Below are 144,179 nucleotides of genomic sequence, written 5' to 3' on the forward strand. Positions count from 1 at the left end.
TACATCATATAACACATCTTTGTACATTGTAGTTCAAATATTGTCTATAATAGACTATTACAAAATGGGTCTAGACTGAGGACAAGTGGCATTGGAAAGGTATCTCTCTCCCATCCTTCCTTACCAGCTAGTTGTAGATGATTTCCACTTAACCTATGGTTGCAGACAAGACACGGATATAACTATTGTAGTTTAAGGTTGTAAATATGCACACATTTTTGTTGCCAGGACTAGGGTATCAATTTCTTCTAACATGAAAATTGATGAATAGCCTTAAAGAGAAGTAGGTGCTCCATACTAAAGGTCTTGATACTTATTAATGTTCCATACTCATGAATATAACAAAGGGGATACCTTGACAAATAGCTTCACCTTGAGGATGTCTTCTGCTGCCAACAAAAGTACCAAAAATGGACCCTTTCACCTCCAGGATGTCCTCTGTTGCCAAGAAAACTGCCCAGAATGGACCCTTTCACCTCCAAGTTGTGCTCTACTGCATGGAAAATTTTAGGGGCTAATATTCACAAGTGGGCTAATTTTCAATGATTTTTCCAAAAAAAATGTTCGCCAAATTCCATTTTTTATAAAAATGATTCACCCAAATTTTACAATATAAAATTATTATACCCTAAAAATCACCAACATTATATAGAGAGTATATATAAAATCATTATAAATTTGGATAATTTTACAAATACATTAATAAACATTTTATAGTTTTCATATCATGGACTAGTGAGAATCGCTAATGTTTTAAACTTCGAGAGAATTTTCCTTGCTCTACTGCCAAGAAAAATGCCCAGAATGGACCCTTTTATAAAGTAGAAAACCTCTGTGATAATTGTAACACACTTCTTAGGGAAGATTTATTGAAACAAATTTAGCAACATCCACAAAGAGTGTATCCCCAAGAAATATTTGCAAGAAAAAAAAACATACAAATCAACAAGAGGATAAAAATCAAAAGCACAAAAATGACATTTTAAGGAAGTGGGAAACTTTCAACTTAAAAATTTAAATAGATAATATATAGAAGCATCGTATGAAGGAAGCTTTCGCCTTCAATTCAACTAGACTCTGCACATATTTGTACATCATAGTTCAAGGATTGTCTATAACAGACTATTAAAAATGGGTCTAGAGTGAGCACAAGTGGCATTGGTAAGGTATCCCTCTCCCAACCTTCCTTACCAGCTATCTGTAGATGATGTCCACTTAACCCATGGTTGTATACAAGACATGGATATAACTATTGTAGTATAGGGCTGTAAAGATGAAAACATTTTGTTTCCAAGACCAGGGTATCCACTTTATGAAGCATTGCTGGCATACAATGGCATTGAAGCCAGGAAATATAATTTTAATTACAGAAAGGAATTGGGAAGTTAGTTTAGAACACCTTGAAATAATAGCTAAGAAGAACACAGTAGTAATGGTTCTTGTCAATCCCAATAATCCTTGGGGTGTTGTTTTCAACCATGAGCATTTAGCCAAGGTTGCAGAGATGGCAAACAAGTTAGGCTTGTCAATAATTTCTGAGGGAGTATATGCACTTAAACTCTACCCAGTGGTTGGTACCTTCCCCCAATGCAACTTTGAATAAAAATTATGGTTTTCCTTTGGAAATATCATGTCCAACACCACAAATCCCCAGAATTTATGGGAAATTTATGGTTCATACATTTCATAGTAGATGATGATATTTCTTGGCAATAGAGGTGTTTCCTTTATAATGAACTATTTCTTTTATTCTGGGTTTTTCACATGCTTGGTGACACATGTTATAGTGCCAAGTAGTGTGAGTTCAGTTATTTTAGTGTTCATATTGTTTAGATATGGCCCTTGGGCCTTTACTCCTTGGAAATTAGAAGTGTTATCATCTTCATTTTGAGGACATGTTTGTTCAGTTGATATTCTTTACTGTATAATATATATTACAATTGTTGGCTTATATTATGGATAACTATAGGCCCTTCTCATCTTTTGAAAGGTAAATGAAATGGTGTCATTGGCTTCCATGGTCCAGGTGGCTCTAAGATTGCTCATAATCTAGAACTAGCTCAAAAATAAAAGTCCTCAGATTGAGTTGAAAGTAGAACCAGATCATAGTGCTCATTGACCTCATTCCAACGATGTGAATGACACAAAAATATGAGTCCGTTTGCTCCATATATTCACGGTCAAGTTTTTGGTCAAAGTTGGACAAGTGGTAGGCTTAAGGAGGAAGCAAATTGACCAAGACCTGGTGCATAGAATCTAGCCACTAGAACAAGAGAATTTATCGAATGGTTAAAATGCCCAATGACACTTATTTTTAAAAAAGTTGAAAAAAACTAATTTGTTCTATAAAATGAAAAAATATTAAAAATTGGGGGTGGATCAGACCCACCCACCCACTAGTGCAATATATTAAAATAAAAAAATTTCAAAATGGAGTAGCGGACTGGCACCTCCACCACACTCCATGGAAAACAACAAGCAAAAAATACATATTACCATGGCTTAACCATCATATGACAAGTTTGGAGGCCAACGGGGGTTAAACCCACCCAACCCATGTGGGTTGGCCCCCAATGGGTGATGCCATGTAGGATAAACTGTTAACACATATGACCAACAGATATTTTTAACCACATTCTAATGTGACCGTACCTTTAAAAGAAATGCAGTTGTCAACCCAATTTTAAAAACATGCCTGTTTGTTTGTTAATAAAATATATGCATGTTATTTGGGGGAGGCCCATGGGTTCGACCCCGGGTGCTCTGCCCACTAAATACATCCATCCACCAATAGCGAATGAGCCCTTACTTTGTTAACTCCACCCAACAAAACCTATATATAAACCTCTCATTTAATCTGATGGGGGAGAGCGTGGACGTCTGGGTGGAACTATGAGTTCCAGAGACAATGACACCCTAAACGTGGAGAATCTTAAAATGTTGAAAAGATTCCCTTGAGGGCCAGAGGTGCCAGTGACATAATTTTTCAAGCTTATAGTAATTTTTGCACATTTTCTCTCCAAGAGTCCAATTGTGCAGTCATAATCTCCATCTAAGCAACAGAAATTCAGGTGTCCAACAGTACAAAATCTTTGGAGAATCTTGTGGAATCTAAAAGATTCCCTTGGAGGCTGATTTTTAACCGAGGAAGAATGATGCCAAATATATAGTCATTTTTCATATAATTTCATAGGGAGTGTAGTGATGTGTTCAAAATATTCATTCGAGCAGTGTATTTTTGGCCATCTTCAAGAAGCAATCTTTGGGGGAATCTTCAAGATGCGTGAGGGTCTAGAATTTGACGATGTCAGAGAGGGGAAAATTTTATAGTCATTTGACATGATTTCTTGCCACAAATTCAATGGTGGTGTACATTTCAACAGCTGAACTTTGCATTGTTTGGCCATCCCCGAAAGTGGAGGTATATGATGTAGTTATGTCATGCTTTCTTTTGATTTGCTAAGATGATGTTTGTATTGTTGATATCCATGATTACGTTATGTTGAGGGGATACTTGTATGCCATATTTTGTGAGATTTTATTAGCTTGTCATGTTGAAGGATGGCCCATTTGAGTGACATTTCCTATAGGGAGAAAACGTCTTGTGGAGAGACATGCCAATCTTGTTGAGGGAGTTTGCCCATATGACTGAGAGTTCCTGGGAACGTCTCATGGAGAGACATGCCACTCTGGTTTAGGGTATTCATCCTTCTAATGAAAAAGAACATATGATGTACAACATCATCATTTGTATCATTTAATGAAGCGACCTCCCCACTCTTGACACTAGGGCCTGGAGACGTAACATACACTGAGTGAACTCAATTGTCAATGTTTTTGTGTTCTTTGATTTGATGGTTGTCTTTATGTTTCATCTTATTTGAAGTATGCACATGTGGTTGTTCTATACTCATTCATATGAAATTCTTCTAATGTCATGGAAGAAAAAGATCTTAGTTAATTCTTGTAGTTGAAGAGATTTGAATCAAGTTTGGTATCAGAGCAGTCCTCTCACTGATGTCAATTGTGAGTGTGAATGATTGAACATGAAACAAGAAAGAGAAAATGAAGGATGACAAAGATATGTATGAGACCTCCCTTAGGATTTCAAAAATGGTGGACATAATGTATGAAGCTTATCAGAAGAAAATGGCAAGAGAGGAATGGGAGAAAGAAAGAGCATAGGAAGACGCTCCATCTACTGCCTTGAATGTACATTCATCTTCTTCATCTTCTTCTTGTCATTTAGATGAGGAGATTAGTAAGAGCCTTCAAGTAGAGAATGTTGAATTGAGGATATTTCTACAAGAAGAGAAAGAGGAGAAGCAGAGAATGAAGCTTCAACTACGAGCCATAAAAGAGGCCTTGGAAGAATTGAAGCACAATGAAGGCTTAGCGAAGCCATCATCACATGTTTCATAATCGACAAATGCGGTAAAAAATGTTGATCATTTTTCAATTTCATTTTCACACGACACTATTTTTATTAGGAAGATGAAGGTGCCCATTCCATAAAGTGGCATGATACTCCTTACCAAGATGGGGTATAAAGGAGGAGGACTTGGTGTTAATGGCCAAGGAATGACTGTGCCATTGGAGATGGTACAAAGACCTCGATTTGCAGGTTTGGGATACACTGAAGGAGAGTACTCAAAGGTGTCATAAGCTTACAAGACATTGTCGAAGCCATCATAGAAAGAGGATGAGTGTAACACATCACAATCCTCCCATGACAGTGCACATTGCAAAGGAAGAGGTAAGGCAAGCTCTCATCTCCATAATCGCACCAGAGATAGAAAAGAGAGAAAGAAAGAGGATGAATCATGAAAGGCCTTATCCACATCAAGGAAGGAAGTGGGTTAAGCAGGTTTGGAGGAAGAATACTTTTGTTGTCATTGCAATAGAGGTGGACATCAAAGAGGTTCATGTTGGAGGCTCCATCTAGAGTAGAGTCTCAAGGATAAAGTAGCCGTGAAGAGACCAGTTGGAGAAGCTATTCGAAAAGCAAGTCTGCACATTCATGTTTGTTCACTTTGTTGAGTAAGAGATGGTTTTACTAGTGATGGTAGCATGATCCGAATTAGATCCATGAAGAGTTATCAGAGAACCCTAACTGTATCAAATCAAGACAGACTTCAAAGAATTAAGAGCAGCGATTAGAAGCACCTTTGAACAGTGGTAGTTGGCAGCCAGCATGGAATGACGAGGACCTCGGTCAAAGTGCGCTGGCCGAGGCCCATGGAGACTACGCAGGAGGCAAAACTAGCCCCTGGGAACCCTGGATCAGGAAAAGGAGGTAGCTTTTGATGCATGACTAGAAAAACCCCTCGAGAAGGAGAGGCCCCGAGTGCTCGGTCGCATGGGAGCCAAGAAAACTGTGGGGAAAAGGCTAAAGGCTAGGGTGGGACCCACGCTCCAAAAGCGGGCGGTATTTATCGGGGGCACCCTTGGGCGGTAAGTATATTTAGAGAAAATAGAGCAATTCCACTCAGCGCCCAATGCATGGCAGGTAGAGGGGAGAGAAAACCACCGCTCATCGCGCGCTAACGATCGAGCAAGTCAACTGCGCGAAATGAGTGAATGGCATTGGATTTGGGGGCTCCAAATCTAATGGCTGAGATAGCGCCTGAGGGGAAAACTGGAATTGATAGGGGATTAAGCCAAGATCTATAAGTATTTGAGGTCTAATTTGACCGCCAAGGTGGCAGATGACTCATTCCATGACGTAACTGAAAAACCGAACTGACGAAACAAGCTGGCACAGTTGGCAGGAGGACAAGTGGCCACTCCGTATGAGCCTGATGATGATGCTAAGATAGGGAACTCCAAGCGAAGCTGTAGCAGGCGATCCGATGGAGTTGGAAGGGGAATCGAACAACCATGAGATCGAATGGCTTTAAAGCCATGAACAGACAAGCAGAAGACATGGAGAGGAAGAACAGAGAAAAGAAGGAAACAAAAGACAGAGAGAGAAAAAGCGAAGAAGACAGTGAAGCAAAAAGCAGAAAGAAGACAGAGGGCCAAGCTGACCAAAGGCAACGTCGAGCACCAGAGAGCTTGAGAGATTCAAGCCATCCCTGAGAGGATCTATCAGGACTGAGCACCACATTGGGCTCCCTCCATTAAAGACCAAAGGGGTCAAAGAGCTGGTAAGGAACAAAGTTTGTGCACTCTAGTGGCTTGGGGAATCCAAGAACCACCCTGCCAAGCAAATTCTATTTCAGGAGACTCATACTGAGCTCCTTCATTGTAATTCTCTGCTTTAAGACACAATAAAAGAAGGCCACCACTGAGAGTTGGACCGGAGATGTAGCCCTAGAGGATAGGGTGAACTCCTTATTAATTTCTTGTGTTCTTGTATTTGCTTACTGTGTTTCTCTGCTATTTTCCATTTTCCATTGTCTGTGTATTTACAATCTAATCGATCCATTGCCTAAATAACATAGACAAACACCAGCACATGAGTTTGTAATACCTTCAATTAATAATTCTTAACTGAGATCACTCATAGGGTGATTTTCAGATCAAGTGGTATCATAGCTCTAGGTTGTTAAAGTTAGACAATCTTGTGTTGTTTTAGCTGTTGAATGCTCACTAGATCAAAGCTCAAATTAGGAGATGGAGAGTGGGTCGAAACTAATCCTGAAATTGGGAGAGTCTATCCTCGGAAGACAATGTCAGAGGAAGGTTTTGTGGGACCAGACCCTCAATTCATAGAAAGTTTCCTAGCCATTAAGTCCAAGGTAGAAGAAATGTATAGGGACTTTAGAAAGCATAAGGATGAAGATTCATCAGGTTCTAAACAAGGCAAATAAGAAGATGAGTCTCATCTCCATGACCACTCAAAAGGAAAAGGGAAAGAGGAAAGCTTTCTCACACCTCCTAATAGCATTGTGCATAACAAGAAAACATCTTTGATCAAGCTAGATGTTAAATTTGATTTTCCTATATATGATGGAGAGCTCAATGCAAAAAAGTTGGACAATTGGATTAGACAAATTGATGTTTATTGTAGAGTATAGAACATTGACTCAGACAAGAGCAAGATTCAGATGGCAAGCCTATGCCTAGGAGGCACTGCCTTGGTTTGGTGGGAAGGCAGAACCCAAGCTGATATGAAATGACATGGTAAGACTATCTCTATCTGGAGTGAATTTTTTTTTGCAATCAAAAAGCAGTTCTATCCATTGGCCTACATGCAACAAGCCATAATGAGTTGGCAAACTCTTCGGCAGTTGAAAGGGCAAAGTGTGTAAGGGTACACTCAAGAATTTAGAAAGAGGGCATTGATTCTAGGAATCTCATTAGACTCGCCAGAGACTCTTTTGAAGTACATTGGTGGTCTACATAGCTACATGAGGCATATCATCCTCATGTTTAATCCCACTAGTATAGATGAGGTATCTGTACAAGCCACTCATCTAGAACCTAAAGGAAAGAATGGAAATCTAGAAGTTGGGGGACCATCCCAACCCACTGCAAGCAAGAGCAAGGAGAAAAGAAATCAAAAGTGGAAAGCGAGGTAAATTGCAAGTTAACAATGAGTTTTAAGGTCTTCATATGTAATTCATGAGCTTAAAAAATGAATTAAAACACTAAACAACAACATAACAATAGACAAAATATCACCATAATAGTAAACACTCAACAATTAATGTAGGAGTTCACCCATGGTAGGCTACGTCTCATTGGTATAGCTTCCAATGGCTTGACCCAATCTCTTTATGCTCAAAAAACTTCAGTGATATAGAGTACATAAAGTGTGATGACATAAAGAGTGGCTAGTTTCCCCTTCAAGGAAACATTCTCCTACAAAGAACTCTCACTCTAAAAACATGACAACCTATAGCCAGTCATGAAACAATCAATAAGAAAAGGGCTCTCAAATCAAGACCCCATAGTCCATTTGTCTACAAGCATAACAAGTACAACAATTCAATTGAAGTACTAAAAGAGAAATTTCCTCAACAAGACATAATGAGAAAAGAGAAACATGAGCTACGCCATAGATGTCGCAGATGCCGCAGAAAACATATGAAGGATAGAAAACCCCTACAAGGTCCCCTCCATTTTCAAAATCCTTCAAAACCTTATTCAACCCACTAATTGATCATAGCACCCATAGAACCAAACCTGTAAAAAGTATCTTCAGAAGTGCTTCAATGGCTATAAAACATGTTCCATTAGCTTCAAAAGACCTAAAAATGCTTGCCTAGTGTCTTCCTACTCCTGAAAAGAACAAAAATTGAAGAAGATATGAGCTTCACTAGCCTTTCCGCTAGTCGCTCTACAATTTCCCCAAAATCTGGCACTGGTCCTATAATTTCTCCCCAAAATCCACTGACAGAGTGCCAATTCCACCAAACTCTGGGAAATATTTTCGGAGCATTTAAATTCCCTCTAAGGCATTATTTCCAAAAAAAAGGGTCATGTAGGGGCCATGTTCTCAAAGGCTAAAGCCAACGACCCACCCCCACCAGCTGGGCCCCCACTCCTCCACCCATCATGGTCTTATTTCTGCTCATATGGTCGGGGCTGGGCCTACACCTCCATGCCTATTTATTCCCGCGTGCCCATGGTTCTCAGTGAAGGGTCATGTGATAATAGTTATTGGTGGTCGGGGCTAAGCCCTGGCCCCTTACCCCATATATCCGTCGACATATACTTTATATAACGGTTTGGTTCAATGGTTAACAAGAACTATCATTAGCCCATGTGGTTGGGGTGTGTTAGGCGCGGGATCCCCCAAGGGTAGTTTTGGGGTTAAGAACCCATATTTTGGTCCAATTTTGTAATACAAATGTAAAGACTCCACATTTTATGGGCGCGGAGCACATAGATGTTAAAGAGTCATAGGGTTGTCCGCCCTTATTTTGATAATGTATTATTGGCTGTAGAAGATCTACCCATGGTCCGCAGACCATGGGAGTGTATAAATAGAGCTAAGATCTAAGTAGGTAGAAGAGAAAAAGGAATAATGAAGAATCAATGATGATGTATGAGAGATAACTCTGAAGTGTAAGTCTAAGTCTTGGGTCATAACATAGGTAGAGACTCTCCAACTGATTTCACAGAGGCCTAGAAGTTCGTAGCTGAGTGCGCAGGGCAAGTCAAGTCTGTAATTATCTGGAATTATCAATAAATAAGAGTATTCTATCATTTCTATGTCTTTATTTCCTGTTTATGCATCTGATATATTGGGTATGAATTTCACTTCTAATGCTTATATGATGGAATGTGTATAATTGTATTGGTTAAGTGAACGCAAGTAAGAACATCTATTTACACGAAGCTAACTAAGATCTGTTAATAAGATAAGTAAGGTACTTAGCCTAGTTTGGGAGATATGGCAGTTCGTTGCCCTAGCATCGCAAAAGGACTTCCCCCCTGGTTAGGGCTACGTGAAAGCCGATTGTAACATTCTGTGAAGATACTGAAGTTTAGAGCAAACGGATAAGCAACCTGTGCGAAGGCAGGTATAGTTGGAATAAACTGACATCACAACCATCTCAAGGTTGTGGAAACTTGGTTCCAACATCCCCCCATACTGCTTCGAGTGAGACTTCAGTCCACGCTTCGTGGGCTGATGCCGAATGGGCCAGTAGTGTATGGATTTGTTTAGCTAACTAATGCTAAACCTGGTTCAGGCCCCCTCAAGCCAATAAATGGTTCCGTTGTCGGGAACGGAATCTACATAGAGATGTGTTATGTTGTATCACTGGAATCCAACTAAGAAAGAAATCGAAGGTTGGTTAGACAAATGTATCCATGAGTTCGCGACACAAGAAAATAGAAACCCATGCCTGTCGAAAGAATAGTGGTTGGACCAATACCTCTATACGAAGATCCACAAAATCTTTTTTGCATCCTTCCCTTCTGAGCTATACGAGTGGATCGCGAAGCTAGCAGATAGCCAAGGAAGACAGAAACTTAACAGTCCTATTATGTGGACCCCAGAGCTAGTGCGAAGGTTGGAATCATCAGAGGATAAGATCGTGCATGCCGTTGATCATTGGCTCGATGACATTATAGGAGGATTTGTTATTGACTTCACGATTGACACCTCAGTAAGCTATAGCGAGGCAGAGCGATGCTTCTTCAAAGGACCATGAGGTAAGTATGTGAAATCTTTGAATACTTGGATTAAAATGCTATTGTGTGAAAATTAGGTTATGCAACTACCTTGATGTTCGGGGCTATGTGAAGTGGAAAGGTTTATAGAAACGAAGGAAATAAGGGTCCAGAGAATAGACCCTTGATTTCACCTCTATGAGGGGGCAAAGAAGCGCTTGCGAAGGTCTCTCTGCGAAGTGCTATTCATCTGATAAGACAAGGATTTCTGCGAATTCCACCCACCCACACTACCATCACCTCCAAATTCACTCGTACCACCTCCACCTCCACCGTGATTCAGTATGGCGAACACAGTGAAGTTTCCTTTGTTCAAAAGCTTGGGAAATGAGGACCTAGATCAATTTTGGCTCATCATGAGGGCTATATGGGAAGCTCAAGGTGTTGTAGATGACCATATAAAGAAATAAATGCTAGTTAGCACCCTACAGGATCATGCACTGACCTGGTATATTAAGTGCTCCAATGATAACATGAATGTGAGAGTAGTGGACATTGAAGTAGCACTGAATAGGGAATTTAACAGGCCTAAATCTGAAGTGCAGTCAATTATTGGATTCAAAGAAATCACAGTTCTACTAGGCGAGACGACTTGAGAACTAGATAAGAGGTTAAAATGTTCGATCCATGAAGCCAACATGAATTTGACAGATGGACAGTATCATGAGTGGTTTGTGGCTTCGCTACTACCACACCTAAGAAGTACGCTATCACAGCAAAAGATAACAACTCAAGCAGAAAACTTGGAGATTTCCATGAGATTACATGAGACCCTAATGTAAGATCCTAATCTAGGAGTTCAGCAGATCCACGTGTAGCTAAAGAATCTGTGCCTTGAGATGCAAAGTTTGAAGCAGGATAAGATGGTTCGGCCAAAAGTACGCAAAGAAGTATGGTGTGTGAAATGCAAGAGTCAAGGTCATGACAAGGACCACTACCTGGTCTTTACAAATTACCTTGCAGGAGGAGGACCGATGCCTTTAAGGCCGGAAGCTCAAGCAGGACCTAGTGCGGCGCCTGCTTTGTGGTGCGCTATCTGTCAAATAGCCAGAAAACATGCCACAGATAATTGCCACTTGTTACAAAAGTATACGCAAACTCTGCAACAGTTGTTCTGCAACTTTTGTAGGTCGGTGGGACATGATGAGCGTACTTGCAGGAGCTATGAATTGGTGATGGAAAGAACTCCCACCTATAGGGTTTAGGCCAAAACACAGCCCCTTGACCAGAATCAAGGGATGGTGCAGACAGGATTTTAGGGGTGCGGATGAGGCTGAGGCACAGGAGGACCTGGTAGACGTCACGGATAGTTGATTTGCTACTATTGCATAGGGCCAAGACACTATGCCTGTGATTGCACTAATCCAACGTGCCCGTCGTGAAAGTATTGCACATTGTTTGACCATGAAATAGAAGATTGTCCTACGTTGATAGCTAGGATATGGGACAAAGGAGTGTTACCAGCTCCTCCGACTCAGAACCTACATATGATGAGGTCTGAGCCACGCAAGGAAGATCCGAAAGTAAACATAGTGCTCTGAAGTGGAATCACAACAGGAGATGACAAGGGGAAACAGCCAGAAGACAGTACATGAGTTCACAAAGCCTCTATGAAAGAAGTTGAGTTTGATTTGGAGCGTGCTTGGGAAACCTTCATGGAAGCTAAGAAGAGCTTCATTGAGGCCTCCACTTTAGGAAGCAAAGATAAGCCTGCGCCAGAGATGGACCCCTCTATGCTCACTACTTTCCTGGAAACCTGTATGAAGTTACTGCGTGAGAGTAAGGCTGTGAAAGGGTTATAGGAACTTATCAATAGATGTGATGGGACCACACTAGGTGAACCACTCATAGTCCGCAAGATCGGAAAGCATAAAATAAGGACGGGGCGTGAAATGACACTCACCACGCAGATCGGAGAATACAAGATGGATCAATTCATTCTGGATTTAGGATCAGATGTGAATGTTATACCAAAATAGACACAGGAGCGAATGGGGAGACCTGTGCTGCAATGGTCTCCGATTCAGCTAAGGATGGTGAATCAGCAAAAGATCATACCCATGGGGTGACTGCAGGAAGTGACCTTGGATATTGTGGGAGCGAGCAAGCTGGCAGATTTTGAAGTAATAGAGATTGTTAATGATAGAAATCCCTACCCTACACTCCTGGGAATTGACTGGGCTACTGATATGAACGGGGTGATCAATATGAAGAAGAGAAATATGATCTTTGAGAAGAAATCACTGCGTGTAATAATACCCCTGGATCCTACTAAAGGATCGCACTATACGAACAAGTCCACGACTATGAGAATGATGATGATTTGGACTGTATCTATAAGGTAACAGTGTGAGACCAAGACTGGGTGAATCCCACCTTGGATGGGCGGATTACATGGGAGCATGAGATTTCCTACACTTCGGATTCCGTTGAAGAAATAGAATGATGGCAAAATCGGTTACATGAAGTAACTACATTGAATTGCAACATGATGACCCAGTCACCTCGCTGCATATTGACAGAAGTAAGAAATTTGCCTACTTATGATGGTCTCAATGAGGTAGATGCCTTCTTGGATGAGTTTGAAAGGGGGGTCCGGAAAGGCAACGCTTCCAAGCCTTGGACTGGGTATTGCATGCTACACCTGCAAGATGGTGGGGTATGCACAAAGGAAGCTTTGAGGATTGGCACGAATGTAGGAGAATGATATGAGCATAATTTGGGAAGCCTAAGATGTGACTGACAAACAAATGTGATGGAAAGGATGATCTGCGCGCGCATCTGACCAAGTGGACGTAGGCCTATGGAGAAAATCCAAAACCTAAGCAGATGCACATGTACTACGCACTAAAGTACATGGTCAATAAGCCTGTGTTGGGGGGACAAATTTGTAGATGGCCCTTATTGTTCTAGGAGTACAATTTTGAAGTTGTTGTGAAACCTGGATGATTGAATGCGGGACTAGATCACCTATCGCACATGGAGACAGGGGAGGAACCTACTAGTTTGGAGGAATAATTACCTGATGCGTAGCTCTTTGCTTTGTGCATCACGAATGGACATTTTGAAGATATAATACACTTTCTAACAACTGGAACTATGCTAGAAGGATACTCTGTCCAACAAAAGAAGGAATTAGTGGTGAGAACAGCAGATTTCTTTGTCATTTTTGGGCATCTATACAAGATGGGGAATGATGAAATACTACAAAGGTATGTACCTGAATTTGAACAAAGCATCACCCTCATGGATGCTCATGAGGGCACCACGGGAGGACATTATGCAGGAGGAGAAACCTCATAGAAGATTCTACGCGCAGGGTTGTGGTGGCCAACCCTTTGTCAAGATTCAAAAGTATATTGTAAGGCGTGTGATCTATGTCAAAGAATAGGCATGCCAACGCAAAGGGATGAAATGCCTTTGAATCCACAAATGACGTTGCAACCTTCCAAAAGGTGGGCAATAGATTTTGTAGGACCGATTAAACCTCAAGGAAAGATAGGCGCGAGGTATATTATCACTGCGATGGAGTATCTGACTCGTTGGGTAAAAGCATAGCTGGTGAAGGATTGAACAGTGCAACTACGACGAAGTTTCTATTTGAACATGTATTGATGTGATTTGGATTCCCAAAGATCTTGATGAGTGATCGTGGTACACTCTTCTTGAACGAGATGATCAGCACACTAACGAAGGAATTTCAGGTGTATCATCAAAAGAGCACACCTTATCACTCACAGGCTAACAGGATAGTGGAGGTGTTCAAAAAAGTGCTTGAAAACGCACTAACCAAGGTATGCAATGCTCAACGAAGTAATTGGGACCTACACATACCTGCAGTGTTATGGGCTTCTCAGACAACATGCAAGAAGCTGACGGGACAGACACCTTTTAGGCTTGTCTATGGAGTAGAAGCCATAATGCCTATGGAATACATCGTGCCTAGTCTACGGATAGCAGCGCTCACTGCTATGATGGATCACAGAGCCTTGGAAGAGAGGCCCGCATAGCTGGATGAGCTCGAAGAAGAATGATTTTTGGATGGATTTCACCAGCAAGTCCAAAAGCAATGTGAAAATACATGGCATGACTGACACATCAAGCTGCGCATGTTCAAGGTAAACAATCTGGTTTTGTTGTATGATAGTAAGTTTGATAAATTCCCCGGAAAGTTCAGGATGCACTGGTTAGCGTCGTATATTATTAAGGATATTATCGATGAAGGTGTGGTACAGCTGGTCAAGTTAAATGGAGAACCCTTCCCAGGAAAGGCGAATGGCAGTCGCTTGAAGCCATACACCGGCAATCCGACAATGTGACTATATGAAAGTGGCACAGTCTTAGCACTCCAGGCAGCTGAAAAGAGGCATGGGACTATAAACTACACTTCCCAGGAACTGTGTGATGTCATCACTATGTGAAGCATTGAAGTGTCATAGGGTCCACGACAACGCGAAGATAGTTGCGCTGGCACACAGGTCTGCCAAAAAGTGACGTTAAAGTCACTATTCACGATTTGATGGTTGGTTTTAGGCCAAATGGAGTGGGCGGCAAGCATTTAAGGCAAACTTTATGGGTTAGATTCTTGACAATCTGCCGCCATCTAACATTAATGGGCTGCATGTGGAGGGAACGGTCGAATTCAAATTCAAAAGGCCCTATAAATTACAAGTGGCTGATGAGTGAAAAACACTTGGCATTTTGAGAACTGAGTTGTTGCGCTATCAAGTGTATATGGACCTTTTGAACTTTGAGGCTTTAAGAGCAAGTTTAGTGTCTAAAACATTTCCAAAGGAGATGCATGACCTTATAACTAGAATAATGTCAACACCCACAGAAGCTGTGCAGGAAATTCCAGAAGTAGAAGCTCCAGAGAGTACGAAGCAATATTTGAGGTCCCTAAATAACCTAGAACACTGAGACCTAAGAAGGATAAGTAGGCTATGATCCCGGTGTGCATCTCGCCCAGAAACCCATAGAGGACTAAACTCACCTTGCAGGAAAAGGGGAAGGCCATTAACCTGGAGGCCGAAGAAGAGGAGGAATTTGAAGAAATCCTGGTGGATGAGGAGGATGTAGAGATGGAAGTTGAAACCTAGGGTGCAGACCCTATTACCCGGTTACCTGAATATGTGCCTCTACGCAAGGGTAAAGCCAAGGTGCCGAAGGATATAGATGAGAGAAAGAGCTCTCTGCAAACTCTGCTACTCCTAGATGATATTATTTTTGAGGGACCACACTTGGGGTGGGTTCCTGTGTTTAAGTTTGAAGATTGGGACCTCACAGACCATGAGAAGTTCCCGCATTTAGCCGCTGAGAAGCTAATGTTCCAGAGGATTGATGCAACTACTATAACAATTCAATTGGAGCCACAGACATGGCTCAGAGGTGTAGAGAAAGAAGGGTTTCCTAACTTGCTCTAGGTGCCACATTACCACTGCACCCTAGTGATCATCTTCGTCATCAAGCAGCTGCTCTGCTTGGTGCATGATGGGTGATTGTGGCTAGAGGAGCCTATCCCCATCAGAGACCATCTGATTCACCGGATTACATGGCTACCTTACTCATGAGAGGATCCAATAAACATTTCGGAGGGAAAAGGTGGAAAGTTATCCCTCATGGAAGCGTGAAGAAGAAGTTCAAGCTGGAGAAGAAGAAGAGAGGGTATGCCATCTAAGCATTAACAACCTTGCAGTTAAGGTCGCAACACAGATATTGGAAGGGAAGGTGATGAAAAAGTGTCACATGGATGAGGTGCCCATGCCAGTGGTTGCACTAGCGACTTAATGCACAAAAGGAGTCCAATTCAACTGGGCAAACTATCTATGCGGTGAGCTCCTTGCAAACTATCATGAGGCACAGGAGTAGGGAAAAAAATTTCATTACATGTGGCTCCTATTGTCAATCGTACTGGTGGCATGGGAGCTACCTGAATATAGCCAGTTCCCTTCGGTCGTGTCAGACCTTCTAGAGGCAGCGAAGTACACTTCGCTGTGCACGACCAAGGACGTGCAGTGTATCAGAGAAAGTAAGATCTTTAGGATGCTAATGGTGATGAATATCCAGATGGGGATCAATAGCAAGCCGCAGTTGTCACCCATAGTATACAACAGTTTGCACAGCTTTGCAGAGTTCAAAGTAGATTTCCACCATGTTTTCATCAGGGCACGAAAGGACCCTACAAAGACGTGGCATGATTTACCATGACTGGCGACCGATGATGTGATATTTTCTATTAGGTCCCTATAATACTAGTGATTCCCCCATTACTATTGTCGTTGTATCCCTTATTATTATTGTTGTGCCCCTATTGTCCCCATATTGTTATTATTGTGCCCCATAGAATCCCTCTATTGTTCTTTTTGTGCCTTTATATTATTATTGTTAGGTCGGCTTGGTTATATTGTGACCCCTTAGACTCCTATATATAGAAAGGAGGTTTTGTCATTTGAATCATCCAAGAATTTTTCATTCGTGTAATGTAAAGGAGGTTGCCCCATCAAAGAGGCTGAATTCTAATGCATTGATCTATCGTTTCTATCTTTTTGTGAGCTGGTTTCATAACATTTAGTATCAGAGCTTTGGATTCTAGGGTTTCGCTTCTCCAAACAAGTCATCATGGAATTTTTGCTATAACTTTTTTTTTGCGACGTTTCAGTAGCTAAAAAAAAAACCCATTTGAGAATAAATCGCACTGAACCTTGGGTTTGAATTTCAGATTTTGTCTCACTATATTTTTGGAAATATGATATGAGGAAGTTAGGGTTTTTGCAAGCTCCATAATTTCATCTAAAACAGGTCATCGTGGAATTTTCTCTATAACTCTTTCGCTACAAAGTTTCAGAAGCTAAAAAAAAAACCATTTGAGAAGAAATCAGTTTGAACCTTGGCTCCAAATTTCAGATTCTGTCTCGCTATATTTTTGGAGATATAATCTAAGGAAGTTAGGGTTTTTGCAGACCCCTGAATTACATTCCAAACAGGTCACCTTGGGAAAATCATCATAACGTTTGCTCTGAGCATCAGATTGAATTTTCATCAGAAGTTATAGAAAGAGGATGGAATATAGTTTTTTTGGGTATCATTTTCAAAACCTAAGCTTGAAACAGTGACCTGCAGCACGTCGTACAGGTTTTATCTACTGAACAAGTCTATACTTAGGTCATCATGGGAGATTTGGCATAACTCTTCATTAGAGAATCCAGTCTTGACAAAACTTGCGGGGTTAGAAAGATTACTCAGAGGATTATTGCATGAAGAAATTTTAGACCTGGGAGATCCAAAATTACATATATATATCATATTCAATATCGAGCTCCTACAAAGTGAAGAAAGGTGTGTAGTTTTTTTTAAATTTTTGCATAAGCTTGGTTTGAAAATTTATTTTGAAGGAATTCAAAGGGCATAGTGAAGCATTATTATCAGTAATTGATGCCCTGAAGAAAGAAAATGGAAACACCTAGTAAGCAACCTGAAAGCTCTAGCATGACTCATGAAGAAGAGGAAGAAATGCAACATGATATATCAAAATTACGAGACCAAGTGCAACAAATTTCACTTGCACAAAAAGTAACAGAAAATAAGATGGATGGTTTAAAGAAAGACATAGAAGCTAAGATGGATGGTTTAAAGAAAGGCGTGGAAGCTAAGATGGATGGTTTAAAGAAAGGTGTAGAAGCTAAGATGAATGACATGGAAGCTAAGATGGATGACGTGGAAGCTAAGATGGACGGCATGGATGCTAAGATGGATGGCGTGGAAGCTAAGATGGATGATTTAAAGTAAGTCATGGAAGATTTGAAGACATATTTGACAAAGTTTCTACAAGAAATGCTTACTAATGGTGAAAGGGTAGTAAAGGAAACTCATGACGAGAACAAAATAAATGTTAATCATGATTTCATAGACTCTAATGTTGAATTGAAGAACCACCATGTTCAAAGATCGATATGAGGAAGTTTAATGGCAAGGATCCCAGAACATGGATACTACAAATGGAGCAATTTTTCGATCTCCATAATGTGAAAAACCCACAAAAGGTACGCATTGTAACTTTATATTTGGAACAAAATTAGTTTGTATGGTATTGATGGCTTTGCTCTCGTAAACAAATTGTCACTTGGGCTATTTTTATGGATGAAATGATAGCACATTATGAGGATACAAAAAGCAACTTTTTTTAGCCAATTGACAAATCTCAAACAAAAGGGTTCAATGATGGAGCACATTGAGGACTTCCAAAAATTGAATATAAGGGTAAAAGATATTCTAAAGGAGCATAGGATTGATGTGTTCATAGGGACTTTAAATGATAACATCCAACATGAGGTTCGCCTTTGGGAACTAGATTTATTGGAGAAGGCATTCAGGTTGGCAAGAAAAATGGAAAGCAAAATTATGGCAACAAGTAAGCCTACCACTCACAATCATAAAGATGGAAGTGTTGCTGCCCCTAGCCATCCACAACCTACAAGGTTGACACCACAACAATTGGAAGAAAAAAGAGCAAAAGAGCTTTGTTATAGTTGTGATAGTAAATACACTAAAGGTCATAAGTGTGCCGAGAAGAAATTATTTTACATAGATTGTGAAGAGGAGGAAGAAAAGGAACAAGAAACATCAAAAGAAGAGGATATACACCAGGAACAAACCCTATAAAAAGAAGAAATGAATTCGACCATATCTTGTAATGCATTGGCTAGAATTACCACTCCTCAAACTATCAATATAGAAGGGCATATAAAGAAGAAAAAGGTAATAGTGTTGATTGATTCGGGAAGTACCCATAATTTTATTCATTGTAAGATAGCTAAGGAATTGAATAGCTTCCTATATCCAACACTAGAGTATCAAGTGATGGTTGCAAGTTGAGGAACCATAAATTTCTCTGGAAAGTGCCATAATATCAAGCTATCCATGGGAGAATATGTATTGAATAGCCCAATGCTTTCCATTCCAATGGGTGGTGTTGATGTTGTACTAGGAGTCCAATGGCTACAATCCTTGAGTACAATAGCTTTTAATTTTCAAGATCTTTTCATGAAATTCTCTTTAGAAGGAAAGGAAGTTGAATTAAAGGGTGTCGCAGGGAAACGAGGAAAGATAATCATCTCTAATGGAATGACAAAGCTTCTAAAGAAATAACAACAAGGCATAATTGCACAATTACGTTCACTAGAGGATCCCACATCGAAATCATCCAATTCTCTAGATATCCAAAAATTCTTGGACAATCATTCCAAGGTATTTGAGACTCCCAAAGGCCTACCACCTATTCATGATCATGATCATGTTATTAATTTTATTCTAGGAAGTGTTCCTCCAAAAATCAGGCCTTACAGATATCCCTATGTCCAAAAGAGTGAAATTGAATGTATGGTTTCAGAAATGCTAGAGGCTGGTATAATTCAACCTAGTCAAAGTTCTTTCTCTGCTCTAGTAGTATTGGTTCACAAGAAGGATGGATCATGGCGCATGTGTCCAGATTATAGGGAGCTCAACAAGCTCACTATTAAAGATAAATTTCCCATTCTTGTCATTGATGAATTATTGGATGAATTGCATGGATCAATTTACTTCACCAAGTTGGATCTTCATTCAGGATATCATCAAATCAAAATGAAGACTGAAGACATTCCTAAAACAACATTTAGAACTCATGAGGGTCATTATGAATTTTTGGCCATGCCTTTTGGCCTTACTAATGCACCTTCTACATTTCAGCATTTAATGAATTCCATTTTCAAACCTTTCCTTAGAAAATTTGTGTTAGTATTTTTTGATGATATACTAATCTACATCAAGTCTTGGAAGGATCATGTCCAACATGTTGACATGGTGCTCAAATTATTGGAGGAGAAACAATTATATGCAAAAATCTCCAAATGTTTCTTTGGAGTACAAGAGGTGGAATATCTAGGTCATATTGTATCTCATGAAGGTGTTAAGGTAGACCCTAGCAAAATTAAGACCATTAAGGAATGGAAAATCCCCACATCCATGAAGCATCTATGAGGATTTCTCGGGTTGACAAGGTATTATCACAAGTTTGTTAAGAATTATGGGAGAATAGTGGCACCTCTAACAACATTATTGAAGAAAGATGCATTTTCATGGACTCCAGAAGCAACAAAGGCCTTTGAAAATCTTAAAGAGGAAATGTGCCAAGAACTAGTCTTAGCTACACCGGACTTCACAAAACCTTTAATATGGAATTTGATGCCTCAGGAAATGGAATTGGTGTTGTTTTAATGCAAGAAGAAAGACCCATTGCTTTCGAAAGTCATCCAATCAAAGGAAATTATTTACATAATGCTATTTATGAGAAGGAAATTTTGGCAATAATACATGCACTTAAGAAATGGCGAGCCTACCTAATGGGAAGACACTTCAAGGTAAAAAAAAATCATGATAATCTTAAATACTTTTTAAAACAAAGATTATCTTCAAAAGAGTAGCAAAAATGGGTCACAAAGATGTTGGGTTATGACTTTGAAATCATCTTCAAAAAAGGGAAGCAAAATGTTGTGGTAGATGCACTCTCAAGAAAGGATGAGGATGTGGAAGCATTTCTTTGCGCCATTTGTATTATCCAACCAAATTGGATAAATGAAGCAAGGGATGAATGGAAGAATGACGAGGAAGTGTGGGCACTCATTCAAAAGATACAACAAGATCCCAATACATCTGATACATTTAGCTGGAAAAATGATTCATTATGGCACAAGGATTGGTTATACCTATGTAAGAATTCCCAACTCAAACAAAAGATTCTCAAGGAATTGCACACCTCTCCCTTAGGAAGGCACTTAGGATTTCTAAAAACCTACCACAGGGTTAAGAAGGATTATTTTTGGTATGGCCTTAAATCAGATATTCAAAAGTTTGTGGAAGAACGTTTGGTTTGCCAACAAAATAAAGTTGAAACAATTAAGGCCCTAGGACTATTACAACCTTTATCCATTCCAAGCCAACATTGGGAGGAGGCTTTAATGGATTTTATCACAGGTTTACCCAAGTACGAAGGAAAGAGTGTTATCATGGTGGTAGTTGAAAGACTTACCAAGTATGCACACTTTTGTGCATTATCTCATCCAATTAAAGTGAGTACAATTTCTACTGCATTTATGGAAACAATTCAAAAACTACATGGAAACCCAAAGATTATTGTAAGTGAAATAGTTCCCATTTTCACTAGAAATTTTTGGACATAATTATTTTCTTGTCTTGGCACTCAATTAGCTCATATCTCATCTTATCATCCTCAATATGATGGGCAAACTGAGATCGTAAACCAATGTTTGGAAGGATATCTTCGTTCCTTTGTATCCGATAAACAAACACAATGGGTCAAATGGTTGCCTCTAGCTGATTGGTGGTATAACACTTCCTTCCATACTGCAACAAAAATGATTCCATTTATGGCACTTTATGGATATCATCCACCATCCATTACATCATATTTAAGAGAAAATTCAAAGGTTCAAGCAATGGAAGATCACGTCGAGCATCAGCAACAAGTTCTCCAACTCTTAAAGGATAACCTCACCTTGGCGCAGAATAGAATGAAACAACAAGCAGATCAACATTGCAACGAAAGATGTTTTGATGTATGTGGTTGGGTATTCCTATGGCTACAACCATATAAACAAATGTCCCTCAAGCAAGCTAAGAAGGATAATAAATTATCACCAAAGTATTATGGTCCATACAAGGTGTTGTAAAAGATAGGTACTATGGCATACAAATAGGAGCTTCCTGTAGCTTCCCAAGTGCACCAAGTTTTCTATGTTTCACGCTTAAAGAAGGTTAGAGGTGACAAGCTTCTTGTTCAAACGATATTGCGAGAACTTGATGAGGAAGGAAAAATCATATTGGAACCTGAAGCACTCAAAGAAACAAGAACTCAATAGCTTCAAAATCAATCAATTTCAAAGTATCTCATCAAGTGGAAGAACTTACCCGTTGAATATTCCACATGGGAGGATGAGAATTTTATATAGAAGCATCCAGAACTACTCAAGCGTTGAGGAAAACACTTTTTTGAAGGAGAGGGGCATATTAGGTCCCTATAATACTAGTGATTCCCCCATTACTATTGTCATTGCATCCATTATTATTATTGTTGTGCCCCTATTGTCCCCATATTGTTATTATCATGCCCCATAGAATCACTTTATTGTTATTTTTGTGCCTTTATACTATTATTGTTAGGTCAGCTTGGTTATATTGTGACCCCTTAGACTCTTATATATAGAAAGGAGGTTTTGTCATTTGAATCATCCAAGCATTTTTCATTTGTTTAATGTAAAGGAGGTTGCCCCCTCAAAGAGACTGAATTCTAAGACGTTGATCTATCTTTTCTATCTTTTTGTGAGCTAGTTTCATAACAATCGTAGTCCTTGAGTCTTGGCCATAGGAGTGGCGTGCTCCAGTTGGCTCCGCGGTGGACACAGAAAAGTCTTTCACGCAGCACAAGAAGGAATAGACAAATCTTCGAATGGCGAAGCTGGAGGAAAAGTGCAGAAAAGAGGAAGTAGCGGCTAAGGCCCAGGCAACACGAGACGCTGCGAAGTTGGCAAAACAACAGAACACGGGAGAGGAAGAGCGCAAAGGACATAAGTCACCTTCACCCAAACTAGAGAAATACACAGAACAAGGTGGCACGGACCCGTAGAAGACGTCCACCCAGCTCAAGCATCTATGACCACAACGGCAGACAGTGCCATGAAAGAAAGCAAAGGCATCAAAGACTTCTTTCGACCCAATCACCCTCACTGAGGGAGATCTACATGATATTGGAAAAATGGTGAGGGATGTCACTGCGGAGGCCCTCCAACAATTTGAAGAACAACAGCAGCTGGTATTGGGGACTCTCTGGACAGAAATACAAGAGTTGTAGGTTTTCACTCCACAGGCTGGCATAGTGTCCACCAACCTCACGATCGGCACTTCAGCTTCTGAGGAGATGTTACGCATAAGGGTGACCAACATGATAGTGCTACCAGATGGGAAACTTACTACAGAGAAGGAGGGTGATAGACCCATGGTGAGCAGTTTGAAAGGGGTAGGGTTGAACATGGTTGCGCTCCCTCGAGAGACACTCTACCTCTTATAGGATGGAGTCACCGCAAAACTTAGGGCCAGGGAGAGTCGCACTCTATAGGTAATGAGCGAGCAGCGCATCAACAATGAGCAGTTGGGCCTGCAGTGGAACGAGGTAGTGGAGTAGAACAAATAGATAATGCAAGTTGTTGAGGAAGCCTTCCGGATGGTCCCACAGTTGGAAATTTAGGTAGAAGAACCGATGGAGGTCCGCGTCCGAAAATTAGCTACATGAGTGCGCAACACAAGAGCAGAGATGGCGAGGGTTCAGTTGGAGTTGAACCTGCATATCACAGAGTTGCAGTTGAGGACTCAGCCTTCAACTCCATAGGAGGTTAGAGAATAGCATACCACCATAGTCACAACAGTAATAGTGATGATTAACAATGCAGTGGTAGATAGCATGCAGCTCTTCGAATAGTCATTCGAGGTCCTAACCACCTTGAAAGAGGAACCAAATATAGAGCACCTAGAAACAGGGGTATGCGAGCTACAACAGAAGTATGACAAGGTAAAAGGGACTGCATAAATGGTTTCCCTTATGCAAAGGCTTGCACGGATGCGGCAGGTGAAGGCGCTCAAGGAACATGTGGATGTCGCTCGGCACAAAGAAGCGGTCTTAAAAGCACTCCTACATCCATGGATCAATGAGGCTCACACAATTACAGCCCCCATTAAAACAAATCTCGCACAACTGCAAGAAACTCAGCAGAGGATTCAGGTCAGCAATTCAACAGTAACAGCCCCCGAACAACGCGTGGAAGAAGTCTAGTAGGCGGCCGCTCAGTGCACTGCCGAAGTTGTAGCGATTCAAATAGAGCTTGGAGGTATTCGTGCTAAGATCTCCGCACCCGCAGAGTGACTCCAGGGTGAGTCATGATGTTTGCCTTGGGGGCCTATTGGGCATGGGATCCCCCAAGGGTAGTTTTGGGGTTAAGAGCCCATATTTTGGTCCAATTTCGTAATACAAATGTAAAGGCTCCGCATTTTGTGGGCATAGAGCATGTAGATGTTAAAGAGTCACAGGGTTGTCTGCCCTTATTTTGATAATGTATTGTCAGCTGTGGAAGATCTACCCATGGTCCACGGACCATGGGAGTGTATAAATAGAGCTAAGCTCTAAGTAGTTAGAAGAGAAAAAGGAATAATGAAGAATCAATGATGATGTATGAGATATAGATCTGAAGTGTAAGTCTAAATCTTGGGTCTTAACATAGGCAGAGGCTCTGTAGCTAAGTGCACAGAGGCCTAGAAGTCCGTAACTGAGTGCACAGACCCTTGTAGTTGAGTGCGTAGGGCGAGTCGAGTCTGTAATTATATGGAATTATCAATAAAGAATAGTATTCTATCATTTTTGTGTCTTTATTTCTTGTTTATGCATCTGATATATTGGGTATGAATTTCACTTCTAATGCTTATATCATGCATGAATGTGTATAATTGTATTGCTTAAGTGAACACAAGTAAGAACATCTGTTTACGTGAAGCTAACTAAGATTTGTTAATAAGCTAAGTAAGGTACTTAGCCTAGTTTGGGAGATATCGCAGTTCACTGCCCTAACAGTGCGAAAGGACTTCTGCCCCTGGCTAGGGCTGTGTGAAAGCCGACCATAACATTTCGTGAAGGTATTGAAGGTTAGAGCAGAGAGATAAGCATCCTACGTGAAGGCAGGCATAGTTGGAATAAACTGACATCACAACCATCTCAAGGGTGCGAAAACTTGATTACAACATCCCCTCATACTGCTTCGGGTGAGACTTCAATCCGTGCTTCATGGGCTAATGTTGAAAGGGCCAATAGTGTATGGATTTGTCTGCCTAACTAACGCTGAACCTAGGTCGGGCCCCCACAAGCCAACAGGTTGCAGTGCTTGTTGGTAGGAGGTCTTAATATCTACTCCCATGGAGTCTAGTTCAAAAATTCAACCATATTTTTGTGGTCCCCATGCTGCCATGTGGCGGCCTCCAATTGGGCCATGTGGTAGCATGTGGTTGGCCACCATCCAACCAATGAAAACATGCCACCTCATCTCTGTGCCCTATGACATGAGGTGGAAAATGATTGGCCGAAGAAAGTGCAACCAGCTTTGCCACGTCAACCTGCCACATAGGCAACCCAATTAGCCTGCCACGCCAGCAATACAGACTACTAACTGTGCTGCTACACATTTTTGCAAAATTTTTCTGTTTAGGAAAATGAACATAACATATTTCTAGGATCATATGATATTTTTTTCACACGAAATGAGTTGTGCTGGATTCAGAATAATGAGAAATACACGGTTGTTTAGGTTCCACACTGATCCAACAACTTTGAATTTTGAGCACCTGATCATCTATCCCTACTTCTAGTGCTAGGATGTTAACAGTGTTGGATGTTTCCAATATATAAAGGGTCTCCTCAATGTGAAGTCCCAATTATACCTCACACGGTTTGGTGTAGGAGCCCCATTCAGATATAAGCTCTGGCCACCATTGCAAGTGATCTTAAAAGGATACCTTGGCTGCAAAACATACACAAGATATCATGAACATAAATTTGGGTTAGCAATGATGTAAGCTTTGTGAGGCATCAAGTATAAGGTGTAAAATGAGCCTCCATGCAAAAGAGATAAGAATGAGCCTCTAATAGAAAAGTAATAGTACTATCCTAGGAAGGACCCACAAAAGCAATGAGAATATTAGTTTATTAACCTGTAAATTACTTCACAAGATAACAATGATCATATAAAAACATAATAACACCCACTCAACAACATCAATAGCTAAATAAATGAAATAGTTCCTTATATTTGGTATGTGTAATGCAATATCTACTACAAACATTCAAAGAATAGTCTTACAATATTTACAATACATGCATGAAAGAGTGGTGGCTCAAGGTGCTTATGATAATTAATGGAAGATCCAAGTACATTGTTACATTGATGAAACACTAGCTCCAATAGTGGAACATGCCACTACAACTTTCTTCTCTAAAAGAATGATCTTCTCCCTTATGCACAACTAGATAAGCCAAGGCCAAATCTCTAAAGGTCGAAGCCCTTTAATCTAGTTATGAGGGCTTATTTATAACAAATTACAATGACTCTTGAGTTTACTCATGACTCTTTGACTTTCATAACCTATGGGATTCTCTGTGACTCTTCATATTCTACATATATCTCTTCACATTCCACATGTGTCTCTTCACAATCCCCATGTGTCTCTTAGACTTCTTCTACATTACATTTATTGATAAAAGACAAAATTACATAAAAATAGTGGCTATAATGGAAAAATATCTAATAAGAAAAAATAAACCTCATGAAGAAGAAAATGACAAATCAGTAGCTTGAGCATGGAGTTCATTTGTGATATAGGAGTTCAATGCTCTGAACTCTATTGTGATAATTTTGACTCTAACTGGCAGCTCTACAACATATCACATCTTTACCTCCAAAACCTTTAGTAATATGGATTTGGAGCTTGATTTATGGTATTCCACAATCATGATAACTTCATGTGAACCTTAGCTAGCTTATTTACACACTATATAATAGTATTACTAGTGATATCCAAGCCTTCTTGATCTATTTCCTGCATGACTTGTTCAAGAAACTCCCTTATCTCCTACATGATGACATCCTTGCTTCTTATCTCTCCAAGTGTACCCACAGAAGGTAGTTTTTGTTTTTGTTCCAGGGACTCTAAACCAGTATGAAGTTGAACATACGCACTAATGGTGTTGGTTTCTTGTTCACTAAGGTAGACATAGTTCTAAGTATGAAGTCTTAACTGCACTCTATCTACCTTAGAAACTATGTTGGGCATGGAATCCCCCCACAGTATGTTTTGGGGCTCAAAGCCCAATTTTTGGTCAAATAATGTTGTAAGACTCCGTGAACTTCAGGCGTGGAGTTTGAAATGTATGTTGAGTCATAGGGTTGTCCACCCTAGGTTTTGTAATGTACTGTCGACCTACCCATGGTCTACGGACCATGGGATTGTATAAATAGAGTGAGGCTCTAAGTTGTAAAGAGAATTTGGGGATAGAAGAAAAGGAATGGAGTCTAGAAGGTAGAGAGCAGAGAGAAAAGGTCTAAGTGTCTTGGGTTGTAGTAGTAGGAAGAGGCTCTGCAAATGAGTGCGCAGAGGCCTAGTAAAGTCCGCAGCTGAGTGCACAGGGCAGAGTCGAGTCTGTAACCCAAGAAGGAGAATAATAAAGAGAAGTTTAATTTCAAATACTGTGTATCTACTTTTCTATTACTTTCTATGCATTTTTTTTTATCACACATACTTGTATGAATACTGAACACTATTAAGTATAATTGGGCTCATACAAATAAGTTAAGTAATCAAATAATATCAAGTTAATAGTAAGAAACTTGGGTAATAACACAGATCGTGCCTCAAGCATGGCTGCACAGAGGCAGTATTGTAGGCTGTGAGGGACCAAAAGATGCATGTAGCAACGTGCACGCAGGGTCAAACCGCAGACCACCGAAAAACCATCAGACATCTCCAGGGTGCGGAAACCTGGTTCTAGCACCCTCTCGTACTACTTCAGGTGAGACCTCAGTCTGCGCTCTATGGACTATTGCCGGAAGGGCCAGTGGTATCGGGATTTGTTTGGCTAAATCACCTCTGGACTTGGGTCAGGCCCATACAAGCCAACATGGAATCCCCCCACAACATGTTTTGGGGCTCAAATCCCAATTTTTGGTCAAATAATGTTGTAAGACTTCGCGAATTGTCGCCGTGAAGTGTGAAATGTATGTTGAGTCATAGGGTTGTCCGCCTTAAGTTTTGTAATGTATTGTTGGCCTACACATGGTCTGCGAACCATGGGATTGTATAAATAGAGTGAGGCTCTAAGTTGTAAAGAGAATTTGGGGATAGAAGAAAAGGAATGGAGTCTAGAAGATAGAGAGCATAGAGAAAAGGTCTAAGTGTCTTGGGTCGTAGTAGTAGGAAGAGGCTCCACAGCTGAGTGTGCAGAGGCCTAATAAAGTCTGTAGCTGAGTGTGCAAACCCCTACAGCTGAGTGTGTAGGGCAGAGTCGAGTCTGTAACCCAAGAAGAGGAATAATAAAGAGAACTTTGATTTCAAATACTATGTATCTGCTCTTGTATTACTTTCTATGCATTTATACTATTTTGTTTATTGTGCGCACTTATATGAATACTGAACATTGTTAAGTATAATTGGGCTCATACAGATAAGTTAAGTAATCGGATAATATCAGGTTAATAGTAAGAAACTTGGGTAATAACACGGATCATGCCTCGAGCAGGGCTGCGTGAAGGTAGCATCGCAGGCTGCGAGGGACTAATAGATGTGCGTAGCAACATGCACACAAGGTCAAACCGCGGACCACTGAAAAACCATCAGACATCTATAGGGTGTAGAAACCTGGTTCTAGCACCCTCCCATACTACTTCGGGTAAGACCTCAGTCAGTGCTCCATGGACTGTTGCCGAAAGGGCCAGTAGTACTGATATTTGTTTAGCTAAATCATCTTTGAACCTAGGTCAGGCCTATACAAGCCAACAAACTATCTTGTCCTTCTTGACCAACTTTTCAAGAACATCTGGATACTTGACACCCAAATTCTGTATCAAATATACAACTTTTCCTGTAACCTTTAGAAGCTTCAGTATCTCTTGATGTTTCTTCTCGATTTGAACCAGGGGTGTCACCAGCTCATGCAAGAGAATCATCTCACTGTACAACTGCCTCATGGTGTCTTCCATCGGTTTCAATTCTTCAAACATGGCTACATGTAGCTTTGTCATGCTAATACTGGTAGAAGATAACTGTTCATTCTCTACAGTAAGGTGATCAACATGTTGTTTTGTGGTAACCATTTCTTTGGGTAATTATGAAACCTCACTCATAAGATATTTTTTGTTATCTTGATCTTCTCTCACTAAAGTCAAATTTGTTGCCATGGCTGCTCTAGGAATTCTTTTAGTATTAGATGTTATCACCTTCTTTGTCGATATGGAAAAAGGATGAGAAGGATAATTGGGAAAGTACCTTTGCATTTCTTGTACAATCCTTTTCTTCATCTAGTCAAAGGTGAGGCTAGATACATCCATGAACCTATCGTTTTGTGGAGAAGAAATTCCCATTTTATTAAATGGGATATGGACACCAGTGAGAGGAGGCTCTAGATGATTGTCAGGTTCATCTACATTTGGTTCAATGGCATCCTAATCCTCCAAATCTACTTCTAATTCATGAGCCATCTATTCTTCCTCCATTATCTGTACAACATATTCCTCATGTATGTTCTTCATTTGTTCTTCCTATGAACACTTCTGTAATTCCTATTCTATTTTCTTCTCCTTTCCTCCTCTACTTTCAGCTTTAGCATGTCATCTAGGTTCTTCTTTTCTTCTTCTTCTTTCTATAACCACTCCTTCTCTCATTTTCACTCTTCTTCTAACCTTCTCTTCTCCTACTCCTTATGTTTCTTCTACTTCTCTACCTCAATTGCACCCTTGCTAATAGGATAAACCTTGAACTTTCTACTACTCTCTTCTTCTAGATCATGTTTCAACTTCTTCTTGGGTGTTATAATGTCAACTTGAGCAGTTGGTTCTTGTTGATTATTATCTATTTGAACATCAAGTACCTGTTGAACCTAGGAGGGGCCTGCCTCATCTCATGGCCAATTCTTTCTCAATACATCATACCAATTCTTAATATTTTCATCTTCTAGTATGGTCATAGGTCCATACAGCCAGGTATATTATATCTTGTCACAAGTGTTTCTTGCACACTTTTCTTGGATAATATCTATGGAAGCTCATCGTTCAAAAGTGAAGGCAGTTGAGTTCTTCACTTTCAACATCAGCTGCCTTAAGGCTTGTTAGCTCATAAAGTTCGATCCATAAAGGAAGAGTGGACCAAGGAGCCTTTTTTATCCTATGGATTTGTGTATAAAATCCATTATTCAACTTATATGCTACTTCATGCAAGACCACCTTATTGGTCACATACCTCATCATAAGGTGAGGGGCTATCTAACACTCGAAACATCTTATGTGTGTGCCCTACAGTGAAACAAACCAATCAATGATCTCATATTGTTCCTCCTTCACTTGATATATCATGCAAGGAGGTTATGTCTCAAATATCATCATGTACAACACTACAAAGAAGAGCTCTACCACCTTATCATATAATCCTCAAAAACCAACTTCTAATAACAATATGCAATGGAAGTAGATAGGCAATTGTTCCTATGGGGTCTAGTTCCATTTTAACCTAGTGAACTTATAACGAGCACAGATACTATCCAACAAATAAGCAGACATGTAAAACTCTAATGCTTGATTAGCTTGTAGGGTTTTCTTAGCCTGTTGTATCTTAAGCTGTAGTTCATGAGAGAGGATATCTACCCAGTTGAAAACTTTACCTTGTCAGACAACCATGTTGAGCAAGAAAATATAATTCTCCTCAAAGTATTCTTCATTCTTCCATCCATACAATATGAATCACATCATTATACAATATTGATAGACCTTTCTCAAGGATTTGGTTTGATAAATTAGACTTGATCTTTGGCAGAATATTGTAGGCTCTTGGAACTAGGATTTGATGACTTCCTTAGTATTGATATTTTCCTATGTTGCATAAAAGTTAGTGCTTTCATACTACCTAGGCCTTACCATCTTGTAATAAGAATGTATACATGTGGATGGTAAGTGGAAATCTCATTCCTAGTTTCACAAGGACCAAATTTTTATATCCATGTGTAATAGGATCTGTTAAATGGATTTTGGATAAGGCATCACTTAGAATCTGCATGCAACTCTGTGTATTATAAACCTTTTGATGTTTATGTAAGGTTTCATGTCCTCCAAGTCGTTTGGGAACTACTTTTTCATGAAATCATCCTTTATGTCCTTCCATGAGACTTTCAAGGATTTTTCAATGAAGCATTGTGTATTTGACAGAATAGGTACTATTGGCTTGATGATTTCCATTGGCTCATTAGTACTAGCTTCTGAGATCTCTTTTGATGTAGCTTGACGGGTAGTGGGATGGCATCATCTTGATATATGATGAGAGAGTGATGTATGTTGTATCTAGATCACCTAAATGTGGGAATTCACACATGGTGAGAAACAATTACTTTCAATAAATTACCTAACTATCACAAACAAAGTATTCAAAAGAGAGTGATTAAGGGAAATATTGGGGAAACTGGGAGAATAAGCCTATCACATATGAGACAAGGTAACTTGACTAGCCACTAGAAGTGACCCTTGCACCATGGAAAAGAAGAGGGATCATGTTGTTGAAGAATGTAACTAGGTTTGGTATTCATAATTGTATTTGAGCCATAATGAAATGTATTTATCAAAATAAAGAAAAAGTAATTATTATTATCAATATTATTATGACTTAGTAAAGCATGGGTTTCATGCTTGGGTCAACATGTCTTCGGTCAAAGTCCCCATTGAAGACGTCTAGGTTTTATATTAAGTCATTAGATTCATTGTCCATTTAATGATACCCTTCTTAGGCTTTTGAATCATGTAGAAAGAATTATTATTCAGTAAATTAGGTCATTTTTCACCTCCACGCCAAGTCGGCCTTTCCCTGATCAAGTCAGCCTACATGAGGGTAATTCGAACTCCATAAAAGGATATATATATCTATATCTATCTATATATATATATATATATATATATATATATATATATATATATATATATATATATATATATATATATATATATATATATATATATATATATATATATATATATATATATATATATATATATCTATATATATATAGATATATATATAGATAGATAGATAGATAGATAGATAGATAGATAAATAGATAGATATAGATATAGATATAGATATAGATATAGTGCAGTTTGATTCATTTGGAAGACACATTCTCAAAATTTCAATATAGAAGAAGGAGGAATAGAAAAAGTGTGAAGTTGCAAAAGAAGGAGGAGAATTGCTAGAAGGTCAAATTTCTAGGTCATCTTTCTCACACATGTGAATTTTCTAGGGTATTACTAGTAGGTCAAAGTATTGCATCAGCATCAAAGTTCTTTTGTTGCTCGATCAAAATTTTGTTGGGTCAAATTTTTGTTGCTAGGGAGGCCGAAATTTTGTTGCTACTTCTAGGTCAAAGAGCTGCTTCTAGGTTGAAGTGTTGCTTCAAGGTCAAAGTGTTGCATCTAGGTCAAATTTCAGTTTCTTCTACCAGTTGTTGTTGCAATGTCAAAGTTGCTAGTATAAGGTTATCATCTGGAGAAAAAGGGAATGGTTGACTTGGTGATTGAGGAAGTCTGTGTCTAGGTCAATATTCTTGGATCATCTCATGAAATATATTAAAGGAAGAATTTTTTATTTTGTTTTCACCTAGATGGGGGTTTTTCCCTCGCTTTCCTCCTACATATGGTGTCTTTTATCTTCGTATTATGGTTATTGGTAATTTTTTTATGAATTAAGATAAAACAAGAACTCAAAAAAGTTAATAAGAACATAATCATATCACAAGTAATTATCAACATAAATAAAATATTTATGCCTTTCTGATTTTCCAACATGGTATCAAAGCTAATGCTAAGAAGAAGTAAAATGTTATCCTGAAGATTTATTGAAAGGAGAATAAGGAGTTTTAAGGAGTTTGAATAAGGGTCATCAAGGAAAATAATCATATAAGAATTCAAGCTTACCTTCTTCAAGAAAAATGTCTAAATCAATGAAGGAAGTAAACAAATTAGAAGGATCATCCAATTATAGGGCATGGAAAAAGAGGATAGATCTCATCGTCAATAAGAATAAAGTCTTGGATCTAGTCAAAGAAAAAGTAAAGAATCCTACAAATGAATCAAGTGATGTAGAAAAAGCAAAGTTCAGAGAAACATAAATATTGGCCATGACCCTAATGGTGGACGGAATAAAGGACAACCTCATCCCATATATATCCAACTTCAATTCCTATCAAGAAATGTATGAGGCCTTATCCAAATTATTCACAATCAAGAATCTTGGTCAAATTGAAAGTCTCAAGAATGAACTAAGAAATATAAACATAGAAAAGAAAGACATTGTGGCATCCTTCTTTGTAAGAATAGCTAAAATCAGAGATGAACTTTAGGAAATAGAAGAGATAGTACCTAACAATGAGCTTGTAATCACTGCACTTCTAGGAATACCAACATATTGCAGTGCCTTTTTAATGGGTATCATTAGTTGGAAGGAAACTCCTGCATTTGAACAATTATGGAATGCATGTAGTCAAGAAGTCAAAATTTCATTAGTAAGCAACAAATATAATGAAGAAAAAATTTCAAACGCTTATTCCTCTAATCACAAGAACAAAGGAACCTTCAAGAATTCATTCAACATTTAATGCCACAATTGTCACAAGATGGGTCAATATATAAGTGATTGTCTTGAGAATCCGAGAAATAAGAAGAGAGAAAGGGAACATGCAAATTTTGTTGATGAATGACCACCAAAGAAGAACAAGAAGGAAGAATCTAAAGTCAAAGAATAATCTTCTAGGCACTCATAGGGACTCTATCATTCTACTCAAACTTTTTGAATTATTTACCTTTATGATTTGATTTCTAGTACTTCTAGGTTTAACATGTTTTGGAAAAAAAAAATTGAATTGTTAAAATTTATAGATATCCCTCGATATTGGATTGAGAGGGAACCCTCACCATTTTTCAAGATAAGTATCGTATTCGTTGTCTTATCTTGTTATATCTGGTTCCTTCTCTTATCTAAATGTGTTTATATTAGATGCTAATAACATTTCTTTTTATATTTTACTTGTTTAGGAAAAGCTTGATGATATGCTCAAGGGCTATGGAAAAGAACTCACAAGAAAAAGCATGATAGAAGTTTTATTGGAATTGATGTCCTATAAGGGTTGTCTAGAAAACAACTTAAAGGTAAGTTTTATACCATAAGTCATGTTCTCTTCATGATAAAGGTATATTCATTCATTCTAATAAATCTTCTTTACATTACTAACAAGTTTTATGTATAGGACTTTTGAATCATAAAGATTCTTATTTTGGAGATTAATAATTAGAATAAATCTAACCTCACTAAAATCATAATGTTTGTGGAACACTAAAAGGTTCTCTGTAAAACCCTAACCAAAGGGTATGCCAATGTGAAAAATGTTAGTCTACTTAGGGTTACAGATGAAATCTAGAAAATATTATTTATTTGATGTTTGGGGTTTTGATGCTAATGTAATGTTTGGAGTCTTAGTATTGTTATGGAAACCCTAGTCCTTTAGGGTTGTGTATTCCTAGACCTTGAGGTTTTGGTAAATTAGGGTTTATGAACAAAACCCTTATATATTGAGAGTAATCTCCTAGGAATGAAACCCTAGTAGGTGTATGTTTGTCCATATGATCAAAACCGTAGCCTAATAAAGATCATTATATGTATGAATTTAAATGTATTGATATTTGTCTCTTGGGTCTATCCAATATATGTTCTGATATGCTTCTGCATTATTATCCTAGATATGTATATGTGCTAACCTATTTGTTGATAAGTTGTAGGGTTTTCAACCAAGCCCTAGTAGAAGTTTGATATTCTAGGATATGGCGATATTGTTTCCATTTTCATGATAAAATATAGGGTTTACAACAAACCCTAGTAGAAGTTGGTAATTTAGTTGAAAACTTATGTTGTGTTGTGATTGGTTTTGATTGTTGACATCTATGGCTTAGTGTCTCAAATATGGAATCTAGGGTTTGTATTAAATCCTAGTAGAAGTCTAACATATGAATTTTAAAGTTGTTAGATGCATTGTAATTGTACTTGTTTGAATTGCTTCTAGGGTTTTAAATATATTATAGTAGAGTATGCAATATCTCTGGAAGAAATATTGAGGCCCTATATATAATGAAATTGATTTCTTGATTGAGTTATTGATGTGATCTAGGGGTTATAACCTAACTCAAGAAAAAAATTGAAGTTTAAAAGTATGTGTCTCTTGTTGAATATCAACCTAACTAAGTTTAGGTATTTGATATCTAAAGTATAATACTTTCATGATTTTGATATAGTTAAGTTCATGCTTCTATATATGTATTTGGTTGTACTTGTTGTCTAAGTTGTGTAGGTACATTATCTTCAAGATGTCGAAGACATTCGTAAGTAAACTTGATTTGATTGATAAGAATGATGAAGGAATGCATATGAATGATGATGATCAAGATGACTCTAATAAGAAGGATGGAAGCCATGAAATATTCTCTGATGTCACAGAAAGAAGTTGATCTCCCTAAGTTAAGAGGGATCCTAGATAAAACAAAGGGTATATCTCCCAAGTTGAGAGGGAGGGAATATTATAGTCATGATGGATATCTTGAAGAAGAAATTGGAGAATGTATATTGAGATACTGCTAAAAGAAGGAAAGTAGGATCCGATTGTAGAATATGTTGCTATATGTGAAGTAGGTAAGCGAGTTGTATGATTGTGGAATATTCTTTCAAGATTTTTTTGGGAAGCCTCTAAGTCCTACTATGATAAATTATGAAGCAAAATCAAGATGATTGAAAAACCTAAAGGTTTGTGTTTACTTATGTATATTTCAAAGTTTGTTATGGATTGGGGTTGTGATTGTTCATGTAAATCTCTCAAATTTTTCGAAGCATGCTTGATGTTACCAATTTGTTTGATCAGGAGATATTTGATTCGTTGAGACTTTGTGTATGCTTGGGAGGACATATGGTCGGCATGTGTGTTGATGTATAGTTCCCGAAGTAGGAAGGGTGGTGTTTGTCATAGAGCTCTGACCTTTCATTACGCACCTAGTTCCCCGGGTTGATGGTTAGTAAGTAAGCTTGATGGTACCTAGAGAGGCTGAAAGGTTTAGTCCATCTTAGTCCCATCTAGATAGATTTCCTCGGTCATGAATCTATTTTGTGGCACTGAGTGTGCCTAAACGCTTCATGGTTCATGTTTTTTGATATCTTCCATGTACTTGTATATATATGTGTAAGTATTAATACCTCCCTAGTTAAGAGGGAGTGTTGAAGAATGTAACTAGGTTTGGTCTTCATAATTGTATTTGAGTCATAATGGAATGTATTTATCAAAAGAAATAAAAAGGACTTATTATTATTATTATTATTATGACTTATTAAAGCATGGGTTTCATGCTTGGGTCATCATGTTTTAGGTTAAAGTCCCCATTGGGGACTTCTAGATTTTATATTAAGTCATTAGAGTCATTTTATATTTAATGAGACCCTTCTTGGGCTTTTGAATCATGTAAAAATAATTATTATTAAGTAAATTAATTCATCTGTCACCTTCACACCAAGTCGGCCCTTCCCTAATCAAGTTGGCCTACATGAGGGTAATTTGAACTCAAGAAAAGGGTATATATACAGTGCAGTTCGATTAAGTGTGAAGTTGCAGAAGAAGGAGGACAATTGTTGGAAGGTCAAATTTATTGGTCATCTCTCTCACACGTGTCAATTTTCTAGGCTATTACTGGAAGGTTGAAGTACTACATCCAGATCAAACTTCTTATGACGTTGGATCAAAAAAAATTTGGGTCGAAGTTCTATTGTTGGGGAGGTCGATATTTTATTATTGCTTCTATTAGGTCGAAGTGTTGCTTCTAGGTCAAAGTGCTTCTTCAACATCAAAGTGTTACATCTAGGTCGAAGTTTAGTTGTTGTTGCAAGGTCAAAGTTCTAGGTCGAAGTTGTTACTGGAAGGTTATCATCTGTATAATAAGGGAAGTTCTGAATTGGTGATTGGAGGAGGTCTGTGTCTAGGTCAGGAGTCTTGGGTCATTTCGTGAAATATATTAAAGGAGGAATTATTGACTAGGTTTTCCCCTAGATAGGGGTTTTCCCTAGCTATCCGCCTACATCTAGTGTCTTTGATCTTCATTTTATGGTTATTGGTAATTATTTTATGAAATAAGATAAAAGAAGAACTCAAGAAATTTAATAAGAACATAATAATATCACAAGTAATTATCAACATAAAGAAAATATTTATGACTTTTTGATTTTCCAACACATGTGGGGGAAATGATGGATAGAGAGGGCCCGACTAAGGCTCAAGAATGCACTATGCACTCAAAGAGAGAGAGAGAGACATCTTGGGTGCATGAAATAGTCAAAAGGGATAATGAGGGAGAACATTGTTTCTTGACACTACGTTTGGACTTCTAGAAGACCCAATGAGGGCGCAAGGCATAGGAAAAATGGGCAAGGATGCCAATCATTTCTTTTTGGTGTACTACACTCTCAAGACAGGGAATTGGTTCTTACTAGGCATAATTTTAAATGAAAAAGGTGTTAGGTTGTGTTATATTCTTTCCACAACTAGCCCATGTAGTTAACCGGGAGTTAGAGGGGGGCCGGAGCCCCCCCTTCGTTGCGCTGATTGCATAGCGGGGGGGTCACAAGGGGTTTGAGCGGTGCAGGTAACCCCCATCTATGGGGTCTAGGGCAACACCCCAGAAAATTTTGTTTTCTGGACCCTATATTACGTTGGGCGGACCTACCTATGGTTTTGTGCATGATTTTTGCACATGGTTTTGGACGCGATGGTTTTCAGTCCATTATATTGGATGCTTCAACATGTATAAATATGTATTGTAAGATTGAAAGGAACATAATGAAAAATCAAATTGGTAGTCTCGATTTCGGGATCCAGGGGAAAATCTTTGTGTATATGTGTTTTACGTGTTATGCTCTCGCATTGTTTATTTTCTATGTTTTAGAATTCATTTGTAGGTAATTTCTGTACAGTGTTAAAACCTACATTTGGTATCAGAGCTATTTTGGCTTCAAGGGGATACCATTATTGCTGAGGGGTTTCGTTCGGGCCTATGGTAGACCATGTTCAGTGGGAGATCTGTGAGATCGATTCTGGTGGTGAAAGAAGATGGTGATCAGTGGAAAGATAGAGATCAAGAAATTTAATGGTCAGAGTTTTGAGTTGTGGAAACTCAAGATGGAGGATCTGTTGGTGGATAAAGATTAGTGGATCCTAGTATATCCTGGTACTAAAGCAACGGGAGTGTCTGATGAAGAATGGAAGAAGTTGGATCGAAAGGCGAAGAGCACAATACGATTGTGTGTCTCAGATTTAATATTGCTGAATGTATCAGGGGAAGCTATGGCGAAGCCTTTCTAGGACAAGTTAGGGACTTTGTACCAATCTAAGTCTCTGGTGAATAAACTATTCCTTCAGAAAAAGTTATATAACCTGAGGATGAAAGATGGAGACTCGGTGACAAAGCATCTAAACGCATTTAATCAAGGATAATTTTAGGGGCGAATGTTCGCCCTTTGGCGAAATTAAGGGGTTTTAAATTTTTAGTGGGCGAATATTTTGTATCATAGTACATTTTTACAAATCACCTCAAATAGCCCACCTTATTTTAAGGGAGAGGGTAAAAAAGGTAAATTTAGCCCTTGAAATTAGGACTTACAACCTTCCATTCGCCCATTTTCAAGAATAGGTTTTATTTAAGTGAATCCTATGGGCCAAATACCATATTTATAAAAGAGGTATGGTAAATTAATAAAAATATAAATAAATGAGAGGTATGGAAAATAAATAAAACATTTTTTATATTTACTCCATAAGTCACCTTATATACATGTAAGGGTGTAAACAAATAAAAATATAAGTAAAGTGGAGGTATGGTAAATAAATAAAACGTCTTTTTATACTTACTCAAAAGGTATGGTAAATAAATAAAAATATAAATAAACTAGACGTATCGTAAATAAATAAAACCTCTTTTTATATTTAGTCCATAACCCTCGTTCTATTTATGAAGGCTCAAGAAAGAGGCTTTATTTAAGTGAATCCTATGGGCCAAATACCATATTTGTAAAAGAGGTATGGTAAATTAATAAAAATATAAATAAACAAGAGGTATGGTAAACAAATAAAACATTTTTTTATATTTACTCCATAAGTCACCTTATATTTACCAACACTAAAAAAATGGGTTATATTTAGGTGAAACCTATGGCCAAAATACTATGGGACAAATACCATGGACTAGATTGTTATTAATACCATGCAAAAAACCATTATTAACCCTAATATTAGAATTAATAAAAATGAAAATGGCACATGTTATTGACCCATGGTATTCACCAAAATGGCACATGGTATTGACCCATGGTATTCACCTGGAATGTAGCCTATTTAAATGGGGGAATTAAACCAGCATGTAGCCTATGCTAATATTCACTAGGACTTTACAAAGTTTTATTATTTAGTGAAAGACTCGCCAAGATTTTACAAGATTTTATAATTGAGTAAAATATTCGCCATGCCTGGTGAGAGATTCGCCAAAAAATTATATATAGATATTATATTATTGATAAAATCGCCTTCCATTTTTCCTATATACCATGGAGATTCGCCCATTTATTATATTTATAAATTTAGGGGAGGTTCTTAAAATTTTCCCTGCATTTAATATTGTGGTAACTCAATTATTATCTGTTGATATTAAAATTCGTGGGACAGTCTGATTATTGCAATAGGTAGCAATACAATTGCATTGCAGTTTGATGAAATAGTCTCATCCTTGCTGATGGAGGAGACGAGGTGGAAAAATATGGAGAGCGAGAATGGTGATGCCTTGTCTGTACGAGGATGGTCCCAGAACAGAAACAAAAATAATTCATCGAGTGGGAGATCTAAATCTAGAGGGAGATCTAAATCACCAGGAAAACTTGTAAAGGTGGTTTGTTGGAAATGCGGAAAGGAAGGACACTACAAAAGAGATTGTAAATCTAAAGCTCCTAACAAAGGAAAGGGATGTGATGATGCTCCTTCTACAGAGGTGAAAACCACCTCAGATGAAGGCGGGGATGTGTACTTGGCTTCTTCAAGTAAACATGTAGATCATGAGGCATGGTTGATTGACTCAGGTGCATCCTTTCACTTCACTCCCATATAGAGTGGTTCTGCGAGTATGAGAAATATGATGGTGGTGATGTCCTCTTGGGGTATGACAGGAAGGCTAGAATCATTGGTTGCAGAAAAGTAAAGTTGAAGTTGCAAGGTGGAAGGGTTAGAACTCTTCCGGGTGTTCTGCATATTCCTGCATTGGCCAGAAATCTGATTTGCGTAAGCAAGCTGGATGATGTAGGTGTAAAAACAGTGTTCGAGAAGGATACCTGCAAGATGGTTTGGGGAGCAGTGGTATTGATGCGGGGAGTTTTGATTGGAACTCTATACAAGCTGCAAGGTAGCACTATTGTTGATGGGTGCAACAATTATGTGGTTCCTGAAGTAGGAGCAGAAAATCTAGTGGTCTCTGGAGAGAACACCATGTTGTGGCATCAAAGGCTTGGACATATTGGAGAGAAGGGCCTTCAAATACTTCATGGTAAAGGTATGGTAGAAGGTATGAGTAATAACTCTCTAGATTTTGATTTCTGTGAAAATTGTGTATATGGGAGGCATAATCGAGTGAGTTTCCCCTCTGGTGGTAAGAGGGTGAAACAGATATTAGAGCTTGTGCACAGTGATGTGTTTGGACCTCTGAAGGTTCCACCACTGGGTAAGTCTGTATACTATGTATCGTTTATAGATGACTTCTCAAGGAATACATGGATATATTTCCTTAAGCAGAAAACTAAAGTCTTTGACAGGTTTAAAGAATTTTAGGCTCTAGTGGAAAACCAGACAGAGAAGAAGATAAAGGTGTTGAGGACAGATAAAAGTGGAGAGTTTTGCAGTAAGGAATTTGAACAATTCTGTAAGAAGTGTGGTATAGAATAAGAGAAGACTACTCCATACACACTTGAGAAAAATGGAGTTGCATAAAAAATGAACAAGACGTTGATGGAAAGGGTAAGAAGCATGCTCAGTGGTGCTGGGTTAGGACAAGAATTCTAGGCAGAGGTGGTGGAGACAGCATGTTACCTGGTCAACAGATCACCTTCATTAGCATTGGAGGATAAGACTCCACAAGAGGTATGGACTAGTAAGAAACCTCTCTTTCACATCTGAGGGTATTTGGATGTGATGCATATGTACATGTTCCAAAGGAGAAAAGAACCAAGTTAGATAGTAAATCTAAAAAGTGCATCTTTATTAGGTATAAGGATGGGTTAAAGGGTTATAAGCTTTGGAACCCAGCAACAAGGAAGGTTATGTACAGCCAAGATGTGGTGTTAAGAGAGGTGAAATATGTTATTAAACATGAATTCCAACCAAAGGAACCTGAGAAGATAGAGTTTGAGCTTAAGGATAAAGAATCAAACTCTACAGCAAAAGAGGAATCAAAAGATGAAGAGCCACAAACTCCGAGTGTGAGAAGATCAGTTCGAGAAAGGAAGAAACTAGAAAGGTATGGTCCATCTACTTTTTGTTCAAGTTTTTCTTTATCTGTTACTGATGATGATCCCAGAACTGTGGAGGAAGCAGTAGATTCAGAGGATGGAAAACTCTGAAAAGAGGCCATGGTTGATAAAATGGCATCTTTGCACAAAAATGAGGCCTGGGATCTGGTGGAGTTGTTAGCTAGAAGGAAACCCATTGGCAACAAATGGGTGTTTAAGAAGAAGACAAATGCAGAAGGAAAGGTGGAGAAATAAAAAGCTCAATTGGTAGAAAAAGGTTATTCCCAGGTGCCGGGAATTGATTTTGGTGATATTTTTCTCCTGTTGCCAGGGTAACTTCTATTAGATTACTTTTATCTATTTCTGCTACTTCTGATTTTGAGGTAGAGAAGATGGATGTGAAGACATCATTTCTTCATGGGGATCTGGAAGAGGAGATCTACATGAAGCAACCTGAAGGTTTTTTGGTGAAGGGTAAGAAAGAAATGGTATGCAAGTTAAATAAGACTCTGTATGGGTTAAAATAGTCACCAAGGATGTGGTATCATAAATTTGATACATTTATACGAGGACATGGCTTCCCCAAAAGCAAAGCAGATCACTGTGTGTATTTTAAATTAATTGATGACCGTGTTATTTATCTGTTCTTGTATGTGGATGATATGTTGCTGGTTGGAAAGGACAAAGAAATTATCTAGGATTTGAAGACCCGATTTTCCTCCAAATTTGACATGAAAGAGCTTGGTGCTGCAAACTATATTTTGGGCATGGAAATTAAAAGAGATCGGGCAAAGAGGAAGCTCTGGTTAAACTAGAGGAAGTATGTGGAGACAATACTATAGAGGTTTAATATGCAAGATAGTAAACTGGTGAAGGTTCCTATTCCTGTAGGTGTGAAGTTATCTGCTAAAGACTGTCCCAAGACACAAAAAGAGGAAGAGGACATGTCCTATGTTCCATATGAAAGTGCAGCCAGTAGCCTAATGTATGCAATGGTCTGTACTAGACTAGACATTGCACATGCCATGGGAGTATTGAGCAGGTTTATGTCAAAACTAGGGAAGGAGCACTCGACAGCAGTGAAGCGAGTTTTCAGGTATTTGCGTGGCACTAGTGATTATGCTTTGTGCTATGAGGGAAGACCAAGATTGGACAGAGTGTTGGATATTCATGGCTTTGTTGATGCAAACTGGGTTGGAGATCTAGATCAGAGAATATCTACAAGTGGGTATGTGTTTAACCTATTTGGAGGTGCAGTCAGTTGGATGAGTAAGAAACAATCTATAGTGGCACTATCAACTACAGAGGCAGAATACATGGCAGCCACTCATGCAAGCAAGGAAGCAGTTTGGTTGCAGAGATTGTGTTCAAGTATGGGGTTAGTACAGGGAGCTATAAGGATAGACTGTGACATCCAAAGTGAAATTTTCTTGGCAAAGAACCCTGCATATCATTCAAAGACAAAGCACATTAATGTTTAGTATCACTTTGTGAGGGATATGATAGAAGACAAAAAGGTGTTGCTGGTAAAGGTGGACACTTTGAAGAATACTACAGATGCATTAACAAAATCTGTGAGCTCTGAGAAGTTCTCTTGGTGTAGAGAAACAATGGGCATTGTAGGGTTGGATAAATGACTAAGCTCTCTTGTGGCCCCCTGTGGAAAGAAAACAACAAGTGGGAGAATGTTGGGTTTTGTTATATTCTTTCCATGACTAGCCCACGTAGTTAACCAGGGGGTTAGAGGGGGCGTGGAGCCCCCCTTCGTTGCGCCGATTACGTAGCAGGGGGGTCACAGGGGGTTTTAGGGGTGCAAGTAACCCCCCTCTATGGGGTCTGTGGAAGAGGCCCAGAAAATTTTGTTTTTTGGACCCTATATTAGGTTGGGCAGACCTACCTATGGTTTTGGACGTGATGGTTTTCGGTCCATGGTTTTGGACACGATGGTTTTCGGTCTGTGGTATTGGATGCTTCGGCATGTATAAATATGTATTGTAACATTGAAAGGAACATAATGAAAAATAAAGCTGGTAGTCTCTGTTTTGAGATCTAGGGGAAAATCTCTGCGTATATGTGTTTTATGTGTTATGCTCTCGCATTGTTTATTTTCTGTGTTTTAGAATTCGTATGCAGGTAATTTTTGTACAGGGTTAAAACCTACAAGAGGGTCCTTGTTTCTCAAAAGTGTGGTCTAAAGGAAGCTTCTTTTTCCTGGTGCAGTTTTGGTGGGCATTGGGTCCTTGTTTTCTAGAAGTGTGCTCTACTTAAGGATGGAATCAAAATAACTAAGTGAAGGCCAACAACAGGTGTTAAGCATAGTAATCAATGAAAAAAAATAGCTACAACTATTTCTAGTTTTTGTCGTAATCATGATTGGAAGGTGAAATGTCATGGAATGCAAATAATCACAAGAAATGCCACTTACGACAACAAATTGAAACTTGTATGAGAAAGTATGGATGAAAATTCCACTTAATAAGTGAAAAAAAACTGAAATGTGACTAAGGGAAACAAAAGCGCCACTAAAAACAAAAAAATCAATAAAAAATGACATGCAAAACTTATTGAGAATATATGAACTTGTGGCCAAGATTGAATAAAAAATCCTTGTTATGATGGAATGCACTCAACCTATAATAAACAATTATTGTAAGAATGGGTGAGGAGTTGGGCTTGTTTATAAATAAAATCTACATGCAAAGCAAGTCCATGCATGATTTCCACTTGTCGATTTATGAGTGATTTAGTTACAAGAAGTGGAGTGGCCTCTTATTTTCTAGAAGTATGCTCAACATACAAACAAGAAGGGCACATCCAAGAGAAACAAAAGGGCACAATCACTAATGTTAAGGAGTGAACTAGAGTTAAGGACTAGAAGGGCACAGTCACTAGAAGGGCACGGTCATTGATAAAAAGGAGTGTGCTCTCCTTGATAACTAAGAATGTGCTCAATTGAGTGAAAGAAGTGCACTCAACTAAGAGTTTGAAGTGTGCTCATGCCTAGGAGGGCACAATTTCCTCCAAAAATGGCTTTTGTAAGTGCTAGCTTTGGCAAGTGTGCTTTTATATAAGAGAAATTTGTGCTTTCAGTTTTGTATGATGTGCATGTCAAGTGAAGAAAAGCTAACAATAATTCAAAGAGAGCTAGTGCTTTTCCTAAATTTAGAAATATGACATAGCACTTATAATAATAAGGTGACACTTAGGAAACTTTGATCTAGAAGGAAAAGTGACACTCAGGAATATGAAAGTACAATTGAAACTTAGGAAAACATGAACAAATAACAAGATGACACAAGATAGCTTGGGAGGATATTTCATGTAGGATCCAAATTTGACTAAGGAAAAAAAATTGGAGGGTTGTTGTCGTAGCGACAACATGTTCGAACTGAGATTGGGGGTCCTCTAGTGGAGAGAACAAAAGAGGTTCTCAAGGAGTCAGCAAGAGTGCAAAATCTAGAAAGGAGCAATGAGTGCTCAAGGGGTTCTAGAGGAGGGTTCTAGTGGAATACCAATATCCTAGGCCAAGGAGAAGCGAGTGAGGTATTGGGTAACTAGTGATGGAAAATACTCGTTACAATGACTTTTCTACAACTTACATTGTTTAAGTGGAAGCTCACAAGAACGGATGAAAGAAGAAGGATACCAATTGCCATAGTTAGGGTTATAAGAGAAGATATAGTAGGAGAGAGAAGTATGCCAAGGTTAATGGTGTCAGGCATTATGCATTTGATCAGGAGATGGATGAGCTAAGGGAGAGATTCAACATTGTTAAAATGTTGTTGGAAAGAGAAGACCAGAGGCAAAGATGGAACCTGAGAAAGAGGTTCAAATTGCATTTTAGGAAGAGGATTTTTAGGAGAAAAATCCCTAGAACTAGAAATATAAGGAAGATGATGAAGCACCTATTGAGTATTTAGTTGAAGGAAGAAGAGCTTAGAGAAGTTGAGCCTGAGAGGGAAGTTTACCAATGCCGAGCTGAGCAAGGAATAACCCTTGGAGATGGGAATGATGTTGACATGAGGTTGTCTAAGAGTCCCATGGACTACATGGAGAGTGCAAAGAAATAGAGGAAGCTACAATTCAAAGATGTTGGTGAGACATTGAATGGTGGTCTCATGGAAGGTCAACAAGAAAGGTTGGTAGCAGATATACCAAAAGTGGCCTTTTTTTTATTTTGGTGAGTTTTATGTGAATGGAGACCAAGGCCATGGAAAAATTGTCCTGCAAATAAAAGAGAGAGCAATAAGTACCTCTCAAAACAAAAGGAAAGCATAGAAGAATTGTTGTAAAGAGATTCCAAAGACCACTATGTTAGTATATGAGAAAAATTATGCCAAGGGAAGAGAATGGGCTTTGAAAGATGTTATACAAGACAATGAATATGATGATGAGGATGAAGCAAAGAGACTAACAAGAAGTCTCATGGATTATGGGAAACGTCAAGAACAAAGAATGATGACAAGAGCATGACCAAAGACTCAAGCAGCTCAGGTTTTTGAAACTAATGAGTTTTGTTCATGTGCAGGTCAAGAAGGCCACGAGGGAACATAATCATCACAAATTTTCATGGAAGAAGGAGCGAATATAGAATTTCCTTTGGGAGACATAAGAAATAACCAAGTTCCAAGAAGAGCATCTCTCCATGTGGATGTGATAGATGTTGGAGGAAGTCTAAGTGTGATGCTCAAAGAGTATAATGAAGGAATTAAGGTGCTGGAAGAAATGCATCCAGAATTTGAGGGAGAAGAATGGTTGATAGAGGATGAAACTGCAACTTTACTTCAAATTAGTCTTATTTATTTGTATGAGGAGTTTAATTCCCTAAAGGGGAGGATAGTTGATTTCAAGGTATGCATCTAGCATGCTAAGACAAAGTTCTAAGATAATATAGCTAAGGAATGTGACCCAAAAGCATTAGATAAAGGGTTTACAACCCTCTAGCAAAGGGAAGACCATGAGTAGAAACTAAATCTAGGAGAGAATTCAGATCGACATGGAGATTTGAGTGTATAGATCTTGAATGAGGCTAGAGAACCTTATAATTTTAAACCTGATATTACATGTATGGGTGTTGGGCCTCAAACATGACAAAAAATTATAGTTATCTATGATTATCATAAGCAACAAGGAGGATGAAGAAGAACCTTCCCAAGACATGGAAGGAAGACATGGTTTGAGATTGTCATAAGAGCGGATAAGAAAACCTTGTCTCATAAATGCCACCATAAAGAGGAACTACTAAAAAGGATAGTTGAAGAGGCTAGAAGGCCACATGTTTTTAAAACTAATATAATTTATGTGGATTCATATTTTACAGTAACCAAGGTTGGGAGAAACATGAAAAAATATGAGCAGTAGGAAAATTTATCCCAAAGAGACTGAAATTGGCTTGTTAAAGACAAAGATAACCAAGAAGTCTCAAGTTGGCTGAGGGATACTATGAATAGTGTCTTGATAAGAAAAATACAAAATTCTCTTGGTGTAACGACCTCCTCTCACATCTACCCAGGTAACTTGCCAACTGGGGTAAACATGTGACGAGGAGCTACTATGATATGATTCGACCTCCTAAGTCACCTTAAGGAAGTGAAGCTGAAATATACACACCATACAAACCTTCCACATTGGCAACAAGACTCCCAGGAACCACCCCAACCTCTCAAGTAACCAGCCCCTAGATCTCACTGAGTTTTTATAACATTAAACTCTCGGATGCTCCCTTGATATGGGAATGCATGCATCTAGGAGGCTCTAGACACTCCCATGGCATGGGTATGCATGCTTCTAGGGATGTTTCTTCCTAGTGTTGTGCTTGCCTCTCTAGGATTTGAGCCACTATTTCAGGCCCAGAGCCCAAGTCACTGCCCAAAACTCCATGACACTTTCAGAACTGAAAGATACCAATAGAATAAGGAAACAAATCCAATTGCTTAAAAAAATACTTGACTGGACCCCTAATAGACACAATAAGAATTTCTCCAAACATGGTCACAAATATGAAATCTACAGGTTTAAACAATAGATCTAAGCATAAGGGTTTCGTACTCGTTTGAGAATCACCTAGAAGCATTGACACCTAAAAACATTAGCTGCAGTTTCATCTATTAGGCCATAGATACATTTTTCATTCATTTACAAGTCAAAACATGATTAGAGCCATACATAGCCACTGTCATAATACATGCTCATAACCAGCATAATAACAATAAAAATGCCAAGGAAACAACAACCATATAATCAACATATAAACTAGTACAATACGCATGAAATAACAAGGAAAAATAACCTCAAATTAATGACGCAAAGGCCAACAAGTTGTGGGACTTCACAAACCACCCAATCGTAGAAATGGCTGAGCCAATTATCTCTTCAACTAGTCACCCTGTGCCATATTCCAAGCATGAATGTGGGATCTCATTGAACACATCAATCAAAACTATCCAAGGCTTCTAGAGGCAAAACCACCTCAACCCATCAAACAAAGATTCCACCTCACAGTCAGACATCATAAAACCATCACCAGATCGGTCTCTACCTAGGCCTTCCAAGGCTCCAAAGAATTTGTTCCAACTAAGGCTTTTAGGACTAGTAACTCAACCCACCATTGTCACAGGGATTCCAGAGAATTTTTCCAACCAGGGCATCTAGGACTAGTAAATCAACCCAGCAAGGGTTTCCAGAGCATATTTTCAACCAAGGCTTACAATACTATTAACTCTACCCACGCTGTTACAGGGCATCTAGAGCATTTTTCGAACTAGGGCTTCTAAGAACTAGTAACTCAACCTAAGATAAAGGAATCATGAGAACCAATGAGCAAAACAAATAAATAATCCCACAACACCATGGCTATCTAGGAAATGGCAAGGCTAGGCAAATCCGCTATCAATATAGGTAATCCTTCATGCCAATGACAGATGATAACCAAGAGACCACATGCATGCCAAAACTAGAAAGAAAACCATACATGCAACTCAATACCTATAAAGAAATCTAGTTGTAGTCGTTGATCCCACTCTTCCTTGCTTTATCTTTGCTTCTCTTTTCCTTCTTGCTCAAAATCCCAAGTATGCCACACTCCTCCAAAGTTGGTCCAAGAAACTCTAAGTGTCCAAGAGTATGAGAGAGAGAGAGAGAACAGAAGAGAGCTCCATCAAAAACTGTTGGGTGTGGAGCTTGATTATCTTCTTTGTTCAAAGGTATCACCGCATTAGACCCTAGTTCATAATGTGTGGCAACACCACCCATAATATTTACACTGCAGGGGGGATCTGGGGGGGCAGCTGCGACCTTTGGGAGCCCCGCCTGGTGGGGGGATCGGGGGCAGCACCCCCGAAGCTAAAAACAGATGTAAAATTGCCTTGTAAAATGTTGTAATTTCGTAGTGAATCTGGGCCATTCATTAGGCGGAGATCTGACGGTATAAGTTATGTTTAATTTAGGTTTTTTTTTCCCTAGAAGGTAACCCCTCACTATATATGAGGGAATTTTATTGCGTCTATGTAGATCTGTATTCTGAGTGAGAAAGAGAGAGGAGATTGTGTGAGAGTGAAGAGGGAATTACAGTGGATCTGTTGTAGATTGTATCTCTTCAGTTTGCTGGATAATATAAAAGGAAGGACTGGTTGTTTCTCTGTGGACGTAGCCCAAATTGGGTGAACCACGTATATATGTGTCTCTCTTGTTTTATGTGTTTTCTGTGTTTTTATTTCTACAATATATTTTATGTGTTTTGTTGCTCTGTAATATATAATTTTCTAACAAAAACTTGTCAAAATCTTGCCAACTAATCCTCATAAGCCTTTTTATCAATGAGGCCTCTATTTTCTTCATTTTCCACTATTTTCCTTCAATTTCCTCCTCACATGCAACCTGTGACCATTCACCTTCCTTTTCTCCTAATTTCCATTATTTTCATAAATAAAATGATAATAAATTCCTCATGTCTTTCCAAAGCCTTTGCCAATTTCCTTAGCTATAATAACCAAAATGAACACCTACAAGGATGTTTTTCCCAACATTAAGCTTGGAATACATGTCCCATGACCATGGTATTATATATATTTTGACATGATTTTTTAACCAAGGCTGTTACATAACCCTCCCTCTTAGGGGAACACCGTCCTCAGTGCTCAATGACACCTACAACCAACAATACTGGAGAAAACAAAACATATTTCCCATGGATCTTTATAAAAAAACATGTTGCAGTATTTACAATGACCACTACTGAAACATGACAATCATACCGTTTACTGGAGATTTATAACACAACTTATTACGATATTTAAAATAATAACCACATATACACACATACACATTTTCTTCACCCAACAAATAATCATACTGAGTATGGAGATTTATAAATCCATCTCGATACAATATTTACAATAATACACACATATTCACATTTTCTCAACCAACAAATAAAAGGATACGATGCCTGCATCCACAACAAGGGAATCCAAAGTCTCACACGTCCACCCTCAAAGTAATACCAGGATACACCTCCTTCACAGGAATTTCGTAATCCATTGCAAGGTCAAATTTGCATCCAATGTCCAACACTATAATCCTGCACCACATGTCCCTTTGGTGAACAATTATTTGCTCATTGTTCCAGGGCACACTCCCAATGTGCATTTGATTCCATCTAGAAATGCTAATGACAAAAAAATGTATATCCTTGTCCTTCCCTTCTTTGCTACACAGTCCCTCAAGAAATCTAGTCACCCCCTTCCATGCAGTCACACACCTTCCAAGTTCTGTTGGCACCCCCATCTTAGGTAGTCCATCCCTTGGCAATGTTTCCTCACATTGGAAGGTCCAAAAACTATGGCATGTCCCTGCCTTATTGTGGTGAAGTAAAATTATAAGTGCAAACATGAACGAATTCTTCTATCCTAATGATGGGTCTAGCCACAACAAATACATTCTATAGAATATTTCCTTAGGTTGATCCAAAAATGGATCCTGAATAAGCCTCTAAGTCTAAAAGACTTCATATAAGAGGTAAAAGGTGCAAAATGGCACAAAACCTTTGTAAATCGAGGAAAATGAAAATCGCAGGCTACTCTCAGAAATAGCCCCATTGCAGAGATCGTTTCCTTTTGAATCTACTACAACTTGAATGGGCTAAAATGGACTTAGGATGCAGAAGTTATCGCTTAAGGAAGATGCCCTTTTTTCCTTAGAAAAAGAGGCAAAATCCTTTAAAAAGGCAAAAAACCCTTCAAAAGGGGGAATCGCATCAAACCAGGGCAAACGAGCGGGTTAAGTGAAAAAGGGAAGCCACCCTTGATCGCTGATCCCCGACATATCGGGTCGGAGGAAGGCACATGTGATATAACATAGGGATCGGGCTGAGCGATATGCCAATCGCCGATATCAGTGGATCGCAATCAGCATCAGCATCATCCATTCCATATGGGAACCCCGGGCCCATGAAATACGCGATTGCGACATCACAATATCGTGTCGGAGTCATGCAATAGAGAGGGCAACATATATATGCGTTGATGCGATGTGATGGACCCAAAAGGGTTTTGTAAATGCCACTGCATAAATATTTTAGATCCAGCTAAAGCCATTGTTACGGGATTTTTACGATGTTTTAATGTGTTTTAAATATAAAAGGAAATCCACGAAACAAGCGGAATTTTGGGGGGACCCAAAGGCAGTAAGTGGTTTGGGCTGGGCTCTACCCAAGCCCATACAATGGCTGACACATATCCAGGCCGAGGAGAGAGAAAACCACCCTTATCAGGTGGTTAACTCCGGTACGAAAGGGCTGCCCAAAATGGAACCACAGTCGTTGGATCTAGATCTCTTAGATCAACGGTGGGGATGCGACAAGTGATTTAAAAGGTGGACCCGATGGAATATAAGGCAGAGTTGATAATTTTTGAAGTCCGATAGACGCGTTTGGGCGGATTTCTACAGGTTTTCTATGTATTTTCATGTGTAAGCTGAGAATGACCATTTGTGGGTTTCTGCCTATGAAACAGCCCTGATCCCTTCCGTAATAGCCCCTAATCATCATTCCACACTACAAGAAGGCATTTTGGCTAACGATGATGTGTTTGAAGCCACAGAGCCAGATGGCAGTCGAACAGAAAACATGCAGGGAAGCCAAAGAGCCACAGAGGGATGATTACACACAGAGAAATAGCTGGGGTAGCCAAAAAGATGGAAGCTCACCTCAAAGGAGGTAGAGATCTCAATTGAGAAAAAGTTGAATGCTGAAAGTAGCTGCAGAGCTGAAGAGCTACTGCGCAGAGGAGCTGAGGGAGCCTTTGGGCTCACTTGAAGTTCAAGTGAAAAGCCAGAGAGCTGAAGTTTGTAGAGGGCCAAGAAGCCAGAGCTGAAGAGCCCAAGCCAAAGCCAGAGCTGAAGAGCCAAAGCCACAGCCACAGCCACAGCCAAGAGCCACAGCCAAAGCTGAACAGCCAGAGTGAGAGCCGAGAGCCAGAAAACCAAGATCTTTAAGATCCAGGGATAAAATGGTGTTTAAACCTGTCGTTTCTATGTAAAACAATGGAGTTGAGCCAAGAGCTTATAGAAAGGACTTCGCTGTAATCCCAAAGAGCCTAGTTGAGTTGACTAGAGCTCATAGAGACGTAGCCCAAGAGTTTTGGGTGAACTCCTAATTAATATTGTTGTTCTATGTTTGTTTTTACTACTGCATTATTTACTGTTATATGTATTTATATATCAGTTCAAGCACATTTACATATCAACACAAACAACAGATTTTAAAGCATATAATTAGTTTAAATCAAATACCAGCATACACCTATATTTTCAAGCACTTTTAATTTCGCATTGGTTAATCATGAAGACTTGGGAATATTTAAAGCTTTGGAAGTGGGAGAGGTTCTTGTAGATTAGACAAGAAGCCTAAGAGCCCCATTTTCATATCAAGTGGTATCAAAGCCTGAGATTCATTGGCCTCACCCTCAAAGAAGGTTATATCAGCATGCTTGATTGACAGAGCAAAGATTACTTGTTTGAAAGGTTTTTGGGTAGTTAAGGATTGGTTGTCTGATTGATTGTATGCTTGTTGCAAACTGACTATTGTTTGAGTTTGCAAAGCTGAAGGCACTCTTCTATCCCAAAGGCCCTCAAGGCAATCCTTAAAGCACAAGAGGTTTGTTGCAAAAGGTTTCTTAATAAAGCCCATTTTAGTCTTGTTTTAAGTTTTTTTGTTCATTGACATAATGACAACTTCTACAAGTGGGTCCTCAAATTCTGCATTCTTCACAAGATTCTTTGATGAAGACATGAAGCAAGAATTGTCCACCATGAAGGATATGGCAAGAGAAATGTATGAGGATGGAAGGAAGAGCATCATACTTAGAGAGTAGTTGAATTCCATGAAGGAAGAGAAGCAGTTGCTTTCTGACAAATTATAGGAAATGGAGAGGCAACTTCATATTGCAAATATGAACCTGAAAAGGATACATGAGTTGGAGACACAGCTCTTTGTTGCCCAAGAAGCCTTGGTCAAGTATCAGCTTGAAGAAGAGGTAAACCATTCCAGTTTGTCTTCAAATTCATCTAAGGATGCTTATATTGGTTCTTTTGAAAAACATACTAGAAGCATAGGCTCCAAGCTAATGTCCATGATGGGCTACGAAGGAAAGGGCTTGGGAAAGCGTGCACAAGGTATTGTTGAACAAATAATGATTGAGGAGAGGTCTAAGTATTTGGGTCTTGGATATGGACAGTCTTATGGAGAAAGTTCCAAAGATTCCATGAAGGCCATTAAAATAGCTCCAAGAAGGAGTTGCATTGCAGGTCTTCAAGAGACTGAAGGTTGTATTCAGGAGGAATGCAATAGCTTGAAACATCATTTGCAGGATGCAGATGTTCAGAAGCACACACTTGAACCAGAGAGTTGTGGAAACTCTGAAAGCCCTGAAGATATTGATGATGTTCCAAAGGGAGCCACTTCTTCATTTGATTCACCTCCTCATGAAGGAAATGAAGGTGAAATAGAAAGGTATAAATCTGGTTCTAAACATTTTCCTTTTGATTGTGCAAAGCATGATAAATTTCCACATCTGTATGGAAAAAGAATTGCTTGTTCCTTTTGTGGGTTGGACAACCATAATGTTTCTAGATGTTGGAAGAGAATGGCTACATACATGAAACTTTTGAAAGAAAAGAAGCAAGAAGCCAAAGGACCATTAGACAAGGAAAATCATGTTATCAAGAGGATCCACATGCAATGCACTTACTACCATAAACAAGGACATCTTGCTGCAAAACGTTGGACTCTGAACCCAGCAATGCTTCCACAAAAGCTGAAGAAAGTGGAAAGAGAAGATGTCAGAAATGGAAAGGAAGATTCCATGACTGATGTGTCTCAAGATGATTCACATGTTAATGTTGATGTGTAGACAAAGGTAGTACCTTTGAAAGGGATTGGTAAGAAACGGGTAGAGTTCTTATGCGATTAATATTGCATGTCTATTGATGCATCTACATTATATTTCATTTCAGCTTCAAAAGTACAATGTGCTTAAGCGAAAGTTGAAGGATGAAATGCATGCATAAGCTTGATATGCATGAACACAGGGATGCTGATGATTTCCTTGTTTTTGAGCATGTATGTGTAATTAACTTACAGGGTTGATTGCTTTGACATGCATATTATGCCATGTTGACTTGGGAGAAGTTAACTTAGTCTCCAAATGGAGATAATGATGAAGTATTTCATTTTTGAAAAGGAGTCGTAATGATATTTTTCTACATGCTTGACTTGAAGGGTCACTTGATTTTAAAGGCATATTTTGTGGGCTTGTTTTCTAGTCCATCATTTGTATGTAGATACAATACATGGAGGTGTTCACAAGATGTGAAATCTGTTTCTTTTGTTAAAGCAGAAGTTTAGTCCATCCAATTGTTTTTTGTATACCTGTTGTTGTTGATAGTTGCTGATGGCAGCCTTTCAAACATGTACAAATGAAAGTTTTGTGGAGCATATGGACTTCACATTTTTTTGAGCCACCTTGGATCAATGATCAAAGCAAAGAAGTTCAAACCACCTTCTATGACCATTTCAAAAAAAGTTCTGCAGGAAGGCAAGGAGGAAGACAATTCTTCCTAGGAATACCAACCCATCCAAGAAGGGAAGTGGTCAAAAACCTTGGTTCAGAGGCACTATGCAAGGCAAGTGTAGGGGGAGGCTGAGAGAAGAGGGTGAGTCACTCTCATTTACTGTTCGGATCATTATATCAGTCTTTTGGAGACCAAAAGTTCTTTTAGTGGGAAGGCATGATCCAAAAATGGATCCTGAATAAACCTCTAAGTCTAAAAGACTTCATATAAGAGGTAAAAGGTGCTAAATGGCACAAATCCTTTGTAAATCAGAGGAAAATGAAAGTCACGGGTTGCTCTCAGAAATAGCCCCATTGCAAAGATCTTTTCCTTCTGAATCTACTGCAACTTGAATGGGATAAAATGGACTTAGGATGCAGAAGTTATCACTTAAGGAAGATGCCCATTGTTCCTTAGAAAAGGAGGCAAAATCCTTTAAAAAGGAAAAAAATCCTTCAAAATGGGAAATCGCATCGGACCAGGGAAAAAGAGTGGGTTAAGTGAAAAAGGGAAGCCACCCCAAATCGTTGATCTGCGACATATTGGGTCGAAGGAACACACATGTGATATAAGATAGGGATCAGGCTGAGCAATATACCAATCATCGTTATTGGCGGATCGCAATCAGCATCAGCATCAGTCATGCCATATTGGAACCCCGAGCCCATGCGATATGCGATTGTGATATCACAATATCACATCGGGGTCATGTGACGGAGCAAGCCACATATATATGTGCCAATGCAATGCGACGAACCCGAAAGTGTTTTGTAAACGCCACTGCATAAATATTTCAGATCTAGCTAAAGCCATTGTTACGGGATTTTTATGATGTTTCAATGTGTTTTAAATATAAAAGGAAATCCACGAAATAAGCGGGATTTCAGGAGGACCCAAAGGTGGTAAGTGGTTTAGGTCAGGCTCCGCCCGAGCCCATATAATGGCTGCCACGTTTCCAGGCTGAGGAGAGAGAAAACCACCCTTATCGAGCGGTTAACTGCCGTGCGAAAGGGCCGCCCGAAATGGAACCACAGTCATTCGATCTAGATCTCCCAAATCAATGGCGGGGATGCGGCAAGCGATTTAAAAGGAAGATCTGATCGAATATAGGGCGGAGTTCATAATTTTTGAAGTCCGATAGATGTGTTTGGGCAGATTTCTACTGGTTTTCTGTGTATTTTCCTGTGTAAGTTGAGAACGACCATTTGTGGGTTTCTACCTATGAAATGGCCCTGATCCCTTCCATAACAGCCCCTAATCATCATTCCACACTATAAGCAAGTGTTTTGGCTGATGATGATGTGTTTGAAGCCACAAAGCCACAAAGCCATATGGCAGTTGAATAAACGACACGTAGGGAAGCCAAAGAGCCACAGAAGGATGGTTGCACATAGAGAAACGGCTGGGGTAGCCAAAAAGATGAAAGCTCACCTCAAAGGAGGCAGAGAGCTCAATTGTGAAAAATTTGAATGTTGAAGGTAGCTGCAGAGCCGAGAGAGCAGAGAGAACCGAAGAGCTACTATGCAAAGCAGCTGAGGGAGCCTTTGGGGTCACTTGAAGTTCAAGTGAAAAGCCAGAGAGCTGAAGGTTGCAGAGGGCCAAGAAGCTAGAGCTGAAGATCCAAAGCCAAAGACAGAGCCGAAGAGCCAGAGCCAGAGGTAAGAGCCAGAGCCAAGAGCCAGAGCTGGAGCCAAAGAGCCAAAGCTAAAGCCGAGAGCCAGAAAGCCAAGAGCTTCAAGAGCTAGGGATAAAATGGTGTCTAAACCGATTGTTTCTATGTAAAACGGTGGAATTGAGCCAAGAGCTTGTAAAAAGGACTTTGCCATAATCCCAGAGAGCCTAGTTGAGTTGACTAGAGCTCATGGAGACGTAGCCCAAGAGTTTTGGGTGAACTACTAATTAATATTGTTGTTCTGTGTTTATTTTTACTGCTGCATTATTTACTGTTATATGTATTTATATATCAGTTCAAGCACATTTACATATCAGCACAAACAACAGATTTTAAAGCATATAATTAGTTTAAATTAAATACCAGCATACACCTATATTTTCAAGAATTTTTAATTCCGCATTGGTTAATCATGAAGACTTGGGAATATTTAAAGCTTTGGAAGTGGGAGAGGTTCTTCTAGATTAGATAAGAAGCCTAAGAGCCCCATTTTCAGATCATAGGTTAGAAGCAATTAAGAGGGCCTACCTCTTAGTCTACTTATCATGTTTGATGATGTCCTTGCTTGCTCACTCCAACTATCTCTCGCTTCCTTCTTCAAGCACCTGAAACAAGTAAACAACAACAAACAACAAACGTGATGATAGACAAATTTCAATTCAACCTACTTAACTAGTCAAGAAACATTAAGCCATGAATATTTAAGATGACAAAACATGTAGGAAATCAATCGATAGTTGCATATATTAATATCAAAAAGATATTACAACCATTTGTCTTGACATTGCAGTCCTCCTTTGACATGACCAGGTTCCCACACACTTCTACTAGCATTCCATGATGGCCTCAATCAACAATAGTTTTAAGGCTCTTCCCTTTAGGCATCACTCCAAACCTAATCACGCTTCTCCCTCACACAACTAGATAGCTACAGCTAGTAATAGCTTCTTGTCTATTTCAAACCCAAATAGCATAAGCACACCAATATCAAAACTAGCTTGTGCTTGGGAAGAAGGGAGGTTTATATAGAAAAAAATGGATGGAAAATGAACCCTCTTCTCATGGGATAAGGGATTATCCCTTCAGGTAGTTCCATCATTATAGGGGAAAGGAGCCCAAAGTAACATCCTCGACCCCATCTAGCCAAACCATTTACTAGACTTCCGTTACGAAGCTTCTAGAGCTGGAAGCTTCAACTCCTAATTTAGAAAACTTTCCAAAACATGACTAGCGTGACTGGAACAAAATTCAGTTGCTTAGGTCAGTGCGAGAGATAGTGCTAATCTCGGCACATCGACACAAGGGAGACAAAGGTCATTAGCATCGGTCCTGTAAACTGGGCAAAATAGAAGTTTCAGGGGAAATGGTGCAAAAGGGAATTCATATTCTCATGAGGAGGGACATAATGGGAGTTTCTTCATGAAGGCAAAGCATGTGGGGTTCACTATAGAGGTCCTCTAGGATCAAGGAATGGGGAGTACAAGGACAGTGACAAAATTTTGTGTAACAGATGCCCCCTAAAGCGTGAAGGTTGAGCAAGACTGAGGGATGAAATGCTTTATGAATCAGTGCGGGGAACTGGTCTACCATCGGAAAACCTGCAAGCAAGTATATATACATATACATAAACTGAAATCTCTGTCGAAAGATACATGAATCATGGCATGGATGCAACCATCTAGAGAATGATCATGTAAATGGATCCAGGTATGGCCATAGCCATCCATTAAAGAGGATCATAACGAAACCACGGTATGGTTGTAGCCATCCAATAATGAGAAGGATCACATATGATAACTCATGATCTAGTCATAGTCAACCATCTGATAGAGACATGCATATCATCATAACCATGTCACACCACTTCGCAACCTGGATTTTTGTGATCTGAGTCCAGCGTCTTGCGCTCCAACATGACCCGATCAAAGTACAAATTCTAACATGTGAATAGAGGTGTTAATGCCGAACATGTTAGAAAGTCGATTGATTACTAGTCAATGATGTAAATCGTTCACAAGCGCGAGAGAAACCACCAATAATGACAATGGTCCTTAAGGTACTATCAGCATAATGCACAAAATGTGAATAGAGGAACTAAAGTCGAACACTTGTGAAATCACTTGATCGAAAGCCAAATATGTGAACTTGTCGTTGAGTGCTAAGAACTTGCCATTAGGGCATGCAAGCTCTAAGGTACTGGAAGGGAGTCTCTTAGTCAACTTCCCGGATAATGAGTTGAAGTCGACGGAAAGAAACCATGTCGAAGGAGGGCCATAATGAATGTTGGGTTGTGTTATATTCTTTCCACAACTAGCCCACGTAGTTAACAGGGGGGTTAGAGGGGGGGTGGAGCCCCCTTTCATTGTGCCAATTGTGTAGCGAGGGGGTTCACAGGGGATTTGAGGCATACCCATAACCACACTTTATCGGGTCTGGGGCAGCACCCTAGAAAATTTTGGTTTTGGACACTATGTTAGGTTGGGCAGACGCACCTATGGTTTTGTGCATGATTTTCACACATGTTTTTGGACGCGATGGTTTTCGGTTCATGGTATTGGATGCGATGGTTTTCATTCCATGGTATTCGATGCTTTGGCATGTATAAATATGTATTATAACATTGAAAGGAACATAATGAAAAATCAAGCTGGTAGTCCCGGTTTTGGGATCCAGGGGAAATCTCTATGTATATGTGTTTTATGTGTTATGCTCTCGCATTATTTATTTTCTGTGTTTTAGAATTCATATGCAGGTAAATTTTGTATGGGGTTGAAACCTATAATGAATTCCACATCATAGACGCAAGACGAGAGGTTGAAAAATGATTTTGGATGATACAGAGAATCAAAGTGAAGTGTAACTGCAGAAGGACAACTCTTGAACATATTGGCGACACAACTGGATGTTTGGCAGCTTTTGGATCCATAGAATCAGTGGTCATGATGACATGGCAGAGATCAAATGGAAGGCAAAAATGAACGGCCCAACCAAGGAAGGTCAACAATACAAAGGAGGATATCCCAACCCGACATGAAGCAGAAAGTGTCATGTTCGAGAGTGAGCTACTGACACAACTGATAGATTTCCAAAGTTTCCCCCACCATTTCTGGCAGGTACCCCAATTATTTTTTAATCACAAGCTTGAAGGGGATAGCATATTCCTGCACTATAATTTCATCCTTCAGACAAATCCGACCTAGTAAGTTTAATGAGACCTAGGAAGGAGAAGCTTGCGTTCATCATGGTGATGAATCTGATGTCGTTTAATAGTTTAACGAGTTCAACAAAGGTATAACTCGGTATCTTTTTGATGTTTAGAGAGTTGAAAAAGACACGTAAAAGAAAACTCCACATGGTCTCTTTTCGTATGTTTGTTTCTCTCGAGCTCGAAAAGGTAGAAAACAATACTTGAGAGAACCACTTGACCATTTCAGTTAAGTACCTTTTTCATAAATAGTGCCTCCCAGCCTGAAAAGGGGTAAAATTATACTGAGCGCATGATGTTTCGCATCCATTAATGAGTTCCAAACGACAAGGGCTCAGCTATCTTTTCATTTTTAAAGGGTTAGAAAAGAGCTGAAAGCGGACCCCCCATTTTATTTTCTTTTACGAGTCTAAAGGGAAAAACACTCAGCAATCTTTTCATATGAGTTTAATGAGTCGAGAAAAGAGCTGAAACGTGACTCATCATCATCGTTGAACATCCATCATCTATCACTGCACAAGTAAGGTAAAGTGTATTATCGCGTCCTTGAGGAAAAATAGGTCAAAATATTAAAAAAAACTGAAATTTTCATGAAAAAATGAATAAAAAAGGGGAAAAGTAAATATATTTTTACTATTTACCATTTTACCTTTGTTGTGAAGACTTTTTACTCACTTTTTCCCTAATTGTTCTGGAGAATATTGCGGGAGATCCCGGAGTTCAATCGACGAGTCGCCAGTTCCAGGTAACAACCAAAGCCCTAAGCTCCATTTTCATGTTCTTTATTTCTTCTTTTAACCATTTTTTTAGATATTTAAGGAGGTTTTTGAAAAAAAAAAAATCATCCTCAGTCGACGCGATTTCTAGGCATGGAATCGTGCCAACCGAAGGTGATTAACAAAGCCATTTGTGCCGATCGGCACAACTATTTTTGAAACAGGCACGCTGACGCCGTGGATAGGGAAAAAATCTATTTTCTCAAAATTTTACCTTTTGAACTTAAATTTTATGTGCCAAGGATGATTATTGACTCAAATTAATGGCTTTTGCAGGAGAGAATCACTGAAAATGGTGGACTGGAAAGAACGAGAACATGAAGATGTTAACACCCAGGCAATGAATGACCCAAATTACCTGGAGGCTTTAAGGGCTTGTGGGCTCCTCAAATTCTTTCTCACGCCAGGGATGGGGGCCCAGTCCGAGTTGCTTCGGTATCTAATTAGACTTTGGGACATTAATCAGGAGCTTTTTGTCATTGGTGACCAGGAGCTAGATTTGGAAACTTTAGATATATACTTCATCACTAGACTATCCCGCAGAGGGGAACCAGTGAACTTGTATGGGTCATGACTTATTAGGGCAAGAATATCTTCATTGCTTGCCAAACACTGTCTTGAGGCCCTGAAATCCAAGAGTGGGAAGATAGAGATTTCGAATGTTCGGGATCTGACATTGAGGGTGCTTCTGTTGACGACCAACAGAGTGGCAAGGTCCCACGCGAAACACGAGACTAACAAGTCGAAGTTCCTTTATGCTATTGACTACACAGCTCCTATGATCTTCAACTGGGCAGGGGCCATGAAAACGAACATCAAGTGCCAGCTGTCCAAAGCTAAGGTAGGGAATCTGAAGCAATTTGGCTTCGGATCAGTGCTTGTGACCTTCTTCCTAGAACGAGTACCATTGTTCTAGTATCAGCTGACTGAGGTAGATCTTCCTATGCCACATGACCTGCGGATGGCCCGTTGGAGCCGTTTGATGCCCAGGATCACTGGGGGTCAGCACATGTCATACCGACCTGCATTCCTTTCATGGCTACGACAATAGAAGATCATTGTGGAGGACTGGCCATATAGCGGCACTGATTTCCGTGGAGATCCAAACATGCCCTTACCAGATGGAGAGGACTTTGACGACGAAGGTAAAAACCAAAACTTTTAATTTTGAGATTTTTTAATTATTTTTGGTATATATGTTCTTATAACATTTCTCTTGTTAATGCAGACATTTGGACCAGAGCAGCCTACTTGGATGTCCACAATATCCAGGCGCATCCCCTGCCCCATTGATGTTCTCGGCCCTTATCAGGAAGGGAGTGACAACGAGGAGGAGATTGCGAGGAACCTTAAGGGGTTGACTCATGGTATCCTGGAGTATGCTTGCGTAGGAGACATTCCTCGTCAGTACCAGAGACACACTGTGGGAGTCTCAGAGCGAATCCACTGATTGCTGACTCATGTTGCACGAGTCGTATTATGCTACCATGATCACCATGTTGATTAGTTCCTAGGTCGAGCATTTACATATTTTTTGAGGCCTGCGTACCATGAATATATGAGTCATGCGATCCGCCGATGTTATTTTATATAGACATGTTATTTTTGGGGTTCTGATGTATCAAACATTATCACCATATATATATATATATATATATATATATATATATATATATATATATATATATATATATATATATATATATATATATATATATATATATATCTGTTGTATTTTACTATCTACTATGGTACAAATGGTTTCTTTTATCTTTTACATGTTTCGTAAATGTCTATCCAACACATGATTAGCTAATGCATCTGTCAATGTATTCATGCCTCTAGGAATATGATGATATGTAATGTAATCAAAATGCCTTTCTAATAGACGGATACGAAGATACATTCTCAATATTTGAAGGTTCCTGACAAAATATTTCCCGTTGAGTTGAAGGAAGACAACCTGTGAATCCAGGCTGACAACCAATTCTCTGATGCCCAGAGCGATGGCTTCTAACAACAGTTCGATGACAACACTGTATTCAATAATGTCATTGGTTGTGCAACCTAGAAAGATACCTTGAAGGTCAATCAACTCATCATTAGGCTCATAAATAACCCATGCTGTGGATGATAGGTTCCGGGTACTATGGTAGGCACCATCAGCGAAACCAACGTGGGGAGTCATAGACATCTGCAAAGCAAGAAAAGAATAGTAAACAGGAAAGATGTTTGAAAACTATCACACAAAACCATGTTGCAAAAAAATGAATGACACACTAATGTACACAAGTAACCGTGCAATATGACCTAAGCATAGTACTTCTTGAGGTAAAGCCCATTTCAGGGCTTATCGAGAGGATTTCCTTCATAATCAATAAGCTCATATGCTCCTTTCTACAAAACACATTTCATGATGTAGGGCCCATGCCACATAGGTTCGAACTTTCCTACCCCCAGGTTACCGTTAGCTTAGTTGTATAGTAAGACCAAATCACTCTCAGAGAACATGCGAGGGGTGACTGATTGATTGAAATAGGATTTGACCCGTTTCTTTTGTGCTTCAATGGCCAAGGCGGCGACATGGTGAGTCTCTTCCAGTCGTTATAAATATAAGAGGCATTCCTCTTGAGGTGACATTTCTGGGAGGAGTTCAACAACTAAATTGAGTGAAGGAATCTCGAAATCGATCGGAAATGTTGCTTCCAAACCATAGACTAGCTAGAATGGAGTGAAACCAATTGCGTCTTTGGTTGAGGTTTGGTAGGCCCACAAAGTTGAAAAGAGCATGAGATGCCAATTTGACTTATGCATCCCAATCGTACGTTGAAGCATTGTGACCAAGAATTTGTTCACGGGTTCAACATGGCCATTGGCCTGAGGGTAATATGGGGTCAAGCCATCATGGCACAGGCCCAATGCAGATGTCAGCTCAACCATTATGTAATCTTTAAAATGGGAGCCATGGTCTGTGACAATGGATTAGGGTACACCGAACCTAGAAATAGCATCATTGAAAAGGAATTGAGCCGCCATCTTATCATTTGTAGAGTATGTAAGCATTGCTTCGGCCCATTTGCTGAAATAATCCACAACAACAATAATATAGCCATGCCCCCCAGCTGAATGAGGGTTACATGTCATATAATCGATGCCCCATTTGGCAAAAGGACCAATAGAAATGAAAGGATATAGGTGAGCGGGTGGGGCACGCATCTTGCGTTTGTAAATTTGGCATTCATGGCACTTGCAAACAGCAAGAATGCAGTCTTTGAAGATAGATGGCCAGAAATAACCAATGCAAACGATTTTTTGAGCTGTAGCATAACTAGACATATGACGACCATGTGCCCGAGAGTGGCAATCATTGAGAACTCTTTTAGCTTCCTCAATCATAAGGCATCAACAAAGAATTGAATCGACACCGACATAGTATAAAGTATCTCCAATAATACGGTAGGGTTGGGAGTGATGCCGAATCCTTCGGCGATCATCCTTGGTCAATGTGGACCAAAACGTGGACGTCTGGAGATACGCGATGATATCATCATACCACGGATCAAGGGTGCTAATCAGGAAAATGGTCTCATGTAGAAGTTGTTCATCTGCACCAGTAGGGAGAGACTTGGAGGGAAGGGAACAAATCAATTCGACAAAAATAAGTGACTTCTTAGATTTTTTTGTAGTGAATACCAAATCGAATTCTTGCAGGGTTATGATCCATTTAGAATACTTACTCCCCAACAACTAACGAGTCAAGATATAGGTCATGGGGTTGCATTCAAAAATCACTATAGTCATGCGCAAAAGGATATAGTGCCAAAAGTGTTGAATAGCCTGGATGGAAGCCAAATCCAACTTCTCGACATGTGCATAACGCATTTCAATGTCAAGGATATTCCAAGTAAGGTAGTAGATTATATGTTCGTTCCCTTCATCATCGTCTTGGACCAAGACCATAGCAATGGTCCTAGGAGCCGCATCTAGGTAAAGGAAGTAATCTTGATAATAATCTAGTGGGTGCAACAGAGGAGCATTTACGAGGACAGCCTTGAGATTGTCAAAAGATTTTTGGGCCACCTCGTCCCATACAAAGGGCGTTCCTTGTTTGAGCAACCGGGTAAATCCTATGGCTAGCCCAGTATACTTGGGTATAAAATGACAAAGAAAGTTGGCCTTTCCTTATAGGCTCTAGAGTTGGTGCAATGAGGATGGAGGGGGGTAAATTTACAATGGCCTCAACTTTTAGTGGATCCAAGTGAATGCCGTCCTTGGAAATGATGAATTCGAGGAGTTGTCCTAATTCTATGCAAAAAACACATTTGCACTGGTTTGACGGAATGTTATAGTGCCTACAGTGTAGAAAAATCTACCGAAGATGGTCTAGGTGCTCTTGGCACTTACAAGAATGAGCGGGAAGGTCATCCAAGTAAGGATGGACAATGTTGCAAATTTCATGAAACGCATAGGACATTTCCCGTTGAAACGTGGCTCCAGCATTTTTTAGGCCGAAAGGGAGCTTCTTGTACGTGAACGTACCCCATGGACAGATAAAGGTTGTCTTTTCTTGAACAGTCGGTGTGATGTTGATCTAGTTATAACCATAAAAACCATCCATAAAGGAAAAGATCTTGCTCCCAACACATTCATCAATGATTTGATCAATGAAGGGAGTAGCATAGTTGTCTTTAGGACAGGCACGATTAAGATCTTGATAATCCATGCAAACACAGATCGTGCCCTATTTTTTAGTCACCGGGACAATATTGGACATCCAGTCTGTAAGTGGGATGGGATAGATGGACATAGCTTTGAGAATATTTTCAACTTTACCCTTAATAGCGGCGGCCTTCCTAGGGTGCACCGGATGAAGTCGTTGGCGAACGGGTTTTGCGTGTAGATAGGTTGGTATTTCATCCACCACAATGCTAGGATCAATGCCAGGCATTTCTTCATAGGACCATGCAAACACATCACAGAATTACTGAAATAGGTGAGTATATGTCTTGATCTCATCCGTAGAACAAGATACCCCAATATGAACGTGTTCAATGATACCGGATTTGATAGAAGTGTCAATCGGCATTGTTTGGGTAATATTACCCAGATTTCCTTCCGACCATACTTCATGAGTAACAATCAGTGGTGGAAAAGGAGAAGAGGACTTTTCAAAAATGGTAGACATGGCCGCCAGGCTCGGAAGGAACGAGGAGCGATGATGAGTATCAATCCAAGGTGGTTCCTTGAGAGACATGACTTTCATGATACCTTCATTAACAAGGAAGGTCTTGGCTAAGGGATCAAGCGATTCCAAAGTTCCAAGCCACAGGGATTGAGAGTACGTATCGAAAGAAGTCTTCGACATAGAAGAATCAAAGGATGTAGAGTGCAAAGCTAAAACAATTTCCACGTAAATGAATTCATCGAGACTAAGCGGCATAACCTAGCCCCAGGTATCAATAAGATATGGTGCAGGTATGACCCAAGGATCAAATTTGATTGAGATCATGTTGACAGAGGCAACGTGAGGAGGTGGGAGTGGAAAAAATCCCATTAAGGCAAAATCTTTGAAGAGAACTACCCGCATACTCTCATAGGGAGCACCAGTGTGCTTGATGTATGAAACATTTCCATCTGAGGAGGAAGAGGCAAAGAAAGACAGTTGTTCGATGATGACAATCTTCCCTTGATGGGGAAAACAAATCACGCAAACTAAAGAGGAGGCCACGACATGCATGACATGAGTCCAACTTCGGCTGAGTAGAATATTATAATTGAGATTAGCATCAACAATTTCTACTTCGGCTTGCACTATCTTGCCTTCCACAGTGATGGCAAGGTTAGGTAAGACACCGAAGGGTCGTGAATTGCACCCATCAAAAGGTTCCAAAGTGTTCAGAGATTGGTTCAGTTCATGAGAACCAATAGCCTTCCAACATGCGGTCAACATGATGCAGTTGGAAGCACCTTCATCGATGACAGTTCGGTGGATGGTCTTCTCATTGATGATTACCTAAATAAGAAAGGAAATTTGATGAGGGAGCCGCGGAACATGGTTCTCTAGATCAAAACATATCAATTTAGAATCGATGGGATCGATGCCCCCGATAGCTGACAGCAAAGATTTCAGTCGCGATGGGCAGCTTTGGAGTACCTCGAGAGCCGACATGGCTGATGGTGCCTGAGCCAAATCCTCAACAATATCATAGTATTGAGTAGCTCAAGCATTGCGATTATATGAGGATTTCTATAGTACACCTCAAGAAGGTGGTCACATAGTGGAATTAGGATTAGGGCGCTCCATATGCAGGGGGCTAGAACTTGGGGTAGAAGAAGAAGGTGCAGCTTCTTTCTCCTTCCCAACTACTGAAGCACGAGTTTGATAGTCTTTCGATCTAGTAGCCACACTAATAGGCATACTCATCATGAACACGTGAGATCCAGAGGAAGAAGATCAGGGTTGGTCTGCCATTTGGATCTGCTGAGACAGAAACAGCTCTTTGAGGAAAGAAGGGGTCCCTTTGAGCAGGCGACTAACTTCAGATTGTCCGAGGATCCTTAGTGTAGTGATCTTCCACGCAAATGAGGTAGGGATACTTAGGTTTCCATTGTGAAGATTCGCCAGTAGAAAATTTGGGAGGACCCTATTTTGGGGCATCAGCTTTAGCTTTGCCTTTGCCTTTATTCTTTCCTTTCAATGATTTGTCCACTACAGTAGACTAGCCAGCATGGACCTCTGAGGTTTTACCAAGGCCAGGTGGATTCTAGGATGAACTATTAGGGAGAACATTTGAGACCAACTTCTGTTTGGAAGAAGTTTCTACAGGGGTCTAGGATACTGAACCAATAACTCCATCAACGGGAGGAACAACTGGTGACTTTGATGCTGCGGGATTAGATGATGGCCACAAAACATTGGGTAATAACTCATACAAAGTTCCAGACTAAGACTAAACTAGATCCAAGTACTGGGCACGATCTATGGCCTACTCTTCAGTGATGCATCCACCCATATCTATATCGTGAGCAATTGGGGCCATGAATGATTTGGTAAACCATTCAGTGAGAAACTGACCAGCAATCTCCAATTTGATCAGGTGACGTATACGTCTCCATTCATGGATGTGATGAGAGATGTGTGTCGCAGTATTTTTCTTAAGTGATGTGAGAAAGTAGGTGTTAGTTTCATAGTGAACTGGTAGTTGAAAATGCATGAGGAAAGCCATGGCTAAAGAGTTAAAGTCATGGTAAGTACATCGAGGTATCTCGATGTACCACTTCGCTGCAACACCCGTGAGGGTTCACTGGAAAAGATGGAGATGAATGGAATTGTCCATGTACGAATTCGATGAGCACCAAAGGTGATATGTCATCACATGGGTCTGAGGATCTTCTTTAGCTTTTCCATCAAATTTTGGGCAATCACTTGGTATCTTGGACAACACCAGAGGCCAATATGGCAAATGAAGGATCAAATCATTCGTAAGGCGAGATACATCTGGCAACTCGAGTGTAGCCAAGAATGGAAGTTGGGTGTTAAAAGGCATGGGAGGTCGATAAGCAGGCCCATAGGGAGGATCCCACCCCTGCTAGTAAGGATTTTGGCCCCACAGTGGGGGATTTTGGCCATATGGCATATGAGGCTACCCCCATTGCAGATTACCTTGACCATAGGGAGGATTTTGACCTTGAATACCTTGGAACTGTCCAGCCATAGGTTGCTGATAAGCAACATATGGGTTAAAAGGTTGTTGAGCCTGTTGACCTTGGACATATGGATATGTGACCTGTTGTCCTTAAACATACTATTGATGAACCTGCTGTCCCTAAACAAAACAGTTTCGGACCTACAGTCCTTAGGCATAAGGTTGATACACTTGTTGCCCTTGGACATAGGGATTTTGCACCTGATTCCCTTGGCCAGTAGGATTCTAAACCTGTTGACCTAGGAAATGAGGATTTTGACCCTGCTACTACAGGAATTGACTTTGACCCTACTCCTGTAAGGATTGACCTTGTTGATATGTATACAAGGGTTGTTGCTCCCCTGGTTGGTTTTTCTGTTGCAAGGGTTGACCTTGCGGTTGGAAAATTTGTCCCTGGGGTTGTAGAGGTTGGCCCTGCGAGGACATGTGTTGAGAGGTGTGCAGAGCATATTGCATATGCTACTACACGGTTTGTTGCAAGTGTTGCAAGGGTTGACCTTGCGATTGTTGCAGTTGACCTTGCTACAGGATCATTTTCCCTTGCTATTCCATGGAGAGCCCTTACGGTAACAAAGGTTGCCCTTGTTGTTGTAGAGGTTGTCCTTGCTACTACAAGGGTACTTGAACAGTGCCCAGGAAATTGCCGAACTGAATCTAGCCATAGCTAGGCTGGATGTACTGCCTAGATTGGAGGGTGTAAGGTTGATTAACCATTCCTTGAGAGCCATATGGAAAGTAAGGATTTTGTTATTGGACCTGAGTCCCATAGGGCTGCTAATACTGAACATTTCTCGATCCAGATGGACCAACGTGATTCCGAACCTGTTGGTACTAGACATTGCTTAATCCAATAGGATCAGTAGGATTATAAATAATACCAGAAGAAGGTTGGTTTATATGAGGCATGTGAGCTTGTGAACCGCTCACATTAGTGGCAGCTGGCACCATAGAAACATTCAGGTTCTACTCCCTAGGCGATGGCACAAACTGGCCACTGAAAAGGGGGACAGAGGAACTGACAGAGACATTCTTTGAAACTGTCAGTTGTGCCTGACGAGTAACTAGGATTGATGATTCAAGGGTATTCAGAATCATGGGTTGCACCAGGACTGAAGTAATAGCCTATTGGGAAGTCGTGTTCATAACGAACGGACCTAAATTAGGCATGGTGCCTGACGCCCAAATAGGGTTATGGTAAAGTGATGAGGCACTAGGTGTACCTGAAACCAATTGCACCAAACACACATAGATGGGTGGCAAACTGGTGAGAATACCCCATGAAAAGGGGGAACCCTCATGAGGAAATCGCAATTCTTCCCCCTCAACAGTGTGTGGAATAGAAACTTCGGACTCATCCAGAGATGTGACTAGAGCATCGCCTTCAGGTTCCATGTCTGAAAACAAATGACGACGAATTCCCGAATGAGTACGAGAGGATAGTTCAAAAGGAACACCTAGCTAGTCGTGCAGACTGTAAGGACACTATGGTGATATCACAACAGGGTCAAACAGAGGGTTCGGAGGGTAGATAACTAGTCCAAGCTGACTGTCAGTGGTTGGAAAGTTATCTAGAGTTTGAACAGGATTGTTCAGAGATTCTGAGCCAAGATCAGCAGATGACCTAGTATTGAAAATAGGCAGAGGACGAGATGACAAAGGTTGAATGCTTAGAACAATTGTGAGTTCAACATGTTGGTCCTTGAGTGACTCTAGAAACTCAGGAAATGACTCTTCAAACAATCTTTCAAGCAGAGCAGAGGAAGAGGAATTGGGTGAACCAGATGGTTCAGCTACGATGACCTTGTGTTAGTGTTGGGTAGCGGATCCCTCGCACGAGGGTTTTTGGGCCTAAAGTCTGAAATTTTGGGTAAGAGTAGGGTAAAGGCGATATGTAATGGGTCAAGTCAAAGGATTGTCCACCCAGGAATAATATAAAATAATAGAAGTTGAGTCAGCCTGACCATGAGTCGCAGACCATGGAAATGTATAAATAGAGTAAGGTTCTAAGGGTAGAGTCAGTCTTATTTTTGGATCTAAATGTATGGGTTATTGGAAGAAAGAGAAATTTTGAGTCTGTAAGTCTGAGTCTGGGGTTGGTGGTAGGAGATAGAGGCTCCGCAGCTGTGTGTGCAGAGGCCTAGTAGAGTCCGCAGTTGTGTGCACAGATCCCTGCAATTGAGTGTGTAAGGTGGAAGTGGAATGTGATAGATTGACCATATTAATAAAGCTAAGTGATTCTAGGATATTGCGATCTATGCTCATTCTGTTTTATGCATCTATTAATGGTTTCTATATTATGATTATTCATGTGAATCTATAATCTATTGGGTACGTCCACTGGTTAATATTGCTAAATGTTTGCTTAAAGACCTTAAGAAATAGATCTAATCTGTAATAAACTCATTAAGGGGTTGAAAGAGTGCTCTACTCCGAATCTGTGCAAAGGTCAAAAAGCAGTACAAAGCAGCACGAAGTCGCAGGGTTAATTACAGACCTTCCAAGTTCACATCACGACATCCCTCCGGTGTGGAAATCTAGTTCTAGCACCCCCCCTGCTACCTCAGGTGAGACCTCAATCCGCGCTCCGTGGACTGTTACCGAAAGGGTCGGTAGCATGGGTTTTGTTTAGCTAACTAACTCTTCCGAACCTGGGTCAGGCCCTAATAAGCCAACACTTTGTCAACAAAAAAATTAACTTCAAGGCTTTAAAATGTTCTTTTGAGGGAAACTCACAATTTGGTCTCAGAAAATACTAACAAGTTGTTTTTGTATTATGAGAAATCAATTATTAAGACACATAAAAGACTGGTGCTCTTTCATTTTTTAAGAGTCGAGAAAGAAACAAAGATGACTCTATTACTTTCGATTGGAAACGAGCTCGAAAGGACAAGTGCTCGAATGATATTTTATATTTAATGTGTCAAAAAGATCAAATGGCTACTTTGGATGATCTAGGTAAACAGGATTACTAGGCAATCGTGAACTACAGAATACCTCCCGGCGAACCAAGAAGTACGAGCACGCAATCTCCCCAAATGTTGTGTTCGGTGTATCATGTTTGCAAGGCGTCTGACTCGGCTTCCTAAGGATAAAAGGATTGCAGCCTAGTGGGGTCTCCTGTTATATACTCAACAGTACGGGGAGCACAAATCTGTACTAGCGTTGTCTAATGCCGAAGCTAACGACAACTACTAGGTTTAAAGACGTTGGAACACGTCTCTAGCCTAGACCTTCTAGATATGATTGTTAATGTCAAATGCACCTTAGGTTAATTGAATTCATTTTAAAGTTGATCTTGAGTTATGTTTCAGTTTTCAGGTCTTAGCGATGCGACTCAAAAAACCTTAAATGCAACTAAATGAGACAAGACCCTTTCAATTCGATGAAATGCCTACACTAGATAGGGTAGAAACTACTCAATCAAATGCAAACAATCGAGCAACTGAAAACAAAATGATCTTTCACTACCTTACTTTTTTGAAAAAATAAACTAACAAAAAATGCATTCCAACTCCTAATTTCCTGACAAGCACTTATCTATTAGTCATTTCAGAAGAAAACAAGTTATCTTCCTTTTTCAAATGCCGATGCAATCCTATTCTTTTAATGATGCAACAATCTAGAATTTCATACACTTTCATGAAACCATGAAATAAACTTTTTGCATATTAATCTTTCAGTGAAAAATTTCTTGAGATAATAATTTGTTTTAGCAAATGAACACATGAAAATAGAAACTCATTCAGACTAATGAAACACCGACTTTACCTATCACAAGACAAACAATGTGATCCATGCTAGAAAAGAAATGTTTAGGCAAGAAAACAAAAACTTTTCAAACTTTTGTAAAAGAGGTCAAAGTTGTAAAAGGACCCAAAAACAAAATACAAAGAGTAAGTACACCTACAACCTGACTTACTGAGTTTGTAAACTGCTGAATGGATAACCAGCTAGATGCCCTAGTATCGTTGGCCACTCAATGACTCAATCAATCAAGAAAAAATATGATAAGCCAACAAGCAAACAAAACCAAATGAAAAGTAGCTTTCTAATCAGGGAGAAAATGGTCCAAAAGGCTTACGGGGTCAAAACCACAAGAGCAGAACACATTGGCCAAGATTGGGGTCAGGCCCTAATCTTTAATTACAGGCATCAACGCGACTACCTAACTGACAACAAGTGCCAGAGGCTGGTTGGCATGACTGTTTCTCAGCAACTCATGCTGATCGGTGCGACTGTTAGCGAATTAAGCGCGCTGATCGAGGGAGCTAAGGAAAAAATTAAAAAAAAAAAAAATTGAAACAGGGACTAGATCTGCTACTATGAATTTTAGACTCAGACTAGTAAGCAAGGGAAAAGAAACTGAAGCAAAGGGAAAAGGTGCAACTAGAAAAGTTCTCACAAAATCATGAAATCCAAGACAAACAAAAGGATTGGGATCCCTAGTGGAGTCGCCAATTTGTGGTGAAGTAAAATTATAAGTGCGGACATGAATGAATTCCTCTATCCCAATGATGGGTCTAGCCACAACAGATACATTCTATGGAAGATTTACTTAGGTTAGAACCAATTAAGAGGGCCTACCTATTAGTCCACTTATCATGTTTGATGATGTCCTTTCTTGCTCACTCCAGCTATCTCTCGCTTCCTTCTTCAAGCACCTGAAACAAGTAAACAACAACAAACAACAAACGTGATAATAGAAAAATTGTAATTCAACCTACTTAACAAGTCAAGAAACATTAAGCCATGAATATGTAAGATGAAAAAACATGTAGGAAATCAATCACTAGTTGCATATATTAATATCAAAAAGAGATTACAACCATTTTTCTTGACAAGACCAGGTTCCCACACACTTCTGCTAGCATTCCATGATGGCCTCAATTAACAATATTTTTAAGGCTCTTCCCTTTAGGCTTCACTCCAAACCAAATCACACTTCTCCCTCACACAACTAGATAGCTACAACTAGTAATAGCTTTTTGTCTACTCCAAACCAAAATAGCATAAGCACACCAATATGAACACTATCTTGTGCTTGGGAAGAAGGGAGGTTTATATAGGAAAAATGGATGGGAAATGGATCCTCTTCTCATGGTAGAAGGGCTTATCCTTTGAGGTAGTTCCATCATTATAGGGGAAAGGAAACCAAACTGACATCCTCGACCCCATCCAGCCAAACCATTTACCAAAACTTCGTTACGAAGCTTCTAGAGCTAGAAGCTTCAACTCCTAATTTAAAAAAAAATTCAAAACAGGAACGGCATGACTGGAACATAGCTCATTCGCTCCTGTCGGCGTGAGAGATAGTGCTAATCTCTGCACATCGGCGTGGGGGAGACAAAGGTCATTAGCACCACTCTTGTAAACTGGGAAAAACAAAAGTTTCAGGGGAAATGGTGCAAAATGGAATTGATCTGCTCATGAAGAGGGACACAATGGGAGTTTCTTCGTGAAGGCAAAGCATGTGGGGTTCATTGTAGAGGTCCTCCATGATCAAGGAACGGGGAGTACGGGGACAGCGACAAAATGTTGTGTAACACTTGTAACCATAATATAGGTCATAGCATGCTTATGGAAATCAATGGACACTATTGGGTACCAGTGTCCCATAATGGCCATGCTCTTGAAGTGTTTTACCAAGAGACCACTGCATATTCCAATTCCTTTCACTGACGCTACTAATTCTTATAGTCAGTTTCAACCACCCAACCTTGGAATTTCCATGCTTTCCTATACCAAGCACATAATGTCCATTAGATTCAAAATAAATTGAAATAAATTTACATCATACCTCATTGGTAGCTCGTTAATAAGGTACACCTGCAAATCTATTTACTTCCTATAACAAGAAGTCAAACTAGCATCTTTGACCAAATCAACATGTATAAACATATCACATCAGGTTAGCTCAAAACACAATCATCATATATCACATGTAACCATCATAAACTATAATCATAAATCACATGTAATCATCATAGACCATAATTATAAATCACAAGCATAGTAAAACTGAAATAAAATATTGATCATTATCCTTTAATCAATCCTTAGCTTCTACCTTTGTCTTTATTCTTTATTCAAACCGGATTTGTTGCCACACTCGACAAACATCCAGTGCCTTCTCCTCAACCATGTGCACATACACACTGTGCATCACACACATACAACCACACACGTCATGCAACACCATGCAATATATGCACCTAGACCTAACCTACAACACAAATACCTACACCCAGTGTACACACAACACAATACATATGCCTACATCCGGTGTACACCACGACACAGTAAATACACCTACACTTGATGTATAACACCACACAACACATCTATAACCAATGTACAATGAAACACAATACATGTACCTACACTTGGCATACAACACAACATAATACATCTATATACATCTATACCTGATGTACAACACCACAAAATACATTTACCTACACTGAGTGTACAACACAACACAAATACGTACATAGGATACAACACAATGAATATATATGTCATGATACCTCAACTACACAATGCACATACATAGTATCGCATGCCCGCAACACAACATCTACAACATATGCACAATACTGCATGTACACTAGTTCCATATCTACAACATGTACACAGTACCATTTGCACACAACACCACCTACACAACATCACATGTACATGACACCAATTGCACAATGTGTACACAACTCCACATGTGCACCGCACCACCTATACAATGTGTACAAAATGACAGACGTACACAACACCACATGCACAACATGTACACAATACCACATGTACACAACACCATACGCACGACATATACACACCACCACATGAAAACAAAACCATATGTATAACATATACACGACACCACATTCTCATAGCACCACTTGTACAATCATGCACACAACACTATATGTATGTAACACCACATGTACAACATGCACAAAACACTGGCACTGCATATACAACATATACATAACACTGCACATCTAAGATGCCCACAACACCATATGCACACTATGCCGCATATCCATCATGTGCATAGTACAATATGTATACATCACTGCATATCCAACATTCGCAAAACACTATCTGTACCACCCTGTACATAACATGGCATAACCAACATGTACACACACTATATATACACAACACCGCATGCACACAACATCACAAATGCAACATGTACAACATATACAACACACGCACAACAGTAGGACCACACATCCAAAACCACATTGTCTCTACCAAGCAGCCTTGCTTCTAGTGTCTTATCCATGTTTGTCCCAACATGCCGCAGAACACACTGTTTTCATTTCATTGATGTATCCCTTAGAGTTACCTATCATAACATAAACATAGGCATAATACAACCATACAATATCAATTCATATCCACGCGATACTGACCTCATATATTTTTCATGACTACTCTCCCCACTTGATTCCCCATAAGACCAAGAACCACTTCATTCCACTCACCTGCATAAGAAATCATTCCTCCATAAAAATTATCCCTCACAACCCTGTCAGACAGTGACATTGATACATAGATACATAGATACATATACATCAACATTATCATAAAACAATCATGATCTTGTCATACAATGACACACACACACACATATATATATATAAACATTAGCATTAAACAACCATGATCCATAACGACCCTGTCATACATACATACATACATATACATATATCGACATAATCATGATCATAACATAATTACTAGATAGCATATGGTCAAGGCTAAGAGAACTCCCTCTATTTGTGCACACCATGCACACAATTGAGAATAATCGTTCCCAACATAGCCAAGGGATTTGATGCCTAAGATCCATTTACTTCACCTTTATTGTTACCTTTATCATGACTGTACTGACACTATCCATTTACACCAATGGACCAAACCAATCCAACTGATTATCATATTCTTACCTTCAACTTCCCTTACTCATGTGCCAAGCTTCATTTGGGTCTTACATTACCTGCTAGGTTTCATTCATCTCTCCCTGAGCTCCATTAACTTTCCTCTTTCCCAATCAATTCGCAAGACCCCCAAGACATAAAAGGAGAAAAAAACACAATCAAGAAGAAAACAATGAAAACCAATAACAATACAACACTGCGAACTAAGTGGTATGGCCATACACTAGACATAAAAAAAGTTGTAAATCAAGCATAAACAAAGAAAAAAGAACCAAAATCATAAGACTCTCAACAAACACCATGACTCAATCCCCATGGTTCCCAGTGCTTCCAAAGAAAAGCTCAACCTGATGCTTCTTCAGAATTTCATGGTAGTCTCTTTTCCATGCAATCCCTTGCATCATATTTCCATAAACACATAATTTTTAGTGCATAAATAAACATAACAATACACCAATTACCTTACCTTGCTATTCCAAGAATGTTGCTTGCAACTAAACACGTCCACACCATCTCTCAACGGACTCCAATCCTTTGACGAATCTAAATATAACTAGAACCAACTGTTATACCTATCAAATACATATTTATGAATATAACACATATCCTCATTATGTCATACAAATTCAAGGTCAAGAAAACTTCCTGTATGCAAAACACTCATTCGTTTGGAATTGATGTTTCCAAACATAGGCAAAGGAATTTTCACGCAATTCCTTTCTTTTACCTTTTCTTTGCTTCAATTGAGTCTTACTATGCACTATCACATCATCAAACTGTTAGTTATATAATCACGTCAACTATTACTTTGTCAAGCTAATACCAAGCATGTTTCCCTACAATTTCTCACACATGTTAGTCTCATGTTCCAAAGATCAAGATATCATGTATATTAATTTGAAATCAACCTTTACCAAGTCTAAAAACCACGTAATACTCAACAATCAAATCATATTCGTCAGTCATAATACATAATGCTACAACTATCACCTACTTACACTAAAGTACATATTAGTTGTCTCAATAAATATGTATTAGTACAACAATCTTAAAACAAGATCATTTCGGAAAGAAATCTTATAGACACATACTCATATCATTCAAGTAATCAAACATTCAGACAACATAATAGACACCAAACACTCAAACACCAAATAAACAACATAGTCAAACATGCAAACATCAATTAGATGACATAAGAAAACTCATGCCTTAATGTATCTCAGGGGAGACTATCTTTTTAGCACAATAAATCTAGATTAGCACGATATAACTTCACAACATATCGACTCAAGCATAAATAAGGTCATGATATCCATAATAGTCACTAGCTAACATGTTCACATCATAAACTCATAAACGATTATCATTCATACATAATAATCACATATGCATAGTCAGTCTAAATTAGTATGACATAATATAACAACATATTAACTCATACTTGAATCTCATAACCCTAACCATTTGCATAGACCAATCCAACTTAGTATGATACATATAACATCAAGATATTAATGTAATAACCCTAATCATCAAGCTAGCTATCACTTAACAACAACAAGTTAACATATAACATACTCATCAACAACATATAATGTAATCATCAAGGTATCTAACCTAAAACAACAATAGAAATGCATACCACCATAGGTTACTATCATTCATGACTATCTGACACATGTGCATAGGACTACACTATTAAACTAGCATATATCATGAATGTAACCATCACATCAGTAGAATAAAAGGCATACACATAACCATAATGCATATAAAAATCCTTAACCTACATACATGCATGACCAACATACAAACCTATATGATTACATGCTTTTGCCTTGAGGTCCAATGCTACAACTTCACTTTCATTATCTGCACCTCCTTCTCTATCTCAACCAACACATTAGCATCATAACATACCAATATCATCATGATGACCTAATTTCATACAATGACCTCACAATGCATGTCTGATGTACCATACATGCATAATCATAACCATGACAATGATTGCATAACAACATATAGACACCAACATGCATAATAAATGCATATAAAACCATGCACTCATGATAACACATCCCACAACAACACCATCACCCTTCACATGGCGACATTACTACAAACATGATCAACACCATGCAAATGCAACAAACACATAGACTACAAGCATAATCAACACATATGCAACCGACATTAATGCATGACCAACACACTGCCCATTCAATCTGAGTGGTGAGCCATGCTCTGATACCACTCTGTAACACCCTACTCCCACATCTACCCAAGTAACCGGCAAACCAGGGTAAACATGTGATGATAAGTTACTATGATATGATTTGACCTCCTAAGTCACCTTAGGGAAAGGGAAACTGATGGAAACACACCATAAAGACCTTCCACATCAGCAACAGAACTCCCAGTAACCACCACAACCTCTCATGTAACCAGCCCCTGGGTCCCACAGAGTTTTTATACCATTAAACTCTTGTACTCTCCCTTGATATGGGCATGCATGCATCCAGGAGGCTTTGGGTGCTCCCACATCATGGGTATGCATGGGTCTAGGGACTTTTCTATCCAGTGTTGTTCCTGCATCTCCGAGATTTGAGTAAATTTTTCAAGCCTAAATCCCAGAGCACTGCCCAAAACTCCGTGATACTTTCGGAATTGAAAGATAACAACAAAAAAGGAAATAAATGCAAATACTTGAACAAGGACTTTGCTAGAACCCTACTAGCCATGACAGACATTTTGTCAAACATGTCACAAATATGAAACCTACAGGTTTAAACAACAAATTTGAGCATAGGAGTCTCGTACTCATATGATAATCATGAAGAAGCATTGATCGCTCAACACATTAGCTCAATATCATCCATTAGGCCATAGATACATTGCTCATTCATTTACAAGTAAAAACATGATGAGATCCATACATAGCCATTGTCATAATACATGCTCATAACCAACATAATAACAACATAAATACCAAGGAAAAAACAACCATATAATCCACATATAAACTAGTACAATACTCATGAAATAACAAGGAGAAATAACCTCATATTAATGATGCAAAGGCCAACCAGTTGTGGGACTTCCATGAACCACCTGACCGTAGACATGGCTGAGCCAATTCTCTCTTCATCTAGTCACCCCCATGCCATATTCCAAGCATGAATGTGGGATCTCATAAAACACATCAATCAAAACCATCCAGGAATTCCATAGGCCAAGCCACCTTAACCCATAAAACAGTGATTCCACCACATGGTCGGACATCCAAAAAACATCACCGGATCAGTCTCTACCCAAGCCTTCCAGGGCTCCAGAGCGTTTGTTCCAACCAAGGCTTCTAGGACTAGTAACTGAACCCATAGTTGTTGTCGGGCTTCAAGAGCGTTTGTCCAACCAGGGCTTCCATGACTAGTAACTCAACCCACCAAGGGATTCTAGAGTGTTTGTCCAACCAAGGCTTCCAAGACTAGTAACTCAATCCAAGTTGTTACACGGCTTCCAGAGCATTTTTCCAATGAGGGCTTCCAGGAACTAGTAACTCAACCCAATCTAAAGGAAACATTAGAAACAACCATAAAAATAAATTAATAAACCCACAACACCATGGCTATCTAGGAAATGGCAAGGCTAGGAAAATCCACTGTCAATCCATAAAATCCTACCTGCCAATGACAAATCATAACCAAGAGACCACATGCATGTTCCATGCATGACAAAACTAGCAATAAAAATATACATGCAACTCAATATCTGCAAAGAAATCTAGTTGTAGCCACTGATCTTGCTCTTCCTTGCTTTTTCTTTTCTCCCCTTTGCCTTCTTGCTCAAAATCCCAAGTATGCCACACTCCTCCAAAAGGTGCTCCAAGAAACTCTAAGTGTCCAAGATTATGAGAGAGAGAGAGAATATAAGATCTCCACCAAAAATATGTCAAAAGCTTTCTAACTGATCATCATAAGCCTTTTTATCAATGAGGCCTCTATGTTTTTCATTTTCCATTATTTTCCTTAAATTTCCTCCTCACATGCAACCTGTGGCCTTTCTAAAGCCTTTGCCATTGCTTTTGCTAATTTCCTTAGCCATATGAACACCTACTATGATGGTTTTCCCAACAATCAGCTTAGAATACATGTCCCATGAGCATGGTCTTATATATATATATATATGAATTTTTAACCAGGGTTGTTACACTTGGTGCAAGTATAGAACTTCCTAAAGATGAAATTGTAGTTCGTGCAAGCTGCATAGAAGACCAACCACACAATGGTACCCAACTATTGTGAAGTTTTTCTGAAAAATAATATGATGGAAGCACTGTGAGGATTTTGGAAAGAAGGTAGAGAATGTTGCAAGGGGAAGAAGGAGAGGAGAAGAGGCATGAGCCCAGTCTATTTCATGGAAAATTATTTCATTTTCATGCAAAGGTTATGTGGCAGGAAACTATTCTAGAAAATGGCCAACAATTTGCAATGGTTGAGGGCACCAATGAAGATGAAGGGAAAATATTTTTCTTTTGTAAATGTGAAGAAGATAGAAGTCTATTTTCTATAGAGAATTTAAGGAAAGGACTATCAAACTCTTACAATAAAAAAAATAATTCATTTGAAGAAGTGGAGATTGAATCCTTGAAGATATTGATAAGGTTGACTGACACCAAAGGATTGGACGAACTATAGATATTGATGAAGGGATTACCTGAGCAATGGTACGATTATGAGGAAAAAGCAATCAATTTCAGAACTTGGCTAACTCTAAAGGATTGTATCAGTGTGGCAAGTGAGAAACAATAACAAAGCTGAATTTGGGATCATGGAAGGAGAAAGACAACCAACAACAAGATGACTATGAAATATTACATCAATAGGGTGAGTGGAGTAGTGCATAACAAGATTTGGTACCCTAGAAGATTGAATTTGGGGATGGAGTAACTGCCTAACCAAATGCATGGGTATTAACATCATTTTTTGTGAGATCTAAGAGGATTGGTGTAAGGCCAAATATCTTAATTCTAGAAAGAATCTAGAATATTAGGTTAGGATATTTTGGATAAGTTGGTGTTGTGGATAATAAGGCCCTTAGGAAGTTTCATATTATTGGGGCAGATGTCCGATTTGTAAATGTTATCGAGATACTTTGTGTTGTTTTTATTCAATATAAAGAAGTATGTAAGAGGTTATTTTCAGAGAGAAGATAACTCTTGGTAGGAAGGAGAGATGAGCTAGAGAGGGCTCGAGAAATAACTTAGGTAGTGAGAGACTACAAACCTTCTATACATATCAGTATTTTGAGCAAAAGAAATGAGTGAAAATTATCTGTGACTTAATTCCTTTGTTTAGGTGTGTATTGGGTTAGGTAGAAAGGTGCGAGACTTAGGAAATAGGAAAAGGTATCATCATTCCTAGAAACATTCTCTTGTAATATACTATGGTATTAAATCTAATGCAAAGAGCTCGTGTAAGCCTACCTTGGATCAGAAAACCTACAACCTAAACAAGTGTAGATTGCAAGGATGGAGTACTCCTGAATTGTTAAAAGCTTTGAATATTTCCCTTGATAAATATATTATGTTTTCATTTTCTTCATAAGTTTTGTGTATCAGTGGTTGTAACAAACCCGGGTTAAAAGTTCATGTAATAAAGTTAATAAATAAAAAATAAGGCCAAGGCCATGGGACACATATCCCAAGATGAATTTTCGGAAAAGTATCTTAGTGGGAAACACTTTTTGTTTATTATAGTTAAAGGAAAATTGGAAAAGTCATTGGAAAAAGTATTGAAAAGGAAAAGTGACATTATTGGCATTTTATATATGAAAATAAAGGAAAATATGAGAAAAGGGAGGTGAAAGGTCACAAGTTGCATGTGAAGAAGAAATTGAAGGAAAATAGAGGAAAAGTGAAGAAATTTGAGGCATGAATAATCAAAATGCATCAAAGGATCAATTCAAAACATTTTGTCAACCTTTTGTCAGTTTAGTTTTAGAACTAGTTTTAGAGAGGAGAAGAGAACCAAAAGGAGAAAGAAAGCAAGCAAGCAAACAAAGGACAAGGAAAACAAATATCAAGCAAGGAAAGGTTGGATCAAGAAGTTTCAGTGGAATATTTGCAAGTAACAGGTTCCATATATGATTTCCTAGCTAGGTTTGACATGCATGGTTTATGCATGTATGTATTTGGTTCATTATTTTCATTGGCATGGGTTTTGCTAGTTTTCGACATTGATTTTAGCCTTGTCTTGCCATTTCTGAATAGCCACAGTGTGATGGGATAGATTCTTGGTTGAGCTTTGGAATTGCTTGAAGATTTTGGATCTGGGTGAGGTGATTTGAGGAAAATCCCAAGGGTTGGGTGTGGAGATAGTTTTCTCCAATAAGCCCTCAACAGGTCGGTGGAGATAGGAAAATCCCTTAAGGGATGGTGAAGGAATTCTGAGTCATCCAAGCTCGATTTGGTTTTTTGATCTCGGGACGAGGTTAAGTGATATCATTGTAATGTGAGAATGGAGGTGGTTTAACCTCTATATTCCCTTGGTTATTTATGGATTGGTTCATCCCATGAGATCCCACATTCATGCTTGGAATATGGCATGAGGTTGATTGGCTGAAAGAAAGATTTGGTTCAGCCCAATCTATGGTCGGGTGGTATGTGGAAGTTCCTCACTTGGTTGACTTTTTCATGTGTGAATAAGAGCTAAGTTCCTCATTCTATCTTATGATTAAATGCATTGTTATCATGTGCCTTTAATGGTTGTTCTATCATTGTTATTTATTTGCTTATATGTTGGTTGTAAGCATGGTTTTATAACATATCCATGTTATGGCTCTTTTCATGTATGATTGATAAGGAATGATTAATGAATGCATGACCTAATAGATGTTATTGCATCTATTGTGAGAGGGCATTAGTCCTTCTTGGTAAACCCCATATAAGTTTCAAATCTCTATGTTCAGATATGCATTCATGACATGTAGGTTGCATGTTTATTATGTGTTTGACAGAACGAATGTTATGGTTAGACTAGGCTAGGTCAACTCCTTGATTAGTTTTTGAGTTAGAGGCTTTGTCCTTGTGTTATTTATCCTTTCTGGGAGTTTCATTAAGTTCTGAGTAGAGGTCTGGATCCTAGACCTGAAAAACTGGCTCAGATTTTCAGGTCGCTGGCACAAAACTGAGTGAAAAGGATTGCAGTCGTTGGGAAGTAAGCTTGTGGGAGCAATTGGAGGGTTCCATTCGCATGGAGGCCTTGTCATGGAAGCGACTGAGGATCTAGTTCAATGAAAAAGAAAGTTAATTCAAGGGTTGGGCACCTGGAGTGGTTGGTTAGCTCCTGGTGGTCCTGTAGCACTTGAGGGAAGTCAATAAAGTCCTATTTTGTCGGCTCCATTTCCTTAAGGTTATCTAAGAGGTTGAGTCATGTCATAGTGGCCCTCAACTCATGTTTACCTTGGAAAGGCCAGTGAAAGTCGGTAGATATGAGAGGTGGTTTTACAATTGCTTAAATGGTTATGTTCCTATATCATTGCTTCTAATTAAATGGTTTAATTGGGAATTAGATGTGAACCCTTCATTTGGTCATTGTCTAGTGTTAGAATCCATTTAAGTAATCGTCGTTAAGTTATGAGTTGGAAAATATGGCTAAGGCAAATAGCAGAAGAATCCACAAACGAACAATGGAGTCCCCGTGTTAAGCGGATCAAACCTAGTCTTAGTTCGAGAGAAGTGTATCCAGACCCTCATACATAAAGGGAAATGAGTGTAGAACAAAAGGGGTCGACTTCGACTACCCTGACCTCAGCGTAAGTCTTGATCCACTCCGGGTGGGCCCCTACAGCAATCGGAGCTCAGGCCTTGAAGTGGTGAGGGCTTGAGGTAGCCCAAGCCAATCGTCGAAAGCAGAAAGGAAGGTCTGTCTCGGCCTCCGACTTCGGGTTGGACGCATTCGATAGGTCGGGTCCGAGTTGTCGAAGAGGGCAATCTGGAAAGAAGAAAAAACCCCACCCTTCGACTGGTGAATTACCTCTGACCCCTCACTAAGTTGAGTACGGGTTTTGACTCCATGTGGAAGGTGGATCCTGGTTAAATACAATTGCTCTTCATTCAATAAAAATCAACAGAGGGAATTATAAGTGGAGAGTGTAGATTTCAACTGAGTTCGGGGTTTATTCATTTTTCAACGGAGCGATCAAATTAAAAGGGATTCACCATCGCCCTGATGCATCAAATTATTAGGTCTTATTGGTCTTATAGCTATAGAATGGTTTTCTTTTGTTAACCTGCTTGTCACGTCCTTAATAAGATTATCAGATTGTGAACCCTTCTTGGGTGAATATGCATTTGGGTTACAAAGAAAATTTTGAGGCAAATTTTAATGGGCATGTCAATTGGTGGTGGGGTTCCTCTCGAAAAAAAAAATCCCCCTGAAATGTAAAAGAACCCTTTGGCTCACTCTCAGAAATAAATTCCTGTCATGGGATAAGCTGTGGAAACGTGGTCTCGGCCCAATAGGTGTGTGCTCTATTTTAATGATTGTGAAAACATTTCTCATCTTTTTGTTTCTTTCCCATATGCAGTTCACGTTATAAAGCTCATCAAATATGATCAACGTGATGATTTTATTATAGATTCAACATAAATTAGTGCAGGAATTTTCGACATTCCCCTCTTACTTATTTACATTTTGTGGTGGGCAAGGAATATTAGAATTTTTCAAGATAAGCTTGTCTCGCTTGAAGTTACTGCTGGTACCATTGAAAACCAATGTCACAAATTCAAAGTGGAGCCTAAAAGAAAAAAAGCCTTGATCCCACATACACCTCCTTTGGGAAAAGAAATCCCGTAAGGTTTTTTTGATGGTGCAAGTAAAGGTGACCCTGCGAGGTTTGGAGCAGCAGGTATTATTAATCTCAGCCATAATCACTTCTATTTGTTGTGTTGTGCTGTAGGAAGGGGATCAAATTCTAAGACTGAGTTTGTAGCCTTGTCGACCGTGCTTTACACAACTCATAGTCTCATGCCCCTACACCTGCGGTAGTCTTTCAACCGCTTATAGCGAGGTGCGGCACTACCAATCATTTTCTTTTCACCAATACTTACGATTGTAGACTACGCCTAACATTCAATAGTTTTATTTTCGTTACCAAGTATTATTAATGTGTTCCTTTATACAAGTGAAAACCCATAACATTCACATAAACAGCATTATACAATTGAAATGCACAACAGTATAAAGGAAGGGGCAACTCCCTGCAATATGAGTCTGCCCGAATCAATATATTATACAATCTTCACTTTCAAAAAGTACAAGTTAAATCTTGGGAAACCCCAAATTTACACTTAGTCAATTTTCACAACTTCGGCAAACTCGGTTGCCCAGCTCGTCGACACCTCCGCACGGTCGCTACACGACTCACCAACCCTTCGTTCACCTCGCTGCACGATCGTGTTGTTTGCCCAACTCGGGCGCGCCTCCAAGTTGCCACACATAGGCGCCTCTGCCTGAGACACACCTCCGTTCACAATCTCAACACTTCACCAAGTCACCATGCACACTTGCACAACGGGCGAGCGCTCACCCGAGTCACCCAAGAACTCATGCCAAGTCATCGCACAAACCGAGTGTTCACCCTTTGTTTCATCGTCGGGCGCTCCTTCGCATAACTCGGGCGCCACACACCCGTGCACGCCCTTTTCCAACCGTCGGGCACTCCTGCCCATGCCCTCGCCCAACACTACGTTGTCACTGTGCGGCCCCGCCCAAGAACGGGTGCATCTCAAGTTCTACGCCTCTACGCCTTGCTGCACCCACGCACTAGACTGCGCCTTCCTTATGAGCGAGTTTTTTTTATCGCTGAGCAATGGTGGAAATGCCTCCATCGCACCTCCAATATATACGCAAGGCAGGGCGAGGTCGCAGCTACCTAGCCGACCTGCCCACACCTTCACACGCCATTGCAAATGCTCTAAACTTCAAGTCAGCTTCCTTCCAAATGTGTTCCAACCACCGTTGGCTCCACACATTTGTTGGTCAGCCTCCATAAGATTCAACACCATGCCACCACGCCTATAAGTAGCTCACCCAACCTCTATGCGCATAACATATCTCCATCGCATAACCAAGTCGAGCTCGCCCTGTTGTTCGTTCAGGTTCAACTACGCGCTCACTGTTCCATCGATGCGCCCTCCAACCAGTCGTGGTCGCACTCACTCGGTGGGCGAGTTAAGGACTGCAGGTCCTTACATCCTCCTCCACCTGAAATCGTTGTCGTCCTCGACAACATACCATCCTGGTAGCCATCCACCAAGATCATCAACAACTGTTTCACCCATGATGTCAACTCCTCCACATACTGCAAACATCCCTGCAACATATGTAGAACCACTGTCCCCATCATGTCTCATCCCGGCAACCATCTGTCACCAAGATCACCATACCAAGGTATACACCCCATTGGTATGTCATACATCGAAAATCATCTCAATCCATGATCATCAACCGCTCTATCGCAATCTCCACATGCTGCTCCTCATCGTGGAAGGCTGGTCCCTCCATCTCAAGCTACATGCTTCCTGCAACATCTCTTGTCGACCTCATCATGTGTCGTTTTCATGTGAACTACTGCCATGATACTCCAACAATGTTAACACATCTCTGTACACTGTCGACCCTCATGTTTGAACTAGTTGGGTAGCTAATCTAAACATCACGCCCAAACCATGAGAATGCACATCCTCATGCCACCATCAACTGTTTCTTAGAACATCCTGTCACATCCTCAACTCGATCAAGAATCCATCTCCATATAAGTAAGCCATGCTCAGGTCCATGAAGTAGTCCTCATCTTCATCTGCAACATGTTGTCCATGATGTCTGGTACTATTGTGCTACATGAAATTAGCCACATCTACCCCAACATCATCATCCATATGTGTATCTCCTCAAAGTGAAGAGATCATCTCATCAACCTGACTCTCGATGTGCCACATTCAGGTCCATGAAGCAATCTCCATCATATCTGCAATGTGCGCCATCCCTCAAGTCTGCCATAGAAACAAGTATCCACTTGTCTCATCTATCCATGTGCTGCTCATGATCATAGATCAATTAGCTCCCATGTGTCAAAAGTGGTTAAGTCTCGGCTCAACCCATGCCCAAGTGTTGCCACCAAGGTATCATCGTCGTTGTAACTCCATCACTCCAAAGTGTCTCATATCGATCCTCCACATCAAGTCACTTTTTCAAGCCATTCCCATACATGTACTTGAAAGTATGCACCCCATCTTGCATCAAAGTCTCTGACCTCAGCTCCTCAATGCATCAGATCCTCCAAGTCCACCATATATGAAGTCCCTAAAAGTTACAACCTCATGTCATCATGAGCTCCATGAGTCATCTCCAACCAACATCTAGCAAGCATACAAGTCTCGGCCCAAAGGTCTCTGCAAGATGCCTCATCTCTCCATGTAGTAGGAATGCTCCATAGTCTGCTCACAACTCCATCCAAGTCCATGGTCTTGTTGTACAAGAGTGCACAACCTCTCCATTGGCTCATAAGTAAAACATCTCCATGTCACATCAGCAAATCCACCTGCACAACATCCCTGCCTTGGCACTCCTCATTGGATGCTCATAAGTGACACCTCTATAAGTGCTCCTGCATAATGTCCCTGCATAGGACTGCCATGCTCCATGTCTCCAACCTGATGTCCATGACTAAGTTGCCCATGTAGTCCAACCAAGTAGACCCATCACAACAATCGGTCATCCTCATCCAAGTCTGCAATCTTCGGTCTAGTGAACTCGGTCACCCAACCATATCATCATCATCACGAGTCCGTTCCATCATAGCTCCCCCACTAATGGTTTCACCAAGACTTGCTCTTGGTCTCGGCCATGAGAAGTCCACCCAAGTAACATCATACCTCAAGGGTGTGCCCTTCAATCTGTCCATGAGTCATGCCGGGCACTTAGCCAATTCTCCATGTGGCTAAAGCATGACCCATTCATCTGCAACGATCATCATGTTCCTCCCTTGTCATGGGCCTTTGTACCATCTACCATAAGGTCATAAACAACCCCAACAAGTCCTGCAACAGTCAACAATCCTTGCTTCTCCATACAAGGTCTCATCATAGGCATCCATGGTAAGATCCTCCCCAGCATTGACAAACCGATTTTGTCCTTCTCTGCATACGGTCCATCCACCAAATGCTTAAATGAAACACAAGTATCAATAGTACTTACATCATTATCATCATGAGGCTCCTCCATATGAGTATCCTCATCCATCCATGTCTGCAAACTGCACGATCCTGGTCCAACTTGATCAATCTCAAGTTCATCTTCCATCGTTGTCACATCTACAACATCCTCAATCATCACAGCTTCCTCTTCCTTGTCAGCACAATCTGCAACTCCATCCTACTCCATTGTCCAACCAAGTTGAAGAAGTTTGCTTTCAACATTCTTTTCCAAGACTTCAAGTTCATTTCGAATCCGGGGGTTCTCTTCTTTCAACCGCTTCAACCTGTATAAGGTAAGCAAGAGCTTCCCTTCGCATTCTTCCAAACCTGCCATGCCTTGTCGTTCAGCTTGGCCCAAGCACAAAGCTTCACCTCTGCTAAACCTGTTTCACCATTCACCAGTTTCTCCTTGCAAGACTGAACCAGCTCTTGATTCCACCTGTTACCTACAAAACTTGAACTTCCTTTCAAGTCTTCGGTCTTTGTAGAATCAGCTTCCTTCGTTTGCACTTCACCTAAATTAGCTCTGATATTCCAACTGTCACGAAATGCAGATGTGTATTAGCTTCAATGCTTCAACACGAGCACCAACTCCTTGGCACCAGCTCTGATCCCAACTGTCACGCCCCTACACCTGTGATAGTCTTTCAACTGCTTATAGCGAGGTGCGGCACTACCAATCGTTTTCTTTTCACCAATACTTATGATTCTAGACTACGCCTAACATTCCATACTTAGTTTTATTTTTGTTACCAAGTATTATTAATGTGTTCCTTTATACAAGTGAAAGCCCATAACATTCACATAAACAACATTATACAAGAGAAATGCACAAAAGTATAAAGGGAGGGGCAACTCCCTGCAATATGAGTCTGCCCGAATCAATATATTATACAATCTTCACTTTTAGAAAGTACAGGTTAAATCTTGGGAAACCCCAAATTTACACTTAGTCAATTTTCACAACTTCAGCAAACTCGGTTGCCCAGCTCGTCGGCACCTCCGCACGGTCGCTGCACGACTCACCAACCCTTCGTTCACCTCGTCGCACGATCGTGTTGTTTGCCCAATTCAGGCGCACCTCCAAGTCACCACACATGGGCGCCTCTGCCTGAGACACACCTCCGTTCACAATCTCAACACTTCACCAAGTCACTGTGCACACTTGCACGATGGGCGAGCACTCACCCGAGTTAGCCAAGAACCCGTGCCAAGTCGTCGCACAAACGGAGTGTTCACCCTTCGTTTCATCGTCGTGCACTCCTTCGCACAACCTGGGCGCCACACACCCGTGCACACCCTTCTCCAACCGTCAGGCACTCTTGCCCGCGCTCTCGCGCAACACTACGTTGTCACCGTGCGGCCCCACCCAAGAACGGGCGCATCTCAAGTTCTGTGCCTCTACGCCTTGCTGCACCCACGCACTAGACTATGCCTTCCTTATGAGCGAGTTTGTTTGATCGTTGAGCGATGGTGGAAATGCCTCCATCGCACCTCCAATATATACGCAAGGTAGGGCGAGGTCGCAGCTACCTAGCCGACCTGCCCACGCCTTCACACGCCATCGCAAATGCTCTAAACTTCAAGTCGGATTCCTTCCAAACGCGTTCCAACCACCGTCGGCTCCACACATTTGTTGGTCGACCTCCATAAGGTTCAACACCATGCCACCACGCCTATAAGTAGCTCACCCAACCTCTATGCACATAACATATCTCCATCGCATAACCAAGTTGAGCTCGCCCTGCTGTTCATTCAGGTTCAACTGCGCGCGCACTGTTCCACCCGCGCGCCCTCCAACCGGTCACGGTCGCACTCACCCGGTGGGCGAGTCAAGGACTGCAGGTCCTTACACATAGTGTCAAGAATATCTAGCCTCTCTTCGATATTCAAAGTTAGTATAATTGATTGGGCTAATAAAAAGACACTTAAATATCCCTTTAGTAAAATCAATATAGACTTTTTTTTTGAGAGGACCACATTTGCTTATATCCATAGGGAATTGAACGGGAAAGCGGATCAACTCTCTAAAGAGGTTTTGCAACTTCCCAAACGGTCCTTTGATTAATATGAAATTCCAGAAATCAATAACATGGAGTTCACTACTAAAGCTTTTCTGATTGCTTGAAGGCATTATGAACATGTTTTTTTGTATTATTTTACTTATCTGTGTTTATTTGATATTGTGCTTATTTGAGATTTTTCTAGACAATTCTTTGAGCTAAACTTAATTAATCTATCTATAAAACAACATTATATATATTTTTTCTCTCAAAGAAATATATATATATATATATATATATGATGATGATGATGATGATGGTTAACGTTTACTAAGACCAAACTTTGGTCTCTCAGACTAAATAAACAAATTATTTAGTTTGATTTAAGATTTTATTCCTATGGTCAAAAATCTTGGAGAGAAGCCTCCCTAGTTCACTATAATTTTGACATCTAAAAGACTAGGAAAGCCAGTATTGCAACAAAGATTATGAAACTAAGATCTAATGTGGTTGTACGAGGGGCACTCTAAGAGGAAGTGATTTTCATCATTGATGTTCATATTATCTATGTCTATTTGAAATTGTGGTTATTTGAGATTTTTATAAACAACTCTTTGAGCTAAATTTAATTAATCCACCTATAAAGCAACATTATATATATTTTTTCTCTTAAAGCTATATATATATATATATATATATATATGGTGGTGGTAGTGGTGGTTAAAGTCCACTAAGACCAAACATTGGTCTATAGGACCTAAAGAAATGAATTATTTAGTTTGATTTAAGATTTTATTCCTATGATCGAAAAGCTTAGAGAGAAGCCTCCCGAGATCACTATAATTTTGACATAGTAAAGTGCTAGGAAGGTTAGTGTTGCAACAAAGATTATGAAACTGACATCTAATGTGGTTGTACCCCGAGCACTCTAAGAAGTGATTTTCATCCTCGATGTTCATATTCTCATAGAGATGGGAGATCCTTTCCATCCATGGTGTTTTAGGAACTGCCCAACTACGAGTTTCACTATAGAAATCATGAGAGTTAGTTCTAATCTTGGGTTCATAGGTGAAAAAAACTATATATTTAAGATAGCTCTTCTAAAACATAAAAATAACTATGTGAAATTAATTAATGAAGATTGTATGATAAAAAATTTAACCTTAAAGCACGAAATATCTGTACTTTGATTTTGTTCCCTAGCAATGACAATAAGAATGCCTGGTCATGTCCACGACTCTATAACATGACCAAAGGTTTAACGTTAAAGAATGAAATAACGGTACTTTGATTTTGTTCAGTAGATGGAATTTGTTGAACGCGAATAACAAAATGTGAACACGACATGGTTTTCTCATGGAATTTGTTGAACGCGAATAACAAAATGTGAACACGACCTTGTTTTCTCATGGAATTTGTTGAACATGATGTGAACAGCCATACGTTCATTCTACTTTCATAATTGAATGGAATAATAGTCCAATATGGGTCTATTTAAAGATGCCTTTTCTGAATATTTTTAGGTGTGGTGGTCGCCATGTGCACAGAATGTCATTTCATTAATAACTAGTTAAACACTCCACCAGCTTTGTTCCCTGAGCTCTATCCTCTTAAAATCCTATTTATATCTTGAAATGTCTTTCACATATCCCCACCTTTGTCTCAGAACTTTCACGGTATTTCTTTCCACGTCTAATTTATCAGAACAGATGTTTAAAAAAACTTTATTGGTTTGACAAGAAGGCCGATGACAACGACTGGTGTGGAATGAATCGATGAGTAACAGCCGTCAGTGTATTAGGTGGAGTTGTTAGTCCATTCATGTCGAGTTTCGAATTTCGTAAAAAAGAAAAAGCGAACAGGATATACTTCCCCAGCCAGTGGCCTCGGCCCGCCAGGCCACCGCTCTATTAAATTAGAGCACCTTGTCTGATCGTCTCGTGCCTGAAGCTAGACGAAGCTAGATGAGTAGCCGCCATTGCTAGCTTGCCAATTTCCCCGAATTACGCATCTCCCGATACGAGAAGTGCTTCGCTCTTCTATTTAATGTCACCATTTCTTTCACTCAATTCAAGCTTTCTGTGCTTTCTGCTTTCTCTATATCTATGCAATGGAGTTTGCTGATACCTCTGCGAATGGGAGTTGGTGGGTATATAGCATTTCTTTTCTTAACAATAATGAAGTACGTGGTTCTTTCTTTCTATCCACTGACCAAAATTCTGCATGGGAACACTGGCCTCTCTATATAGCACTACTTATCGCTATTGTTTGTTCTGCGACAGTGTCTTGGTTCGCCCCTGGAGGCTGTGCATGGGCCGGAAGACACAAGAAAGGCATCACCATTCCTGGCCCCAAAGGATGGCCGATAGTCGGAAGCGTCATGGAACTGAGCGTCGGTCTTGCTCACCGGAAGCTCGAATACCTAGCTCGTATTCACGGTGCCAAGAAGCTCATGGCCCTCAGCTTGGGCTCCACGCCAGCCGTGATTACATCGGATCCTGACGTGGCCAGAGACTTGCTCAGCTCCCCTCACTTTGCAGACAGACCCCTCAAACAATCTGCTCAGCAATTGATGTTCGGAAGGGCGATGGGATTTGCACCCAACGGGGATCATTGGCGACTTCTGCGGCGGATTTCTGCTACGCATCTCTTCGCTCCGCGGCGAATTGCGGCGCACGAAGTTGGCCGTCAAGCGTACTGCACGACAATGCTTTCTGACATACGAAATGAGTCTATTATTAACGGTGGTGCCGTCAAGCTCCGTCGACATCTGCAGAAAGCGGCCCTCAATAATATAATGGGAAACGTTTTCGGTCGAAGGTCTGTCGATGGCGACAGTGACAAAAATCTTCGCGAAATGGTGGATGAGGGATACGAACTCCTGGGAGCATTCAATTGGGCTGATTATCTGCCATGGCTCCGAGTGTTTGACCCACTCAGAATCCACAGCCGTTGCTCTCGGCTTGTCCCACGTGTCAGATCGTTTGTCAAAGACATCATCGACGAGCACCGACAGAGGAACGACACGAACGATTCAGACTTTGTCGACGTCCTCCTTTCGCTTCAAGGAGAAGATAAGCTCCACGACGACGACATGATCGCAGTTCTATGGGTAACATAATTAACCACGATACAGTTCTTTTGATAAATTACAGTTTTAGTGTTAGAATTAAAAGCTTTCACCTCTCATTTGTTTCGGAGATCGATGCAGGAATTGATATTCCGTGCCACAGACACGACCGCTTTGCTTACAGAATGGACAATGGCAGAGCTGTTGCTGAATCCACAAGTGCAAGGTAAAGTTCAGGCAGAGCTGGACGCGGTTATCGGGCGCAACAGAAGCGTAACGGAAAACGACATCGAGAAGCTGCCGTATCTACAAGCGGTGGTGAAGGAATCTCTGAGAATCCACCCTCCTGGGCCTCTCTTATCATGGGCTCGCCTCTGCACGCAGGATTGGCACATGTCAAACGGAATGTGCGTTCCGGCGGGCACGACGGCGATGGTGAACATGTGGTCCATTACTCACGATCCAGAGATCTGGGAACGGCCTCATGAATTCCGCCCGGAAAGGTTTCTCCCCGCCGAAGGCGGTGAGGTTGTGGACGTCTGCGGAAGCGACCTGCGGCTTGCGCCATTCGGGGCAGGTCGGCGAGTGTGCCCGGGCAAGGCTCTCGGCCTGCGGACCGTTCACCTATGGGTGGCTAAATTGCTTCACCATTTCACATGGCTCCCTTCCCCTAACCACCCGGTGGACCTCACAGAGATCCTTAAACTATCATGCGAAATGGCCACTCCCCTTACAGCGACCCCCCTCTGTAGGATCCCTCCTCCCATTTAACAGATACTCTCGTCTCGAGTGAGACTTCCTTGTCATGTATGCCTTTTTTTAACTCGTTCATCATTGCATTGTGTTAGTCAACCAACGTAGCCACCACCTTACATACGGTAATGCATCGTTTTCTTGACCATTAGTTTCCTTTTCATTTGAGATTTTAATTTTAAGGATAGATGTCACACTAGAATCGACCTTTTACTGGATGTCATAATATAATCGACTTTTTAATTTGTACATAAATTGTATATGAAATAATATATCTGTCTATGGAGTTTTCGGTGGTGAGCATGGTTGAGATTTGACTTATGGGTGATTGAATCTTTTTCCAAGTAATAATTTATTGGTTGAGATTTGAGTTAGGAATGATTCAATCTTTTTCAAGTATTAATTTATTTTTATTTTATTTTACAGAGAGGGTTAAATAATATAATTAGTGTTGTTACATAAAGTAAAAGGTTAGTAAATATTAATTAGGGTATAAATTTGATAGACACTTTGAGATTCTTTTATTAAGATGTTTTTTTTTTTTTTTAATTTATATATGTTTATGTTAGTTATTTAAATTATAATATTATATTTATTTTATTAAAATTTTTGGTGATATAAATTTTGTGTTTAATTTTATCAATTCTAATTTGACTATAATATAAAATGAAATCAAGTAAGTATATATATATAAAATGTTAGTTACTTTAAAATTAGTAAATGATTATGATTATAATAGTTGAATTATTTTGCTAAAATTCCCAATTACCATGCTCAAGCCATTAGTTGTAATGTATTTTGAAGGGAAACAATTCATCTCAAAGTTCAGCTTTCAGTGTGATGAATTAGAGTGAGAAAAAACCTTGTAAATAATAAAACAAATTTGAATCCATTTCTATTTTTCAATAGGGATTTGGGAATATTATAATATTTCAAACAATAATAATATATAAGGTATGTGTTTTGAAGAAATTCACAATTGTTTAACAACGATGGGTCTCTCAATCCCACATCCTAAGATTTGAAAGGCTCAAACCTGGTCATGTACGGATTAAATTATGACGTTATGGAATGCATATAAGGCATGGTAATTTTCCATTTGAGGGTTCTATTTAATAAACTAGGATCTATAATGACCATATTAACACTGGAAAAACTACATGAAATATATCAAAATCAAACAAAAAATTATTATGTCACTATTATTTTTATTGAACTATTAAAGCACCCTTCATTCTAATTACTCTATGCCCGTATGTATTTTATATAGCATGGCACATGGGTGAGTGCACGATTTTATATAGCATATAAAGGGCACATGGGTGAGTGCGTGAATTCAACCTTCTCGTTCATGGCGTTGGATTGCATGATGTGAGTCAGAATAGTGACAATATTTTTTTAGCATGCCCAAAGATTCATAGTCACGGTGAATGCACATATTGTGTTTATTTAATTTTTATAACCATGACTCATTATGTGATTATCTTGGAGTTTCTTCTTGTGCCTAAATTTTTTTATTTTCTCCATTCCAATTTGTAGTTGCTTTTTATGAATGTAATGGAATCTCTCTCTATCATGCACACATCTCTCTCTCTCTCTCTTTCAAATAGCTACATGTAAATTTTTATCTCACCAATCAAATGGATGAGTTTAAATATTAAGTAGACATGAGTGATGAAATGCAGATTTTAAAATTGCCAATAATTAAGAGTTAAAAAGATGAAATGACAATGACAGCAAATATATCTCAAATTTAGGCACTTGCTTAAAAAAAAGTCATAAAAATTACATAATTACAACTTTATTTTAAATTGTTATCATTGTTCATTATAGCAAAAAGTTAATATATGCATTATATACATTTAAAAAAATGTGTAACAAGATTCTTAACCATCTAGATTTAACTTCACTTTACCATGAAGATTTTTAATGTATGAATAGGTTATGTTTGAACACCATTGATATCACATGCCCAAAAAACCATAATTAATGTCCTATGACACTTTTTAAATTAATCAATTTATTTAGGAAGGAAAAACTCATAACTACATTGGAGATAAATATCAAACATTTATATATGAATACTATCAAATATATTCTAGAATATTCCACGGAGAGTAAATTTGTGTCATCTATTTACTAAATATTAATAATTAATTAAAATTTTGAAATCTCATTCCAAAATAAGCACACTTATAATGAAATTTATTATAATAAAAATTTAATATTTAATTTTATATAAGTATTATTATCAATTATTTGACATTGCCTATGGGACTTTGGATTGACGGTGAATGGGTGCGCTGTTAAGGCACTCCTTGCGATAGGTCACCAGTTCAAATCCCCTGTGGGCACTTAGGTTAGTTTTAAATAGAAAAAAAAAATTATTTGACGTTATAAAAATCAATGAAAAAAGTGTTTTTTTTCACTTATAAAGGAAAAAAATATGATTAGGGTCCAAAATATAAAAATAAAGGCTTATATCATAATACGTTCATATGGTTAGATTTTTTATCAATGAAATTTCTAATTATATAAATTTTTATTTAATATTATTATTATATTTAATAATAAATAATGTTTATTCAATATTTTAATTATATTAAATAATAAGCACAATTATATTAAGAAATGTGACTAATTAGCGTATATCAATCAAATTAATAATTAATAAGTGTATGGTATAAATTTATTATTAATATTAATTACAATTATAATTATAATTTTTTTTAAGCTTGGTAGGAATACATTATCATGTCCAATATATCGCCCCGATTGGGCCAAGAATTAAACCGGTGACTTCACATCAAGAAGTGCCTTAACAGAGCACCCGATCACCATCTATCCAAGACGCTATGGACAATACTAATTATAATTATAATATAATAATTATTATATCAATATTATAATATTAATATAATTCTAATAATATGACTAATAATAATTAATTATAATATTAGTATTAACTTTTAGTATTGGGTTTTAATATTAGAGTTTTAATAAAATTAAGGATAAGTTAAGTATTTAACTATGTGAGTAAGTTTCAATTAACATTGAAAGCCTATATTAAATCCAATATTAAACACAATATTAGTAACCCTAATATTAAACGCAATATTATAAATGAAATATTACACCCAATATTAAATTCCATATTGTAAAAGCTAATATTAAATCCAATAGTACATACCCAATACTATAAACCTTAATATTAAACCCTAGTTTTGTAATGTTGCAATGCAACTTTGAATAACTTGCATTGTATTTTAACATTGCAACAACGCTTGTCACATTGCGATAATGTTTGTCACAATGTGGCATTCGATAGATATATGTACTATTCAAACATTACAATATTAAACCATAATACTAATCAAAATATTATAAATCTTAATGTTATAAAATATAATATTAAACCCAATATTATAAAACTTTATATTAAACCAAATATTAAAAACCCTAATATTGAAACGATATTATAAAACCTAATATTAAATCCAATATTATAAACCCAATATTAAACCCATATTATAAATCTTAATATTAATCCCAATATTAGAAACTCTAATATCAAACCCTAATTTCTTCATGTCGTGATGCAACATTGAATAAATTGCAATGTAATATGATATTGCAACAATTATTGTCACATCAATTGTCACATTGTGACAGTGCTTGTCACAATGCAATGCTAGATAGATTTATCTACCATTCCAATATCACAATACTAAACCTAAATAATAAATCGAATATTATAAACCTTAACATTATAAAATCTAATATCCTAAACCTGAATATTAAATCCAACATTATATACCAAATAATAAACCCAATATTATAAAGACTAACATTAAACATAATATTAAACTTAATATTATAAACCCTAATATTAAACTCAACATCATAAACCAAAAATTAAACCAAATATTATAAACTCCAAATTGAACAAAATATTATAAAACCAATATAATCTCAATGCTAAACCCAATATTATAAACACTAATATTAAAATCAATATTACAAACCTAATATTCAACCAAATATTATAAATTCTAATATTAAACCCTAATTCTGTAATGACACTATGCAATGTTGAATAATTTACAATGTTATGACATTGATTGTTACATTGCAACATTGGATATATTTTTGTACAATTCCAACATCACAATATTAAACCCTAATACTAAAAAAATTAAAAAAATGCAATATTATGAACTCAATACTAAAGAAAATATTATAAACCCTAATATTAAATCCAATATTGTAAACCTAATATTAAATGCTAATATTAAACCCAATATCATATATCCAAAAATTAAACCCTAACTTTATAATGTCAAAAATGTGAAGTTGAATAATTTGCAATGTAATATAACTTTATGATAGTGATTGTCATATTGATTGTCACAATGCGACAATGTTTGTCATAGTGCAATGTTGGATAAATTTTTGTACCAATATTAAACCTAGTATTATAAACCCAATGTTATAAACCAAATATTATAAACCCTAATATTAAACACAATATTATAAACCTGATATTAAACCCTAATATAAAACCCAATCTTATAAATCCTAGTATAAAACCCTAATTTTGTAATGTCACAATGTGACGTTGAATAATTTACAATGTATTGTAACATTGCAACAATGATTGTCACATTGCGACAATGTTTGTCACAATGCAACATTGGATAGATTTTTGTACCATTCCAAATTCACAATATTAAACCCAATATTGGAAACCATAATATTAAACCATAACTTTTTAATGTCACAATGCAATGTTGAATAAATTGCAACAATCATTGTTAAATTGAGTGACACATTGCAACAATGCCAGTCACAATATGACATTGAAAATATTTTATACCATACCAACGTCACAATATTAAACCCTAATATTATAAACCCAATATTAAACCCTAATATTAAACTCAATATTATAAATCCTAATATTAAACCTTAGTTTGGTAGTGTCGCAATGTGTTGTTGAATAATTTACATGTAATGTAACATTGTGATAATGATTATCACATTGATTGTCACATTTTGAGAATGTTTGTCACAAGAAAAGTTGGATAGCTTTTTGTACCATTCCAATGTGACAATATTAAACCCTAATACTAAATGCAATATTATAAAGCCTAATATAAATCCTAATATTAAACCCTTTATTATCAACTCAATATTAAGCCCTAATATTAAACCCAATATTATAAACTCTAATATTATACCCAACATTAACTCTAATATTATAAACCTAATAGTAAACCCTAATATAAAACCCAATATTATAAAGTCTAATATTGTAAACATAATATTATAAACTCTAATATTAAACCCAATATTAAACCTTAACATTAAACCAAATTTTATAAACCCAATATTAAACCCTCATATTAAACCCAATGTTATAAAATCAATATTAAACCCAATATTACCAAGCCAATATAAAACCCTAACATTAAACCTAATATTTTAAACCCTAATATAAAACTATAATTTTATAATGTCACAATGTAATGTTGAATAAATTGTAGTGTGATGTAACATTGCAACAATGATTGTCACATTGAATGTCACATTTCGACAATGTTTGTCATAATGAGACATTGGATAGATATTTGGATCATTCCAATGTCACAATAATAAACCCCAATATTAAACACAATATCATAAACCCTAATATTATCAACCTAATATTATAAATCCTAATATCAAACAAAATTATAAAACCTAATATTAAACCCAATAATATAATATCATCATGGTAAACTATTTAAATAATAAGTGTAAAGGTTCACTTTGTGTGGCTATGTTCAATATTGTGGTTGACTATGTTTGACTATTAATATTAATCAATAACAATGACACGACATTATGTTTGACTGAAGACAAGGAGTGTTGATTGTCAACCATATTCAAATATACTGAACAACATTAGTAAATGTGGCTGACTAATTTTTCAATGTTGCAATGCAATGTTGAATCAATTGCAATGTAATGTAACATTGTGACCATAATTGTCATACTGCGTCAATGTTTTTCACATTGCGATAATATTTGCCACAATGTGACATTGGATAGATTTTTGTACCATTCTAACATCACAACACGTGATTATTAAAACCTTAATATTAAAACCCAATATTAAAATGCAATATTAAAGCCTAATATTAATTGATTGGGTTTTGAAGAAGTCAAAATCTGGTCCTCCATTGCTAACTAATTGGATCCAAAGAATCAACAAGATGATTGAGAATTTTGGTGAGATACAATTTAGTCATATATACAGAGAACAAAATGGTGTGGTGGGTGCATTATCAAAGATAGGTCTAGGATTCCATCCACAGGAGATCTATTATGAAACATTCAAAAATGACCAACACCACGAGGCTGGGAAAATTCCATTCATATAACTTGCATCTGTTTTGGGTATTTCTGAGTTTTATATATCTTCATTAGGTATTGGTGCACATATGGTGCTAAAGAAAATTAGAATAATATGAAGGATTAGATTTTTATTTGTTTTCTATCATAATATTAGATAGCATGACATGTATTTCACTTGACTATGAAGATTTATGATATGACATTTTGAAATATGTAAATAATTTTGTATATACATATAATATGAAAACTGTTATTTTTCTTACTCGAGAAAAGAAGTAATATTAAATTTCAATACTAAAACCTTAATACTAAACTTTTTCTTACTCGAGAAAAGAAGTAATATTAAATTTCAATACTAAAACCTTAATACTAAAACCCCATAGTAAAATCAAATACTAAAACCATAATATGAAAACTCAAAATTAAAACCATAATATTAAAACCCAATACTAAATATGGTAAACATATGTTTGGTCAAGTTTGATCATGGTCAACTATTTAAACAATGACTATTAAGGTTGACTTTGTTTTGTTATGTTTCTAAATATGGTAAACATAGGGGTTACCAAGTTTGATCATGGTTAGATATTTAGACAATGACTATAAAGGTTGACTTTGTTTGACTATGTTGACTAATGTGGTTGACTATGTTTGACCATTAATATTAATCAATAATAATAGGCAATTATGTTTGATTGACGTTGATGAGTGTTGGCTGGCAAACATAGTTATTCATAGTCGAATATAGTCAAGCAAATTAGTAAATCAATGAGTTTTAAACCATATTAATATTAATACTATTAAACATTTTTAAAAATTGACTATGGGTGTTCATATTTACTATATTCAATATAGTTATGTCAAGCATCATGTTTATGGTTAACTATAGACATGTTGACCATGATTAACCATAAGGACAAAGGTGAACTATATCAATGACTATATAGATGGTTAACTATATAATTGACCAAAGTTAAATTAAAATGATATAATTATATAATACTTAATATTAATATTAACGTGAATATTAATTTTAATAATAAAAAAACTGTAATTAAAATAATAACAAAAATATTTTTTGAAATAAAATTTTATTTATTTACCATTTAATTATTTTTTAAAAATATGTTAATTTTTTTAAGTCTATATTTATTTTAATAATTTAATATTTCCAAAAGATATTAAAAAATATTTTTGTGATTTTCTTATTTTCTTATTTTTTATAACCAAACAAACCAAATAACATTATTCTAGTAAAATTAATATAAACTTCAATATTAAACCTAATACAACCAATATTATCCTTCTAAATCTAATATAAAATTTAGTATTAATCTTAAAACATTTACCATTTTTAAATGATTTAAAAATATTATTATTCAATTTCTTTAATTTTTTATTTTAGGGATATTGTGTAACTTTCAATTTTTTTTCTCAAATGTGAAGAAGAATAAATCCATATAACTCAATTAATCCACATTTCATTTAAAAAAAACGACGAAATTAACATAAATTTTACTAAAAATAACTTTATTACTTACACCATATTAACATTACCTCAAAAATTCATACATAAATGTAATATACTTATCATATAACTCAAAAACCACGATATTTTTTAAATGAATATAAAATTTTGTTGAAAATATCACTAAATAACATCACCTATCAATCTACTTTTATATATATATATATATATATATAAAAGAATCACATATCAACCATAGATGTGGGCGTATAAAATAACCTATACCCCTTAATCACAAATCAAACACCAATATCTTTATATATAAAAGAATCACATGTCAACCATAGGATATGGGCGTATAAAGGGACTTATATCCCTTAATCTCAAATAATTGAAAAAATAATATAAAATTTATTGTAAAATATCAAATAATAATAATATAATAATCATTGTACAAAATGAAAAACAAAATAAACTAAACTTTCTCTATGGTATTTAATATTTCTCTATGGTGTTTAATATTTGTAAATAATTTCATGTTTATGATACCATGCAAATTTATTATTGCCATGTAAATTTATTATGGTTTAATCTTAAATATTGATTATGGTTGTTCGTATTTATTATGTTGAATTTAGTTAGGTTAAGTTTAATGTTTATTGTTAACTATAGGTATGTTAACTATGATTAATTATAGGCACAAAAATTAAGTATGTAGTTGATTATATAGTTGGTTAACTATATGGCTAAGGAATGTTGACTTATAATAATATAATTATATAATAATTAATATTAATATTAAGTTGAATATTAATATTATTAGTAAACTTTAATAAAGATAAATTTATAATTAAAAAAATAACAAAAATGTCTTTAGAATAAAATTGTATTTATAATTTACATTTTAACTAATTTCAAAAAATTGGATAAAAAATATATTTATTTTAATAATTTAATATTTTTAAATTATTTTAAAAAATATTATGTATTTTTTCTTACTTTGTTTGGATATAAAAGAAATTCAACCAAGACTATTCTTATAAAATTAATATAAACTTTACTATTAATTCCAATACAATCAAAATTATCTTTATAAAACTAAAATGAATTTTAGTATAAATCTTAATACAAATACCATGTTTAAATAATTTAAAACATTATTTATTCAATTTCGTAAATTTATTTTATTTTATGGATATTCTGTAACCTTCAATTCTTTTTCATGAAATTTGAGGAATACTAAATCCATATAATCCAATTAATCCATATTTAATGAAAAACCCATCTAATTAATATAAATTTATTAAAAATAACTTTAATACTTTCACCATATTAAAATTACCTCAACCATTCATATATAAATATAATATCTTTATCATAAAGCATAACACCAATGAAACTATTTGAATACATATAAATTGATGTCTAAATAATTTAAAAAAATTCGTTAATAAATATGTTAACTCTATCCTAAATCAGAAAGCCAATAAAATGTATTCAAATTCTTATAAAGCTAAATGTATCCCTTAAGTTCAAAATATCATTGAATAAAATCATTTATGAATTTACTTTATTAAATTATAAAATTATATATATATATATATATATATATATATATGAATTACATGAGAAGATCTTGGCATATAAAGAGACTTGTATTCCTTAATCTCAAATCAAATATCATTACTTTTTCATATTGTTAATTGAATAAAAATAATATAATAATTTATTTAAACATAAAAAAAATAAAAATATAATAACATAATAGTCATTATATAAAATAAAGAACAAAATCAATTAATAACTGACTTGTTCTGTAGTACTTAATATTTACAAATAATTCCATATATATCCCAGCATGTAAATTTATTCTTGAAATCTAAATGTGTTGTTGAGATCTTATGCAAATCTTCTAAGCATTAACATAGGATTCACTATAGAGTAACAATAAAAGTAATTAGATTTAAGCCAGCCTAATTGACATTTACTTGTATACCCTATATTAGGGGATTGTAGGATCATAAAGAAAACTCATTCAAATGGTGATTCCCCTGAAATAGTTATAGGGTGATGTTCAATCTAGAAATTTAAATAGAGCTACCATAATCTCCTAAATTATAATCACGAGGGATACGACATTATGAAGATAGCTATGATTTCCCATATATAATGACATGATAAAGGATGGGGAAAATTGTAAAGCTTTGGTGTAGCCCGTTATTTACATTTCACTCATCAGTTGTAAATTGCGAAAGGAGTTATAGTTGTAACCATTCGTTACACCTGAATGGGCCAGTTTACGATTTGTTGGGTATTGCATAGTAAAATTGGGTTGAATATATTTATATAACTGTTAGTAGTTCTTGAATTTTATTTCTGTTGGATAGCATCCATAGACAATAGAACTCATTATTCAATTGGAATTATAACCTCCCTGTAATCTAATTATTTATCACATAGAAAAATACGATGTAATCTAATTATTTATCACATAGAAAAATACGATGCACAAGTTTTGAATAATTAGGTTCTTAATACCACCATATACCGATAACGTCTACTAATCATACAGTCATGAATTGGATCGGGACAAGTGAAGAATTGAGTATGCAAAATTAAAATGAGGGCAACAACAAATTAACAAATGTTCGATGTACACCACATTAGAAAAGTGTTTATGATGAACGATACATCCACAATTACTTTTTGATTAATGTGTATTTCATAAGTCTGTTTACAAATCAAGATAACCTACATACATATCAATAAAGTGAATGAGAAATCATTGTGGCGACACCATTCAACACTATCTGTTTACATTTATTCCTTCCATTCACAATTTTATAGATAAAAGAACATTCAGTCTTAAAAAGTCATAATCTTATAACTCTTTGTTACATTCCAGTATAAGTCGTAATCTTATAACTCTTTGTTACATTATAGTATGAACATAGAAAGTTGTTGTAGGCTTAATTCATGCATGTCCAAGCTATTCAACTCGCAATATGTCTGTGTGCAAGAAAATCTGGTGTGAAAAGCAGTCCAATAATTAAGTGGGTTTCCTCTTTGCAATCGAGATACTGAGTAAAAATAGCATCGAGAAAGTGTTGTGCAAAGACCTATAAAATCCATAGATGGAGGAAAATACAGTGTAAGCAAAATGAAAATAAGACATAGTAAAGGCATAGTTAACCTGCACAATGTATCCATTAATACTATTATTATTCTGCATGCTTGACCCTGACAACGGTAGCAATAAGTCTCATCCTCTGCAACAACAATGTTGACAACGAATTCGCAACAACGATTGCAGCAGTAATCACCTACGTTAATGTGTTGCCTTCAAACCAACGACAGTAATCACCCAGAAGTATAACGAAACCTTTCATTTGAGGTGTTGCGCACACAGATGAAATTGAATTTGCTAATTGATATGTTGTTTCAATGAAATGGCAGATAGGAAAAGCAATGGAAGTACCATGATCTTTCAATGTAATGGTAGAAAGGAAGAAGAAGCACCATGATCTAACTAGCGAAAGAAAAGAAATGAAGCGATGCCTCTTCCACTTCCACTTACTGATTCACTTTTACAGTTTTATTTATTATTGAAAAAGATTTATTAAAGGTTGTAGCACACAATATAATCATCCTCATTCATACGACCAAGAATATTTGGCTGAGATGAAATCCTATCGATTTATTTAAAAATAAAAAAATGGGGTAGGGATGCTCTAAAATAATATGTTTATTGACGTGATAAGTAATTATTATTTAATATTTTAATTATAAAATTAATGTAGTGTAATATTAAACAATTTGTGATGTTAAAGTTATTGCTTCATAATTTTATGAGAAAATATTCATTTATGTTATATGTTAAAGATTGGTGTGGCCTATGCTAGGTGAAATATTCCGTGATTTTAATGACTTAGAAGTCCCAAAATCACAGTTTTTTAAGCCAAAAGTTAAGCATACAGTCATCTGAAGGCCCACAACTTAACAAACAAACAAAAAATATATTCAATAATAAATATTTTATACTCAATATTATAGTTATTTTCACAATTTTTAGTGGTTTTCTTTCATTCATATATCTAAATTATTTATTTATAAAATTTATGGCTACCCCATCTTTTATATTTAATAATACATAATTTATATTTATTATTTTAATTATATTCAATAATTATATCATTAAATATATCTATTTTAGAATAGAATGTCTAAATTTTTAATTTAATTATTTAATACTTATTAAGCAAATGATATAAATATAACATACGCAAAATACTTCTCCGATGGGATGACAAAGGTGGAAAAAGGCAGGGAAGCGTATTTCCATCACCCCACCAGCCCACAAGATTGTGGGACATGGAACCTCCCCCACCACCCGAAGAGAATATTGTCTTGTATGATATGCCGATGGCTGTCACAACGCGCCACCGAACAAGCCTGCTCCACATTCATTATGATAGCTGGTTATTTGCATGAAAAGGCGTTTTCAAATATTTGTAGAGGTTTACCATGGATGGAATTACAACTCTCATTAATTGGACTAAGTAGCTCAATCCCATCAATCCTTCGACAATCCATCAAAGACCATCTTGTCGGGATTCTACGCACTGCAAAGGGATTTGTACTACAAACATGGATATGAAGAACATTATCGATGAGTCGACCTGGAAATTTACGTTTCGATATGAAGAGCATTATCAACGAGTCACCTTGGCAATTCACGCCCCTACTTCTTCGACTAGCCTCCCCACCCTCTCACTCAATTAGCTACAACTTGTTGTAGGTACCATTCTTAGCACCAAGTTTCATGGATTTTTCAATGTCTTCGCTTTGCTGCCAACCTCACACTTAGAAGGGAAAGGTTGGCCTAGGCATGCTATTTCCTCCTCCAAGACTGAAGATGACACTCGTTTGCATGTCAATCTAACTTTTTGGGAATTCATTCTTATGTCTGGACACCCAAAACGTCAGTCCTCCTATCAGGTTGAGCCAATAGTGCAGCAATTCCCTCCAGGTGAGCCACCTCGGAAGCTTAGTGGTTTTTCTGCACCTACGTATGTTTTTATTCATTGTGTTTTTAGTTTTAAGACTAATTCTTGGCTTGGTTCTAACTACGCTTCCATAAATGGTTTCGATAGAAAATTTGTTAAACAACTAGGAGGTCCAATCAGGAAATTGGGACTCTGTTAGAACTGTTAAGCTCCATTAATTTTTTTACCAACTGCTGCTTACAATTATGGAAGCCAACTGCAGTTTTTTCTTAATTTCTGGAAACCAACTGCAGTAATTTCCTTAAATTAAGGAAATCAACTGCAGTTAATAAATTTATTGTTGGGAGCTTTTAAAGTGGTCCATTACTCCATCTGGAGTTCTCTACCTTGATCTGTGGAACACATGACACATAGCCATGAGAAGCTTGATGGAAGCTTGGCTATAAATTTATCTATTTGGTCCCCAAACTTGCATTTCAATCCTTTCAGTTTTACACCATCAAGTGAGAGAGCAGAGCTTGGAAGTGCCAAACAAGATTTAGAAAAGAAAAAATCTGCCATTCTTCATCTCCACCGCAGAGATAGATCCCAAGTGCTATCTATCTCTGGTCTCGTTGCTTGACTTTGCTATAAAGTTTAGCCCGCCATTTCGCAATCTGAATCTTTGCTTGCCCGTTGATTATCCTCCCTTCCATTCTGTCTTGACTGCGTTCGGAATTTCTAAATTTTGTTGGTTCTAGATTTAGGCCAGCCCTTTCCTTGTTTTCTGTCACGGAAGCTCGAAGACGAAGTTGGGGCAGATTGGCTACAGTTTTTTCTCGGGTAAATTGGCAGTAAGGGTGCTGCTATAAAGCTATAGTCAAACGTTCAAAGGAGTGCTTCAATTGTTTTGGGAAACTTTCTTTGTTTTCACTTGTGAGCAAGCGCTAATGGCTGGAGGTAAGTATATTTTCTTGGGGCATTAAGTTTTAATTCACATTATAGAATCGCTGTTATAAATTTTAACATTGGTATCAGAGCGTAACATTTATCTCTGCCTTGGTGTATTCTGCTCACCAAAATTATGTTGTTATGATAACGGAAATTACAGTCTTAGATTTTTCCGTGATGTTTTTTTATTATTATTATGGTTACATAATTTGGTACAAAGTCGTTATATCAACTATAAAGTTTGGTATGTAACAAACCAACGCATTAAGCTTAATGCTATATTAAGGTTTCCAAACCCGTTAAAAGATAACTGTGCGGAAGTCAAAATCGAACGCGAGTGTTGTGTGCCCAAGTGGGGTTTTAAACCAAAAGCCCAACAACAATTTAAAAAAAAAAAAAAATGTTTTATAGGGTTTTCATTAAAAGGCATTTAAGTTTTACTTATTTTGAGAGGAATTCTTGTCGTCATTTGGAGTAATACTGATATTTATCACAGTTTTTACTTGTATAGTCTTCTTGTATGAAGTTTATTTAAAATGTCTTACTAAACAATTTTTTTTTACTCTCGTTAAAGAAATGTTTATAATTTTATAAGAATTTTTTTTTTAGAGTTTGATTAGTGCGGTAATTGTTTCCGCCTTCCATATATATATATTTTTGTTTATGCAATTTATAATGGATAATGTCTAGTGATCCATATAATTTTAATTAATTAAAGAATAGCCACAGCATCTTTAATTAGATAAAATTATATATTATGATTGGTTAGATCACATAAAGATTATTTAGACATTAAATTGTAATTAATTACACTAAATATAATAAATTTTATCCCACAGGAATTTTTATTATATTTATGTAATTAATTAGGATAAAATTTCATAACCTACCCACAGGAGTTATGAATTAATAAGTTTTATCATAAAGTTCAGAATTATGAATAATTGAATCTGTTTGAATTGAAATTTTAGCCCACAGGCAATTTTTATGTCATTAGATTCAATTTTGAGCATGATTTACATTGGTAAAACATGAAATTTTATCTAAGCTTCAATTTTAACATAAGCATGTGATTTTTAATTTTGATGCAGTTGTACAACCTGCAAATTTCTCTGAAATTCGTTGTGACATTCCCGAACTTAAGGGAAATAACTATAAGGTTTGGAAGGAGAGGAATCTCCTTCATTTGGGGTGGATGGACATAGATTATGCTATTAGGAAAGATGAACCACCAGCACTCACTAATACCAGCACTGCAACGGACATCACGCTTTATGAACGATGGGAGCGATCCAATCGTCTAAGCATGATGTTCATTAAGACTAAAATTTCAGCTGGTATTCGTGGTTCCGTTGATCAGCATGAAAAGGTCCGAGACTTGTTGAAGGCCATTGATGATCAATTCGTCACTTCAGACAAAGCACTAGCAAGCACCCTAATCATGAAGTTCTCATTCCTAAGGCTCACCAGTGTGAAAGGTGTGCGCGAGCACATCATGCAGATGAGGGATACTGTGGCTCAATTGAAGAAACTCGAGGTTGATATATCGAAGTCCTTCCTAGTGCACTACATCCTGAACACCCTTCCGCACCAATATGGACCTTTCAAAATCTCATACAACACACATAAGGATAAATGGTCAATTAATGAACTCATGACCATGTGTGTTCAAGAGGAAGAGAGACTGGTGATGGAACTGGGAGAGAGTGCAATGCTGGTAACGCGTGGAAAGGGAAAATCTCAAGCCAATCAGAAAGGGAAAGGTAAAGTACCTCCCCAAGCCGATATCAAGAAGGATTCCAAGTGTTTCTTTTGTAAAAAGAAGGGACACATGAAGAAGGAATGCGTCAAATTTCAGAAATGGCTTGCGGACAAAGGTAATTTAATCTCGTTTGTTTGTTATGAATCTAATATGGTTAACGTCAATATTAACACATGGTGGATTGATTCTGGATCAACAATTCACATTTCGAATTCCTTGCAGGGTTTGCAAAACCTAAGGAAACCAGTGGGAAGTGAGCAAAGCATCTTATCAGGAAACAAGATGGGCTCGCATGTGGAAGCTATAGGAACATGTTATTTAACTTTAAGTAGTGGCTTTGTTTTAGAATTAGAAAAGACCTTTTATGTTCCAAGTTTTTCTAGAAACTTGATTTCAGTCTCAAGGCTTGTACCTTTTGGATATTCCATTAACTTTTCAGAAAAATCTTTCAGTCTATTTTATAAATCTGATTATGTTGGGAATGGTATTTTGTCTAATGGTCTTTACTGCATTAATTTACAAAACAATGTCACTTATGATTCAATGCATGTTCACACTGGCACTAAAAGATGTGTTATTAATGAAGATTCCTCTAAATTATGGCACCGGAGACTAGGTCATATCTCCATAGAAAGAATTAAAAGATTGGTAAATGAAGGGGTACTTAATACTCTGGATTTTACTGATTTTGAGACTTGTGTGGACTGCATAAAGGGAAAGTAGACCAACAAGTCAAAGAAAGGTGCCAATAGGAGTTCGGACATATTAGAGATCATACATACTGATATATGTAGTCCAGACATGGACTCACATGGTCAGAGATAATTCATCTCCTTTATAGATGATTACTCACGATATATGTATCTCTACATGCTTCATAAAAAGAGCGAAGCATTAGATGCCTTTAAGATCTTTAAGGCTGAAGTAGATAAACAATGCGGCAAGCAAATTAAGATCGTGAGATCAGATAGAGGTGGAGAATATTATGGTAGATACACAGAAGATGGACAAGCACCTGGGCCATTCGCTAAATTTCTTCAAGAGCATGGGATTGTTGCCCAATACACCATGCCTAGTTCACCCGACCAGAATGGTGTAGCAGAAAGAAGAAACCGAACTTTATTGGACATGGTGCGGAGTATGCTTAGCAGCTCCAATCTTCCTAAATCCTTGTGGAATGAAGCACTTAAGACGGCAGTGTATATATTAAACCGAGTTCCAACCAAGGCAGTTCCTAAAACACCATTTGAATTATGGAAAGGTTGGAAACCGAGTTCGCGACATATGCGCGTTTGGGGATGCCCGTCTGAAGTGAGAATTTATAATCCACAAGAGAAGAAGCTGGACCCAAGGACCATTATTGGGTATTTCATTGGATATGCTGAAAGGTCTAAAGGTTACAGATTTTATTGTCCATCTCACAGCACTAGGATTGTGGAATCAAGAAATGCAAAGTTTTTTGAAAATGACTTGATCAGTGGGAGCGATCAAACCAGAAACATAGTTTCTAAGAAGGATCATTCAGAATCTCAACCTTCCACTTCAAGTGATAGATTGGTTATTGTTCATAGTACCCCTCAAGTACAAACTGGTGTTGAACAACCAATTGTTGAAGTTCCACAAGCTGCTGACGATATTCCAGTAGATCAAGGAGTTCAAGAGTTGCCAAGAACTTTTGAACAACAAGTTGAACCACATACTTCTCAGGAAGATGATGGTACAACATTAAGAAGATCTACTAGACCAAAGAGATCAGCAATTCCTAATGATTATGTTGTGTATCTACAAGAATCTCACTACAACATTGGAGCCGAAAATGATCCCGAGTCATTTTCACAAGCCATGAGTTGGAAAGAATCAGAACTATGGTACAATGCCATGAAGGAAGAGATGAATTCCATAAAGAGTAACGAAGTCTGGGATCTTGTTGAGTTGCCTAATGGTGCAAAATCCATTGGATGTAAATGGGTCTTTAAGACAAAGAAAGACTCATTCGGCAACATTGAGAGATACAAGGCAAGACTTGTTGCTAAGGGATTCACTCAGAAAGAAGGAATCGACTACACGGAGACTTTTTCTCCTGTATCTAAGAAAGATTCCTTGCGCGTTATTATGGCATTAGTAGCCCATTTTGACTTGGAGTTGCAACAAATGGATGTGAAAATGGTTTTTCTCAATGGAGATCTAGAGGAGGAGGTTTACATGAAACAACCTGAAGGATTCCCCTCTAGTGATGATGAGCAATTGGTTTGCAAGCTCAAGAAGTCATTATATGTTTTAAAACAAGCATCCCGCCAATGGTATTTGAAATTCCATAATGTAATTTCTTCTTTTGGTTTTGTAGAAAACATTATGGATCAATGTATATACTTGAAAGTTAGTGGGAGTAAAATTTGTTTTCTTGTTTTATATGTGGATGACATTTTGCTAGCAACCAATGATAAGGGTTTGCTACATGAGGTGAAACAATTCCTCTCTAAAAATTTTGATATGAAGGATATGGGTGAGGCATCTTATGTCATTGGCATAAAGATCCATAGAGACAGATTTCGAGGCATCTTGGGTCTTTCACAAGAAACCTATATTAATAAAATTTTAGAGAGATTTCAGATGAAGGATTGTTCACCAAGTGTAGCTCCCATTGTGAAGGGTGATAGGTTCAATTTGAACCAATGCCCGAAGAACGACTTTGAAAGGGAACAAATGAAGAACATTCCATATGCTTCTGCTATCAGAAGCCTAATGTATGCTCAAGTTTGCACAAGACCTGACATTGTGTTTGTTGTGGGAATGTTGGGACGATATCAGAGTGATCCAGGTTTAGACCACTGGAGAGCTGCAAAGAAAGTAATGAGGTACCTTCAAGGAACCAAAGACTACATGCTTATGTATAGATGGACGGACAACTTGGAAGTAATTGGCTACTCAGATTCTGACTTTGCTGGATGTGTTGATTCACGCAAATCAACATCAGGTTACATTTTTATGATGGCCGGTGGAGCTGTATCATGGAGAAGTGCCAAGCAGACCTTGATTGCCACTTCCACTATGGAAGCCGAGTTCGTCTCCTGTTTTAAGGCTACTTTGCATGGTGTATGGCTTAAGAGTTTCATTTCTGGGCTTAGAATTATGGATTCTATCTCTAAGCCATTGAGAATATATTGTGATAATTCAGCTGCTGTTTTTATGGCTAAAAACAACAAAAGGGGGAGTCGAAATAAACACATCGACATTAAGTATTTAGCTATAAGGGAACGTGTTAAAGAAAAGAAAGTGGTCATTGAGCACGTCAGCACTGAGTTAATGATTGTTGATCCTTTGACTAAGGGCATGCCACTGTTTAAATTCAAAGATCATGTAATGAATATGGGACTTGGTTCCATTATGTAGTTTCTCATTGTATGGACAATGTTATTTTAATGAAATTCTTAATTATTGTGATGTTTTTTCTCATATTTATGTGCACCTTAAGTTGATTTGAGAAAATTCATTTAAGAAGGACCAAGAATAAACATAAGGTTTATTCATTAAGAAATTGTTGCCACATAAATTATAATAAGAATAAATACATAGTAATACATGGAAGATAATACTCGTCATTAGAGGACTTATTGCCATGATTCATGTATCTATTACTTAATATAGATTATCAATGGGTTTTAAGTTGAGACATTAAGTTAGGAAGTATGGACCAAGTGGGAGAATGTTAAGCTCCATTAATTTTTTTACCAACTACTGCCTACAATTATGGAAGCCAACTGCAGTTTTTCCTTAATTTCTAGAAACCAACTGCAGTAATTTCCTTAAATTAAGGAAATCAACTGCAGTTAATAAATTTATTGTCGGGAGCTTCTGAAGTGGTCCATTACTCCATCTGGAGTTCTCTACCTTGATCTTTGGAACACATGACACATAGCCATCAGAAGCTTGATGGAAGCTTGGCTATAAATTTATCTGTTTGGTCCCCAAGCTTGCATCTCAATCCCTTCAGTTTTACACCATCAAGTGAGAGAGCAGAGCTTGGAAGTGCCAAACAAGATTTGGAAAAAATCTGCCATTCTTCATCTCCACCGCAGAGATCGATCCCAAGTGCTATCTATCTCTGGTCTCGTTGCTTGACTTTGCTATAAAGTTTAGCCCGCCATTTCGCAATCTGAATCTTTTCTTGCCCGTTGATTATCCTCCCTTCCATTATATCTTGACTGCGTTCGAAATTTCTAAATTTGGTTGGTTCTAGATTTAGGCCAGCCCTTTCCTTGTTTTCTGTCATGGAAGCTCGAAGATGAAGTTGGGGCAGATTGGCTACAGTTTTTTCTCGGGTAAATTGGCAGTAAGGGTGCTGCTATAAAGCTATAGTCAAACGTTCAAAGGAGTGCTTCAATTGTTTTGGGAAACTTCCTTTGTTTTCACTTGTGAGCAACCGCTAATGGCTGGAGGTAAGTATATTTTCTTGGGGCATTAAGTTTTAATTCGCATTATAGAATCGATGTTATAAATTTTAACAAGAACCCACTACTTTCATCAGTTTTATTGTACCCATTTACAACCACTCATCCCTTTCATTGGCTGCCATGCCTAGGAAACGGGCCATAGTTCGAAGAAGAGTAATCTACTATAAGAGCAAGGCCACTCTAAAGCTCAAACTGAGGCCGAGAGCTCGGTTTCTCACTGATCGGAACTGATAGAAAATTCAAAAATAAATCACTTAGATGGAACAAGAGTTCTCTAGTGAGCGACGGAATATAACATTCACATGCTTGCTAAGGTAGTAGATATGGTTCTTTATGTTAGTGATACATGAGGAAGGAAAAATCAATATATGTATACATTGGATATTTACTGGCACTTCAATTTCCTCTTGAGCATCGTGCTTGTAGACCATAATGAGCTCAAGAAAATGATGTCGATCTTGTTTTGAATCACACCCGATGTATTTAAAATTTAATGGAAATGGACAATAGACATGTAAGAATTAAATGACAAATGAAACTTCTTTTTGAACTTAGTTGCTCTCCTAGAAGCAACAAGCCACACATCTATGTCAGGGCTATAGATTCTGAAAAATAAACATACATGCGTAAGAATTAAACGACAAATGAAACTTTTTTTCAACTTAGTTGCTCTCCTAGAAGCAACAAGCCACACATCTATGTCAGGGCTATAGATTCTGAAAAATAGACATACATGCATATTTTCTTCTTTACTTTTGGTTTTCTTTTATGTCCCCTTGTGTTAGCAATGTGAAAAGGAAGGCTTGCTATGGACGAATAGATTATCCAGTTGTTTTGTATTTTGGAGTCAAAAACTAATTTTTTATTTTTTTATTTTGGAAGAATTGAAGTTATCGTTATGGTCGAATAGATTCTCATGTTGTTTTGTATTTTGGAGTCAAAAACTTGTTTTTTCTTTTTACTATTTTGGAAGAGTTTAAGTTTTGTGTTTGGTCTGGTTTGTTTAGTGGTAGTCAACACATGCTTCCCATGTTTAGAATGTAAATATATATTATCATGCAACACAAATATTTTTTTTCAAAAAGAAAACCTCCATAGAATATTCTAGTTATCTATATTTTGGAATATGGCTTCCTAAATTTAAATTTAGTTTTCAATAATTATTTGATGGATGAAAGAGATTTAATCTCCATGGAATATTATAGAAATTCCTAGTAGTTTTAACAAATTAAAGATTGAGATTTATGTACAAAGTAGTTAGGTTCTTTTTTTGCTTTTAATTAAATGGATTAATTTAAAAAAATGTTGTGTCATATGAAATGAGTTATGATTTTTTGGGCATGCAGTATTTATAAGTCATGGTATTACCCCATGGTATTGTTAAAAAACATATTTACATATTAATAATATCCATAGTATTTTTATGATGTTATTTAATTTTATATGATTTGATACTTATCATGGATTCTTGTCGACATTTCCCAACCATTTGATTTATATGGCTGCTAGTTTTAGTATTTTTTATTCATCAAACATGAAGAATTATTTCAAAGTTAGTTATGCCCTTTCTATCTTAATTATATTGATTAATTAAAAAATCGTAATATGATTAAGTGTAATATAAATTGAGTTATATTTTTCTATCCTAGGAATGGTTTGCACCTCTAGAGATTTGATTCCTCTCGACTCTTTGTAGATCCAGAGGTAAGATGGATCTATGTTGATTTTAACTAACAACCTAAAACAATGTTTTAACTATGAGATTTTTTTATTTTTTTTTCACTTATTTTATGTATTATATACATAGTTGACACTGCAATATTTTATTTATAATTCATATTCTCCACGTTAATATGTCAATACATGCCCCTTCGTGTTTGGAAATAGAAAAAAATATATCCATAGTATATTATCTCTCTCTAGTGTTTGTTTATCAATGTCATTTTTCTGTTTATTATTATTATTATTATTATTATTTAAAATGTTACATATCAACTACATATTAAACATTGAAAGAACTACAAATGTACCTCGTACCTTGAATTACAAAGCATCTATTATTAGAATAAGAAATGTCTCTCTCTATATACATATGAAAATATGTTGTACTAAAATATTTGATTTACAACCAACATTAAATATTTCTTTTTGTTATTAATATTTTTAAAATGTTATATATCAACTCTATACTAAGAATGAACATATAAGAATTTTTTTAATTTAAATTACTTTTTTTTTTATATATAAGGCTGATATATAATTATATTATTTAATATGGACATTGAAATATTTTATTTATGGTTGACATAATTTTTTTTATTATTACTACTTTTTAATTTTTTAATGTAAGTATTATTTTATTAATTTCAAATGTGACACTATATGAGAATATCTCCATCATACTAGGTTCTAGTACACCTCAGCATAATGAGTTATGTTTTTTTTTTCCACATGTATTGATAACCATGGTATTTACCCATGGTATTGTAATGAAGCCTATTGATAGATTAAAAATATCTATGGTAAACTGGGGGTGAATCTTCATGGTTAAGAATTTTCTTATGTGTGTGAGAGAGAGAGAATTTACAATCCATTTAATTTATGTGGTTGAGCTAATCATAGATCAAAGGCTCAAATTTATTTCAAAAATAGTTATGTCCTTTCTACCCTATTAATTAAATTGATTAATTAAAAAATTTATCATATGAACAAATGTAATTAAAAACGAGTTATGGTTTTTTGGGATGTAATATTGGTAATCCATATTATTGGTCCATGGTATTTTAACAAATGTTATTTATAGGTTAAGAATTTCCATAGTAAAATGGGGATGAATTTTCGTGGGTAAGAATCTTATTACATGTTTTTATAAATATACATATATTATTAATTCATATATTATTCCTTTTTATAATTAATAATAATAATAATTTAGGTCAAAGAATCTTAGATCAAGTGTTTTTGTGAAAAATTTATTTAGGTTAATTCTTATGATATCTTTTAAAGAGGTCAAACATGTACCTTGGTAGGAATTGAACCTTGGTGCACATGGGAGAATAAATAGAGCTCCCAACCATTCAAACCAACTCAAGAGACTTGCAAACATTATTATTATGGAAAATTCTCTTTTAAAATATGATTATGATATATATTGCTGTCATTAAAAAAAACAAGCCAACCTTATGCATTTTCATCCATGGTTAACAAATTACACATGGATGAATATTGAATAATGCTTTATTGTTCACCACATATCTATAATGTAACACCCACAACATTAACCCCTATTTTTGCAATGTTAAAATGATGACTATGTAATGTAGCATGGAAACCATGGTTGGTTGAGACATTGTGTAATTAAAAGATAAATATAAATATGAAAATTTTATTGGCTTTCCTAAGGAGAGGCACACACAGATCCATTGTCTAAGGGAGGGTTGGACGGTGAAGAAATGGAAACTACTCATGTAATCGAACAAACCACCACCACCTAACTTGAAAGAAATGATTGGACATGAGGAAATGTCCATGATTTCTATATTTTAGGATGTGAATGTGTTGACGGTGTTGGAAATCCATCAACCAATGGGGTCTCCCCAATGTGAAGTCCCAATTAGACCTCATACCATTTGGAGTAGGAGCCCCTACTAGAAATATGGTCATTTTCCATTCTCCTTAGGGATTTTTCTTCACTTCGATTATTAAAATAAGAGCTTATACAAAAATTATTTGAAACATGCAAGTAAGTTGACACTATGAGACATACAATTGTGATGTATATAAGGTATTTTCATGATAAGGAGAAAGAGAGTGAGCTTCTAGAATAAAAGTATTAGTACTATCCTAAAAGAGACACACAAGAGAATGATAAGATTGTTAAATAACCTACCAAGTAGTTGACAAGACAACCATGATCATAAAACCAAATATAATACACCTTCAACAAGGTAAGTACCAAAGCCACTAAAATATTTCAATTTCCTTAGCATATGTGAATAAAAAACATACCACAAAAATATAAAGAATAATCTTACTATATTCACGATACATGCATGAAAATGTGTTGGCTTACCGAGATTGATATATTAAGTGGAAGTGCCAAGATATACAAGTATAATTCTACCACACTAGCCCCAATAGTGGAACATTAAGTCACCACTTTCTCCTCCAAAGAAAGATATTTTCTCCTATGCCAATGCTAGAGAAGCCAAGGTGGGAACTTCAAGTCCCAGAAGTCTTTTTTCCTGAGTTATGGGGGTGTATTTATAAAAAAATGAGGTAATTCTCCACCTCCCATGTGACTCTTGACCTCCCTCATGACTCTTGAGCTTCTACAATGACTTTTGAATTCTTGCATGACCTTTGAGTTGTTATATGACTTTAGAACTCAATAGTGACTTTTCATATTCCATGTAGGACCCTTCGTCTTCCACATATTTTACATTTTCTCATCTCGGGAAATTACATAATTACATTACACAAATGATGTGGCAAGGCATTATGACATATGTGACTCTTGAGATGACTCTTGACAATGATTATGTGGCATTGTGAAGCTGCTCCTTTTGTTGATTTCTTTGCATCTTCATGATGGATCTTGCATTTTCTTTGTCTTCATCCTCCAAGGGGATGATTTATATGGAGTGTTCATGTGATCCTGATCTTTGATCCTATGTCATAAGTTAATGTCCCTTCATGTTCTTACTTAATGACTTCTTCATGCTTCCATCTTACCGAGTGTCTTCTAGCATAATTTCCTTCTCTTCCTCTCTGAGCATCATCATGTCATGTCAAGATATAGTATCTACAAGTGAAATCAACTCATGAAAAAATGACCTTAGTCTAGAAATATCCTAGTTCAATTCTCTTCATGAAGTCCATTGATTTACCTAGAACTTGGTACTGGACTAGGATGAAAACTCGGGGGTTGTGCAATGCGCAGTTATAGAGGGTAAGACTAAGGGACTAAGACTTGCAACTACATAATGCGTAGTTCTGGAGGCCTAAGACGGTGGATTTCTCATTTGAGGGTCACAATGAGGCAGGCCTTCCCACTGTGACTGCGTAATGCATAGTTTTATAGGGAAAATGGGCACCTGGATTGCATAGTTTCGGAATTTATGGAATCAGAGAGAGATATTGTTGGCCAAAAGTGTGTAATGCACAGAAGGAGGCTAACTGGAAGGATGGATTGCATAGTTCTAGGGAGTGAGAGGATGATATTGAATACTATGTCTATGTAATATAGAGTCCTTGGTGGAACTTTTGTGCATTGCATAGTTCCAAGAGGTGGGGAAGCCTTCTTATGGCTTGATACTATGCAATATGCAGTTTAGGGAGATAGTTTCGAAGGAGGTTGACCAAATAAGGATCAGTTGAAAAAAATGACTAAGTGTGGGACTGAAGAGCAGAAAGTTGGAACCAGAATATGACTTAAACATGATCACACACTTATACATGATTAATAAATCAATAGGGAAGAAATTAATAGCCACAATCAACATGTCCTCTTAATGCAATGACAAAATAACATTCCCTTCCAAGTACGATACTTAAGATACACTTTGCGACGATAGTGACAACACTAGTACGAAAATGCATGAAACTTTGGGAATGAATCTAATATGTGTCTACATGATAAATAAGACCCATCGGCACCAAATTTGTCTCTTGTAATGAACCCAAATCTTCGCTTTCAAAATTTGCGACACTTCACATGCCAAAAGATGACACTTGCGACAACACTTGTAAAAGCTAAAAGAAAGTGGAAGCAACAAATTATATAGTGAAAGGGACACAAAAGTGTCACTTGTATAGGTGAAAGAAAGAAAAAATGACAGTCAAAAAAGTGAAAGTGACACTAATGAAAATCAAAGCACACAAAAGCGATAGTTGAGAAAACTCACCCAATAGATGATATGATTGCAACCAACAATAGTGAAATGGTCAATATTGGGATTATGTACTGACTGTCAACAAGGAATGAATAGTCTCTGTCTCCAGGGACTACACAATCATTATCCTTGGACTGCACAAGCACTGCCTCTTGGGACTGTGCAATCATTAACCACAGAGAAATGTGCAATGAGTGCTTTCAAATTTTACGCATTTACTATCAGTTAGGATTGCATAGGGTTTGACTCTCTAATATACACATAGACTGATGGGATTTCTTGCAATAAAAGCGCCTATGAATGCTTTGAAAGCTAGGTATGTGTAAATAAGTGACATTGACAATTAAGAAACATCAACCAACCATGAAGTGACTATAGGAAAGCTAATGGAAGATCATAGGATCACAAGTAGGCTCCAAAATTCAAGTGTAACTAAAATTTTGGAGGGTGTTTGTCATAGCAAAAACACTTGGCGACACACTTCTAGAACTCCATCTTCTCTGTTTAGGTATTATCTTTAAGTGAAAGTATTTAATATTTCAAGATGTATTGATTTACCATGTGGATTTACCCATGTTTTCCACTTATCCCGGTTAAAGATATAGTCACTTCTATTCCTTGCTCAACTTCAAACACATCAGCATAAGACTAGTCACACTGCAACAATTTTGATAGGGGATAAAGACGATAAGTATATCGAGCATTTAAGCACATTCCCTAGTGTTTCTCCACTTCTAAAGAGCCTGGACAATACCTCAATGAAGTCACCTCAAGGAGACACAAGAATTGCTTCGCTACTAGAAGGCTTGGTCATTACCCCAATGAAGTTGCTTGCTTCACCTCTCTATGTAGGAAGCCTTTCTCTTATTCACCCATTATTTTATTTTCTTAAAGATATACTTAAATCATTTATTGAATATTTATAGCATGGGTGGAAAGGGATCACGACTTATTGAGAGCAGGAGAGATTTCTCCTTGTTTAAGGGATTTGAAATATAATAGAAGTTAATATGCTCGTTTTAAAGTTTTTATCCTTTCCCTTCATTTAATGGTTGATTCAACATGTCAAAACACCATTCAATACAAGGCTGAGTTAGAATGAAGATCCTAATAAAGATACAATCTTCGTAGTTTTTCCAAAGAATCTCTATCTCAAACGAATCATATATTCCTTCCAAAAATCATCAAATTTTAAGAAATGTAAACCAAGACAAAGAAGAGGATTATAGATTAGCCAAGCATTGTTCATCGTCATAATTTCCCTTTTCAAGTTTTTACACATTGTATTTTGAGCCAAGTGAATGCATTTTCATGCAGAGTCTTATTAAATAAAAGAAAGAAAGAAAACACAAGGTATAATAATAAGAAAAAAGAAAAACCAGAACAGAAGAAAGCCTTAACTAGAAGGAGCACGAGAAACAAACAAAAAAAATCAAATACAAGGACTATATAAGGGAAAGAATGCAAGGCCATGCAATGAAACTAGAGATCTAAAATTCTCGTAAAACTACTACTAACCTAGTGGACTAGGAGGTTAGGGCTAAGTGTGATGGAATTTTCAATGTAACCACCATCACCGCTCCTGACCTGTAGTCGCAAAAATACAAGGAATTAAAATCATTATAACATAATGTACAGTAGAAAAGACAAAAACTTGAGAAACTTGCACAATAGATTAAAGGTCTTGCTTATCACTAGAAATATGTGTTATAATAACTACCTTTAACGAGTCTTGAGATTTACATTTTTCCTTGAAATGATGATTATACAAACATTTAAGGTTGCTCGCGGAAATACATCCATTCATGTTTTCAGTTTTTGCAAACACCAAGAAATATTAAAAAAAATATTTGCAATGGAATTTTCCAGGTAAGATTGTTATAACCATTAAGTGGTTGGATCTTCATATTTAAAACAACCAATTTGAAAACCATGAAACTCAAAATAAAATTAATTTTCAATCAATGCATTATAATCACAAACAAGATCTTGTAGGAGAGATTTGATCTGATCTTGTCTATAAATATTGTCAGGATGGTGAGGACCTGACATAACCATCAACTCATCTAGAAGTGCCTCAAATATTCAACAAGCATCTGAATAGTTAAATGATAAACCATGAACATCACTACATTCAACAAAATCAATCAATGTAAAAAAACTAGTATAAGGTATTCTAATGGAAAAACAATTAATTGAGTGATAATTGTTAGAACCGGTATTATGATAAGATTGGTGACTATAAGATCCTCGATTCTCCATTGGTTCCATTTTTATCTAACTAGACATCATGCTAGCAATATGAAATCTTAAGGTATTGAAGACAATTTCTTATAATATAAATCTAGGAAACCAATTAGGATACCAGGCTAGCGAAAGATTTGAAGCAATGGTCAAATAAAAACTAGTATCCACATCAAAATGAGGGTTTTCATTTGTTGAACGATTGAAGCATTCGCTGCCACTCAAGAAGAGAGATTGCGCCAAAAATATGATTAAACTCATGACATACATAAAAGGGGTAGGAAGGTGATCTATCTAAAAAGTGTCTGATAGTGAGGAATATTCCAACCCAAAATGACCTTGGCCTTGGCAATCAAAATGACAAGATTTCAAGTTGTATGTATCCAAATAATAAATGCTCCCCAATCCTAAGTGTGATGCAAGGGATTCACATGATGAGAAGTAAACATACAAAAATATTCTATCTGATCAAAGATTCCATCTTGAGGGTTTAGGGGTTTAAATTGGAAATGTTGAAAGCCCTTCAGGAATGAGCTCACTTCCAATGGATGAATATGAAGGAAAGAATTACGTGTGAAAATATGGATCCAACCTAGTTTAGATATCTCAACGAGGTTGCGAGAACCTGGCATAACTATCAACAGGGTCTGAAGTACCTCAACTTCTTGATGGGTCTCTAAACTTTTTGATGTTGGGACATCAAATTTCAGTGCCTTAGAAAAATCAACAAGTAGATATGCACCACTATCATTAGATATATCAATGAAAATGTTGTTAATTCCACTGGTTTGATCACACTCAAGATCATATTCTTGATGGGTAGAACATTGAGATATATCAATCAAAAAACTCCATTGATTATTGGAAATTGTAACATCTTACTCCCAACTTATGAAAGATTTGCAATTGAACAAATCATGAATAATAGATTCAATATTTTCATCCTCTAATTGTAAGACCACACCATGTTGTACCTAGTTTCAATCGCGGCTAGCCAGATAAGGATCTAAAGAATTAAGAAAAGTTGTTGGTCTAACAGACTTATCCAACATATCTAGGTATGATGAATAGTGTTCTAGAGGTGAGGAAATATGAAAAGACTTAGGAGGAGAAACAACAGTTGCAACTAAATTGGATTGAGCTTGTAAGAACAACAGACCATCGTGCACATTATGCTCCATGAGATTATATTCATAATCATCAAGATCAAAGAAAGGCATACCAATGCAATGTATAGATTGATTTTACCTTTCTTCAATATGGTATATTGAATATTCTGTTATAGACATTTTTGTGCCTTGCATCACTGAGCATGAAATGTCAATAATCTAAGGGATCCAAAGTCCCTAAACATGTTGTTCCTACCCCTAGAGGAACAAGGCCAACAAACCACAGCAATTCGCAGAAGTTCTCCACCTGAAAACACTCAAAAACAAGCCAATTCTGGATCATGTCAACTGCTCCACTGAGCATCTATGCTGAATGTCAACTGCTCCACTGTCTACCTACATTGAATGTCAACTGCAACAAAGGCTACCTGCGCTGAGCGTAACTGGACAAGTGGCAGGCTCATTTCTCAATGTGTCAATGCTCAGGAAGCTTCCAAAATGACACTTGCATCAAGGAATTCGACTGGTGATGAGTAAGAGGTTCCAAATCTCCAAGTGGAAGCAAGAACCTCCAAGTGGACTCAAGAACTGAGAGAGGGAGAGGACACTAGTCAGTTTCATACCAGCCTCAAGCTGACTCATCCTCTCTCCAAAAGATCTATATATAGATCTCTCCTCCATGGGAAGAGGGGGCTGGAATTTTGTTATTGCAAAGAATTGCTGCTGGGTTGAGACTGGAATCATTGGGTGCTTAATGCTTTGAAGGGAGGTGAAGATAGGAATTCCATTCTGCTGGGAAGGAGATGCTGGATTGGAGCCCTCTGGGTTGTATCTCTTCCTGAACCTTGTTATTTATCAATAAAGCTATCTTGGTTTTCTCCTATATACTGATGTATCTTTGATGTATGACTGCATTAGTGTATTTGATTTATTTCTAATCCTGAATCATTTATGAATATGAATATCTGCCTTTGTGTTGTGTTCTTCTCTTGTCTCAAGTAGCTGTTCTCTTGTCGCAAGTAGCTGTTCTCTTGTGATCTCGCAGGAATCAAGTAGCTGTTCTCTTGGACGAGCGAGGAGGCAAGTAGCTGTGAACACACAAAGGAGAAGAGGATCTAGATCGAGGGACAAACGGAAGGCACCGGTAAGTCCATTGATCTCTCTTATTTCCCATTTCATAAAGGAAGAAACCAGAATAGCTGTCTCTGTTTGTTGCTAAGGCACTGTCACACCTTAGGTGGATAGGATCGTCCTGCATAGGCATTTTTCCCCACAACAAATTGGCGACTCCGCTGGGGAAATTTGTTTTAGTCATTTTATTTGTGTTTACATCATTGTTTACCTCATAGACTTAACAGCAACAATCGAACTGCTTCTGCAAAGTAGACTGTTGCTGCCTTGATCCTTCACTGGATTTTGTCTATGATCTGAACAATGGACTCACAAATGACTTGATGATCCTTTGTGATAGATCTTAGTACCCTCTCAAAGCATCCCTCTGATTATACCTTGCTTGTGTTTCTGATTTGGCCTGAAACAGTTGATTTTTGAGCATTTTATGACCCAGAACCCAGAGGAAACGAGAGTTTCTTCTTCAGCGCAACTGCTGTGAAGGCAGTCTGCATTTCAACGCAGGTCTCGTGAAGGCTACCTGCGTTGAATGTCAAACCCACAGTGTTGGACTTGCGCTGAACCAGTTTAGCCTTGTGCAGCTGGGGTTCTTTGCTGTCTGTTGCCCTGTTTTGATCTCTGTTTTTTGCAGCCTTTAACCAGCATAGGTACTAGTCTGATAACTCCTTTTCTTTGCTTAGATTCCGCCTCCTTTTGTACAAAATACTGTGAGTGTTTTTATGTGTTTTTACGTCATTTACAATTTTCCTTTGCATGAGTGAAATAATCATCCTGTAGCCCTTGATTCAGATCTGATTGACTGTGATCTTAGGAGAGAGTTCATTGGTTGTTTACAGTTGATTATACATTTGCTTTTGCTTATTGGTTTGAGTTTGTCTCTTTTAAGTGTCGAAACAAGCTGTTCATTTCGAAAGTCACAAAGTGTTGTAATCTCTTCTACCCTTGTTGATTTCGAAAAAGTAAACTTGTTTGTATCTGTCATTTAAAAGCAAATTCAAAGTTGTACAAAAAGCTTTCTTTGTAGGCATCAATACTAAGAAAGCGGAAAACAAACACCTGCATTGTGCATTTGCATTTTGATAAGTTTGCATGCTTGATTTAGGAACAGTGCATTAGAGTGTGCTGATTGCTCTTTGAGAAAAGATGGTGTCTTTCTTTTCCCTTAGTAGCTAGGATTTTCAAAGTTGGAAAGATATAAAGCTTGCTTATCATCTTTAGACTGCATTTAGGAATTTGTATCATACATCTCGTGGTGAACCTTGAAAGGCAAACTTCTAAAAAGATCAACTTAAAATAAACTGAATGAACCTAACAACGCTTTGCAACATAACGCACAACATAGAGGTCTAGGCTAGAGACGTGTTCTGGCGTCGTTAAGCCTAGTGACTGTCGATCTCGTAGAAGGTGGGTGATTCCTCCTGAGGGAAGATAGCACTAGTACGGATTGTGCTCCCACGTACCGTCGCATATATATTGGGAGACCCCTATAGGCATATATCCTTTATCCTTAGGAAGCCGTGTCGGCCGCCCTACTGATCGCAATGCAGTGAACACAGCATTCACGAAGATCGACCGCCCGTACCTTAAAAAGTATTCTGTGGTTTTGCGAAAAGTTTGGCACACCCTCTGCCTAGAACTCCAGAGCAGTTTCTTTTGGCCTTTTTCAGACTCTATAACAGAAAAAGTCCATCCGAGCATTTGTCACTTCGGGCTCGTTAAAACATCGAAGGAGACTAGAGTCATCTTTAGCTTTTTCTCGACTCTTTAAAAGTGAAAAAGCAAGTTGTGTCTAAAGCGTTGTTAACAATTTATTTTAAACGGAACAATCACCCATCATTCCCGTGTTGATCTTTAGGTTGAAATGATGGAGCACACCAACCAAGGAATTCCCCTTGGTGGAAATCCTAGTCCCTTCTCCTCTTGGGGAGATGTTGGTGCGCCCCACATGGCCACTTTGTCACTTCTAGGATTGACAATTGGCCTACCAGTCTGGCTCTTTTCAACCAATGTCATTCAAAATACCACTATTCCTGAACAGTCGAGTCAACAGTTAGACCAGACCAGAGTTTCCCACCAGCCTTCTACTTCATCTTCCTCTCCTCCTTCCTCTTCGCTTGACGGAACCGGTAAATCAAAAAACCGAGTTCCTAAGGAGAAGAAGGAGAAGAAGAAGAAAGAGAAGAAGAAGAAGGAGCCAAAGGCGTCTGGGGGCAAACAAGTGTCGTCTGACAAGAATCCACACACAGCACTCGTAAGGCCTAAATCGCCATGCGTCATATGCAAGGGAGACCACTTCCACGAAGATTGTCCCTGTATCCCTCGGATACTAAGAGACTGGCCCCCCCGTTTGCACAATTCGGTAGCGTCGACCTCTGATAGCCATGTTGACTGCTCACCATCAACTAGTGGAAGTGAAGCCACAGGACAAAGAGGGAACGCTAGATTTCCCTGCAAACTGTGTGAAGGCGATCACGCCATCCACCGTTGTCCCTTCTTAGACAAGGCAAAAAGAGTTCTGGAAGACCGCCCGATTTTACGAGCGCAACTTCCTCCTGGATATCAAAAACTCCTGCCAAGTCCTTCGCTAGTTGAGAACCCAGCCGACCCGCTCAAGTGGTCAGCCGAAGCGCTAGTCATTGAAGATGAACCGTCTGAATCCATACCTGACGAAAGTCTAAAGGTTGAAACGGCAGTTGACCCGGTTTTGCCTTCAGAGGCTCTATCTTCGAATGACACCATCACAGAGGAGAATAAAGACGACACCATCCAAATTCTCTTCATCAGCACTGACTCTGATGATTAAGGGGGGCAATGCCACCATTCCTTTATTGCAGGAAGGAAGTTCGTCAGAGCGATATCCGGCCGTATACTCGGTCCCACCACCAAGCAACCTAGTTGTCTCGTTCGACTGGAACCAACTAGGCAGACCCCGCCTGCCAGCTAGCATACCATTCAGAATTATCGTCCAAATATATAGAATGGTAATGGCTGGCACCATCATCGACGAGGGGGCATCTGTGAGTATCCTTTCCTCTATTGCTTGGAAAGCGCTTGGTTCGCCAACGCTTTTGCCTGAAATGAGAAATCTATCAGGCTTTGATAAAGGAACCAGTCGACCTTTAGGGATCCTCCCCAATGTGCCCATAACATTGAAAGGGAAGACCGTTCAAATGAACGTGATGGTCGTTCAAGGACCCTTGGATTATAACCTACTCCTTGGACGAGGCTATATATATTGCATGGGAGCCGTCGTCTCCTCACTCTTTAGAGTAATGTGTTTTCCACACGAAGGAAGAATGGTCAAGCTCGTAGACCAACTTTCATTTCCGGGATCACGCATCGCAAATAGTCATATACCAACCCTAAATGATCTGTTCACGCAAGAAGTGTCTCAACCCACGGTCCGTCCTCCTGATGAGCGCGAGTAATCCGGGAGGATATGACTGGAACCCAGGGGGCATGCGTCCTGGTCTGTTTCGGCAGAGAAACTTTGGGTATAGAGTAGGTTTCCGCGGGAGAATATGACTAGTCCGTACCCCCATCCGTCTAGGAAGAGGGTTGTTCTAGAATAAGATTCTTTTGTTAAAGTTATGTGAGTTGACAGACGGAGTCTCTCACCTGTGTCTATTTCGGTAGACATTGCCGAAGAAGTGTTTTGTTTGAAAGATTAATAGAACAATATTTGGGTAACCTGAAAGAGGTAGGCCTTTCCTGGTTAAACAAATGTTTTTCCTGCAAATTGAGGGGTAACCTTGAAACTCTATTTTATGCCTGGGGGCATGCAAACCTTTTGGAGTGCAAGCAAGGGGCGGCTATTTATTTTTTAAATTTTTAGGTCCTCCCTTTAAACCTGTAGGTCTAACCCTTTAAACTCGTAGGATTAGTCGTTTCCGAACTTGCATAACGAAAGGATGCGGGGCATAGCTTTGGTAAGGCGCAAACTCCATAAAAAATGGAATCTTACATGAGACATTCTTATCATATGACTGGATAATACGAGCAGTTTTAGCACACAGTTCATGCTCGTTAAAAAATAAACGCAAGATCCGAGCAGTTTTAGCACATAGTTCATGCTCGTTAAAAAATAAACATAAGTTTGAGCAGTGTTTTGACGCATTCAAGCTCGTTAAAAAATGAACCCATCCCGGTAAATAACCATTGTGTATGTAACCTTATCTGCCATAAAAGCCTTGGTCGTGTTTACACCGTCACTTCCACTTTTCATTTGGCCGATCGTTCACCTCCATATGATTGTTTACCCATTTTGAGGAACAGCTGCGAAGAGTGATTTCACCTAGCCATCCTTGTGACACTGCTGTGATTGGAAGAATTCCAACCTGTACCTGGAATCAGCTACTAACCCTGTTTATCACTCGTTCCTCAAAAGACGAGTCTTCTTTAAGCTCTTTTCAACTGACTCGTAAAATATGAAAAGATTGCCGACTCTTGGCCTTCCAGCTCGTTAAAGCGACCGGAAGTGCTATCCCTCCTCTAGATTTTAATCTTTTTGGACCTGAGGGATTATTGCACAAAAAGATCGAGCGCTTGTTTTATTCGGCTCGTTAAAACGATCGAAAACTCATCCCTTCTGTATTGTTTTATACTTTTTCGGACTTAAGGGATTAGATGACGAAAAAGGAATTTTGGAGTTAACTTTATGTACCTTTTCAGACTCTCTAAAGATGAAAAGGACCGAGTTATCCTTGTCGTTAGACTTGTTAAAATCAGTAAATAGCGACAAACTTGTCTTTAGACGAGAACGAGTTTCACTATCGCTAGGCTCGTTAAAACATAGCGATGGGCTTGCCCGAAGGGCAGGTTATAGAACAAGCATATGTTATCCTCCTCAAGCTTGACAAAAATAAAGAGGTACTGGTCAGCAATGACTGGGGAAAAATTGGGAGAAACTAAATAAAACTTTGATGGTAGCAGGTCGCTCTTGAGCATGACACTTTTCCTCCGTACCACAATTGGGTTGGGTTGTTTCATTCACCGGTCACATCACCATGGTCTCACCATACCATCCAAACTTGGGGTAATGCTACCAATCCATCGAATCAGTGTCGCCATATGTTCAAGAGAAGTCGTTCCGAAAGAGTCAACCGGGTCCCATCCACTACCATACATTATCCTTCATCCATTCATGACCGCCACCCTGAATCATATGTCACAGATCGTTTTCACTTCCATCAAAATCATTAGCTCCGTTTCGTGTCACTGATGTGGGATTCATTAAGGCCCTCCTTTGACGGATCGCTTCTTGTCGACATCAGCTCATTATCCAAGAAGTTGATCTAGGAACAACCCCTTCAGTACTTTGAAGCTTGCATGCCTCAATGGCAAGTTTCTCACTTCCGGCGACAGGTATACATCAATGACCTTCGACCAGAAGATTTTGCGTGGTGTTCGACGCCAAGTCCTGTATTCACACCACGTGAATTGTACTGCAGTACCTTGAGGGTCATTATCATTATCAGTGATTCCTCTCGCGCTTGTTAATGGTTTACATCATTGACCGGTAATCAAGCGATGTCTTTCCATGTTCGACTTCAGCGCAATTCTCACATGGATCGACTTGTACTTAGAGTGAAGATCGAACGCGTTTGAAGACCCCGGATCTAGTTTCATCCATCCGGGCTGCCATATATATTCAGGAAAAATAAAGACATTTGACATGTACATCATTGCAGCAGATGATCATCCTACTCAAAGGATGATAATTTCACCAAAATTATCAGTCTACCATCAGACGATTGTCTGTGCTATGTACAAAAATGAATTTATAAAGCTGAGCATGGGAATGCCCGCCTCAGCCAGATCATGAAAGCAGTATGAATCATAATGTATTGTATTGTATCTTATTACAGGTCTCTTCCCAGCAAATGGATGAACTTCGGACCCTCCTGGATAAAGCATTTCACCCGATAATTGTGCCTTGCATCACTGAACATGAAATGTCAATAATCTAAGGGATCCAAAGTCCCTAAACATGTTGTTCCTACCCCTAGAGGAACAAGGCCAACAAACCACAACAATTCGCAGAAGTTCTCCACCTGAAAACACTCAAAAACAAGCCAATTCTGGATCATGTCAACTGCTCCACTGAGCATCTGCGCTGAATGTCAACTGCTCCACTGTCTACCTGCGTTGAATGTCAACTGCAACAAAGGCTACCTGCGCTGAGCGTAACTGGACAAGTGGCAGGCTCATTTCTCAATGTGTCAATGCTCAGGAAGCTTCCAAAATGACACTTGCATCAAGGAATTCGACTGGTGATGAGTAAGAGGTTCCAAATCTCCAAGTGGAAGCAAGAACCTCCAAGTGGACTCAAGAACTGAGAGAGGGAGAGGACACTAGTCAGTTTCATACCAGCCTCAAGCTGACTCATCCTCTCTCCAAAAGATCTATATATAGATCTCTCCTCCATGGGAAGAGGGGGCTGGAATTTTGTTATTGCAAAGAATTGCTGTTGGGTTGAGACTGGAATCATTGGGTGCTTAATGCTTTGAAGGGAGGTGAAGATAGGAATTCCATTCTGCTGGGAAGGAGATGCTGGATTGGAGCCCTCTGGGTTGTATCTCTTCCTGAACCTTGTTATTTATCAATAAAGCTATCTTGGTTTTCTCCTATATACTGATGTATCTTTGATGTATGACTGCATTAGTGTATTTGATTTATTTCTAATCCTGAATCATTTATGAATATGAATATCTGCCTTTGTGTTGTGTTCTTCTCTTGTCTCAAGTAGCTGTTCTCTTGTCGCAAGTAGCTGTTCTCTTGTGATCTCGCAGGAATCAAGTAGTTGTTCTCTTGGACGAGTGAGGAGGCAAGTAGCTGTGAACACACAAAGGAGAAGAGGATCTAGATCGAGGGACAAACGGAAGGCACCGGTAAGTCCATTGATCTCTCTTCTTTCCCATTTCATAAAGGAAGAAACCAGAATAGCTGTCTCTGTTTGTTGCTAAGGCACTGTCACACCTTAGGTGGATAGGATCGTCCTGCATAGGCATTTTTCTCCACAACATATTCGAAAGCCTGAAAACTTATTTCTTCAAATTTGATATCTGAATATGCATGAATCGAAGAAATTTCAAAATCATTCCAAATTGAAAAGCTATCCCATGCCATAGATGAATATTTCAAGCTATGAGAAGAAAAGTCTAGATTAATACTTCACAAATATAAGCCTTCAAAAGAAGAAAAATTATCATTCAATGTATTTGGATATCCATCACTCCATGTACTAATGGAAACAGGGATGGCATGGTGATGGTTGTCCAATGTCTCAAGTTCAATGAAGGATTTGAAATAATATGATAGGTTATCAAGATCACAAGGTCGAGGATCAACCATAAATGCACGATTGTCATATTGAAAGAGGGAAGAAAGATGGAACATATCTTCACCAATCTGCTCCTCTACAAGTAAAATGTAGTTACCTTGTATACGATCACTGCTTGAAACAACATGTTAAACATAATCAAGAGCTAAAGTGGATTGACCAAGAAGATCATGAAACAATAATTCATGAGACATAGATGGTGGAGGTTGAAGGGTACCCCTCAAGGAAATTATACTTTAAATTAAATCAAAATCAATACTTGAATAATGCATATTGATGTGACCTTGAAAAACGACACGATCAACTTTTGCCTCAGTCTCCTTACCGTTACAAAACCATTCCAATTTCTCCCCCATAGGATCTAAAGCATGAGAAGGGGATGAAGGTATACTTGGTATTCATAAAATTAGGGAGAATTCTACATTTGAAAATATTTATGAACTTCTTATTAATAGTTTGAAGGAAATTGATGGTATGGATAATTTAATGATTGCAAAAAAGTGGTATGTGTTGGAGAAAATGGAGCATCAGTAATGAAAAGACAACCAAATGGCCTTTGTGTTAGACTAAAACTACCATCTTCACCGTATATGATAAGTATTCATTATATGGCTCATAGGATGAATCTTGTGTTTATAATAGTATGTAATTTTTCATTGATTTCAAAAGTTGAATATCTTGTACAAGAAGATTATACATACTTTTGTTGTAGTCCGAAACGATTTTGAGAGTTTCAAAAATTTGTAAACGGTGTTACAAATGGAAAAAAACTATTAAAAGATGTTATGACCAGCTCAAAGACTATGCAATGAGTACCAATTATTGGTAGGGGTGATGAGTGAACATCACTTCAGTGTAGACAAAATTTAGGATCTTCTCTCTCAATTAACTAACATAGAGACATTATTAACATTAAATGGAATTATTCCTATGTTAGATGAAATGAATGTTTTTGTGAAAATGTTTCAAAGTCACACAATGTATATTGCAGAGTACAAAAACGCAATAAAACTAGCATGTATTTCATTGGAAATTTTGCATACAATGCCAGTATTTTACAGGTCCATGATTTTCAAATTGGAATACAATCATTAATATAGAAAATACTAAAATAAAATTGAAGTTTGATGAAAAAGGGATATTATGTATGGCAGTGTGTGGATATATGGTTCCCTTTCATTATATTGATAATACATGACAATTCACCAAAGAGTGGCATGTCTAAAGAGACGTATTCAATATTGTTATCATTTCAGTAAGACGCAACTTAAAATAAGTTGCACAATCAATATCATCAGAGATAAGAGAATGATTTCCTCAAGATGAATTGAAGAGACCATGTTTATGGTGTATCGTCAATATTATAATAAACAACAGTGTTGAAACACTTTAAAGGATGACTTCGTGGCTAAATTAAAAACTTTGGTACACCAGTTTTTCCATAAGGTTGAAATACATGGAAACATATTCAAGGTATTTTGGATTCATAAAAATTGTTTGAACAAGCCACACACTATACTGAAACAATGTGGAAACAATTTCATGTTTTGGAGAATCCTCTAGAATATAATGTGATAAGAATATTATGGATTATTTTATGTGCTAGCCAATACTTACAAGAAAATATATCAGAATATGTTAAATTAGTAGGTTTGTGTCAAACCATGAATTTGGGATCGGTGGAGGATGAGAGGATTTTTAGAATACTATCATTTTTGAAGTCAAAGTTGAGGAACAAGATTAATAAACATATGGATATATGTTTATGATTATATGCAACACATTATTCCGTTAACAATTTTCCATATGAAATAGCACTAGCTCTTTGGCGATCATATTGTGATAGAAGGGGTGAAACAATATAACAAACTTCTCTAATGAACTTGATATGGAACATGATATTTTGGAGGCTCAAAATTATGACTCATCTAGAAACGTTTGTGTTCAGAATGAAGAAAATGAGGACCAAATCGAGAAATGGGAAGTTGATATACCACAAGATTGTATCCAGTCCAATATATATGATGGCCCAAGGGACACCTCTTTTTGTATACATGTTCCATAGGTAGTGTAAGAAACATTGAATGAAATATTACAAATAATGTGATTCCTTTTATTTGATTAAATTTCTTGTTCCTCTATTTTTGGTGCAGGTTCTAACTTATTTATCAAGAACATTACTAATAATATATGCCAATTTGACATTGAATTTGAGGTAAGACGATGTTCTATAATTTGTATTTTTCGTTGTAACATTGAATCCACATTTCCTTGTTGCAAATTATTTTAAGATTGATGTCTTCATATTAAATATTACTTTATCCTTTTCTTGTCTATGATAGGAAATGAAGTGAGAATTTGATGAGGTTAGGATTTGTCTTTTCACAGAGGTAGTGTCCTCATATTAAAGGATAAATAAGTACTTTAACAAGGATTTTACTAAGAAAGAATGGGCTCATTTCAATTAGATGAGTTTTTTCTTTTTATAGTGTAGCTCTAATATCTTGGTCACTCTTAAGGGTTTGTTTCTTTGTTTCATTTGGATCATCTTTCCAAGTTTGAAATTTATGGGTTTATTTTGGTTAAAAATTATGATCTCATAAATGCTTCTAGTTTTCCTTTGATGTTTAATAGAACCTTTTTTAAGGCATGATTTGTTTCATCGTATTTTATTGATTTAATGGTTTTGGTTAATGTTAAAGACCTTTGTTGAGTAAAAAGGCTTTTTTTGTTTTTTTTTTGTTTTTTTTTTCATGTTCATTTGAGAATGATATGATATTAGGATTAATATATAATTTCAATTATTATGTGGGAATTCAATGTGTTTTCCATAATAATTATTATTTTCTTTATATATTTGATTATTCAATGAAAGATTTTAGTTTTTTATTTTTATTTTTATTTCCTTTCACTTTATGGTTTCACTAAAGAATCTTCATATTTTAGAATCTACTATCTTTATTTTATATTTTCTTTAAAAATACTTATTGTTTCTTAAGAAAGGAAAATGAACTCTACTTAGTTAAGTGAAGAGAAAAATGGTATATGCACTAGGATCCTATATGTTCATCATAGGAGACCTATTATCATGACACTGAGATTCATCTAATGCAATTATACTTTGACACCAATACAAAAAAAGCATCACATGAAATTAGTTTAGAACAATATACTATTTAGTGCACTACCATTCTTGAAGTGAAAACTCCCCAGATGATGATTGTTTTACGATGTATTTGTCCAAGTAATGAACACACAAAGACTATTTTTTATATTTGTGTTATATTTTTTAAGTCATTAACTATAGCTTTTAATGCGTTTGTGTTATTACCTTTTTTTTCATCATGTAGGATATTAAGTTTCAATGCATATTTATCTTCTATTCATTCTCATTTTTTATTTTGTGGGATCTGAAATAATTTTTTTCCAATCCAACATTATTATAGTTGTCAACTGTAGAATTGATCTAAAATGGGAGTTTAACAACTTGTTATGCTTACAAGAACCTCCCACTCCAAAACTTAAACAATGTTTAGGATCTATCTTATGTTGACAATTTGCAGAATTAAGAACTTGAGATAGGTGTACATCTTTGTTTGTCTTTAACTGATTAAATGATTTAAGTTCATTTTCTCAAACTGATATTAAATACATAATAGTAAATAATGCAGCAAATAAGCAACCACATAAGATAGCAAATTTAATCTAGGAGTTCACCCAACTCTCGTGGGCTACGTCTCCTTGAGCTCTTGTCAATTTGACTTGGCTCTTTGGGATTATGGCTTCAATTCTTTTACAAGTTCCACACTCAACTCCAATGGTTATTGAATGAACCAATGGGCTTAGAATACCATCTTTATCCCTAGTTGTTGCTGCAAATAGATCCAAGCTCCCTTGGACTTGATTCCTTCAATCAGTTCTCTGAGCTTCCTTGAGATTCTTGATGGCACTACTCCTTTAGATTTATTCAAATATCTCTGAAACCTCTTCTACTATCTCCAGCACACATTAGACGTTAACAATATACTATTCATTTGCTCAAAATGAGCACTGCATCCCTAATCTAGGCCTTCCTCCACAGTTTGCACTGGGCTGCCTGAAACTTCCCTGTAGCATCTCGGCCTTTAAAGTCTTCAGATGCTTCTGTAAACCCTTGAAATGGATTCAAATGGCTCATTACAGTCAGAAATGACTATTGGTTCACTGAGAACAAATACTGGTAGCTCCTGCAACTACCTCCAACCCCTAGTGGCCCTCAGCTCCAAAATCTCCCTGGATGAAAATCTCCTTGAAGATGGCTTCTTCATATACTTTGGACTATTCCATTGGCTTCAGATGGCTTCAATTAGCCTAGCTAGCCTATTTTTTCACTCCCTTAGGTCGAAAACTGTTCTTGGAGTGCCTTTAGGCAGTTTCCCCTATAGATCCTCCAATAATTTTGGCAAACTGGCACTTAACTATAACTAATTTGGAAATCTGCCTTTTTTAGCACTCCACCAAACTAACCGTTAGAGCTGGCAGTTACCATTACCATCTGGCACACATGTGACCGGTTAATCTGCCAGCGGTTAGGGATAATACTGTTAAGGCTGACGGTTTGTTGGCAAATGGTTAACATGCAGTCGCATGTGACTTCATTGCAACCAGAAACTAGGTTAGCGCTGGTGGTATAATCATTTCAGTCGGCGGTTAAGTCGGCATGTGAATAGTTTTCGGGACCACTGGCGGGTAAGACCGTTGGTGGTCCTAACCTCGAAACCTCTGATTGTTACACTTTAAATAAAACATTTGACTATTATGTGTTAAGAAACATGGTAGCGGAGGCGGTAGTGCATGGTCTTGTCTTGCCAGAGGTCACAGGTTCGATTCCGTCAGACCCCCAACAAATTTTACCATGTAATTCCAGGGCCACGTGAAGGCCTCTGGGCTTGCCACGTGTCAGCTCCTGATTAGTCAGCCAAAAGGAATATTTTAGGTAATATTCCTTGGAATATTATTTTTTTAATTATTTCCCAAAAATCATTTTATTATTGGAAATTACAGTTTAGTGGACTTTTTCAAATTGCGATAACTCCTTCATATGGTGTCTGTTTTTCGAACCATTCATGGCACCAGAATTAGGAAGATGAGATCTATCCAATCGTTCAGGTTCAACACTCTTTCAACGACTCTGAATTTTGAGCTATCATTAAAGTCCTAGATCAATATCTGATCACTCCTCCCCATTGGGAATCTTTTCGACCTGAAAAGACTGATATACTAATCTGAACAGTAGATGAGAGTACAATACCCTCTTCTTTTAACCTCCATACACTTTCTTGCATGGCTAGTGCCTTTGAACCAAAACTCGAAGGTAGTCAACACTTCCCTTCCTGGCTGTGCTTGTCTTCCAGTTAAGAACTGTCTTCCTTAATCATCGATCCAAGGTGGCTCAACAAACATGATGTAATCTCATGTTTTCAACAAAAAATTTTCCTGCAGCAGCAAATCTTCTTCAGTAGACGATGTTAGAAGAAGAAAATAACTTGATGACATAAATTCTTGCTCTATCAAAAGAACAAATTTCACATCATGTGAATCATCAACATGTCTTTACATCTTGTGTACAAATGACTGACTAAGTCACAAGCTGATTAAAATCATGCCTTTTCAAACATTTGACCCTTCAAGTCAAGCATGTACAAATTTTTTTTTAACAATTCTTTTACAAATATGAAACACTTCATCATTATCGCCCTTTTAAAATCTTAGAGACCAAATCAACTCTTTCAAGTCGACATGACATTACATGCATGTTTAAACAAAACAATATGATGGTCGATATCTTTCCATCAAGTCAATTACATACATGTTCAAATACAAGGAAATCATTAACATCCATGTATTCACACATTCCATCCTCATGCATGTATTCGATTCTTCAACTTTCTCTTAAGCACAATCATGAGTACAATATCCTTGATCACATGTACATGTTCTTTCAAACCTGAAATGAAGATAATTTTGCTGCAATAAAGTGAGTGTACATACTCAACTTCTCCATCCTGCAACTTGCATTCCATTAGCAAAGAAATGCAAATAGATGTGACACATTTCTTTTCACATCAAAATACATGTAACTTTAATTGGATAAGAACTCTAACCATTTCTTACCAATCCACACCAAAGGTGCTTCCTTTAACTACACATCAACATCAACATGTGGATCATCCTAAAACACATCAGTTATGGAAACTTCCTTTCCATTTTTTCCATACTCTTTCTCCACTTTCTTCAAATTTCGTGGAAGCATTGTTGGATTCAAAGTCCAACACCTTTCAGCAATATGTCCTTGCTTATGGCAATAAGTATAACACATGTTCATCCTCTTGACAACATAATTTTCCTTGTCCAATGGACCTTTGGCTCCTTGCCTTCTTTCCTTCAAATGTTTCTTGTATGTGGCCATTCTCTTCCAACATCTAGAAACACTATGGTTAACGAAACCACAAAAGGAACATGCAATTATTTTCCAATGCTTTAGTGAAGATTTATCATGCTTAACATAATCAAAAGCAGTGTGATTGAAATAAGTTTTATACCTTTCTCTTTCACCTTTATTACCTTCATGAGGAGGTGAATCAAATGAAGAAGTGGCTCCCTTTGGAACACCATCAATCTCTTCAATGGTTTTATAGCTTTCACCACTTTCTGGAACAAGTGTATGCTTATGTACACCTTCTTCCTGCAAATGATGTTTCAAACAATTGCATTCCCCAAGAATACAATTTTTACAAACTTGAGGTAGGGAACTTGAAATGAAACTGCTTCTAAGAACTGTTTCAATTGCCTTCATGACTACTTTGGAACTTTCTCCACAAGATTGTCCATAGCCAAGACCCAAAGACTTAGTCCTTTCCTCAACCATTATTGGCTCAACAATACCCTGTGTATGTTTTCCCAATCCTTTTTCTTCATAGCCCATTTTGGACATTAACTTGGACACTATGCCTCTGGTATGTTTTCCAAATGAACCGACATAAACATTCTTAGAGGATATTGTAGACAAACTCGAATTTTTTACCTCTTCTTCAAGCTAATACTTGACTAAGGCTTCTTTGGCAACAAGGAGCTGTGTCTCCAACTCATGCATCCTTTCCAGATCCATATTTGCAATATGAAGTTGTCTCTCCATTTCCTGCAATTTGTCAGAAATCAACTACTTCTCTTCCTTCAGGGAATTCAACTACGCTTGAAGTCTGATGCTCTTCCTTCCACCTTTGCAAACTCAAACAATAACCAGTTTACAAACAATGCAACACTAGAATTTCACTATTTGAACACATTTCAAACAAGAAATATTTTGCTTTATCAATCAAGCATCCTACTTCGATACCACCTGATCTGAAATGGGGGTTTAACAACTTGTTATGCTTCCAAGAACCTCCCACTCCAAAACTTAAACAAAGTTCAGGATCTAGCTTATGTTGACAATTTGCGGAATTAAGAACTTGAGATAGGTGTATGTCTTTGTTTGTCTTTAACTGATTAAATGCTTTAAGTTCATTTTATCAAACTGATATTAAACACATAACAGTAAATAATGCAACAAATAAGCATCCACATAAGATAGTGAATTTAATCTAGGAGTTCACCCAACTCTCGTGGGTTACGTCTCTTTGAGTTCTTGTCAATTTGACTTGCCTCTTTGGGATTATGGCTTCAATTCTTTTACAAGTTCCACACTCAACTCCAATGGTTATTGACTGAACCAATGGGCTTAGAATACCATCTTTATCCCTGGTTGTTGCTGCAAATAGATCCAAGCTCCCTTGAACTTGATTCCTTCAATCAATGCTCTGAGCTTCCTAGAGCTTCTTGATGGCACTACTCCTTCGGAATTATTCAACTATCTCTGAAACTTCTTCTACTATATCTAGCACAAATCAGACATCAATAATAGACTGTTCATTTACTCAAAATGAGCATTGCATCCTCGATCTAGGCCTTCCTCCATTGTTGGCACTAGGCTGCCTGAAACTTCCCTGTAGCATCTCAGCCTTTAGAAGTCTTCAGATGCTTCTGTAAACACTTGCAATGGATTGAGAAGTCTCATTATAGTTAGAAATGACTATTGGTTCATTGAGAGTGAATACTGGTAGCTCCTGCAACTGCCTCCAACCCTTGGTGGCCTTGAGCTCCAAAATCTCCCTAGATGAAAATCTCCTTGAAGATGGCTTCTTCAGCTTCTCTGGACTGCTCCATTAACTTCATAAGGCTTCAATTAGCTTGGCTAGCTTCTTTTTTCACTCCCTTAGGTCGAAAACCACTCCTGGAATGCCTTTAGGCAGTTTCCCCTATAAATCCTCCACTAATTCTGGCAAGCTGGCACTTAACTGTAGCTAATTTGGATAAATCCGCCTTTTTTAGCACTCTGCCAAACTAACCGTCAGAGCTGGCGGTTACCGTTACCATTTGGTGCGCATGTGACCCGCTAATCCGCCGGAAGTTAGGGATAAGACTGTTAAGGCTGGCGGTTTGTTCGAAAACAGTTAACATGCAACTGCATGTTACTTCGCTGCAACCAGCGGTTAGGTTAAAGCTGGCGATATAACCATTTCAATCAGTGGTTAAGTTGGCATGTGAACAGTTTTCACGACCATTGGTGGGTAAGAGCATTGGCGGTGCTAACCCCCAAACCTCCAACCGTTACACTTTAAATAAAACATTTGACCATTATGTGCTAAGAAACATGGTAGCGGAGGTGGTAACATGTGGTCTTGTCTTGCCGGAGGTCACGGGTTCGATTCTGTCGAACCCCCAACAAATAATACCATGCCATTCCAGGGCCACGTGGCGGCCTCCGAGCTTGCCACATGTCAGCTCCTGATTGGTCAACCAAAAGGAATATCTTGAGGAATATTCCAAAGAATATTCCTTGGAAATTCTTTTTTTAATATTTCCCGAAAATCATTTTATTCTTGGAAATTGTAGTTTAGTGGACTTTTTCAAATTGCGATAACTCCTTCATACAGTGTCAGTTTTTTGAACCGTTTATGGCACCAGAATCAGCAAGATGCGATCTGTCTAGTTGTTTAGGTTCGATACTCTTTCAAACACTTTTAATTTTGAGCTATCATTAAAGCCTTGGATCAATATCTGATCACTCCTTCCCATGGGGAACCTTTTGGACACAAAAAGGCTGATACTCTGATCTGAATAGTAGATGAGAGTACAATACCCTCTTCTTTCAGCCTCCATACACTTTCCTGCATGGCTAGTGCCTTTGAACCAAAACTTGAAAGTAGTCAACACTTCCCTTCCTCGATGCACTTGTCTTCTGGTTAAGAACTATTTTCCTTGATCATCGATCCAAGGTGGCTCAACAAACATGATGTAATCTCATGTTTTCAACAAAAATTTTTCCTGCAACAACAAATCTTCTTCAGTAGACGATGTTAGAAGAAGAAAATAACTTGATAACATAAATTCTTGCTCCATCAAAAGAACAAATTTCATATCATGTGAATCATCAACATGTCTTTACATCTTGTGTACAAATGATCAACTAAGTCACAAGCTGACTAAAATCATGCCTTTTCAAACATTTAACCCTTCAAGTCAAGCATGTACAAAAATAATTTTAACGATTCTTTTACAAAGATGAAACACTTCATCATTATCTCCCTTTTACAATATTAGAGACCAAATCAATTCTTCCAAGTCGACATGACATTACATGCATGTTTAAACAAAAAAAAATATGATGGTCGATATCTTTCCATCAAGTCAATTACATACATGTTCAAATACAAGGAAATCATTAACATCCATGTATTCATACATTCCATCCTCATGCATGTATTCAATTCTTCAACTTTCTCTTAAGCACAATCATGAGTACAAGATCCTCGATCACATGTACATGTACTTTCAAAGCTGAAATGAAGATAATTTTGCTGCAATAAAGTGAGTCTACATACTCAACTTTTCCATCCTGCAACTTGCATTCCATTAGCAAAGAAATGCAAATAGATGTGACACATTTATTTTCACATCAAAAGACATGTAACTTTAATTGGATAAGAACTCTAACCATTTCTTACCAATCCACACCAAAGGTGCTTCCTTTAACTTCACATCGATATCAACATGTGGATCATCCTGAAACACATCAATTATGGAAACTTCCTTTCCATTCTTGCCATACTCTTTTTCCACTTTCTTCAAATTTCATGGAACCATTGTTGGATTCAAGATCCAACACCTTTCAACAATATGTCATTGCTTATGGCAATAAGTACAACACATGTTCATCCTCTTGACAACATAATTTTCCTTGTCCAATGGACCTTTGGCTCCTTGCCTTCTTTCCTTCAAAAGTTTCCAGTATGTGGTCATTCTCTTCCAACATCTAGAAACACTATGGTTAACCAAACCACAAAAGGAACATGCAATTATTTTCCAATGCTTATGTGGATATTTATCAAGCTTAACATAATCAAAAGAAGTGTGATTGAAATCAGATTTATACCTTTCACTCTCACCTTTATTACCTTCATGAGGAGGTGAATCAAATGAATAAGTAGCTCCCTTTGGAACACCATCAATCTCTTCAATGGTTTTAGAGCTTTCACCACTTTCTCGTTCAAGTGTATGCTTATGTACACCTTCTTCCTGCAAATGATGTTTCAAACAATTGCATTCCCCAAGAATACAATCTTTACAAACTTGAGGGAGGGAACCTGAAATGAAACTCCTTCTAGGAACCGTTTCATTTTCCTTCATGACTACTTTGGAACTTTCTCCACAAGTTTGTCCATAGCCAAGACCCAAATACTTAGGCCTTTCCTCAACCATTATTGGCTCAACAATACCGTGTGCATGTTTTCCCAATCCTTTTCCTCATAGCCCATTTTGGACATTAACTTGGACCCTATTCCTTTGGTATGCCTTTCAAAAGAACCAACATAAACATTCTTAGAGGAAATTGAAGACAAACTAGAATTATTTACCTCTTCTTCAAGCTGATACTTGACTAAGGCTTCTTTGGCAACAAGGAGCTGTGTCTCTAACTCATGCATCCTTTCTAGATCCATATTTGCAATATGAAGTTGCCTCTCCATTTCCTGCAATTTGGCAGAAATCAACTGCTTCTCTTCCTTCATGGAATTCAACTGCTATTGAAGTCTAATGCTCTTCCTTTCACCTTTACAAACTCAAACAATAGTCAGTTTACAAACAATCAAATAGTAGAATTTGACTATTTGAACACCTTTAAAACAAGAAATCTTTTGCTCTGTCAATCAAGCATGCTGCTCCGATACCACCTGATTTGAAATGGGGGTTTAACAACTTGTTATGCCTAGAAAAACCTCCCACTCCAAAACTTAAACAAAGTTCAGGATCTAGCTTATGTTGACAATTTGCGGAATTAAGAACTTGAGATAGGTGTACGTCTTTGTTTGTCTTTAACTGATTAAATGATTTAAGTTCATTTTCTCAAATTGATATTAAACACATAACAGTAAATAATGCAGCAAATAAGCATCCACATAAGATAGAAAATTTAATCTAGGAGTTCACCCAACTCTTGTGGGCTACGTCTCCTTGAGCTCTTGTCAATTTGACTTGGCTCTTTGGGATTATGGCTTCAATTCTTTTACAAGTTCCACACTCAACTCCAATGGTTATTAGCTGAACCAATGGGCTTAGAATACCATCTTTATCCCTGGTTGTTGCTGCAAACATATTCAAGCTCCCTTGGATTTGATTCCTTCAATCAATGCTCTAAGCTTCCTTAAGCTTCTTGATGGCACTACTCCTTTGGAATTATTCAACTGTCTCTTAAACCTCTTCTACTATCTCTAACACATATCAGACATCAGCAATAGACTGTTCATTTGCTCAAAATGAGCACTGCATCCCCAATATAGGCCTTCCTCCACGGCTGGCACTAGGCTGCCTGAAACTTCCCTGTAGCATCTTGACCTTTAGAAATATTTAAAAGCTTCTGTAAACCCTTGCAATGGATTCAGAAGGCTCATTATAGTCAGAAATGAATGTTGGTTCGCTGAGAACGAATACTGGTAGCTCCTGCAACTGCCTCCAACCTGTGGTGGCCCTGAGCTCCAAAATCTCCCTGGATGAAAATCTCCTTGAAGATGGCTTCTTCAGCCTCTCTGGACTATTCCATTGGCTTCGAAAGGCTTCAATTAACCTCACTAACCTCTTGTTTCACTCCCTTAGGTCGAAAATTTCTCATGCATTACATTTATGCAGTTTCCCCTATAGGTCCTCCACTAATTTTGGCAAACTGGCACTTAACTGTTGCTAATTTGGCAAAATCCGGTGTTTCTAGCACTTCGCCAAACTGAC

At 37.8% G+C, this 144,179-nt stretch overlaps 2 pseudogenes; both read left to right on the forward strand.

The window, feature by feature from the left end:
* The first annotated feature begins 92,373 nt into the window (after window positions 1–92,373).
* On the forward strand, window positions 92,374–93,384 carry LOC149202984 (cytochrome P450 78A4 pseudogene; annotated as a pseudogene).
* Window positions 93,385–93,468: 84 nt separating this feature from the next.
* Window positions 93,469–94,104, forward strand: LOC149202985 (cytochrome P450 78A4 pseudogene; annotated as a pseudogene).
* Window positions 94,105–144,179: the final 50,075 nt, after the last annotated feature.

The sequence above is a fragment of the Pinus tabuliformis genome, chromosome 2_1 (assembly GCF_031772625.1).
Source record: "Pinus tabuliformis cultivar Carrire ecotype Pingquan chromosome 2_1, CPIR1, whole genome shotgun sequence".
Lineage (NCBI taxonomy): Eukaryota > Viridiplantae > Streptophyta > Pinopsida > Pinales > Pinaceae > Pinus > Pinus tabuliformis.